At 43.8% G+C, this 143,595-nt stretch overlaps 3 protein-coding genes across 4 annotated transcripts; all 3 read left to right on the plus strand.

Annotated features, from left to right (window-relative positions):
- The first annotated feature begins 32,101 nt into the window (after positions 1-32,101).
- On the plus strand, positions 32,102-60,349 carry SLC25A33 (solute carrier family 25 member 33). Its single transcript, XM_072608791.1, has 7 exons — positions 32,102-32,484; positions 49,994-50,173; positions 53,907-53,984; positions 55,578-55,678; positions 57,268-57,334; positions 58,558-58,844; positions 59,893-60,349. The coding sequence occupies exons 1-7, from the start codon at positions 32,426-32,428 to the stop codon at positions 60,093-60,095; spliced, it is 975 nt and encodes a 324-aa protein (XP_072464892.1). The 5' UTR covers positions 32,102-32,425; the 3' UTR covers positions 60,096-60,349.
- Positions 60,350-61,904: 1,555 nt separating this feature from the next.
- TMEM201 (transmembrane protein 201) lies at positions 61,905-119,563 on the plus strand. 2 transcript variants are annotated; one of them, XM_072608793.1, is made up of 11 exons: positions 61,905-62,185; positions 76,491-76,611; positions 78,179-78,373; positions 83,508-83,684; positions 85,199-85,566; positions 88,930-89,133; positions 100,027-100,250; positions 103,873-103,944; positions 107,251-107,550; positions 108,233-108,336; positions 108,530-108,616. In XM_072608793.1, the coding sequence occupies exons 1-10, from the start codon at positions 62,073-62,075 to the stop codon at positions 108,286-108,288; spliced, it is 1,830 nt and encodes a 609-aa protein (XP_072464894.1). In that variant the 5' UTR covers positions 61,905-62,072; the 3' UTR covers positions 108,289-108,336; positions 108,530-108,616. The 2 variants fall into 2 exon arrangements, with proteins under 2 accessions (XP_072464894.1, XP_072464893.1); XM_072608792.1 differs by lacking the exon at positions 108,233-108,336 and adding an exon at positions 116,381-119,563 and having other exon boundaries at positions 61,912-62,185; positions 108,530-108,667.
- Positions 119,564-129,543: 9,980 nt separating this feature from the next.
- On the plus strand, positions 129,544-132,541 carry LOC140504171 (forkhead box protein D4-like 1). The gene has a single exon (XM_072608794.1). The coding sequence runs from the start codon at positions 130,505-130,507 to the stop codon at positions 131,369-131,371; it is 867 nt and encodes a 288-aa protein (XP_072464895.1). The 5' UTR covers positions 129,544-130,504; the 3' UTR covers positions 131,372-132,541.
- The last annotated feature ends 11,054 nt before the right edge of the window (positions 132,542-143,595 follow it).

Here is a 143,595-nt window from a genome sequence, read left to right on the forward strand (position 1 = left end):
TAATTTTTAAATTGTCTCTCCTGGATCTATTTTCCAGGTCAGTTGTTTTTCCGATGAGATATTTCACATTATCTTCCATTTTTTCATTCTTTTGGTTTTGTTTTGTGATTTCTTGGTTTCTCATAAAGTCATTAGCCTCCATCTGTTCCATTCTAATTTTGAAAGAACTATTTTGTTCAGTGAGCTTTTGAATCTCCTTTTCCATTTGGCTAATTCTGCTTTTGAAAGCATTCTTCTCCTCATTGGCTTCTTGAACCTCCTTTGCCAATTGAGTTAGCCTATTTTTCAGGGTGTTATTTTCTTCAGCATTTTTTTGGATCTCCTTTAGCAGGGTGCTGATCTGCTGTTCATACTTTGCTTGCATGTCTTTGATTGCTCTTCCCAGTTTTTCCTCCAGTCCTCTAACATAATTTTCAAAATTTTCTGAGCCCTTTTTGAGCTTTTCCCAGGTCTGATCCCATTGAGAGGGCTGGGATACAGAAGCGCTAACTTCCGTGTCTTTCCCTGATGGTGAGCACCGCTCTTCCTCATCAGAAGGGAGGGGAGGAGAAACCTGTTCACCAAGAAAGTAACCCTCTATAGTCTTGGTTTTTTTCCCTTTTCTGGGCATTTTCCCAGCCAGTGACTTGACCTCTGAATATTCTCCTCACACGCACCTTGCCTCCTGATCCTCCCAGCCAGCGCTTGGGGTCTGAGACTCAAATGCTGCTTCCCAGCCTCAGGGCTTTGGCAGGGGCAGGGCTGCTATTCAGTGTGAGATTAAGTTCAGGTGCTCAGGTGGGGGCAGGGATGCCTCACGGGCTCAGTTCCCTCAGGGGGTTTATGCACAGACCTTAAACTATGGATCAGGGCTCCTGCCTGTTTGGGGAGCCTCAGTCTGCTCCTGCCTCCGCTGTTGCCTCCCGAGGGGGCCTGAGTTATTGGGGCACCCCATTCCCCTCTTGACCCACCAAAGAGACCTTCTCACCGACCCCTGTCACCTGTGGGTGGAGGGACCCGTGCAGCTGCTGGAGATCCCGTCCCTGAAGCCTGCTCGGATCTGCTCCTCTCAGTGCCACAGCCGTGGCAGGGCTGGGCTGGGCTCCGTGTCCACAGCGCAACAGACCTTTTGTGAGAGGTTTGCAGGTCCCTCTGGAACAGAAATCTCCTTCACTCCACTGTTCTGTGGCCTCTGCTGCTCCAGAATTCGCCGTGAGTTACTTTTTACAGATGTTCTATGGGTTGTGGGTTCGGAGCTATGTGTATGTGCGTCTTTCTACTCTGCCATCTTGGCTCCACCCCCACTTAGCTGCCGTTGAAAGGGAAGATGGGAGTATCCTGTACTCAAGACTTGGCTTGGGCAAGTCACTTCACTTACCAAGGCTCAGTTTCCTCATCTGTCCAAAAAAGGAGGTTGAACCAGATGGTATCAAAAATCCCTTCTGTCAGTCAGTCCTCCAGCAATTATGAAGCCCTACCTACTTTGTGCCATGCATTGTGCTGAGTGCTCCCTACTCTAAATGCTATGAGGCTAGGATAAAGAGTTCTAGCTGGGATTGGGGAATGAAAGCAGAAAGGAGGAGATAGAAGGGAGAGAGGAGGAAGTGATTGATGCATAACCAGAAGAGAATGAAAAGACAGTGAAGGGTCAAAAATGATACCTTTTCTGAGCCCAAGAATCAGGAGAAGGGTGGTCATAGAAAGAAGGGAACACTAACAGCCCAGCTGATGTTTTCTGTATAGCAAGCACCTCCATTCAATCTCAGGACAACACCATGAGATAGGGGCTATCATTAGCCCCATTTTACTGATGGGGAAACTGAACCTCACAGAGATTTGCCCAAGGTCACACAGCTGGGAAATGTCTGAGGGAGGATTTGAACACTGGTCTTCTTGACCACTAGGTCAAGCACTCCTCTGTCCAATATGCTACATCAGCTCTTAAGCCCTGACTTGGAAAACTGGGAGTGAGTAGATTCAAGTCTTGGACCTATAACTTGATCCCATATCTCAGGCAAGTGCCTTAATCTCCCCATCTGTAAAATTGGGAACATGATTATATACACTATGAATCTCACAGGTCTAAGGGTGACTGAGAGATGAAATGAGATAGAATTACAGATTTAAAACTGAAAACCCCTTCATTTTATAGATGAGAGACCTGGGGCCCAGAGAGTTTAAGTGATTTGCCCAAGATCACACAGTTAGTAAGTGGTAGGGTCGGAATTTGAACTCAGGTCTGAGTAACTCCAATTTTTTTTAATTCAGTTATTTTATTTGTTTTCAGTGTTCAACAATCACTTCCAAATATCTTAGATTTTTTTTCCACTCTCTCTCCCTTATTCCACCTTCCCTCCCACCCCCTCCCTGAGATGGCATACAATCTTATATAGGTTCTACACATACATCACTATTAAATTCATGTTGCATAGAAGAATTAAAATAAATGGGGGAAACTATAAAATGAAACAAAACATAATACAAAAGAAAATGGTCTGTTTCTGTCTGTGATCCAGTTCCATAGTTCTTTCTCTAGATGTGGAAGGTGTTTGGCCCCAAGTCCATGAGAAATTTTTTAAGTCCATGCATTTCACTGAAGTACTAAGTCTACCAGAAAAATTCCTTGCTCACTATGGTTGTTGCTGTGTACAAAGTTCTCCTGGTTCTGCTCCTTTCATTCAGCATCAGTTCACATAAGTCTTTCCAGGCTTCTCTGAAGTCTTCCTGTTCATCGTTTCTCGTAGCATAATAGTATTCCGTTACATTCATATACCACAACTTGTTCAGTCATTTCTCAATTGATCTGCATCCCCTTAATTTCCAGTTTTTGACCACCACAAATAGAGCTACTATAAATATTTTTGTACATGTGGGACCCTTTCCCATTTCTGTGATCTCTTTGGGATAGAATCCCAGAAGCAATATTGCTGGATCAAAGGGTATGCACATTTTTGTAGCCCTTTGGGCATAATTCCAAATTGCTCTCTAGAATGATTGGATCAGTTCACAGCTCCACCAACAATGAATTAGTGTTCCAACTCTCCTATATCTTCTCCAACATTTATCATCTTCCTGTTTTGTCATGTTAGCCAATCTGATAGGTGTGATGTGGTACCTCAGAGTTGTTTTGATTTGCATCTCTCCAATCAATAGTGATTTAGAGCATTTTTTCATACGACTATAGATAGCTTTAATTTCTTCCTCTGAAACTACCTGTTCATATCCTTTGACCATTTATCAACTGGGGAATGACTTGTATTCTTGTACATTTGACTCAGTTCTCTATATATTTTAGAGATGAGGCCTTTATCACAGACACTATTTGCAAAAATTATTTCCCAGTTTTCTGCTTCCCTCCTAATTTTGGTTGCATTGGGTTTGTTTGTGCAAAAACTTTTCAGTTTAATGTAATCAAAATTATCTCTTTTGTACTTTATAATGTTCTCTATCTCTTGTTAGGTCATAAATTTCTCCATTCTCCACAAATCTGACAAATACACTATTCCTTGGTCCCCTAATTTGTTTGCAGTATCAATCTTTATACCTAGATCATGTATCCATTTGGATTTTATTCTTGTGTATGGTGTCAGGCATTGGTCTATGCCCAGTTTCTGCCACACAGGGTAACTCCAATTTCAACGTGCTTGTCACTGTATCATGTTGCCTTCCCAGAAAGTTTATATGAAAGGATTTTGGAAAAGTAAAATACTAGTCCTGACCTCATCCCAGGCTTCCTACCCCCCCACATTGTACCTCATCCAAAGTAGCCATGTCATCCATATGGAATTTAGTGGGTTTTAAATTTTATAAAACTAAAGTTCTATTGATGCCTTTTGTTATTTCATCACCTGATTTCTTATTTCACTTCTGCCACCAACTCATTGAATGACCTTGAGCAAGGCATTTCTATTTCCTGGGCCTCAGTTTCCCCATCTGTCAAATGATTAGAAGGGAAGATAAGATGTTCTCAGGCTTTCAGATTCCCAAGTTCTACATTTTAAAAATGAAATACCTCAGCTCTGTTTCTGTTTAACCTAGTAATGCCAGCAGGCACAGAGAGTTGAGAGCTGTTGATGTCATCAAGTGTCCAGGCTGGTCTCAGGGGTTTTATAGCTGTCTTACTGATAGCTAGAATGATCCAATTTGCCAACCTAAAGCTTTGTACTTAAGCAATGCTCTATTTGTCCAACAGTGTTACCTTCAGGAAACTGAAGACTATTGCCATTTAAAAAATTCCATCAGGCACAACAAGGATGATATTACCCAGAAAAATCAACCACTGGATTTCTCGGTTTGCCTTTTAAATCCACAATGCCCTCTTTTTAAAAATACTTATTTTTAAATGTGTCCTGGTCAGTTCCCTGTGGGAGAGCAGCAGAAAGCCTCAGGAGACATAGGTAGACTTTCAAATCACATTCTGTCACCGTGGCCAAAATGAATTTCTATCAGATTCCCCCCAAACATGCAACCTTGCTTTAAAACCATGAAAGCTCATATCATGAGACTTTGGTGGATAGATCTGTATTTTCTATTACCTCCGGTAATGCAAGTAAAATCCATCGATGCTTTCCCATACTGCTAGAACTCTTGTCTATACCTCCCATACATCTGGCATTGAGGGAACACTCGGAGTGTTGGGTGCTTTCCTACAGACCTCTTTGGGTACCAAAGGAACACTTGGGATGCCCTTTGGTTATTCTAACTTCTTCCTATTTCCTATCTCCCAAATGAGATAATATTTGTAAAGTACTTAATCCAGTGTCTGGCCATAGTAGACCATAACAAATGTCTATTCCCTTCTCCACTCAGACCAGCTCATCTTTTTTTAGGTCATTTCTCTGGAAAGGCATATGGTAAGCCTGAACAAGCTTCATGGCATTTCAGACAAGAAGGACAGGATTGAAAGAAGACGTCCAATCCAGACCTTCTAGTTTTACAGAGAAGAAAACTGAGGCTGGGAGAGATTAAGTAACTAGATAAGAAGCCTCAGAAGTGAGATTTGAACTCATTTCCTAAGAGTCTACTGTCCCACACAAAAGAGAAAAGGAGTTAAAAATGCCATTAAAGAAGTGTATGGTTGGAAAAGTACATGGTCCATCCATATAATGAGAGAGAGGGATAACCTAAAGATAACTTGAGTTCTCCATTAATATCGATGCAGTATCAAAAGCGTCTGGCACATAGTGAGCAATTAAATGCTTTATCTTAAAGAAACCAAAGAAGACTTCCAACACACTCCTCAGTGACTCCCCAGGTGAATTTATGGAAGGATATACTAGCAGAATGTGTCTCCCATAGAATGTAACCTTGAGGGCAGGAACCGTTTTGTTTTTGTCTATATCCCTAACACCCAACAGAGTACATAGCACATAGTAGGTGCTTAGGAAGAACTTGTTGATTGACATGAATGCAAGTCACACAGGATAGATGGACATGAATAGCCTGTCATTTTCATCACTAGTTGGGTTCCACACATTGTAGAGACCACAGCCCAGGTCTCTAATGACACCCTTGACCCACACAATCCCTTATTTCGTGTCATTGCGGGCCTCCTTCCTTCCTGCCATGCACCTTTCCATTTCCCTTTGGGTCATCTATAACTAATCCAGAGCTTAGTACAGTGCCTGGCATGTGGTTGGCACCCAATCCATATTTATTTATTGAATGATTGATTCCAGCATTCCATGACTCATAACCAGAAACATTCCTGATGAACATTGGTGTTATGTCAGGTTAGGCCTCGGTGATCTTTTCAGTTCTTTGTAGACCAGGCATGTTCTCAGAAAAGTACCCATTGTTCCAAAAGACTCATGATGGAAAATACTATCGCCATCCAGAAAATGAACTTTTAAGTCTGAATGCAGTTCAAAGCATACTATTTTCTCTTTTTTTGCTTTCTTTCTCTTGGTTCTCCCCTTTTGTTCTGATTCTTCTTTTCACAGCATGACTAATGAGGAAATATGTTTAAAATGTTTGTACATGTATAGCCTATATGAGATTACTTGACGTCTTGAGCAGGGGGTAGGGAGAAAAATAACTGGAACTCAGAATCTTATAAAAGTGAATGTTGAAAACTATCTTTACATATTACTGGAAAAAATAAAATACTACTACTAATACATATACGTAACATAATATGATATATAATAATATAATAAATAATACAATTATATAATATAATCTATATTTTATATATAAAATATATAAAATACTATTGGGGAAACTATCCTTAAAGAAGGAAGGTGAAAACACTTATTATCGGTACCATCTGCTTGAAATGGAACATTGTTCAAAAAATATTGAAAACACACTCCAGGCACTCTGAAAACCCACCTTCTATGGAAAGTACCTTTTGTTCTTAGAAACTAAGGGAGGGACTGAGCAACTGTTTTGGACAAGCTGGTTCTCTTCTTGTGGAGGGGGTCACACACTCCCTGCTAATAAGTGCAGGTGATGGTGTCTAGAGAACAATGTGACCCTTTATTAAGTGCCAGCGGGAAACTTAGAGGCCACATCCTCATTACAAGCTGAGTTCCATTTGCTAAAGAAAAGCAGAGGAGGAGAAAGCATTGGCTAGGTAACCACAATCTTTGCTTTAGCAGCAGCTCAGCTTAAGATACTGCAAGATAACTGCTCTGAACAGAAAGGAGCCTTGACCTGCCATCAAGGTATTTCTATTGCCAGAGGCCCAAGGGACTGTCCTTTTTATTTGGTGAAGCTGTGATGCTCCTTAGGCTTTTGCTACCAATGAATTTAATTCAGTCTGGAGTCCCAGAGGGATAGGGATGCGGGAGGACAGGGGGAGAGAGGAGGGGGATATCCTTCAACAGCTAATGGAATCAGCCCCGCTCAGCCCTCAGGATTGGCCTTGCCCATAGCTCTTGATGATACCAGAAAAGCAAAGAATGAAAAGAAAGACTGGAGGAAGCTTTACAGACACCTGCCAGCTGGTCTTTGGAGAGGCAAAAAAAAGGAAAGGCGATACCTTCCTGGGAACCTTTGGTAACCTTCGTTATTTGGAACATTTGAAATAAGCCAAAAATACTGCAAACACCAATGTGTCCTACCTCCAGGCTTGGCCCATATTTGGAGAAAGCTACACAGATACTTTCTCAAGGATCTAGACCTGATCAGAGAGCTAATTACATTATCTCATTTACACACCTGGAAAATTAGGTCCAAAGAGGTTTAGAGATTTGACTGAAGGTCACATTGGGGGTAGCAGATCAGTGGCTCTAAATCTACCATTCAGGCTTCAAAGCATAGCTCAAGGTCTACTCTTTCACAAGGCCTTTCTGCTCCACCCATCCCCCACCCTTCCAAGTTGCTATTACTCCCTCCTCCAAATGACTTTACATTGCTTTGTATTTATTTTTCCTGGGAAATAATCTATCTGTTCCCAACCCCCATCTTTTAGAATTTAATCTCCTTGAGGGTAAGGAGCTGCTTGGTTTTTGTCTTCATATCTCTATCTCTGATCTAGGAGTAAACACTGAAAAGTACAAAGGGAACTTTCTCTGAAGCAGGGCCTCACTCTGAACTTCGATCTTATTTTCACTAACCCTTAACTAAAATATATCATTTCCTTCAGTTATTCAAAAGCCTGATTCTGCCAAGAGGTCTCTCCTCTCCTTTATTTTTTCTTTCCTTCCTCCCTCACTCTTTCCCTTTTCTCTTTCTTCTTCTCTCCCCTCCCTCCTTTCTTTCTTTCCTTTCCTTCCTTCCTTCTTGCCTTCCCTTTTTCACTGGCTGTCCTTTATGCCTCCTCATTTCCTCCTCCTAGCTTCCTTCAAGACACAGCTACCATGCCACTTTCTGCAAGAATCCTTTCCAGGTCCTCTTTCATTTCTTATTGATATCTGGCCACTGCACCCAGATGGCTCTGGAGGAGAAAGTGAGGCTGATGACTTTGCACAGTCCTGCCTCACTTAAATCCAAGTCACGGCGTCGTCTCCTGATGTCATGGTCCTCTTCAAGAATGATGAACAAACCATCACAGCCCCTCTTTTAGACAATCCCCATTTATCCTTATTTGCATGTAATCTCTTCCTTAGATTGTGACCCCCCAGAGAGAAGAATTGTATATTGCCTTTCTTTGTATCTCTGATGCTTTTCAAAGTGCCTGGCATGTGGTAGGAGCTTAATAAATGCAGATTGTCTGACTGATTGATAATAGGGTTTATGCAGATTAGATACTGCTGTCCCAAAATCCATCAGTTGATGGTGTTTTGAACTTGAATTTGGGGGACTGTTTTCTGGAGGGTTTCTGGAAGGAAAAAACTAGAATTTGTGAGGAGCAAGCATGCTGAGAAGAGAGAATGAAGGTCACTCAAGGCACCCCAAGCTCTGGTCCCCCAGGGACAGGTATATGCACAAAACCAATGCCCTCCTCCCTCCCGTGAGAACTGATAAATGCATATTGGTAAGACTGTAGATTAGCTAGAGGGAATTGCATTTCCCCTCACTTTTCTATTAAAAAGAGGCTGGTTTGATACTTCTATCTCCATTAAATTGAAAGATTTTTCCTTTCCCTTTGGACTCAACCTTCTCCCAAAGGGAAGGAAAATTGTCCACCAGTTTCACCAATTTCCAGATAGGAATCTGGAATTACAGCAAAGGGAGATTTCTTAGGCAATTACCTTAGGCAGTTACCCTGTGAGTGACCTCAACCCAAAGGATTCTGGTAGCTGGCATTTAGAGAAAGAAAAGGAGTTCCTGAACAAGGCTCTTCTTGAAGAAAGAATAGGATCATTCATATAATCCAGACCTGGAAGTAGTAAGGAATAACTAGTAAGGAGACTTAAAATAGTAAATTATAATAAATATAATAAACTATAATAAAAATGTTAAATTAAAAAACATTTAAGAACAAAGGATCTGGACCTTGCAATCACCTCTACTGTGAAAGCAAGCTATTTGGATGATGTTTTAAAAAAATTTTTTTTTAATATGTCAGGTTCCCCATGCCAAGATCACTACTCTCTTTTTTTTTCCCAATTTATGAATTTATTTATTTTTACTTTTCAACCTTCACTTCTATAAGTTTTAAATTTTCTCCCTCCCCAAGATGGCACGTAATCTGATATGGGCTCTACATATACATTACTATTAAACACATTTTCACATTAGTCATGTTGTATAGAAGAATTATAATGCATAGGAGAAACCATGAGAAAGAAAACGAAACAAAAAAGAAAAGAAAATAGTCTGCTTCTCTTTGCATTCCAACTCCATAGTTCTTTCTCTGGATGAGGATGGCATTTTCCATCATGAACCCTTTGGAACTGTTTTAGGTCCTTGCATTGCTGAGAAGGGAGAAGTCTATTAAAATCAGTCATAGAACACTGTGGCTGTTTGTATAAACAATATTCTCCTGGTTCTGCTCCCCTCACTCAGGATCAGTTCATGAAAGTCTTTCCAAGTTTCTCTGAAGTTCATCTGCTCATCATTTTTTACAGCACAATACTATTCCATTACACTCATATACCACAGCTTATTCAGCCATTCCCCAATTGATGGGCATCCCCTCAATTTCCAGTTCACTGCTCTCTTTTTACTATTGAGAGACACCCTTTTTTCCCAGAGCTAAGGGCTCAACAAGCAAGCTGTGTCCTGAGCTGGGCACTCACCCTCTGGATGAACTCAGCCACAGCAAAATCCCAGAATTGTTTCATACCAGCACCAGGTGGTCCCTGAGCTCCAACAAGTACCTGCAGAAGCCATATTCCAGTCATGAAGCCCTGTCTCACTGTTGCCACTACCCCTCATTATCAGTGCTACCGCTCACTGCCTAACCATTGGTATGTATACTAAGATTTGCTCATACTAAAGGGGGTCTACCATGAGAGGAGGCCTTGGCAATTGTGTCTAATTTCTCTCCTCCAGTGGAATAAAGAAAGCTTTTTTGCTTATGACTGCTGTTGGCCCTATTTTTAGTTTGTTTTTATTTTATTTTATTCCTTAGAGTTAACTGTGTGAGCTCTCTGTTATTTTATTTTGTAGTTGGCAGGGACTGTATAACCTCTGTGACTTTTTGATCATTTTTTTTCAGAGTTGAGTGATAAGCACAGTGTTACTCATTTGGTAGCATCTAGGGTCTCCAGGTAATAAGGTAATAACTACAAATGACTCAATTTAGGATTACTAATAGAGCATTTCTGTGAAATAGAGGGATTTATCCAATAGGTCCAACTTGCCCCATTAACAACTCCAAGTTCTGAGAGGAGTTTATCAACTACTGGTGGTGTTTTGTTAGTTTTTTTAGTATCTACTTATGGGTATTTGTGAGCCATTTCTATTTTCTGAATTCTTTTGTATAATCAAATAATGACTGTCCTCTACTCTATATATACTCATTAACTTGAGGGCTTGTTACCTGGAGCCCCTGGGGGCTTGTTATCTGGGGAGCCTGTCACCCACATTTGCAGGAACCAAGATAAGAACTACATTTGAAGATTTCCCTGAGTAAACTGTAGGTAAATACAAATGAGCCAAAGACAACAGGAGCTTTTGTAGTCAGCCCTTGAGATTAGACCCAGTTGGTTGGTTGGTTGGTTTCATTCTGAAAGAGGACCAAATGACATCACTCTGATAAAGTCAAGTTTCAATGCCTCCAACTGTGACTGAACAGACCAATACGAGCTTGGAATGCTCTACTACAGATTGGGCACAGATAATCCATGCGAACATTTGGGGTGGATACTCTAAATTTGTACACCCCATGTTTCTTCTGAGCTGTTTCAATTCTGCTTTGCTCATAGAGCACAGTGCCCTCTCTGATGTGGGCACACCATGCTGAGTGGTCCTGTGCCAGTGTCTCCCATGTCACACAATCAATTCCAAAGTTCTTGAGAGATACCTTGAAAGTATCCTTGTATCGCTTGTTCTGACCACCATGTGATCACTTGCCCTGTGTGAGTTCTCCGTAAAATAGTATCTTTGGCAAGCATACATTTTTGCATTGGAACAACATGACCAGCCCACAGGAGTTGTGCTCTCTGAAACATAGTTTAAATGCTTGGCAGTTTAGTTTGAGCAACAACCTCAGTGTTTGGCCCCTTTTTCCTACCAGGTGATTTTCAAAATCTTCGTAAGAGTTCAAATGGAATCGATTCAGTTTCCTGGCATGGTGTGGTAGACTGTCCATGTTTCACAGGCATACAACAATGAGTTCAGTACAATGGTCCTGTAGACTTGCAGTTTGGTAGTCAGTCTAATACCTCTTCTCTCCCATACTTTCCTTCAGAGACTCCCAAACACTGAACTAGCTCTGGCAATGTGTGCATCAAACTCATTATCATTGTATACATCCCTGGAAAGTACACTACCAAGGTAGGTAAACTTACCCACAATATTCAAAATTTCTCCATTTGCTGTAACCAATGGTTCTACATATGGATGGTGTGATAATGGCTGATGGAGCTCCTTTGTTTTCTTGGTGTTAATTGTTAAACCAAAATTAGCACAGGCAGCAGAGAATTTTCCATATTTTGTTGCACTCTCAGCCTCAGAGGCTGCACTGAGTGCACAATCATCTGCAAACAGAAAATCGTGTACCAACATTCCCTCCACTTTGGTCCTGGCTTATAGCCTTTCAAAGTGCGGTAGTTGACCTTGATGCCATGTGCATCCTTATTGAAAGCATTTAACAACATAACTGAAAACATCATGCTAAAAAGCATGGGAGCAAGCACACAGCCCTGTTTCATTCCACTGGTGACTGGGAAGGCATGAGAGCATTGTCTACTATCCAGAATCTGGGCAAGCATACTGCCAAGAAATTGACATACAATGCTGATGAACTTCTCTGGGCAATCAAATTTTGACATAATTTTCCATAAGTTTTCATGACTAACAGTGTCAAAGTCAGATCTATAAATGTTGGGTACAGGCCTCTGTTGCGTTCCTGGCATTTCTCCTGGAGTTGTCGGGCAGCAAGCACCATATCAACTGTTCCTTGGCCCTTTCTGAAGCCACACTGGCTCTCAGGTAGATGACCATCTTCCAGGTGAAGGATCAACCTGCTAAGGAGGACTCTAGCAAGAATCTTGCCAGCAATGACTAAGAAAGAGATGCCCCCTGTGATTGTTGCAGGACAATCTATTTCCTTTACTTTTATAGAGATGGACAATGGAAGCATCCTTGAACTCCTGGGGGACAACTTCCTCTTGTCATATAACCTGAAAAATTTCAGTCAGCTTTTATATGAACAATGGTCCCCCTACCTTGTAAATCTCAGCTGGAATAGAATCAGCACCAGGTGCTTTGCCACATGAAAGGAGCCTAACGGCACTCAAAACCTCTTCTTCAGTTGGAAGTTCAGCTAAGGAGGAATTGACTTCAACCTGAGGTAAATGGTCAATGGCTTCAGAATTGATTGATGATGATCTGTTGAGAACACTATGGAAGTGTTCAACCCTTCCCTCTAGGATCATGTCCTTATTACTAATCAATGTGGCTCCATCAGCACTGAGGAGTTGTAATGCACCATAGATTTTGAGGCTATAACTAGCCTTCAGGGAATTATAAAAGCTCTTTGGATTGTTACTATCAACGTAAAACTGAATTTCATCTGCCTTCTTACTGAGCCAGGAATTCTGCATCTCTCTAAGCTTTGCTTGTCCTTTACTTTTGATGGAATTAAATGCTGCCTTCTTAGAGATGGATGAACCATCCTGCTGGTAAATCCTGTGGACTTCTCATTTTTCGTTTAGTTTCTGAATTTCCCCACTATTTTCATCAAACCAGTCTTGGTGTTTTCAAGTGTTCTGACCCAGATGAGCAAATGCAGTGCTGTACACCAAGTCTCTGAAAGCTGCCTACTCCTTTTCTGTTACACTCTTGCCAACTGTGTGTTGGCTCAACTTTCCCTGCAGTTTAGCAACAAATCGTTCAGGCTCAGAGAAGACCTCTAACTTGTTGACATTAATTCTTCCGGTAGTCATTTTGCCTTGGGGGTTGCACTTTTGATGAATGTGAATATTTAGCTTGGAAAGGATAAGTCTATGATCAGTCCAGCAGTCTGCACCACACATTGCCTTCATCACTCTCACATCTTGCCTGTTTCTTCTCCTTACAATCACATAATCTATTAGATGCCAATGTTTCCTGCGAGGGTGCATCCATGAAGTTTTATTGCATTTAGGTAAGTGGAAGACAGTTTTGGTAATGAGAAGGTCATGCAATGCAGACCCAATACATGTCAGCCAAGAGCCTGGGTCATACTGAGTTCTGGGTTAGATACATATTACCACCTCTGGGCATTTCCCCAGTTACTAAAATAAGGTTCAAAGGGAAACCTGTGGAGCCATACTCTTAAAATTATTGCTAATGAACACACTGCTGATTAGCTTGCCTTTAATAATAAGCCAATAGGTAGAATTAGCTCACAACGATTGTTGGAGGCCTTCCTTCTCACTGGAGTTATAAACATTCCCCAGACCAATAGAGAGCTGCTTGTGTGATGAGGTCAACTCAAACCTATGGTAGTGAAGGGTCCCAGTTGCCTTTCTCTCCTTATGGGAGTCCTTATCCTACTCTCTCCTCTCTGCTAGATGAACTAAAATCCCCTTCTCCCCATCCCCCAATATATGAGGACCAATTCCTGGGCAGGTGCTAGTTTTTCCCTCAATGGCTGACTCCGGCCTTCAACAACCAGAGGACTAACAAGCCAGTTTTTTACAGGCCAAAATAGGTACTGACTAGTCTTTGGCCTGTCAATGGAACTTATTTCTAGTTTAATTAAGAAACTCTTTTTTAATTCTTTGTAAAAAGAATTTAGGACTTAGATACAACTTTATGTTTAGCTTAACAATTGATTATCTGCTCTGCATTTTTTTTGTGATGGTAATATAATTACATTGTATTGGCAGCATCCCATGGAACAGTCCCAGAGCAACCCTTCCTTTCTGGCCATCACCTGTGCTAGGTCAGCCCTTGAGTACTGTGAGGATGATGAAATGTCTCATTCCTTCCAAGGAAACTCTTCTTTGAGACCGTGCTCATTATCATCCAGAATGGCTCTCCTTGCCCCACAGATGTTGCTGTCTCGGTGAGACAAACCAGAGAATTACAGAAAACAAGGGATATGTAAAATAGATGCCCTCTAGGCTAACAGTCTTTAAAGACAATAAGACTGGCCAAATCACTGGCATAGGAGATGAGCAGAATGTCACGTAGACTTGCAGTTTCTGTCTATATATACCCTAACCTTCGGATCAATAAATGGAATTGGTCTATCTTTTCCTGCCTCCCGCATCTTTCTTCTTCACCACATCACCCAGCCTTGTAGGGACGCTGGCTGTTTGCTCCAAATGGTGCCTCAAGTGGGACCTGATCCAGGAAAGGGACTCGTCTTTCGGTGAAGTGGCCCCCTTGGAAAGGAATTCCGAGTTGTGACAAGACAACTAAGGTAAGGGGAAGCCTCGAAGAACCCCAGCAGTGGCGTTTCACTTTGTCCGAGGTTCATGCAGGCACAGTAAAATCTCAGCAATTATAAGCTTACGGGGATAATTTACTGTGTTAACAGAATCAAAAGGCAGATTCTGTTCGTAGGAAATCAAAACTGACAGGTAAATAGCAAAAGTAAGATTAACAATAGGTCAGATACTTTTTAAGGGCAGAAACACTCAGGTAGAGGACGTTGCGGAGAAGGAGGAAGGGGGAGAAGAAGTGGACTTCTTGTCAGAGGAAGCCTCAGCACCCCCGGAACCCTCAGCTTCCGCAGAGCCACCATTCTATACTCCTCCAGAAAGGAAAAAACTAGCAGGTCCTTTATTCAAGGCTCATCCTCTGCCTATACCACTGCAGCCTCCTAAATTGCCAGTGACAGAAACCCCAGATCCCAATAACCCAGGAGGAGTTGCAAAAGAATTCACCCCTCTGGATTTTAAATTTTTACAGGAATTAAAACAAAGGGCAATCAGTTATGGACCAAGCAATCCTTACATTCAGTCTCTTCTAGACAGCATTTCTCCGACAGCCCTATGCCCCACTGATTGGTGTAATTTAGATAAAGCTACTCTTGAAGAAGATTACTTAATGTGGAAATCTGAATTTCACAAAGCATGTTTGGAACAAAGTAAAAGAAATCAAGCCACAGGTCTAATTTGTGCAGAGGATTTCTGACAATCTTTTCTCGGTTTTTTGAATTCTGTCTTAGTGTCTGTATATGTATTCTGTCTCTATGTTCTATGTGAGTGTGTTTGTGGGTTAATCTTTTCCCCATGTTTTCTCTTTCCTTCCCCCTCATCCCTTCTCTCTGATGACTGAAGCATCAGGGAGGGGTATGGGAGAAAGAGAGAAACTAATCTTATATTGCTAAAGGCAGTTTCAGATAAGGTAAACTAGGAAATAACGCATGTGCAGTTTTAAGGAAAGCATAAAAGTTTTGGAAAGTTGTTAGTAAAATTCTCTCTCTCTTTCTACCTTCTAACCCTGGCCAGGTTGGGAAGGTGGAGAGAAAGACAAGAAGAAATCAGGGAAGTTTTTTCCTCATATCAGAGGCAGGTTGACTAGCATTTTAATTATCTCATGCCTCACCTGAAAGAGAAGTTTTTGTATAATGGGAAATAACCAAAAAGTAGTTATTCTGGTCATATTTTAAGTGAAACATGTCACTCCTAATTGGATGTTTAAAACAGATCGGGATTTGTTATATTATTTGGCACTAAGGCAAATTGGAAAAATGCATAGATCTGAAAAAGACACCTCAGCAGAGATAAAGCTTTTGAACTTTCCAGTAGAACGGAGGGGACTTGGAGTCACTGGATAGTTGTCAGAAGTCTCCCTCACTTTAGCTGATAGATTCAAAAGCCCTCTCTTTCAAAGAAGTTAAGGAGTGGACACAAGTAAAATTTGCTTGAGTAAAGGTTAGAACCATTAAGATTTTTTTTGCCCTGCAATCCCAACTCATCACCCAGCTAGGACTACAGTGAATTGTAACTCTTATCATCCCAGATTAGATCTAGGGAAGAGAATGCTAAACAATCGTGGGGAATTTAATTTACCCTCCCCGAGAGTAGGGGTTGGGCCATAGCAGTATGAGATCACAAGCCAACCAGCCCCTATATTTAGTAAGCCCAGTCTTCTGTTAATAATAATTATGTGTGATGGCTTGGAAATGTAATTAATGACACCTAAGGTTCACTATTTGTGTTACTGTTGTGCTTTCAAAGTGTTATAGTCTTGTATTGTAAAAAATTGAATAACCCCTGCAATCCAGAAACAGTGTTAGAGAAACCAATTTCTAATCTGAATTTTGTTGAAACTAAAAGATGTTGGGAAAATTGTATAAAACCAGTTAATGTTATTTTAAATTTTATCAGTCCTGCTAACCTTGTCTTAAAACGTTTTGGTTTTTGTAATTGTCATTTAGAAAACCAGGTATTTTCACCTTTGTCTGTTAAAGAAGTTTCAGTTAAAACCATTTGGCTGTCATTTTAAAAGCTGTAAGACTGTTAATTTATTTGGAGTTACTGTTTTAATGCTAAACCTAAAATTGTTCATTGATTACTGTACGTAGAAAGAAAGGAATTGAATGAAAACTTTATTTAGATCTGCCCATTCAGAACAGTCCTCCTGTATGCTTGGTGTTTGGCAGGCATGGGTGTGGTACCACCAATCTCCTTTATTTTGTAAAATTGCTAAGGCCCCTGGGGAAACCACACGGGTAGGTGCAGTCCTCAACCCTGAGAAAGAAACTTGATTGGCTTATGCAAATTATAAACAATGAATAGGACTTGCTTAGAAGTTGTAATATATGTAGAGGATTTTTTGCAATTGGGTTTTACATCTGGACAAGTTTTAAACTTGAAAAGAAAGATCTTAATGGAATTCCCTTATACATATGAGTCCTGGTAAATCTTTATTGCTTACTATAACTCCATGAGGATAGGAATGACTATGTGGCTTTGAGCTGATGAGTAAATTTTGCTGTTTAAGGTAAAAGACATTTGAGACCATAAATAGTTTTGTTTTGAGTTTGAATTTGAGTATAGTTGTTTGCATTAAATCAGTATCTGAGAGAATTACCACAAGCTACTCAAAGGGAATATTTCCCACCTGACTATTCCTGAATCTGGCTATGAAACAGATACTACATAACTGGAGAATTTTACTCTCATATCTGAATTCAAACAAAGTCCAAGGATGTTTTATCCTGTTGTATTTGCTATGTGACATGTCCCTACTTTCTCTTTCTATATGGCACATTTCTATGATCAATAGTAAGTGACCAACAAAACATGTGAGCCCCTTTTGTGTAATCTTACTGGGAAATCTAATATTATTTTTATCTGAAATTAGAACATGTTCAGCAATCTAAGTAAACTCACCTTTTTTGACTAAAGCATTTTGTGGAATGCATCTAAGAATTCTGTGATAATTAAGAGTTTGGTTTGTAATACTTTGGGGCATTCATATCACTTAAAGACATTTTCATACCAACTAAGCTTTAATGGATTTTAATTTTAAATGTTTATTTTTGTTTCAAAGTAAAAAGAGAACCATCATTTTAAAGGTTTTCAACTATTTTCTTTATAAAAGTATAATGACTGTTAGCATCAGGACAAATTTTAAACTGTTTTAAAACAAAAGAAAACACTTTTAGAAGAAATGTTTTAAAACAATCTCTTGTAAAGCCTACTAAATTTTCATTTTCAAGGCAATGTATGGGTAAATTAATATGTAATGATCTATAAAGCAGAAGAGATCTTGCTCTTTTAACCTGAATTTGTAGTCATTCCATGGCCTAAGCAACAGTTAAAATTAGTGTTTGAACTTATTAACAACTTAATTTGTAGAAGTTTTTCTTCCAGAGTAAATGTAATCAGAGGAGAAACTAGCCTGTGAAACAATGATGTACATCTATTCAGTTGTAAAGTTTAAGTTTGAAATCTCTTTTGTTTAAGACAATACAGTTAATGCTAGTGAAGAGTGATAATTTATGAGCTATCTTGTCTATGATAATTTTGCCACTTAACCTGGCTTTTCATACTCAAATTTGTAGCCAGGTCTTCTGGAATCTTTCCACTTAATCTGGCCTTTCATATTCAAATCTGTTGGCCTTGACCTAGACTGGCTTTCTTTGTCTGTTATGCCAGGGAAATTGTCAATTATTTATATTCCTTTTGTGCCTGTTTGGTCTTTGTCTAACCTCCATATCAGGTTTGTCTTTTCCAGAGTGCAAGCCAGCAACTTCCAGATAACTGCTTAGGCTATGTATCCCTTGAATACGACCTATCAAGGCAGGGACAGCTCTACATCCAATCTCAGCAGGAAGCAATTTCAGAAGCTGAGACCTTCATCCCTTACCCCAAAAGATCTTGGGTCCCATCCCATACACAACTGCCAGGGCCTATAATAGAGGGAAATAGACAAGCAGACAGTTTGCTCACACTGTTTTAGAAGCACAGCATTCTCACTACCAGTTTCATCAGTCAGCTTCCATGCTTCGAAGGCATTGTAGTAATGTCTTGTCCACATTGCATTCCGTTTTTGCCAGCTCCATCCAATACATTCATCAATCTTGGAGGATGCAATCCTCTTGAAATATGGCAAATGGATGTCACACATGTCCCAGAATTTGGAAGGAATAAATACCTTCATGTGACTCCACCCCACTGACTGGGGAATCAACAAAATTTGTTATTGATCATCTGTTTAGGAGTTTTGCACCTCTAGGTATTCCACAAATTGTAAAAACAGATAATGGGCCAGCTTATACTAGTCAAGCCTTTACTAAGTTCTGTCTGTTGTTGACCTCAAAACTTGGTTAAAGGAAAGACATCAGACTAAAGGCATGCGCTATTAATTAATTAATTAATTCCCTCTTAAAGATAACAGTCATAGCGCTATGGAGTCAGAGGTGACTGACTACCTAGTACAGAAATCATCTGTCTTAAGTACATTTTGCCATGAGAAAGAAACTCTCCTAACTGAGTAAGACAAGACAATAAACAGAGCAATGTCAGTCAGGCCTTGCGATTCCAGGCTGGGTAAACATATGTCTCAGTGACAAGGAAACCGTAGCACTAGTGAGTGGCAGGCTTCCTGCCCTAAACAGATAACTGACATAGGAAAGGGTAAACAAAGTTCAATAGAAATTACGACCTAAGATGTCTATATTTTCTTTACCATTAATATGCCATAACATAGTATATGTTGTTGACCTGAAAACTTGGTTAAAGAAAAGGTAACAGGCTAAATGCATACATTTTATGATTTAATTAATTAATTAATCAATTCCCTATTAAAGAAAATGGTAACATAATGCATTATGGAGCCAGAAATGTTCTGGCTACCCAGTGCAGAAATCTTCTGGCTTATATACATTTTGCTGTGAGAAAGGAACTCTCCTAGTTGAACAAATCATAAATTTAGTAAGACAAGACAATTAACAAAGCAATGTTAGTCAGGCCTTGAGATTCCAGGCTGGGTAAGCATATGTCTTGGTGATAAGGAAAGAAATCCCACCACTAATAAGTGGCAGGCTTCCTCCCCTAAACAGATAACTGACATAGGAAAGGGTAAACAATGTTCAATAGAAATTATGACCTAAGATGTCTATATTTTCTTTACCATTAATATGCCATAGATAATAAGATACAAAGGAAAGTCCCATTATTCAAGATATGCCATAACATAGTATGTGTCTATAGATAAAAAGATACAAAGGAAAGTCCCATTATTCAAGATATAGTGTCTTAGGTTAAAGGTCTCCTAAGGAATGTAGAGTCGTCAGCCTTGGCTGGCTTTGTTGACATAGGAAGAGGCACCCTCTGAGTTTGCTTCAGAGAGAACAAAGAAATTATTGCAAAATTTTATATTAAATATTGTCACTGTCATACAGAATACAGCATAGAACTGGAATCCCATATAATCCTACTGGTCAAGCCATTGTAGAAAGTCGCAATCATGACATAAAAACTCTCCTCCAAAAACAAAAGAAAGTGGGAAAAAGCAAAAGAATAAGGAGAAGAGTTGATATGGTATTGTATACCATTAATTTCCTGACACCAGATAGAGAGGGGCTTACGCCTGCTCAAAAACAGTTTCAAAAAGGCAAAACACACCTCACTGATTGGAGAAAAGTGAAGGGGAAATGGAACAACACAAAGACAGGCCCTGTGTTAACATGGGGGCAAGGGTATGCTTGTATTTCCACAGGAAATGGTGAAGAAACGATATGGATACTGGAAAGAAACATCCGACCTCAGCCATACATTGGAGAAGACATGGATTGAGGAAAAAGAAGCCATGATCACTGGAATGACAGGACAATGAAGACACTCATTCTACTTCTGGGTGATTGAGAGGAAGATAGATGGACTTTTTGTACATAATCCACCTTGGGTTAGGGGTGGTGAAATGGGGAGGGAAAATAGAGGAGGTAATTATAGTACCACATGAGTTTAAGGTTTTTGGGAAACAAATTGATATAGAAAGAATTTTTGCTTTTATGATTGGGAAATAACATGCTTTAATTGTACTATCACTAAATAGCATTGTATCTGTAACTATGTGTCCTAGGTTTGCTTTAATGCCTATCAAAAGTGAAGGCTAGTATATGTCTGTACCTGATCAAACTTTTAATCAGTTAATGTTGAAAGTAAGACAGAAAAGATGTATAAGTTGCATTATTTTAGGCATTTTAAGCTTTGTGGCAGCATTGGCTTCCTCTGTATCAATTGGCTTATCCGTACATGCAATTTAATAGATACTTTAAGGGAAACTATTGTGGTGGTGGGAAACAAAGTTGATGTTTTTGAAACAAGATTGTTCCTAAGATGTGATTATAGGTTCACTTCTATTTGTGTTACTCCTGTCTATTATAATACATATAATACATAATTTATAGACCAGGCCTCCCAGGGAAATCTTGACCCCAAGGAAGCTGCAAGTGATTTGGGATTTTGTGGCTAATACAAATCCCTTTGCATGCCCATTCCATTGGCTCATATCTATACTACCTCTATCCCTTTGTTTCTCTGTATGGCCACCTATTCATAGGTGCCTTCTCTCTTGGGTAAGCTTTTCAAACCCAAGTACCTTATCTCGGGTTACAACAAAAGAAAGGGGGAATGGTTGAGGGCCAGGGTGGGGTGGAGTGCAGTTGACCAGATCAGGATAGACCTCCAGGGAAATTGATCTTTGAGACCAGCTCATTATCATCCAGAATGGCTCTCCATGCCCCCTAGACAAACCTGAGAATTACAGAAAACAAGGGATATGTACAATAAATGCCCTCTAGGCTAACAGTCTTAAAGACAGTGAGACTGACTAAATCACTGGGACAAGAGACAGGCCACCTAGGCTTGCAGTTTCTGTGTATATATACACCCTAACCCTCAGATCAATAAATGGAATTGGTCTATCTTTTCCCACCTCCCATGTCTTTCTTCTTCACCACATCACTAAGCTGTGTAGAGATGCTGGCCATCCGCTACAAGTTATGAGAAGGGGTTGGTATAATGGAGCTAGTGAAGTAGTAAAGCCTTATTTGCCACTGGGTCAGAGGAGCTGATAACTCAAGAGGATCTTTAAAATCCAGTGACCAATCCTCTGCTATTCTCTTTTGCTGGCCACAGGTCATGTCAGGAGTGTATTAAGGCACTTCCCTGTGAAGGGTGAGGAAAGAACAGTTCTCCATATCTCTCACCCCAACCTCCATGTAGCTATGCAGCCCAAGTCCCACCTAGGCAAGTCTGACTCAAGGTTTGGGACTGTCTCTTGACCTTAGGTGATTAAGTAGCAAGAGTGATGCTCAGAATCTACCTAGAGCTCAAGAGGGTTGACCATGCTGGTTGGACTAACAACTAGGGAAAAAGTCTCCTGAAACTACTCAAGAGTTTTTGGAGATGACCACTGGCCATAGGATAAACCCCAATGCCAGCTGGTCAAAAAACATTTATGAAGCACCTAAAGTATCTTTCTACTCCCTCCTTTGGGGAGATCTGAGACAAAACTGAGTGAAATAGGTTTAGTGAAGACTTCTCAGATTGTAATTCTTCTCCCAGGGGTGAGGTAAGACCTAGAGGCTCAAAGTTACTATATTTTTAGAACAGAACAATTCCATATAAGGATATAAAACTGTGTAGTACATTAGTGTCTCAATGATTGGATAAAACTTATATAATTCCTCGATGTCTTCATTTCAAAAGGGATTGGTTAGATTTCATGTCTAGAATGTAAGGTCATATTTTCAGCTAATGAGAATAATGGTCAGTGAGGGGGGAGGGACTTGCATTAGGGTCTATATAAATCACTTCCTTTTCTTTGTCTTCTGCTTTCCTACTCCAGGTGAACTGGTATAGGATTGTCCCGCTTTTCGAGAATCGAATAAATAAACTTTCTGTCATCACTTTGAGAGCCTCTGAGTAATTAATTTAAGTAGGGATCCGAGCCATCCCACACAAAACCTAATACTCAAAATGAGTGAGTGGGAATAAGAGTACGAGAAAAGGCATCAGCAGATGCCAGGCAGCAATACCACTACTAGGTGTTTATCCCAAAGTGATCATTAAAAAGGGAAAAGAACCCCTTTCTACAAAAATATTTACAGAAGCTCTTTTTGTGGTGGCAGAGTTGGAAATTGAGGGGATGCCCATCAACTGGGGAATGTCTGAACAAGTTGTGGTATATGATTGTGATGGAATACTATTGTGCTCTAAGAAATAATGAGAAGGATGATTTCAGAAAAATCTGGAAAGAGTTAACAAGATCTGATGCAAAGTGAAGTAAGCAGAACCAGGAGAATATTGTACAAAGTAACAGTAACATTTGTGACCATAAACTGTGAATAACTTAGCTATAATGATCCAAGACAATTTCAAAGGACTCATGATGAAAAATGCTATCCACATTCAGAGAAAGAACTGATGGGAGTCTGGATGCAGATTGAAGCAGACTATTTTTCCACTTTTTTTGTGTGCATTTTTAAATCTGTTATCTTTTACAACATGACTAATATCAAAAGGCTGTACATGATTGCACATATATAACCTATAACAGATTGCTTACCATCTCAGGGCGGGGGGAGAGAATTTGGAACTCAATTTTAAAAAATGTTAAAAATTTTCTTTACATGTAATCGGGAAAAATTAAATATTATTTTTAAAATATAGATGCCAGGCTTCTCTCAGGAATGAACCTAGTCTGGACCACATGTGTGGATCTGGAACATAGAAGCCTTTCAGTGAAGAGGATGTTGACCTAGTCCCCTGCAGTCAGTAGCAATTCTTAATGATAGAACATCCTGTTAAAGAAAAAAACATTATTACTATTACTGTACTCTGTTCAAGTCTGTCAGAAATAATTTTACTTAATTCAAATTAATCTATATTCAAGCCATACCTGGTTTGGAGATAGGAATTTTCAAAGTGGCATAGTAGCCCATTATCTCTAACATGACTCTTCTCCAAGACAATTTCAGGTAATCCTTAAATTCAGTTAGTCAACATTTATTTGGTTAGGCACCGTGCTAAGGGGATACAAATACCAAAAAAAAAAATAGTTGCTGCCCTCAAGAAGCTTCTTTTAACAGAAAAATGTACACAAAAGGAAGCTGAAAAAGGGAGGGGAAAGGAAGAAAGGTATAGGCAAGGGGGATGATGGAGCAGTTCAAAGGCGGCAAAGATGGGAAATGAGAAAATGGTGGGTATGGGTGGGGCACCAAAGACCTGGAAGACCTTCAGATTTCATCAAGGTCAAGGTGAAGTGCACCACTGACTACCTGTCTGCTGTTGGTTCCTGGCTCAAGTTCCGGGACCATCTTTTTTAAATTGAGATTTTGGGAGGAGCTCTTTGCTCCTAGTTCTAGGAAGGCTTAAGGGACCAATAAAGTCTAAATCTTGTTATCTTCTTCAAAGAATGGACAAAGTAAAAATGTTTAAAAATATAGCCTGGATTAATATTCCACAACTGAGCAACCAAGTCACTCTTCCATTCCTCCTAGAGGAAATTTATAGAAAAAAATAGTATTTTAAAATATTTTAGTTTTACTAAGAAAGTAGTTTTTAATGTTTTTCACAGTGCAGAGCTGGTAAGGGAGATGAGGGAATGGGAAATCAACTTTCCTCTTTCCCTCCTACCCCATACACGTTTTGTGTTTATTTCACTGCATATCTGTATGTTTCTCTCTAGAATACAAGCTTTCTCAAGAACTATTTTATTTTTGCTTTTTTGACCACTTGAACAGTTGCTTGCACATAGAAGACACTCAGTGTTTACTGAGTTGAACAGAATCCTTTCAAAAATTGAGGTGACTAATTTTTCAGTCACAAGAACAGCTAGATGGAGCAGAAGACGAGAGAGTCCCAAGTTCAAATAGGACCTCAGGCACTTACTAGCTATATGACTGGACATAGTGATAATTTTTCAGCCATAGCAACGGGGTCAGGATGATGTAGTAGATAGAGCACTGGGCTGGAAGGCAGGAAGTACCAAGGATCAAATTCCACTTCAGATACTCAATTGTATCTGAGTAACCAGTAAGTAGTACTACTATCTACAGTCAGTGAACCTGGGCAAGTTACTTTCTCTCTATGACTCCTTCCTTTTTTATTAAAGGACTCAGTGGTTGCTGTCTGGAAGGTTGAGTTTAGCACTAAATCTGATATTATCCTTTAAACAAACAAACACTCTTGCTTATATGTGCAGATGGAAAGTGAGGGGAGGGCCCACAATCCATAGATCAGTAAACGTTTTTGAAGCACTTACTAGGTGCTAGTCATCCTGCTAAGTGCTGGGGATACAAAGAGAGGCAAAAGACAGGCCTTGTCTTCAAAAAGCTGACAATCTAATGGGAAAGACTACATACAAATAAATAACATACAAAGCAAGTTAAGCACAAGATAAATAGGAACTAAGTAAAAGAGGGAAGGCACTGGAGCAAACAGGATTTTAGAAAGGCTTCCTGTAGGATTTTAATTGGGACTTAAAGGAAACCAGGGAGCTCAGAAATTTGAGAAGAGCAGAGAGAGCATTCCAGGTATGGGCGTGAGGGGGTGGGGTAGGCAGTCAGGGAAATTGCTTTCTTTTACAAAGAAAAGTTGTCCAACTCTCTGTGACTCTATTTGGGTTTTTCGTGGTACAGATACTGCAGTGGTTTGCCATTTCCTTCCCTAGTTCATTATATAGATGAGGAAACTGAGGCAAACACGGTGAAGTGACTTGCTCAGGGTCACACAGCTAGTAAGTGTCTAAGGCTGGATTTGAACCCAGATCTTCCTAACTCCAGGCCCAGTGCTCTATTCACTGCACCACCTGGCTACCTTTCATACACAAAAGTCATCCCCACTATAGTTGGTTGGTTGGCTGTTGTCCTTTGTCTTCGAAGAGGACCAAAATGACATCACCTTGATAAAGTGAAATTTCAATGTGTCTGACTGTGGCTGATCAGACCAATATGAGCTCAGAATGCTCTACTGCAAGATGGGTACAGATAGTCCGTGTGAATATTTGGGGTGGATATCCCAAAGTTGTGCATCCTGTGTTTACTTTGTGTTGTCTCAATTCTGCTTTGCTCATAGAGCACAGCACCCTTTTTGATGTGGGTAAGACATGCTGAGTGGTCCTGTGCCAGTGTCTCCTAGGTTGTACAGTCAAATCCAAAGTTCTTGAGAGAGACCTTGAGAGGTGATCACCATGTTCTCCATAAAATAGTCTAGTGAAATGGTATGGGTGATGTCTTGATTCGTGTGTAAATTAGATTTAAGTGAGGCAGTGTTGCATGAAGTCATCAGCCTCACTCTCTTCTCCAGAGTCATCATAGTCCAGTGGCAGGACAGAGTCAAGACACCTAGTAATGGTTCAAGATGCAGTGGATGACCTTGGTGCCTTCGGTGTCTAATCAAGCTCTAAGCGCTCCACATCGCCTGCTTCATCTGCCTTCATGGCTGTTGGAACAAATTGTTCTCATTCGCCCATTCCACCAAAGGAAGTCTTCACATGCTTGGGTTAGACACTCCCCTAACTCACCAATGGGTCTGAGAACCCTTGGGTACCCTCAACCTGGTTTGGCCTGTCTGCCCAAATGGTTTACCAGGGTGTGGCCACTGCACATGCTGCACCTTCTTGAAGCCACAGGTGAGAGTTAGGTGGAACAGGTGGACACCAAAGATGGAAAGAGCCCTGAAAAGGACTCGGCAGCCATCACACCCAAGGTACTGGTCCTCCCTGAACACATCCTACACCTGCGGAAGGATCCCCACTATAACATGCCGGATAAATGGTCATCCAGCTTCTCCTTAAACACTTCTGAGTAAGAAGATGCCCTTCCCCTCCCAAGGCAGCCTGTTTCATCCTTGGACAGCTCTGACTGTTGGGAAATAGCTCCTGAGGACATGAAGTATAATTAATTTCTTTGAAACCTCTACCCACTGTTTCTGGTTCTGCCCTCGGAGGCCAAACAGAGCAGATCTAAGCCCTCCACATCACGGTCCTGAATGCATGATGACAAGCTGTCACATGGCCTCCGTTGCCTTTCCTCCTCCCCAGTTATCTCTTCTCCAAGCTAAACATGTTCTGTTTCTTCAACTGATTCTTAGATGACATGGCTTCAAAATCTTTCCCCAAACTCAGTAACCCCCATGCTGACCCTCAACTCTAAAGGTAACAAGCAGTTAGTAAGCACTGCACTGAATGCTGGGGATCCAAAAAAACTCTACCCTCAAGGAGGTAACTTTATAAGGGGGCAGGTGAGTCAAAAAGAAAGAAAATTCTTGCTCTCAAGCAATTTACTTTCTAATGGGGAAAGACAAGGTGAGGGCAAGGGAGAGAGGCAGACACAGAGACAGACGGACAGACATAGAATGAGAGACAGAGAAAGAGATAAAAAAAGTAGACACAGGGAGAGACATAGACAAGAGAGAAGGAGACACAGGTACACACAAAGAGAAAGTACCCTTCCTGAAGGTGTGGCAGAGAAAGTCCAGAGAGTCCTAGTGAAACGTGACCAGGAATGAGAGGACATTCATTATTCACAGGTCAATGAACTTAAACTATGAAACTTGGCACTGATCAGTGCTCCAGGTGAGGACAGATGAAGCTAGTATACACGAGGATCATAACCTCCCCATTGCTGGGAATTCCCTTCATGCAGCTCAAGATGGAATTACCTTTTCTTGGGGGGAGGGGGAGTTTGTGATCCACTAAAATTCTCAGTTGTTGTCTAACTATTTCTCCCCCATCTTACACTTGTGGTGTTGATTTTATTGTCCCAAGTACAAGACTTTATATCTATTTATCCTTATTGAATTTCATCTTAACTAGATTCAGCCCAATGTTTGAACCTGCTAAGATCCTTCTGGATTTCTACCAGTGCAGATCAACTACTATATAATTTTAAGCCTTAGGGAGGTACGTTGGGGGTACTGAAAGGTTGAGGGACTTGTCCAAGGTCATACAGCCAGTACGTGTCAGAGGTAGGGCTGAAAATCAAGGCTATGTCTCTAACCACTACACCGCAATGGTCCTCATTTTGGAATCTTGGAAGCCCAGGATACTTCCTGCCCGTGCAATATCAATTTCCCAGTGGGTGCTTAATAAAATGTCTGCTGAATTAATTTCTAGGTTTGTTAATGACAATCAGCCTTCCTGTCTGAAGAAGAAAGGCAAAGGTAGAAGGGGAAAATGTCCCTGTTCTTTATGCTTTAAATGACAATATCTTCATTTAGATTTGCAAATGTATCTATGAATCAACCAAAGATTTTAAATTTCTGAGATTCAATTCAGACCCTTGGAATGGGGCAACAGAAAGCTGACTTTCTAAATAAAGGTAGGGGAGGTCTAGAAAAGGGGAATTCTGTTGTTGTTTTCATCTTATACATTTTCCATGGTGAACATAAGGCTTCCAAGTTATCACACATGCCATATTGTTTTCATGAAAGCCATTAGTTTCAGCTCCAGGAAAGCATCTGATTTGGAATCATGGAGTTTCAGAGTTGGCAGGCAGGGTTGGGGAGAACATTACATGTCATCTTTTGTCCTGAACTCTCTACTGTGTCCTGGAACAAGGTGGTTCCTAAATATTCACTCAGTGAATACATGTATCATTTGTGGAAAGATACAGAAAATATGGTCATAAGCTAAGGTCTGGCAAGCAAGTTGGTTCACCTCTTTTAGCCTCAGTTTCCTACTCCATAAAAGAAGGAGGTTGGCTTTACTGAGCTCCACCCCACCCAGGATGGGTTGTTGTCAGAGTAATCTTGGGGGAAGAACACAGATTTGGACACTTGGTGCTTGGCCGAGAAGCTAGAAGGGATGTTAGGGGCAGTATAATCCAACCTCTCTTGTTTTACAAATAAGGAAATTGAGGCCCAGGTGGTTAAGTGATTCACCCAAGGTTACACAGGTAACAAAAGCCAAATGCAAGATTTGAACTCTGGTCCACCAAATCTAGACTGTTCTCTTTCTATTGCACCATAAAGAAGCAATTTTTAAAAAGGAAGGGAAGGTAATTTAATTGAACAAAATTAATCTGAGAGAAGAGAAACTGATAGAAGAAAAATGCACCTCTCTCCTTTCTTCAGAGCCAAATTTGATTGAAGCTAATACACTTTCAAATAAGAGACATTCATATGGATTCCTTTTTTCCAGTAAGGCATGGATCTTTTGGTCCAGATATTGCTTACTAGTTAGTTCTGTATTTTTATCTATTTACTAGGAATTACTGGGAAGCCAGGTGGTACAGAGGATAAAGTGCTGGACCTGGAGCAGGAAGACTCATCTTCCTGAGTTCAACTCTGACCTCAGACAACTAGTAGCTTTATGACCCTGGGCAAGTCACTTTACCCAGTTTACCTCAGTCTCCTCATCTGTCAAATGATCTGGGGAAGGAAATGGCAAGCCATTCCAGTACCCCAAAAGGGGTCATGAAAAGTTGGATATGCTGAACAAAACCAGAAATTATAGCTGCTAATCTACTGTAATCATCTGATTTTCCATGGGCTGACAAAAAAAGTCTCTTCTGGGATGTTCTCCACCTTCAAGTCATGGAACAAAAATGTCTCAAAAGAACTGCAGATGAGGATCATACCAAAAAGGAAAAGGAGAGGAGACTGGTAGGTGTGAGCAAGAGGCAACATGGTATATATAAAAAGGGAATTAAGAAAGGGAACTGATGTAAAGGGTTTCATCAGAGAAACATAAGATCAGGGGAAAAAATATGGACCAGTCCATTGGGATCCACGAGATGCCAAAAGATCCCTTGCTCAGAGAGTCCAGACAATTGTTTTCATGGGGAGCATTTACACCTGGAAATCAGCAAATGCTAGAAACCAGGGTTTGATTTGTTGTTTTGTTAAATGGATAGACTTAATTGAGAAAATGTTAATAATGCATATTAAATTTAATTGTGTCCAGCGAGGACTTTGGGCTGTTAAACATTTCCCACCATACTCCGGGTAAATCCCTTGTGGAAGATTCATAGGAGGATAAAGACCAGAATTCCACACTATGACCAAGTTTGGCTGAGTTGTGATAGGCATTGGAGGAGGGAGCACTCACATAGAAGGTGTCACCAAATCATCCTATGTGTATTTGGGGTCAAAGCTCTTGAGGTTTGCTGTTAATGAATCATGCAAGACATATTTGAATTGGGCTGATGATGATTACACAAAATCCTCCTCTTTATTTAGGTCAGACTTTGTTTGTACCAACTCCTATCTGCTTGCTCTGGCCAAATAGCTATTTAGAGAAGTTTGCAAAGTAAAGGTCAGCATTCAGCTCACCCTAATTGCTTAATCCGTGCTTGAAACAATCATCTTCTCTGGATATAGGTCATAGACAGGGATTTCTGCTTCCTGCTTTGTAAAATCTACTACAGCACAGAGACGTGACCCCCAAAAGAGTTTCTTGGTCTTTTTAAAGACTCATATCTGGGTCCACATTTTATGTAACCAGGAACACAACAACATGGCCCTCATGCAGGTTTTCTCTGCTTTTAGAGATTTCTTGTGGTACAGGGGATACCTTGGAGACTGGGGACAAGTTTAGAGTCATTAAATGTGACTGCCACAGAGCATCTAAAATTTACAAACCCTTTGACCCAGAGATACCACTGCTAGGCACGTATTCCAAGGATAAAGAAGATCCTACATAGACACAACATTCATAGTAGCACTTTCTGTAGTAGCCAAGAATTGTGAACAAAGTAGATGCCCATTGATGTAAGAGTAGCGAATGAAATGGGATGCATGTATGTCATGGGGTATGTCCGCATTGGAAGAAATGAGAAATAAAAATTCTGAGAAATATGGGAAGATTTGCCTATCATTCAGAACCACTACTGGGTCCAAGAGATCATGTGGTCTCATTCCTTCCTCTTCCCTGCTAAGGAGACCTCTCTTCTCTAGACCTAGTTATTATGGTCCTAAAGGGTTCAAACTTGGAGAAACTGTCAGTCAGTCAATAAAGAGGTGACCTGGCACAAGAAAGGGGCAAGACTGTCTTTTCTTCGGCTCTTTGAGTGACCCACTGTTTGGGGGAGAGGGAGTTACTTAAGGCTTGGGGTTTATGTCTACAACTCCCCAAACTGGGAAGTAAAAATGTTCTCACTGTATGATGTAAATCAAGCATGGAATAGGTATTTATTTCCCATCTGTAAATGTTTGCTTACACAAAAGGTTCAGTGTGAGTTGACAGTGACATAAAACAGGAGTTCTCAGGAAGCCATAAAGATATAAATGAACTTGGGAGACTACAGAATGGTAAGGTCATATTTCAACTTGTTTCTGTACTTTTGAAACAACTCCCCATCATCCTCTTTGCCAGTGGTCATTTTTTCTGATGAAGAAACTGCCCCATCTTTTGTATTTCCCAGTTGCTCTAGTCTTCTCAAAGTCACAAGGTCCATGCCTTGACACATGCACTTTGAAAATGGTTCTGCCCCCTGCTCAGGACATGTAAAACAGAAGAAAAAGCAACCAGAATCCCAAGAGTAACCTGGAATAGTTGAGTCCCTCCCTAACAGGTGGGCTAGGCATAGTGCTGGAATGGGCATGGGTCTGCCCTTTCTTACCCCAAATTAGGAGTCTTTGGGTTGCAAGGTCCAAGAAAGAAAATATAGAATGTGCTCTCCCCCTAAGGTGGGAGTGGGGGAGAACTGAGGGAAAACTTCAGGTTTTCTGTGCTATACTAAGATGACTAGTCCTTCCAGAAGGAGTTAACCCCTAGTTGGAGACAGCCAGGAAGTCTATCATCCTTAAAGAACCCAAGTGATGAGTCACTGTGACCCTGGAGTTCCAGGACGTTTCCAGGAAAGCTTGGATCCAGGTCACCTGGGCTAGCTTCTGGAGACTAATTTAAATCCACACATTTATATGACCTGACCGAGAAAAATAAGTGGAACCAGTAAAAACAATATACCCAACACCGACAACAATGAAGAGGGGGAAAAGAGTAAGCCTAAAGGTGCTCTGTGTGGTTCCAGCCACCGAGCTTGTCACCAGAGAAGAACCCAGAAGGTGAACTTCATTGCAGGGGTGGGGGGCGGTGGGGGTGTGTATACATATGTGTGTGTGTGTGTGTGTGTGTGTGTGTATGTAAACACACATATGCATACTATAGGACCAGATCCTGTGGAATTATCGGTTGGTGGGTTGAAAAAAAAATTAAATTGATAGCTTTTAAAAATATAAAACTTCTGTCCAACTCTGTCCCCTTCTCCCTTTCTTCCCTAGATAGTCAAAGAATGAGAGAGAGAAGAGAGAAGCGAGAGAGAGAGAGAGACAGACAGACAGACAGACAGGCAGGCAGGCAGGGGCTCCCCTCTCCCCCATGGAACGGCTCTCGGAGGGGGTCCCGGCGAGAGGAACCCAACCGAAACGAGCTTGATGCAAAAACAAAAGGCGTCCGTAAAGACTGGATCTAAAAACTCTCGGGGGGTCTGCGTGTGCCGCCCCGGAGCCCCCGCGCCCCCCGCACGGCCACCCGACTCTCAGCCACACGTCTCATCGCCAGGCTTTAGCTTGGGCAACCTCAGAACCCCCGGACCGCGGCAGCCGGAGAGCGGGCCAATCGGCGAGGAGAAGCGCGGCGCACCCCGGCCCCGCCCCCCCTCCCTTCTTCCCTCGCGCTCTTCTTCGCCCCCTCCCCGAGCGCTCGGCCGCACGCATGCGCACGCATACGAGCGCGCGGCTACTCGGCGCCCCAGGCTCTCTCCGCCTAGCTCCGCCCCTGCAGCCCCGGGGCGCGCGGCCAGCTCCGGCGTGACGTCAGCGGCCCGGCCCCCGGCGCCACGTGACGATCTCACTGGCTGGCCAGCCGGCTCGCGCCGCAGAGGCCGGTGGATCGGACGGGGGCGGCGGTGGGAGAAGCTCCTGGATGGAGGCGGCCTGAGGCGGGGAAGGGGAGGCAGGCCGGGGACCCGCCGACCGACCGACTGCTTGTGACTGACCGACGGCCGGCGGCGCCCCGAGCCTCGCCGCTCCTCACGCCCGGCCCGGCCATGGCGACGGCCCCCTCGCAGCAGAAGGAGAACACTCTGTTGCACCTCTTCGCCGGAGGGTGAGTGGGGCGGCGTGCGCCCCGGCCCGGGCCCCTCCCCCCCAGCTCCGGCCTTCCTCCTGCTCACCTGGACCCCGGGATCCACCGCGACTCGGGTGGTCTCCCGGAGAGAGCTCTTGGGCCCTGCCCCCCAACAACTCCCCTCCCCCGTACTTGCACCCGACTTTCTGCCTCCCTGAATCCCCCATCTCTGCTTCCCGGGTCTCCCCAGTTCTGCCTCCCTCTTCGTCCTCCCCCGTCCCCACCCTCGGCCTCTCTGGCCCCCTTCCCCGTTCTCCACCTCCCTGCCCTGACCCCCCTCCTGTCTCCCCCCGGCCCCCCCGCCATTCTTTTGTCTCCCCCTCCCCCCACTGCCGTGCGTCCCCCTCCGGTTCTCTTCCCTCACCCCCCTGCTGTGGCCCGTGCCCCACACGCTCTGCCCATCCCTCCTCCCTCCCCCGCCCCCTCCCAGCTCCTGCCTGTGGACCCCAGCTTTAATCCTTCCGCTCGGATTCCCTGAAGGCTTGTCAGCCCTTTCCCACCGGGCCGGTGTCTCGAAGCGGTCCGCACGTTTAGGACTCAGCCCGGAGGAGAGCTTTGAGTTTGGTTGTTCAGATCTGCGAAGATCCGGGAGACGCGCGTGGGCGAAACTCGCGAAAGGGGCGGGGGCGTGGCCGGCGTGGGAGAGAGCCCCGAGTGGGGGCGCGGCGTCCCGCTTGGGATCCCCGAGCCCCGCGGCCCTGCTCCGCCCCTGGTTGACGGGCCAGCTTCTCCCAGGATCCTAGACTTAGAGGCGGACAGAGCCATGTGGGGAAACTGAGGCCGGAGCCGGGGCTGACCGCGGAGCGGGGCAGCTTCTGCTGCCCCCTCAGTCCGGAGCCGGGGCTGACCGCGGAGCGGGGCAGCTTCTCCACGTTGTTTTCTCCTCCATCCCACAGTGCCTAACAGTTTTTATAGCGCTCTGCGTTCTCTTCAAGAGCTCCTGCATAGATTTTCGTTTGATCTTAGTCTCAGGACGAGCGACTTGCCCAAGGTCACACAGCCGTCCAGGAGAGGAGCCGGGATCCTAGTCCAGGCCTTCCAAATCCAGCTTCCCAAGCCCCGGCTCATTTTCCACTACACAGAGAAGTACTTAAGTTCACCAATTTTAAAGAAACCGTCATTATCATAAGACTTTAGACCATTAGACGGTGCCCTCCTTGAGGGCAGGGGCTGTCCTTTGCCTCTTTATATCCCCAGTCCTTAGCACAGGACCTGGTACCTAATGAATGTTTTATTGACTGTGATTAAATCAGACTGTGACTCTTCTTGATGAACTTAGTCACAGCGAGCGTCCTTTTGGGATGCTTTTGTTAGGCGTGTTTGTGCATCAAAGCATTCCAGGCACAGGAAGGATGAGTTAAATTGTTCCTTGTAGGTCAAGGTTTTTTCATGAAAATAGAAATCTTTTGTAGGACACCTAGCCTTTAACCCAGAATACAAGTAGCAAGTGCTGTGAGTTCTAAGCATTTTATTTGGTTTTGTTGTTAAATAAAGATCTGAAATGAGTCAGTTGGGTTGACTGGAAAAGTGTACTGCATAGTGTAATTAGGTTTGTAGTTAATTAGTAGCAGTGTTGAATCTTTCAGAAGTTCCACTTGTCTCCTGCCCTGCGTTGTAAGAGAGTGACAGATTTTGAATAAAAGATTATTGATAGTTTTTGGACAACAATGAACACTTAGATTACTGTATAGACTTTTGTACATAGCATCATTCAGAAACATCTCAGTAGAAAAAGGGATAAAGATCTAATTTGCTTATTTGTGTTTTGTGATCATATAGAATGTCCCAGTAGTCTTGGCACAGTTTTAAGCTCCAACCCAAGGAATATGTTTACCTTCCAAAAGATCTTGACTAATTTTTGTAGATGTGTGAAGTTCCCCATGTAAAACTGAGTTACTCTTTTCCTTGAGACTGTTGCTGAGGGCAGGCAGTGGCATTTGGAATAATCTTTGTTTCTGTACTCATCATTCCAGCAAACATTTGAAGAAATTGTATCAAACATCAGGAGCAAGCTCAAGTAGAATTTTGAAGAATTAGTTGTGCAGTTGAGTGAACAGTTTTATTTTTCTTAAATGCTATAATTCTAGTTGGAAAATTAGATGCTTAAAGCAGGGAATTGCATACATAGCACAATAGAAGGTGTTGTTGGCAGTAGAGTCAGGGGGTTCTAGTCTCAGCTTCTATCACTTCTGACCTGTGTGAGCTTCAGTCTCTTCCTCTCTGAAATGAGAGATTGAGACTGTGTGACCTTTAGGGCCCCTTCTAGCTCTTAAATCTATGATCCTGTGAGGATTACTCTATGATAAGTCCTCATGAGTCTTCTAAAGTGTCCTTCAGTACCCTTTCTGGCAGAGGTTTTTAACCTTTTGGGGGATCATGTACCCCTTTATGTTTTTAAATATATAAAATAAATACTTAGGATTACTCAAGGAAACCAATTCTGTTATAAAGATTAATTTTTTTTCTCATTCATGTTAATGAATACCCTAAAATATCTATCCTTCGATCCCTTAGGGGCCTGTGAATCCCTGGTTAAGAACCCCTCCTCTAAGGTATTTCCTTTGTATACATACATTATTCACTTGCTCCAAATGTTTAGTAAAGTTGTTTTGCGTTTTAGTTTTAGCATATATCAACTTAAGCAATTGATAATTAAGGCAATACTGTGAAGCTTTTGAATTTATTAACAAGCTTTATTTTGTAGTTGATAAACTACAATTTTAGGGATTATGTGAAGCAAGTAGTTAAGCATAGAAAATGCCTTTTTACAAAAAAAATTCTGTGTAATAAATCAGTGATCTTGTACCATTTCCCACCTGCTGGTTCTACTTTAGGGTAATAAGGCAGCACTAAAATGGGTCAATTTGCTCATCTGTAAAATGGGGGAGGTAGTACCTACCTCACAGGTTTGTTAGAATTAAATGAGGTAATAAATGTAAAACTGAAAGGCACTATAAAATGTAAGCTATTATGATTATGTGTTATGCACTTAAAACTAATCAACTAATACTTCCTAAGAATGAAAGTGAAGCCCATATGGCTTACGTGCTTCTCATTTGTATTGCTGAATAGTTTGTTTTTGCTGTTAATCTGGCAGCTTTCCAGAGAATTAAATTAATTTCATTTAAAAAAAAGCAAACTTTTTAAAAAAAGACAGTCCCCCCAGCCTTATTATAAGTGCCCCATTTCTCTTGTAAAGCCAGTAGAAGTTATATTGTTAAACAGTTTGCATTTAAGTGCTGACAGTGTAGCTAGTAGGGGATGGTTTATAAGTAGTTGGCAAGACTTTAATATCCTCGGAAACATTAAGGTATTATGAAGGGGCAGCTAGGTGGTGCAGTGGATAGAGCACCAGTGCAAGTCAGGAAGACCTGGGTTGAAATCTCACACTAGTTGTGTGACTTTGGGCAAGTCGCTTAACCCCAATTGCCTCATCCTGGGTTATCTCCAGTCATCCTAATGAATATCTAGTCACTGGATTCAGATGACTCTGGAGGAGAAGTGAGGCTGGTGACCTGCACAGCCCTCCCTCACTCCAAACAAAGTCAAGTACAAGTCACGTCATTATTTCTCTGATGGCATGGTCTTCTTTGGCAACAAAGGACGAACACACAAAGTATTATGGAATTTTGCAGATGATTTGTTGAGACCCAGTAAGCATTCTTTTTTTATGGGAATAAAGACTTAAATTTTCAATTGACCTTTGACATTAGTTAAAGATTTTGTTAGAAGATAACTGAGTATTCAAATAACTTATATAATAGTCTTATGTGGATTAGGATCGTAGCTTTAGAATGGAAGGAAGCTTTAGAATGGAAGGAATCTGAAAAGTTCAATTTCTTCATTTTACATATGGGGAAACTCAGACCCAGAGTGAGGCAAAGTATCATACGTTGGTGAGCTTCTTGTCTGTTAGGGGTATGGTGCTAAACTTTGAAGATTTAGTTCACCAGGTATGATCCATCTCTGGTACAGGCTGACCAGATTTACAGGAGATTTATTTTTAAAAGAGAATACCGATATATTTGTTTATAATAATTAGAGATCTATTTGGCAATGAGACTAGTCATTTGAAGAGGACACCTGCTCCTGGTGGGCAGGCCCTCTCAGGAAATAAAATTATAAATGAAAAGGTTGTCTAATGGGAATGAAATTGGAAGAAAGGGTGTTGGATATCCATCAGGAATATTTCCATCCAGCTATTGTAGGGGTAAATTGCCCTTCATTCTAGGGGTATTTTTCTAGCTAAATGAGTGGCCAGCATTAAAATTAGCAGCCTTACTCCTAGACCAGGGTTGAGGAGCCTGTGGCCTTCTAGGTCCTTGCATGTGACCTTTTGAATGAGTCTGAGTTTTACAGCTTTTATTAAGGGGATTTGTTCTGTGAAGTTTGGATTTGGTCAAAGGGCCACACTTGAGAACCTAGAGGGCCACATGTGGCCTTGAGGCAGGTTCCCCACCCCTGTCCTAGACAATATTGGAGACCGAGTTTTCTTTTCTGCTCTCCTTTTTCTAGATTCTGTGGAGACTACCACCTTCTGTTTTAACACTTCCTGGTGACATCTACAATTACAGTATAGATTTCATGTGTCTTAATTAAGGTTTGAAAAACATAATGGAATAGTTACTTCTGCACCTGGTCATCAGTTTAATATATATTCTTATTAGTTCTGGAGCTGGAAGGAACCTGAAAGGTTATTTAGTCCAAATCCTTCATTTTATAGATGAGGAAACTGAGACCCGGAGAGATAGTGTCATACTTCCGTAAATTCACTATGGATGTATTTTGAGAGGGTGACATTTGCTGGTCTTGTCCCTGTCCCCTCATTCTGGGTTTATTTCCTTGGTGGAACCTACAGCCCCCATGTCTTGACAAACATGACTAAATACAAAATAAAACCTGAAATTTTTATTCTAAATACATAATGTGATTTTTAAAAGTTGAGGTCATCTTAAGTGGTCCTCTTTATGTACAGGTCCTCTTTATTAACAGAATATTTTCATTTTTAACTAATTTAACATTTTCTCATCATATATCAAACTTAGAAATACTGAGTATATATTTTAGTCCCCATGAGACAGTTTCTTGTATAGTACCTTAAGGTAGCTAGGTGGAAGCCTGGAGTCAGAAAGACTTGAGTTCACATCTAGCCTCAGAGACTTACTAGACTATGTGACCTTGAGCAAGTCACTTAACCTCTGTTGCCATAGTTTCTACATTTGTAAAATGGGCATAATAATAGCACTTACTTCCCAGGGTTTTTGTGAAGATCAGTTGAGATGATATTTGTAAAGCCCTCAGCATAGTGCCTGCCACATAGTTGGCATTAAAATGTTCGCCATCATCATCGTCATCACCTAGCTAGAGTTTGATATGATGTCCTTTATCTGCTATCGCACGCAGTAACTTGTAGACTTCTGAGGTTTACCTTCTACTTGTAATAACTGATCTAAGCTATAATTAGGTTTATACACTATGGTACTGAACTACATGCTTTAAATCTTAAAGTCTTAAAATAGAACCTAGAACTTTCTCAGATCTCTTTAGCATTTCTGTAAGTGGCACTTTGGAAAAGAAGGTATGGCTGCCATGATTTTTAAATATAACCCATGGTCAGTTTCTTAAAAACTCCTCATTTTTCTCCAACATTATTATGGACCTTTTTATCAGGTTGGCTAATAGGCTACTTGTGCATTTATGCATAAAAAGACACTTGTGAGTATGTTTTATTTGGGGCTCAGTTAGGAGGCATATGGGTTTCCTTGAAGCTTTTAGACATTTTGATTTTATACATATATATATATATATATATATATATATACATACACATATACACACATGCACACACGTATACATATGATTTCTTCTTAAAAATAATTCTCTCTATGTATGCCTATATTTCCATTAGTAATGCAAATTGAATTCCATTTCATTTACTATCTCAGAGAATTACTTTGTATCCTTAAACAGTTTTAAGATTGAGTTCTTTAGAAAAGATGCTACATTTTTTATCTGCATTTGTAGGTTGTGGTAACTTATAAAAGTTCACTTAAATAAGGGAAACATCACTCTGTCTTTGTGGGTTGCAAATTGGATTTTATAGCAAGCACTCTCAAACTTTATATGATCTAATGTATATTCGTTATCTAATATCTAATTATCTATTATCCAATATCTATATCTATAATTATCCAATATCTGTATCTATAATTATCTATATCTAATGTATATTCATTATCTAATATCTAATTATCTATTATCCAATGTCTAATGGTATGAAGAAGTGATCAATCGTTTGTGTGTATTTATGCAAGATTGTTCTTATTTCCTATTTTATTCCGGATGACTGATTCTTTAAAGGGTCTGAACACATAACTACATGTATTTCTTTCATTAGTATTACTATTTTTAGCTCTTTTCCCAATTGAGACAGGATACCGGAAGTATCATTTGGAGAATTGGCTGATTCACAGCGTGCAAGTATTTATTTTGATGGTACAGACTGTATAAAGACAGGTTCTCTGACTCATTGGAAGTTCTGTTTAGCTGTAAATCTCAGAATTTTGATGGTAACATTTACCAACCTTAAACGTTTAAGCAGATTGTAGCATTGTGCTATCTATATCAAGCTTATACTTTAAGAAAGTTTCATTATAATAACGAAGTATATTATGCTTACTCTATTGAACTGGTGCTTCAGTATTGTGTAGAGGAAAGTTCCTGATGGGCAGACTTTATCTGTTGTCCTAGAACGTATATTTAGAAAAGGTCATCAAAGTATAAGCTTGGCTACCAGGTTATTAGTCTTTTTTTTAACTAAATTGCCAAGAAAGTTATAGAGGTGTTTTACTTTATGTTGATGTCCACATTATTGAAATAATGGGTTATTGAAGTATGGGGAATATGTTTACATGCACATATATCCCTTTCTTTACAATTATGCTTTATGCATAATTACTTCATATACATGCACATATACGTATATATTCATGTGTGACGTGGCAAACAGTAGACATATTAAAAAATAATTTTGAGAAGAAACTTCCAAGTACTGCTAGAAAAAAGGTAATTGTACCACACTTGCAGTAGCAATTGCTTTTAAACTTCTCTTGCAACTAGTTATGGTATTTGGAGGGAGAATACTTTTTTCACCCAAGTTCATAATAACAGACAAATAATAAGTTATGTTGGTTTATCAGGTTACTAAATTAAAGAGTAAGCAAAGTTGAGGCAGAGTTTAATATTTTTTAAAAAGTAGTCATTTGTTTCTTTGTTCTTGGGAGTGTTCCAAAAAATGAAAAGTATGGATGAATGTTGCTGAAATTGGGATTTATCCAGAACAAGAATTATCATTTATAAAACAGTTGGCCTCCATATACAAAATAGGTAGTCATTAGTTTCTCTTGTGGTTAGTTTACTGTTTGTGCATGCGAGCAGTTCATAGTGGCTTCTGAAATTTCAGATGGAAGTACAGTCTCAGTGCTGACCTTTTTGGTGTTTGTGTTTTGGTCTTTATCCCCATAGAAAGATTCTAGGATTTTTTCGCCCCTCTTTTGCTTTTTCTTGTTCATGTTGATTGTGTGTTGTGGCTTCTAGTTCTTTGAGTTAGAAGCTGCAGAAATTGGTGTTGAGCTGACTTGGGTGGAAAAGCTAAGAGCAGGTTTTTGTTTGGTGTTTTCCAGTCAGCCCTGGGGTTAACTTGTTAAGTGTGGGGGAGAAGTGGTCTGGTCACGGGAGATCTCCTCAGCTGAACTGAAGCAAAGGCAAGCTCAGGGGATGGTGATCACAGCAGCCCTATTGTCTTCTGGTTTCCCCTGGAGTGCTGAGGCATGCCTAGATGCTAGTCTGAGTTCCCACCTCTCCTGGCGCGGAGGCTTGCCTGGGTCCTAGTGTGAGTTTTCTCTGCCCTGGGTCCTCAGTCCTTCTGGGTTGCCTCCGCCACTGTAGGAGGAATCCCCCTTAGCTATTTCCTAGCCTCAGGTGTTATGAGACTATTTGACCCCTCTGCTGTTCCCGCTGATCCAGGATTTTTGGGGGGAAATACTTTACAGTTCTTTCGAGGTCATCAAGGGAGGAGGAAAGAGCATTTACTGATCACTCCGCCATCCTGGCTCCCAGAAGTTCAAATAGGTGACTTACAGACGTTTAATCTGCAGGCTGAAAGTCTCAGGAGCTGCTGTGCTGATATCTGGTGCTCAGTGGCTCTCACTGGCTCGGCTTGGCTGGTCTTCCACCCTTAGTTGCCTCTCCACAGGTTCCTCCTGCTGCCTTCAGGTTTCCCAGGGGGCCTTCCAACGCACTGCGCTGTGGGCTCACCCCTGTGGAACAGATCCTTCCCGTGGACTTAACAGTCTGTCCTGGGCTCAGAATCCGCCACAGTCTGTCTCCCACTGGATTTCGCACCTGCAAAATTTGGTCAGATTCTCCTTTCACAGGTGCTCTCACTCTGCCCTCTTGGCTCCGCCCTGTTTATCTTAAATTATAAGCTGATAGTAGAATTTTGATTGACTGAGCACTTAAATGTGTACTTTAACAAATTTAATTTTTAGTTATGTTTGTCCTTCTGCATGAAAGTGTCACTCTGGTGTAGCCATACCTCCCCTTCTTCCTTTAATTTTTTTTTTTTTTATGGAGTTGCCCAGTTAGATGGCTTGTAGCACTGGGCTCTCTCTACCAACTACTCCACAAACGTTTTGTCATTCAGAATTGTTTTCCTCTTACAATACAAAGAGTATTGTGCTCTTTTTGTAGATCATTCTCTTTCTGCTCTCTTTACACTGCATCAGTTCATGTAAATCTTCCCGTGGTTCTGGGTTCTTAAAGGCTATGCTAGTAGAGCCAAGCTCTGGTCAGCCCCCTACTGGAAAGGTGGTCTTTGGCCTGAGGACAGGCTTAGCTAAGTTTGAACAGGCTCTTTATCAAGTCTCCTGGATGGTGAGTGTTTGAGTCATAGCAGTTCTGTCAGCAAGCATTTTTAAGCCTGTCCTGTTTCCCAGGCGCTGTGCTAAGAACTGGGAACAAAAATATAAAAGCACAATAATACCTGCCTTCCTGAAGCTTCTATTCTGATAAGGGGGTGTGGGGGATGGCTCAGGTCCTCAGAGGCCTCTCAAAGTGATGACAGAAAGTTTATTTACTAGATTCTCGAGAATTGAGACAATCCTATACCAGTTCATCTGGAGTAGGAAAGACAAAGACAAAGAAAAGGCAGTGATTTATATAGACCCTAACGCAAGTCCCTCCTCCCCCACTGACCATTATCCTCATTAGCTGAGAATATGATCTTACATTCTAGACATGAAATCTAACCAATCCCTTTTGAAATGAAGACATCGAGGAATTATGTAAGTTTTATCCAATCATTAAGACCCTAATACACTACACAGTTTTATATCCTTATATGGAACTATTCTATTCTAAAAATAATGTAACCTTAAGCCTCTAGGTCTTACCTCACCCCTGGGAGAAGAATTACAATCTGAGAAGTCTTCACTAAACCTATCCCACTCAGGGGTTACAGCACATGTGGGAAGTGCTGACTGTGGCGTGGATTTTTGGTCCAGGCAGTAACAGGTTGTGATTGGAGCCATGGGGCAGTGTAGCTTTGCCCTTTCTGCTAGCAGAGGCAGCATTGATTTGATTATTGTTCCCAGTGCAAGAGGGGCTACAAGGTGAATATCCTGTATTGTCAGGGCATCCTGGTTGATGGCTGGATGAGGATATGAAGCGTGGTCTGGGGTCAGCTTGGTACTATGGGTTGAAGGAAGTTTTCAGTTGTCTTCCAATCCAGTTTAGGTGTGCTCAATTCTTAGCGAGAGTCCCATATCTGAGTGAATTAATTTCTTTCCTTTTCCTTCCCATTGCCCATAGAGGATGACCCAAAGATTGCTGCTTTTGGTGGGTACAAAGGGAAGGGGGACATGAATGGCCAGACAGAGGACAGATAGTGAAGTGCTTGTTCTGGGTAGGCCTTTGTGTCTTAGTGGATGGTGAGGGAGAGGGGAGGGAGAAAATAAGCATTTATATATTACCTGCTATATGCCAGGTACTGGACTAAGTGGTTTATAAATATTTTCCCATGTGATTCTCACAACAACCCTGCAAGGTAAGGCACTGTTATGATCCCTATTTTACGTTTAAGGAAACTATATGCTAGATGGGAAGACTGACCTCTCCACTAAGACACCTCTTGATAAAGTCATAATTCCTTGAAGTAATGAAGAAATAGTACTTATCAGAATAGAAAAAAAAATGGCTAGAGTATTTCCAATTGGAAAAATGGCTTTGTGTTATCATTGTAGCTCCTATACACTTTCATTGCTTTTTCTGTTCCTAAGAGCTTATCAGAAGTTAATTTTTTCCTCATTTTCAAAACTCCCCTCAGACCCCATATTTACCTTCTTTTTGTAGGTAGCATAAGATTTCTCTCAATTGTTGCTTAGAAAGGGCTAGATCATAGAGGGTGGTGCCAAGATGGTGGATCAGAGGGAACCCAGCTGAACTTTTTCAACATTTCCCTAACAACTTTTTATTAACTTTTCCCTAACAACTTTTTATGAACTATTATTTATAAACTTATTTATTTTCAATTTTCAACAATCATTTCCATAAGTTTTAAATTTTCTCCCTCTCCTTACCCCAAGACGCATGCAATCTTACATGGGCTCTACACATACATTCTTATTAAACACATTTTCATTCGTCATGTTGCATAGAAGAATTAAAGCAAGTGCGCCAAACAACTTTTAAAAAATGCCTAAAATCAAATTTTGGAGTAGCAGAACCAGCATGGTTAGGATGAGACATTTTTCTGGCTTAAGAAAACTTAGGAGGTTGGCAGAAGTTTATAACTCTGGAGTGGAGGTCTGTTTGTAGAATTTCACATCGAGGTCTGTTTGTAGAATTTCACATCCTACAAATCCTGTTGGTGGTAGCAGTGGCGGCAGCAGCTTTGGGAGCTCTCAGTCCAGAGACAGTAAGGTGTTCCAACAACTGGACAGAAAGAGATTACAGGGAACCCTTTGCTTGTAGTGGGTATAGCTGGCACTGATTAGCAACCCTATTCCCATGTGTACTTCTTGGTCACAGTTCGAGTGCAGAGAAGAGCTGTGGGTGTTGATCACAAGGGAGAAAGGAGCCTTGGTTGCAGTTCCCATGCAAATATTAGCACTTGTGGCTTCAGTGGAATAGGGGGCCTTCTTGGATAAAGACCAAGAGTTCAGACTAGGAGATCAGTGACCACACCTTTCTGAGGATCACATTTCCTTGGAAGCATAAAGAATTTGCAGACCCCCCAGAACTAACTCTAAAGCAGCATGAAAAACCTGAAGCTTAGAGTAATGCCTTCCCGCTCCCAGGCAAGCCAAACCCAACTTAACATAAAATTCAGAGTCCAGAAATAGACTGGAAAAATGAGCAAACAGCAAAAATAATTTGACTCTAAAAAGCTACTGTGGTGGCAGGGAAGACCAAGTTCATAAACTCAGAAGACAGCAATGTGAAAATAGCTACAAACAGTCTCAATGCAAAATGCTAAACCATTTTGGAAAAATCCAAACGCAACAAGAATTCATGGAAGTTTTAAAGAAAAGGATAAGGGTGGTAGAGGAAAAATTAGGAAAAAAGATAAGAGTAATACAAGAAAATTAAAAAAACTTTGATAAAAGAGGCATAGAAATTCACTGAAGAAAGAACTTCAAAACAGAATTGGCAAAATAGAAGAAGAGGTACAAAATCTCATTTGAAGAAAAGAATATCTCAAAAATTAGAATTGGGCAAAGGAAAGCTAATGACTCCATGAGACATCAAGAAACAATAAAACAAAGTCAAAAGAATGAAAAAATAGAAGAAAATTTGAAATATCACATAGGAAAAATAACTGATCTGGAAAAATAGATCAAGGAGAGATACTAAGAATTTTTGGACTACCTAAAAGACATAATCAAAGAAAGAACCTAGATATCATATTTCAGGAAATTATTAAGGAAAACTGCCCTACTGATATCTTACATCCAGAGAGTAAAATAGAAATTGAAAGAATCTACTGATCAGCTCCAGAAAAGATCTCAAAATGAAAACTCTCAGGAATATTATAGAGAAATTTCAAAGCTCTTAGGTCAAAGAGAAAATATTTCAAGCAGCCAGAAAGAAACAATTCAAGTATTGTGGAGTGGAAGTCACAATCATACAAGATTTAGCATCTTCCACATTGATGGAGTGGAGAGCTTGACAGACGTTCTGGATGGCAAAGGAGCTAGGATTGCAACCAACAAATCACCCAGAAAAATTTAGTATAATTCTTCAGGAAAAAAAGTGGATATTTAATTAAATAGAGGAGTTTCAAGTATTCCTGATGAAAAGCACCAGAACTGGATAGAAAATTAGACATTCAAACAGAAGACTTGAGAAGCATAAAAAGGTCAGCATGAAAAGTAATCATGGGTAATCATAATCGAGAGTTTCCATTCCTGTGGGATGAAAGATAATAAATGTAACCCCTAAGAACTTTATCATTATTAGGACTCTTAGAAGGAGTTTATATAAATTGACATAGGTGTGAGTCGATTTTATGTTGGAATGAACTCCAAAAATAATGGAGTGAGGGGAGACGCACTGGGAGAAGGGGGAAGGGAGATGTAGAGTGGAGAAAATTTCTGACAGAAAAGAAGCACCCACGGAAGAGCTTTTACAGTGGAGGGGAAGATGCAGGGGGTGGGGGTGGCAGGGTACTTCAGGTAAATTGAAGTGTAATTTTTCACTTTAAAATTTTTTTCTTGCCTTTTTTGGGAAATACAGCTAATATGGAAATAATGTTTTGCATAATTTCACACGTAATTGATATCATATTGCCTGCCCTCTCATTTGGTGGAGTGGGTGGGAGGGAGACAATTTGGAGCTCAGAATTTAAAAAGGACCCTAAGAATAAATAATAAATAAAAAGTGCCCAGAGGTATGGCAGTAATGTCAGACCATTTTTAGAAAGCCTGGGGCCAAAGCAAAGAGAAAACAAAAGTTGGATCCTGGAAGTGTAGCAAGTTAGAAGCATGAGCCTGAAAGAGGTATTGATAAGCTATCCAAGAGCAGAATGAGATACCTCCGGAGATAGGGTGTTCCCTCATTGGAGATTTTAAATAAAGGGGTGCAAGACTGCTTGTGTTATAGAAGGGATTTTTCACATATATGACTAGATGGTTCCTTCCCAACTCTTAAGACTTGTGTGACTGATCTTTGAAAGGTTCTTAAGAAAAGGTATTTTATTGTATTATAAATTGCCTTCTAGCATGTTCCCTATTTTAAATAGTGGTATCCTTTTGACTAAGCAGTTGGCTGACTTTATTCTGAATGTACTCCCCATTTGCTATCACTGGTTTCAGCAGATGTGGGTAGATGTCCTTGTTGGACAGAGAGGATAGAGTAGCACCCATTTAAGTGACAGCACGATTTGTCCATTGTCATGGTCCCACATTGAAGCCCTTAGGCTTACATGTTAGAGCACATGATGGTGCTGAGGACATGTTGTAAAAATAACTTATACATAAGAAGTAAATAGAAAATTAGCATATGTAGATGGAACTTTTGGTCTCATATAGCAGGAGAGATGAATACCAGGTGGAAATTTGAATATTGTATTGATCCTTTCTTCTCCTCTTCCTCCTCCCCTCTCCCTTCTCCCCACATCCCCACATCCTGTTAAAAGAGTAAGATAGAAGGCTCCAGTGTATTGGGTGGTTTTTCTCTATAGATTTTCAGAAAGTCAGGGACAAAGATCATATAAGATGAGAAGATCTGAATCTTATAGTCTCTCATGTATTGACAAAATTCATTCACATTAAATGTAACCTGTATTCAACAGGACAGGGATAGGACTAATTTCATTAATAAAGGGATTTTCTAGATGAACTTCTGCAAATGTAAGCCAGAACCTTCTCTGCAAATTACCATCTTAGAGAATTGCTTGAGCCACATGACTTACCAGGGACACTAAGCTAGTACATGTCAAAGGCAGGACTTGAATAAATCTAGGTTTTTCTGCCACTGCAGGCAGCTTTCAAGCCACAATACCATGTGGACAGCCCTGAAGTTTTTGAAAACTTCTTAGAGTTTTTTTCTAAAAAAAAATTAAAAAATAAAAAAAAAATTGAAAGTTGTGTTTTGATCACTTAGCTTAATTTTTTTTCTCCAGAGAAAATTCCAATAAACATGTTTTATTTATTGATTCATGAAGGAAAAAGGGTTAATGTTGAACTGAAAATTGCTATGGCTAGCCTTTCTCCAGAACCCAGGTTATTTAAACTTGCAAAGATATTGATTGGCAGCAATGGAAAATTTTTACACATCATAGTGAAAAAATGATTGATTCAAGAAGGAATGTGCTTTGAAATTGAAATTGATTCTTTTGATCTAATTAGAGGTATTAATGTATACTCAACCTTTTGGAGGTAAAATCTTAAATTACCTCTTAAAAGGTCTTTTGAAACCAGTGTTATTTCTAAGTAATTTAGAGGGCTAGCTGAGGTTCAAGAGATTCATTCTAGAGAAGTATATTAAAAATTATAAGGAAATAGTATTATAAAAAAGTAACCATGCGCATAATTGTGCTAGCCTCTTGAAGACAGTACTGACTCCTTGACAGCTGGGCATGTTTTATTTATCCATGCTTTTTCTTGATCCTCCCTGACCAGTGGCATAGATTAGGAAGACAGCTGATCAGGGTTATGAGTGCAGCTGACCGTGAAACAGTGTGAGCTGATGAAAGGACATACTCAGAACCCACATTTTCTTTCCATTAAGAGTCTTTTTATTAAACACAAGAACACTTGAAACACCGCATTAATGTAGCCTAGCTGCCAGGCTCAGAGCCTACTTGCTTGTGATGGGATTAGCAAGAGTTTCAAATAAGGGTTTTTTTCCCCCAAATATATGGAATTTTCTGAAGAGAAAACAGTAATAATATTTGAATTGACTTGGGTCATAGAATATTATTTTTTGCTTCTCATGTCCTGTTCAACACTTTTACACACCTGTGTCTGCCCAAGGGTTCTCTGTCATCCCTTTCTGACCAGTTCAGTCCCCTTACTGTCTCTGGACCATACCGTGCTTCTGACCAGTCTTTGCCCTAGTGCCACAGGTCTCTTCTTCTGACTTCCTGAGTTGTCTTGGGCTGGAAAAATATCCAGTTTTTCAGTGGCTATGCTGCTCCAGAATTCACACATGTGATTTTAAAGTTGTTTGGAGAATGTTGGGAGAGTTTGGCTTGAATGTTCTTCCACTTCAGCATGTTGACTCTGCCAGGCCTGAATTTTCTACCACACTGGTTGCTGATGTTCTTGGTTGTTTCCCAGGTTGATGCTGTGGGTTTCTGACTACCCTGGGGCTTTCTCTGAGGAGGCCTCTCCCCTCTTGCTGCTTGTAGATACTGAGCCTTGTAGGCTACACCTGTCTCTGGTCTGTCTTTTGTATCTCAGACTACCCGCAACACTTTTGCCTGTGGAGATCTTTGAATTTGCAGTAATTCTTTATGGTGTCTAGTGTCTTCTTTGGTTTAGTAATTTCTCCAGCTTTAGTTCCAGAATTGGTACTTTATGCCAGGGTCAGGCTCTGCCTTTTGATGTTTTTCAGTGGAGTGGTCAACCCTTCTTGGTTTCAGTCTGGGATGTATGAATTCTGATGCTAACCTCCAGCCCCTGTATCACATCCCTAGCTAGATTTTTGAGGTTCAAAGTGCTGGATCTTCCAGAGAGTGCTAGAGACCTCAGAGGCCAAAGGCCTGCATTTTCATTCCCTTGACTTTGTTTTATTCTTTCTTGAGGTATCATTAACTTCCACTTGACCAATTTTGTGAGGTTTTGTGCCCTTTATTTTTTACCATTTGGCCAATTCTGTTTTTTAAGGAATTCTTTCTTCAGTGTTTTTTTGGTGGCCCTTTTTTCCCCCCCAAACAGTTAATTCTCTTATAATTTTCTTACATTGCTCTCATTTCTTTCTCCAATTTTTCCTCTACTACTCTTACTTGGTTTAAAAAAATTTTTTTTTGCTCTTTAAAAAAAGTCTTTTTAAAAAATTTCTTTCAGGAGTTCTTGTTGGACTTGTATCTAATCTGTATTTTTCTTAGAGGCCTTGCCTATAGGTGTTTTCACATCGTCTTCTGAATTTATGTATTGACCTTCTTTGTCACCATAGTAGCTTTTTACAGTAAGATTCTTTTTTTGTTGTTTATTCATATTTCTTGACTTTAAACTTTGTTAGACTCTTGTGATCTGGAGCCAAGGGGCAAATGTGCCAGATTTCAGACTTTTTCTACCTGCTCTGTTCACAGAGAGTTCTGAGATTCTATAAGTTTTCTGTGCTTCCAAGGTGGTTTGATCTGGGGAAAGGTGTGGTCAGTGCTTTCTTCATTTGCGCTCTGGTTCTTACCCAGGTTTTCTACCACAAGCCTATGGGCTTATGAAGTTCTAGGGTGGAATAAATCGCTTATTATAGTTTGTCATAGGAGTTCTTGATCATGATTTCATTTGTTGCTCTATTTAAGTTGTTGCTGCTATCTGCCTTTATTCAGACAGCCATCTTTGGCCAGAAATCCAGTTTTTTATTTTCAAGTAAAAAAATACAACCTTATAACAGAAGTTAACACAAACTCTAAATTCCTGTCAGTTTTTATACGAGACAGATTATTTTGGCAGAGAAAACTATAGTCTTTAGTTGACACAGGATGACATTTACAAGCTGCTAGGTGCTGAGTGGTGAAAGTGGATGGTCAGCCTGACTTGGAGTGTGGAAGTCCTAAGTTTGAATTCTGCTTCTAGACATTTACTAGTTATGTGACTGTGGATACATAACTAAACCTCTCTGTGCTTCAGTTTCCTTTTCTATAAAATTAGGAGATTGGATTTGATGGCTTTTCAGGACCTTTCCAGCCTTAAAAGCCTCTGAAATACATAGATTTTTTTTCTTTTGGTCTGGACCTGTGATATCATTTGTTAGTGAGGGAACTCTCTGTGCTTACCTAGATAAACAATTTCTCTACAACAATCTACATTTTTTAGAGAGCTACCTGGGATACTAAATGATTTTACAGGATCACACAGCTGCAGTGTGTCAGACACAGTATATGAAACTCAGCTCATCTGGGTCCCATGTTCTGGCTGTTAGATTTGGCCTGGTGCGAAGGGAGGAAGAGGAGACACAGGTAGAAGTCCGATGAGTTGTTTTTAATGAATTGTAAAGAATGATTAGAACTTTATTTAAAGACTAAAATGATGCTGGTTGTTTTAAAATTCCTGAGATCTTATTGGGCCACTAATTGGCTCAGCAAACTTTTTCCTCATGTATTTTAAAGATGAATTCATTGACAGGTTAATTCTGAATTAGTGGAAACAAATGAGATTTAAATACTCTGTGTTGGAAGTTTACTAAAATAAGCATTTTGCTTCTACTTTGTGATTATGTACACTATAGCTGTTTTTCTGATGTTCTAAATTCTGTCTTACAGATGTGGGGGCACTGTTGGTGCTATTTTTACCTGTCCTCTAGAGGTAATTAAGACCAGACTTCAGTCTTCAAGATTAGCTTTACGAACTGTCTACTATCCTCAAGTTCAGCTGGGGACCATTAGTGGAGCGGGAGTGGTCAGGCCAACGTCAGTATCACCTGGACTCTTACAGGTTCTGAAGTGAGTGGTTTTATTTTTCTTTCTGAACTCTTGATTTTATGATGTTTAATATACCTGAAACATGGAACACATGAAATGAAAATTTTGTTTGAATGGTCTTAATCCAATTTAAATGAAATTTTTTAACCATTTTACCAACATTTACACAAATGTGACCTTGCTCCCTTGGATGACAAGGGGGGAGGTTGCACAAAATGTCAGCAGTTTGTGATTAAATCTAGAGTAGCCTTCATAAGAGGAAACTAAAGTGAGACTGAAGGAGTTGGCGAGGTCCCTTTGGTGATGGAGTGAGTAAGTGTGGAAGATGAAAAGAGGAGGGGACTGCCTGCTGGGAGTTGCAAATAATAGGAAGGAGGCTGTTTTGAAAATGTTTGTCTTTGTGCCTGAGCCACTTAAGGAGAAGTTATTATACTTCCTTGTTCTTAGCAAAACTTAGATGCTCAGGAGATGCTAACTACAGACATCTGAAGCATGTACCTGGAAAACAGTGCCTTGTAGCTTTTTAGTTAAAATATGTTTTCTTTTAGTTTGTGGCAGCATAGAAGATGGTGTAAAATTGTCTTTTTCTTTAGTATTTGTGATATTTAAGAGTATTTTGAGTTCATTCACATTCTTTGCAAAAAGGAATACATCAGGAAATGCTTAGATTTTTTTTTTAAAGGTACATTGCATTTTGCTCATAATGAATGCCAGACTTGCATCAGGTGCTTGTTGGGCACATATTGACCAGCTAGCTGCTGGCTGGTGAGCAGGCCAGTCCCCAGATGAATAAGCGGTGGTAGGATAAAGCACAGGAAAACAGAGAAGGGGGAGACTGGGAGAAAATCAGGACTAAGGAATGAGGGAGGGTAGCTCATGTCCTCACCTGTGTCTCCCGCGCATTATAACACTGGAAAAGGAGCATAGTTCCAGTGCGAAATCCATCCATTTGTGAATTCTCACCTTCCTTATTTTGTTTATGAAGACCTTTTAACAGTGGAAAAATCAGCTATTTTAAATTCAAGTGCTAGATTATACAAAAATCCTAGAAGCACCACCTTGGTTTGCCCCTTCATAAGTTTAAGCATTAATATCCTACTTTAGGAGATATTTTGAAATGTTGAAACTGAGACAAGTATTCTGTCAACTGATTAACTCTGAAAATGAACTTCCTCATATGCTTGCCAAATAATTCATGACTAATGAATTTACATTTACTGTAATAGGGAAGCTGTTCCATGGGTGTCAACAGGGGTATACTGCATAAATCCTTATTCAGTTTTGGGTGACCTCAGTAAATAGCTAAAAAGGAACCTCTTTTAGGATCTATGTCCCATGAGTCAAGGAAGAGCTTGAGAGAGCTTCTCATTTAAGTGAAAAATGTATCTAGTGTTAAGCTCACTAAATAAGTGGAAATGATTTTTAAAATGGAAAGATTGACAGTTGGGATATATTATGCATTCTTTGTTCAAATTTTCCAAAGAAGACATGAAAACTAACATTCCTAGCATGTATCAAAGTCCACAGTGAGGAACTGAAAATATGATAATTTGTTTAAAGTTTAAGGTATTACCTGTTAGCCTTGAACATTATTTTTCAAAACCAGTCAGGCTATCATTTGAAAGTAGCCATTAACCAAATAGGTTAGTTAGTACTGCAAAAGGCAAATAAGACATATTTGGTGCTGTCTGTCTTGTGTTAGTCATATCGGAGTAGAGTAATAAGGGCCTTAAATTATGAATTCTGCAATAAGATAGAAGTATTTAAAAAGAGGCCAAATTTTCATCATTGGATACAGGCTTAATGTAAATTTAGCAGCTGGTGGTCATTGACCAGTTTGTTTTAGATAGTTCCTTGTTTAAAAGTTTTCAGGGTGAATTTCAGAGCTCTTGGGCTTTAAGTGGCTGAGATACTCCTTGCTATTTGATAGGAAAATGGGCAGTTATCGAGCCCTAATCTGACCTTTGGAACTCTTAAGTTTAATAAAACCCTAGAAAGTAACATAACTTGTTAAGGATGCAACCTTTGTCTTAATAATTGATATTTTAAAAGGTTTATATCTTTTGACTTGCATGCAGTGATTAACGTAATCTTTTCCTTAGATAGTTGGGGAAACATTTGTTTTCGTCTCTAAATGTTTCATTTCTTTCAGTGCAAGTATCTACTTTGTGCCAGGTCCTAATCTTATCTTGATGCTAACATGTCCCATCATAGAAATTTGTTGCTCTAGAAAAAAATTACGTAAAGATGCTAATAGGTTACAGTATTGGATCATGTAATATGCAGTTTGGCCTGGTGGTGTTCATCTGCATAACTGCAGTTCTGCAGAGAGTGAGTCGCTTGAGGACTCTGCTGCATTATAAATTAGAGGGCTTGAGCTTCCTGCAGCCAAGGCTGCTTCTGATTGTGCTTTAAATGGATCGTAATGCTGCAGTGTACTTCACTGATGGCCACAAACAAACGAGATGCTTTTTAAAGTTTTTGATCCATTTGAAAAAATCTTTCTCATGAATTTCATTATTGAAGATAATGGCAGTGGCCAAAGGTATAGCTCATGCTGAAGTGGTATCCACCCGTTACATTTCACTGGACAACCTCAGTATAGGATCCGGCTGAGTTTAGGAAATTTTTTCTTTGAGACTTTACATTTGGTGTAAGAGAAGCACAAGTGATGTGCATGTTCATTGCACATGGGGAGAAGGAAAAACTAAATTGGCTCATGGAGCCTCTTAACCCAGAGTCAAACAGTAAATGCTTCGGTTTATACTTGCCAGTAAGGAACACCTCCTAGGAGTAGAAAATTAAGGGCCATTGTAAGCCACAAACACTACAGTCTGAAAGGGTTAGTGGCAAACACTCTGCAACTCATAGAATTAGCGAGTTGCCTGGGGCATTGAGAGCGGAACGTGACTGAACAAGTGTGACTTAGCCAGGATGTGTCAGAGGGAGGACTTCCAGCCTCAGAGCTTTCTAACTCCTCTGTCTCTTTCCTTTTTGGTTAATTGCAATTTTGTGGGCATTATTGACGCTGACTTATTTCTTCTTGACCTAAACTTTAAAAGCCAGCGTTTTTCATGGGGGAAAACCCTTAGGCATATGTCCAAATTTATTACGGTAGTCTAGGAAGGAAAATTCACTGTAAATATGTCAAGTTTTCAGTCACACCAATCTCCTTGGAGATATTGAACTTTCAGCTGTTACATAGTATGCAGCTATACTGTGAAATGAATGTTTAAAACTTATGCACAAATAATGATCCTGGTATGAACCTGAATGCGTGGTTTTGGAGATTCCTGTTGCTTCAAAAGATAGAGAATGGAATCAAAAAATTCAAATAAAGAACACCTTTTAAACTTTGTATTCTTTGCATGGTGAGCCTTACTTTTAAATGGATGATTTTAACTAAATTCTTTCACCTTATGTTACGATTTTAGCTAATTATATAGGTGCTGGATATTTTACTCCTATATGAATGAAGAAAGGGAGTTGTTTTTCAAAACAACTCAATTATTTCAGAAAATCTATTTAGCACCTTTTATAGACTGTATACTAATGTTCTTTAAGCATATTTTTATACTCGTAGCAAAAAGAGGGTCCCAGTTACTACATTCCGTACTGTTGCAAGTGGACAGAAGTATCCAGTGTGTGATTCTGCCTCTTCCAATGAACTAATTTTGATGGCTAACTGATTAAGTTTCATAATTTTGCATAGGGTCATGCACGTAGGTTTTTGATGGGTGTTTTTATTGTCCAGGTCAATTTTGGAGAAAGAAGGACCAAGGTCGCTTTTTAGAGGCTTGGGTCCAAACTTGGTTGGAGTTGCACCATCAAGGTAAGAATGAGAAAATATTCATATGCCTTATTCTATAAGATGATCTTTTTTAAAAATCAAAGTAATATTGCTAAATTTCTTTATTCATGTGTTGGGAGTATATTAATATTTAATTTATACATTATTTATCCAATAAAATGTTGGAACCATATTATACTTGGAGGTCTGATTACTTATCATTTTATCTTTAGATTAAAAATGAATATGCTCTTCTCTTTTAGACTGAAGCTATCAATTTACCTTTTGTAAAAATACTTCCTTTCATTGTACAGCTTAGTCCTTTACACAGTATTAGATAAAGTTACCAACCAATAGTGTGTTAAAAAGTTTATAATATAGGAGTACATGGAGGAAATAAAATCTCTGTTCTTGCTGAATCTGAGGGATTAGTTCAGTCTTTTTCAAATTTCATGAGTTACCATAGTTGAAATTCATATTCAGCAACATATCAAATGCGTGGAAATGTTGGCTATTTTTGAGTAGATGAAAATCTCTTGGTAAACATAAGCAATAATGAACATAGTTCAAGGGACTTGCGTATTTGAAGATTATATAGGGGACACCATGATCAATAACAGAAGAATGGAGCACTCTAGTGTTGAAACTCAGAAATGGCAGAAGGAGATGAAGAGGAAAAAAGCAAGAAAGAAGAGGACAGTGGTCAGCAAGACATGGGGGGGGAGGATAGGGGAAGTGATGACAAAGAACTGAGATCCCTCTGTGGGAAGAGAGGAGAGGCACACCAGTGAGAGCAGATGCCAGATGGGCTGATCAGAGCACCTTCCACACCCTCAGCCCCTCTGAAAAGGGGCGGCTTAATGTCTCTAACCCTTAATCATCAAGAGAATTCTAAGTTAATTATGACATTTAATGTACCACAGCCAAAGACAGCTTGGATAGAATGCTGGGCTCAGGTCCAAAAAGACCTGGGTTGGAATCCTGCCTCTGATGCTTATTCAATTGTTAGTTTAATAAGTCAGTCAATAATAATTTCTAGCATTAATATAGCAGTTTAGGGTTTACAAATTGCTGTACCAATTGGTAACTCATTTGAACCTCAGAAGAACCCTATAAGGTATTTTCCCCATTTTACGTAAAATTGAGGCTGAGGTTAAGTGACTTGCCCAAGGTCACATAACTAGTAAGTGTCTGAGCCAGAATTTAAATCTTAAGTCTTCATGACTACAAGTCTAGCATTCTATGCACTGTCAGTGCCCTCGAAATTATCTTATGATCTGCATCCATGGAAGGTGTTGCCACACTGGCAATTCCTTTGATAAATTCAGACATTCAATTTGCTAAAGTATAGTATAGTTACAAGAAATTTTCCGTAAAAAAACTGAAAAATTGGACACATACTCATCATTGATCTGGTAAATCCCTCATACGGTATTTCTGCTATTCTGGAAAATACCATTGTGTACAATTCCTGGAGAGACAAGAATTCCCTGCTCTGCCTGAAGTTGATCTTGGCATGGAAGAGCTTTGGGCTTTGTTGCAGATTGATATTACCTTCATTTTTCAGATACAGATGCTGTACAGACTGTTGAGTTCTTTAGCTGTTTCTCAGAGTTTCCTTCTCTTCTCTAATAGGGCTGTATACTTTGGGTGTTACTCCAAGGCCAAAGAACAGTTTAATGGCATTTTTGTGCCTAACAGCAACATTGTGCACATCTTTTCCTCTGGCTCTGCAGGTGGGTCATTTTGGTGGCAGCTGAATAATTCCTCCCCTGAAGCACTGGAATTGCTGTATTATTGACTGTGTTTAAGTTAGCTGGTCTTCTTTTGTATTTATTTCTCATGAAAGAGGGTAGTCTGAAACTTCACGGCATTGCCTTCAATAAGTGTATTTGGGGACTTTCCCCTATTTCTTTCAGACTAAAACGTTTATTCTCTGGTTCATACTTCACCTGACATGTTACTGACCTTCACTGGCTTACATGTTTCTTTATAAGGTATTTTGATGTTTTTTTGTGTATGGTTTTATCTCCCTGATTAAATTGTAACTTTTCTCCAGTCTTAGACACTTCAGTCTTCCATGTCTTTGGTCACTCCACATAATTTCCGCACGTAATTTCCCTCACATAATCAATAAATCCAAGTTTCGAATTACTAATCCAAGTTTTACGTTCTTAATTTTTAAAAATGTTGAGTCCTTATAATGAAGTTTTTTAGCCTTTTGTTTTTATTCTCCTTTTTCTGGAATTGTGATTGCTGAGGAAATAAATAGAAAAACTACACTTTTGAGAAAGATGTTTTCCAAAAATTCTTTGGAAAAATCTGTATACACACCCCAGATACATTTTATGATATGGGGGTAGAGGTGGCACAGTGGATAGAGTCCTGGACTTGGAAGCTGTCAGGGAAACCTGAATTCAGATCCTTTCGCAAGCACTTAACTGTGTGATCCTAGGCAAGTCACATGAAAACTCTCAGGCCGACTTTTCTCCTATAAAATGGAGACAGTAACAGCACCTCCTTTGTAAGGTTCTTGTGAGGATGCTTGGAAAAACTTGCCTATGAATAATAGAATGAGGATCCTGGACAACTTGCTGTGTGTGGTAGGAGGCTGGCTGGGAGAACTGGCATTTGGTTCAACACATTTCCCTAAGTCAGTACCAGGCTGGTACTTGTGATCCTAGCTCCCCCCAGGCTACCCCAGAGCTCAGAAGAAATAGCAGCAGCGCCACCTGCAGGTTTGAGGTGTTGCTGGTTCAGGACACAGTCGGGCGAGGCCAGTTCTTTAGAATCTTTGAATCGTAGTGTAACATCAGAATGAGTTGACCTTGAGTCATTCACCACTGGGCTGCCAAAAAGTCCCTCCAAATTCTGAGATTCTGTCAGACATTTCAAATCGTAGGAAGTGTGACTTCAGTCTATCAGCCCTTCAGTTGATAGTAGTAACTATGGGCAGACTATAGCTGCTTCTAGCTGTCAGTTTGCATTTACACAATTTGAACAAGTACCTGGTTTATACTCTCCGTTCTCTTCAGTGATCTTAGTGCTAGGTGCCCACACAATGGATGGAGATTATTCAGCCTGGGGTCAGGAGGACTTGAATTCAAATCCAGTCTCAGACCCTTACTCCATGTAAGACGCAGGACAATTCAGTTAACTAACCTCTGCTGTAAAATGAGGATAATCACAACATCTACCTCCTGCGGTTGTTAAAAGGGTCAAGAGATCATCTTTGTAAAGTGTTTAGCAAAGCTCTTGGCACACAGTAGGTGCTGTATAAATGCTTTCTCCTTGCCCTTACGGTTGTACTATGTTTCTCTTTTAGCTTTTATCACAAATACCTTAATGAATCCTATATGGATGGTTAAAACCCGGATGCAGTTAGAACGAAAGTAAGTAATTCATTGAATTTTAGTTTCTAAGTCTTTTAAAACCACCTATATATGTTTGTTCTGCATATGTGTCCGACTGCATATTGATTGACAAAGGATTTTTTTTACCTGTGTATAATACTCAGTAACTAAATAAAAGATTGTTTAATGATGACTCAGAGGAAGGCTATCATAAACAAGAACCATTTTCCTTGGACTTGCCTCTGTATCTGGTGTGCCCTACAGAGTACTGCTAGGCAGTTTACAAATAATTAAAATTTTGAGTATGGCATACATGAAGTTTTGCTTATTTCCATATCCCTAATTGGTTGGTAGCAATCTGCCTGTTAGTCCTGAAGGTGGTTTTTTCCCATACAAAGCCTCTGCTTTTAGATACTGCCATCCACAGAGGAAGGAAAGCTTCCTTAGCACTGCAGTCCTCGGCACCATGGTTGTCCAAAGCAGCATCTGCTCTCTCAATTTGAATGAATTTCTTTTTTGCCTTGTCAGCAACCTCACTGTTCAGCTTTTCTTTTTGTATTCCCAGCCTCTAGCACAGTCATTTGTACCTAGCAGGTGCTTTTGATTGATTGAGTGAATGAAATTGGAAACAAAACTGTACACAGAAAATGCCAACATCAATGAAATTCATCCATCAAAATAAACCTCCAAGTGTAAAGACATAGTAATTCATTAGGATAATGTTCCTCAAAGTCTTATTTTGTCTTATGACTGGGTTTATGCCAGAAACTGATGTTTCAAAATTTGTATTATGGCATTTCCTCTCTGGTGTTAATTAATTTGTCTAATCTTTTTATTTTGTTTCATACACTTTATGTCTATATAACATGGGAAGATGTAGTCTTGCCATGATTATTTTCTTGTTTAGGTGCTATAAAAAGTTAAGTTGATGTGACAATTCAACCCAGGTGGTTAGTGTGCCAGTCTTGTTTAGTGCAGCCAGTTTTTAAAGTGGCATATGCAGAACCCCTGATACTTGATTTGTGTGGAAAATTCAGGTTTGAGGGTACAGGGAGAAAAGAATGATTTTTTTCTTCTGAGCTCTGCTTGAAGGTCTGATGGTTAGCAGGAGTCCAAAATCTATTATCACTGTCAGTCTTAATCACATATAAATGTTGATTAGAGGATCTTCATTCTAGTTTTCTAAGTTGGTAGTTTGTTGTAGTGGTAAGAATTAAAACTAATCTGTATGTTAATTGCTCTTTTATTTTTTTCCTCTGCAGAGTAAGGGGCTCCAAACAAATGAACACTGTCCAATGTGCTCGTTACGTTTACCAGACCGAAGGCATTCGTGGATTCTATAGAGGATTAACTGCCTCGTACGCTGGCATTTCTGAGACCATCATCTGTTTTGCTATTTATGAAAGCTTAAAGAAATGGCTAAAAGAGGTCCCGTTAACTCCCTCTGCAAATGGAACTGAGAGAAGCAGAAACTCCACCAACTTTTTTGGACTTATGGCTGCTGCTGCTATTTCGAAGGGGTGTGCTTCCTGTATTGCTTATCCACATGGTATGCTGTTGGCCTTCAGCTAGCAGGGTAGTGAACTACTGAGAACATAGGGCTATATGGAAAACATTCTTTCAAGGGAGTAGTTATTTGGAGTTTGCAAGGCAGAGATAATGATTAAAGTGGTTTTAGATCTTATTTTTGGAATTTTTTAATTTCATAAATATGCCCTCAGAAGATGTATTACTACATATCTATACACAGTAATGAGAGTGTGTAATGAGCATAGGTAAACTGTGAAAATTCACCTTACTGCCCCTCCTTGTGGATAGATGGTCATCCTCTATTTTTAATATGCATAGTTTTGTTTCTGCCCAAGAAATGGGGGAATCCTGCACTTATGAACAGGCCATTATCCAATCCAGTAAACATTTACTAAGTGCCTACAGTGTGCCAGGCACTGAAACATTGAGAATACAGCTAATAAAAAAGCAGCCCCTACCGTCAAAGGGGGGATACAACACACAAGGCAAGAAAGTGGGAGTGAGGAAAGGTTGGTGCACAGGACAGCAGGGGCTTCCCGGCTTTGGGGGGGTGATCTGTTCTGTGCCAGACCCAGAGATGCAACGCGCAGTGCTCCGAGAGTCCATTGGGAGGAGTTTGATACTGAGCCCTCCAGAAGAGAGGGGAGCAGAGGAGGTGGGAGTTGGTATCCAGGCCTCATTAGCTGCTTGGTGGTAGGATTAGAGGTGGAAACAGATGCAGAGTGGAGTGAATTATCACAGGCAATGACAACGTGATGTCAATGGCAAAAGCTTAGACTAGGAATCATGGCTTTTGGACCTTATCACCCAGCAGTTATGAAGTGATTCCTGTGTGTCATGTACTGTGATCAGCACTGGAGGAATCAGAGTCCTGTCCCTCAATCAGCTTGCACCTACCATTGTGGGGGTACAATATGTAAATAAAGAAGTGTGTACAAGCTTTAGAGAGGGGAGAAGAATGGTAGCCTTCTGTCTTTCCCTGGCTGTAACCTCTCTGATCACGCTGCAGTTTTTTTATTTGGACATAGTTTTCATCTCCCCCACTAAATATGTATTTCTCCTTGTAGAAGTGATAAGAACCCGACTTCGAGAAGAGGGCACCAAGTACAAGGCTTTCATTCAGACCGCCCGCCTGATAGCACGAGAAGAAGGCTATCTGGCTTTCTACAGAGGACTCTTTGCGCAGCTCATCCGGCAGATCCCCAATACCGCTATCGTCTTGTCCACCTACGAGCTCATTGTGTACTTACTGGAAGACCATACCAAGTGATGGGCCGGGAATGAGCATTACAGGAAGCAAACAAAAACTGCAGGGCGGTTTCTCCATTGATGTTGAGAGTTTAAAGAGACTGATGCAGGAAGGGCTGAAACTTCTCTGGCTCTTGTCACCTGCTGGACTTTTCCTTTTGGATTCATGCTTTCTGGAAGGTTTTAATTCATTAACGTTAATAGTTAATTACAATTTTTTAACTTAAGAATTCAGAATTAAGCAGCTACTAAATTAAATCATGCTATTTAATTTAAGTATAAGTTTTGTTTGTGTCCTTCTTTTATGTTCAGTTGTACTATCATGTTGGGCATTAATTTTTTTTTAGTAAAAATGTGCTCCAGAAGGAGGGCTGATTTGTAATCTGCCCAGATTCCACCCTGCTGGTGTCAGTCAAACTTCAGCGTTGACAGCATGTGGACCGGAACAGATGGGGTCTTGTTTTTTCCTCAGTTATATTTCATTATTTTTTCATGCTGCTTATAGCCCAGGCTTTCAGACTGCTGAGATCAGCAAAAATGTTCAGCTGTCTAGAAAGAAAACGGTTTAGATTGTGAAATTATTTTTATGGCCTTGTAGCCACATCCTCACTTCATCAAAAGCATGCCGCCTGCCCCTTCAGCCCATGGGCACACCTCACCCTACAGACCTGCCAAAAACAATTTTGTAAGTGAGCTTGGACTAAAACCACATGACGACAGCCTCTTGAGGTTGGCTTTGAATGTATATTTCGTAGGAAGTCTGGTTTTCTAACCATTTGCCTAGATCTCCAGCAGAAACTCTACAAGGCAAGGGCATTTCTTTCACGTCCTAGGAGTTGTTTAAGGTATCTTGGAGCTGCTAGTAACGAGCGTGAGAAAAGGGCACACTCCTGGTGCCTCCTCTTGTACACGTGCTGTTTCAGTGTAATAAAAACACGGACTTGATTGGAACGGAGAGCTCGGTGCTTCTTGTAACCAGTCTCGTGACTAGGATGCTAACGTTTCGCACGCAGGGGGTTTGCAGCCGGCTGCATTCCAGGGTTACATTGTCTCCTTCGCTGGTCAGGGAGCCTTCTCCGAAACTGCTGTAACTGCGGGCCGAGAAGCCATGAACAATAAACAGTCACAGCTCCACCGGGGCTCCGCTGTCCTTGTGTCCGAGCGGGCTGGGGGGCTGGGGGAGCCGGCCGGGGCCCTGCGGAGGAGGGGGACGCGAAGCGGCGTGCTTCTGTTCGGGTGCGTGGGGGGAGGAGCCCAGCCGGGGCTGGGGCGAAGCTGGTTAAACTGAGGGCTCGGGATCTGGGTGCAACGCTCGTCAGAGCGGACGTCTCCGGGCATCGTTCCTGTCTGCCTGCCGGGAGTGTTACTACAGGTGTGGGTGGGCGCGGTGCGGTGGTGGCAAGCTCAGCCCCGGCTAGCTGCAGCTACACTGGGCTGGGCCCCCGGGGGTGGGGGTGGGGGGGCGCCGGGCGGGCCCAGCCCAGCGCGCCAATGAAGAGAGCCAGCCTTGGGCCAACGGGGAAACCCAGGACCAGGCCCCCAGCCTCCCTCCCTTCTCCCACCATCCGGGGCTTCAGGGGAGGCTCCCGAGGTCGGGCCAGACGTGCGTGCCGCATCCCGACGCCCGGGGTCCCGCAGTTCCCGGGGCGGACGCCGGGAAAACGAGGGGGCGGGCCCTGCGCCGGCCAGTAGCGGCCCTGCCCCGCTCGGCCCGCCCCCTCGTCTTCCCGCCGCCTTGATTGGCTGCGCGGCGGGCGCGCGCCCGCGGCGGGGGGGCGGCGGGGCGCCGCTGCCAAAGCGAGGCGGAGAAGGTCACGGCGGGAGGCGCGCGCGGCGCCGGCACGTTCGTGCAGCGAGCGGGCGAGCTTGCGGCTCTTGGCGTCGCCCCGCAGCCCTTCGCGCCGGGGCCCCGCCGCTTTGTCTGCCCGGCCCGGCCCGGCCGCCCCGCGCCCCTGCGTTCGGCCCGGTCTGGCCGCGGGCCGCGGCGGGAGGAGCCACCATGGAGGCCGTGAGCGCGCTGCTGGCCGGCTGCCCCACGGGCGGCCTGGCCGGCGGCCTCGGGGTCACCGTGTGCGCCGCCGCCGGCGTGCTGCTCTACCGGATCGTGCGCGGGTGAGTGTCCCGGCGTCCCCTGCCGCGCCCCTCCTCCGCCGGAGACGCCCAGGGCCGCGCGGGCCGCCGGGAACCGACCCGGGACTCGAACCCAGGGCCTTGGAGGCCGGGACTGGCCGCCCCGTGGGAGGGGGCGGGGCAGGGACCTGGCTCCAGGCGCGGGGCGGGGGGAGGGGGTGTTCGGGCGAGGCCGACCTCCAGATCCCACTCGGGGTTTTCTTGGCAGAGATACTGCAGCGATCTGCCATTTCCTTCTCCGGCTCCTTTTGCAGATGAGGAAACTGAGGCAAGCAGGGCTAAGTTCTGGTCCAGGGTCCTACAGCTAGGAAGTGCCCGAGACTGGACTTGAACTCGGGGCTTCCCCACTCCAGGCTCTATCCTCTACCCTCCCAGCCACCTCGCTGCTCATGGGGAAACTGAGGCCCCAGGGCCCCACGCAGCCCGCAGGGGCGCCGCTCCCCTCCCTTCTGGACCGCTACTGCCGGTTTGGTGGGCAGTCATGGGGAGGGGGCTCATGCTCACCTTTCCCTTCCTGCACCTGCTGCCCTTTCCTCTAACAAGACTCTCCATCTCCCGACTCAGGCATTTCCTCTGGCTGTGCCCCATGCCTGGAGTGCCCTCCCTTCCGTCCCGGCTCCATCGCCTTGGCTTCCTTCCAGTCTTAGCTAAACAGGAAGCTTTCCTGGATCTTCCTTAATTGTATCCAATTTATCCTGAGCACTTAGAAAAGTGCAGGGAATATAGTAGGCACTTAATCGATGCGTATTGATTGAATGATGTGTGCGTTTTCCTATAATAGGATTATGTTATTCTTGTATAGCTTAAAAAAAAAAAGGATTTCCTCCCTTGCTGGGGCAGAGGGATAGTGTGACTGGAGTGCTAGGCTTGGAGCCCGGAAGACCTGAATTCGGATTCCTCTGTGACTTTACTCCCTTCCTTCTCTGTAAAAGGAGGAGGCTGGTGTCCAATTCAGATATAAAAGGGGGCCCATGGATCCATGTGATAGGATCCTTTTGGGACACATATTGATCATGTCTTGTTGTCTTTTTACTTATTTTGTGAAATGTTTCCCAATGACATTTTAAACTGATTCTGGAGGCCCCTGTGAGCATTCCTCTGGATTGATGGCCTTGTCTCTGAAGTCCCTTCTGGCTGTAACTCTCCAGTTCGCGTTTCCAGATGAAAAAACAAATGCTTAGTAGGTACAAAGTGTCCGATGGGCTTTGGACCCAAGTATTCTTTCTCAGAAGGGAATATTTGCCTGATGCCTTCCCATTTCCTTCTTATGTGTGTACATTCTGTATGTATCTGTGTATCTGCACACACCCAGATGTTTGTGTGATGTCCTCCCCACATGGGAACATTCACCACCAGAGAGCAGGGATGGGGATTTGGTTGGTTGGTTTTTGCCTTTCCAGGTATTCCCAGCACTAAGCACATAGTAGGTGCTGTTAAGCTATCAGAAGTAGAGATCGCCTGACTATACCTTCCCCTAAACTGTAACACCTATCATGCGGAAGTACCTCATGGGAATGTGGAGAGGGTTAAATGAGATAATTACTTCTAAAGTGCTTTTCAGACTTTTAAAGTGCTATATAACTGTCAGTCACCGTTGTTGTTATCATCACCATTCATAAACAAGGTGTGATTCATTGTGGCAGAACCTGGGAATAAACCTCCTTTCCCCCCAGGCAGTAGAAAATCACTAGGGCCACTACATAGACTGCCAGATTCCAAAGCCAGTAAGTTCCCAGATGTTTAGGGGGGCTGCTCAGAATCTGAGGCTCTCCTTCAGCTCGATTGTTCATTTGGCTCTCCCCCTGGTTTTCTCTCTGACGGCTCCAGTCCCTCCTCTTGAGAGATAGGAAGAGACCCTAGAAATAAGTGACAGAGAGCAAGGCCTTCCCCCCTTGAGGACCTTGAAGATCACCAGGATTGTGACTCCATTGGAGGATGGAGAACATCACTATCCTGCTATTTATTTCAGCCGTTCCCCAAGGAGATCTTAAATCAGTTGCTTCTACCTGGTCCTGCAAACTGCTGGGAAAGGAATGGAGAGCCAGGAGGGGGCCCAGGGTAAAGGGAGGGTAGGGGTTGGCTATAGAGATGGGGAATTGGAGGCAGAAAGACCTGGGTTCAAATTCTGCCTCTGGTACTTCCTAGCTGTAGGACCCTGGGCCAATCACTTAACCTCCCTGATCCTCCTTTTTCTCATCTGTAGAACCAGACTAGATAAGCCTCTGAGGTCCCTTCCAGCTTTCACTTTGTGAGCCTTGGGAGTTTGGGGCAGAAAGGCACAGGATATTTGTGTCTCTTCCGTCTATTGTGGAATAGCCTCTCATTGTCTGGATTGCAGAACTGTCAGTCAGCCAGCATTGATTAAGCACCCGATGAGTGCCAGGCTCTGTAAATGCTGGGGATTACAGAGAAAGACCAAAGACAGTCCCTGCCCTGGAGGAGCTTCCCATCTGATGGGAGAGACAACATGCAAATGACCGTGCGCCAACCGAATATGTGCAGGATAAATTGAGGGAAGGTGCCGTCATTGGGGGACATCAGGAAAGGCTGCTTGTCCAGGGAGGCTGGGAGGTGCAGACCAGGGGCCAGGCCTGGGGCAGCCATAGAAAGATCAGAAGGAACGTGGGGTGTCTTGTGGGAGCTGGAGCCTGGTGTCATTCCAGGGCTCAGAAGGTGGGGTCATGGGGTGACTGGGTCACCAAAGAAAATGAGACTCATTTTCCCCACCTGTAATGCCCACCTCTCAGGGTTATGGTGGGAGGCTTAGGTGAGACCTTAGAGGCCATCATCCATCAAAGCTCTCTGGTTTTATAGATGGGGACACTGAGCCCCAGAAGTTAAGTAATTTGCCTAGCATCACCCACTAAAGATGTTTAATAAATCTATATGGACTTGAATTAAATGCAGTCTTCTCTCAGCTCCAAGGCTGGTGTTCGGTTTCTCTTATGTTTAGAAAAAATCCTAGAAGTGCCACTTTTTTAAAACGACAAGAGCTGGGGTTTGAGACCTGATCGAGTCATCACCTGGTGCTCCCTGTCCTTGTCAGCTCCCTTCAGTCCTTGATGACCTTGTATAATTGGGGAGGGGACCCAGGAGCAGCGTGGGGGCAGTGGAACCTTTGATTTTCTAAATGGGATCCTGGCCGGCTACCTTTCATCCCCTCTCAGATTTCCCCATGGTCCAGCTCTAGCTGGCCCAGGTCAGGGCTTCAGAGGCCAGGCCTGCCCAGCTGAGGAAAGCCCCCAGGACTCCCTTCCCTGATTCCTGGGCCGAGCCCTTTCTGCCAAAGGGGCTCGATGGTAGTGGTCATTCTCTGCCTCCCAGAGCCATTATTACAACAACACGACTTAGTTTTGTGGGCAGTGGCCTTTAGGAGCAATCAAGTGGGGAGGTTATTTTTAAAGTAGCCTTTTTAGTATAAAATTTTTAAAAGATCAGCAACTCAGTAAAGAACAGACATGAGGATGCTGTATGAAAGTGGGAACTTATGTGGTATGGGGTTTATGTTGTTTTGAGAAAAAGTGTGGGGTGTTCTTTTAGAAGGTAATAGTGCCCTAGGGTTCTTTGGGGGGGGCTTTGGATGAAAAGTTGTAGAAAATGGGCAGAGGCCACCCTGGGGGGCAAAGGCTAAGTGCTTTCCAAACATTAGCTCCTTTGATTCTCAACTCTGGGAGGTAGGTGCTGTTAGTGTTCCCATTTTGTAGTTGGGGAAACTGAGGCCAACAGAGGTGAAGTGACTTGCCAGTAAGTGTTTGAGAACAGATTTCACCTCAGGTCTTCCTGCCCTCAGGCCCACTGCACCTACAGGTACCATCTCACTGGGTGATACACTGGAGAGTCCCAGCAGTGCGAGGGTGGCAGCCTTCCGGGGCAGGGCAGGGGGTTTCCTGTCTGTCTCAGGCCTGGCATTTGGCTTTAGGGTAGGAAGTCAAAAAGCCCTTCTCTTGGTTATACACCTGGAAGGTCCCAGAATCAAATAAACACTTGGTAAAGCACTTTGCTGTTATTGTACTAGAGGGAAAGTGAACGTTGTGGGAATTCTTAAGACAATTTAGGGAACTTGAGTCCTTGTGAAAATGTCCCTTCTCTCTTCAAAAGGAGGAATGAGATGGGCCTTCCTCCCTCACTTCTTCCTTTTTAAGTGAAATTAGCCTCTTTACTAAGTGCTTTGGAATAGGCCAAGGCTGCACCTGTGATGTCATCTACTGTGGAAGGGTGCATGGCCTTCATCATTGCAGATAGGAAGAGAGGAAACCAGTGTTTAGTAAGGACCTACTGTGTGCTGGGCACTGTGCCGACCCTTGCTAACGGGATCTCACACCAGCCCCCAGAGGAAGGTGCTGTCAGAGGCAGCTGTTGGCACAGTGGACAGAGTGAGGGGCCCAATCAGAGGAGACATTGATAAAACTGAAATTAAGAAAACTGTTAAACCTAATAAATAAAACTAAGAGCTGGTCTTAGGAAAAAAATTGGTCAATTTGATTAAAAAAAGACAGCAGAGAACCAAGTTCAGTATCAAAAATGAAAAGGGCAAACTCACCTCCAACAAGGAGCAAATTAAAACAGTAATTAGAAATTACTTTGCCTAGCTGTATGCCCAGAAATTTGACAGTCCAAATGAAATGGATGAATATTTTTAAAAATACAAATTGCCCAGATTAACAGAAGAGGAAGTTAAATACTTAAATAACCCCATCTCAGAAAAAGAAATTGAACAAGCCATCAATGAACTCCCTAATCCCGATACCAGAAATGCAGGGCTGATTCAATATTAGGAAAAGCATCAGCATTATTGAGCATATCAGCAACAAACCTAACAGAAACCATATGATTATCTCAATAAATGCAGAAAAAGCTTTTGACAAAATGCAACATCTATTTCTGTTGAAAACACTGGGGAGCATAGGAATAAATGGAGCCTTCCTTGAAATAATAAGCAGTATCTACCTAAAACCATCAGCAAGCATTATATTCAATGAGGACAAGCTAGATGTATTTCCAGTAAGATCAGGGGTGAAATAAGGATGTTCCTTATCACTGCTGTTATTCAGTATGGCACTAGAAATGTTAACTTTCGCAATCAGAGAAGAAAAAGGAATTGAAGGAATTAGAATAGGCAAAGAAGAAACCAAGTTATCTGTCTTTGCAGATGGCGTGATGATGTACTTAGAGAATCAAGTGAAAAACTACTTGAAATAATAAACACCGATAGCAAAGTTGCAGGTTACAAAATAAACCCACATAAATCATCTGGATTTCTACATGTTACTAACAAAATCCAACAGCAAGAGATAGAAAGAGAAATCCCATTTAAAGCTGTGGTAAACACTACAAAATACTTGGGGGCTTACCTGCCAAAACAAACCCAAGGACTATATGAATGCAATTCCAGAGTGAGGGGCCCAGAGTCAGGAGGGCCAGAGTTCAAATTTGGCTGTGTGAAATGGATAAATACTTTTAAAAATACAAATTGCCCAGATTAACAGAAGAGGAAGTTAAATATGTAAATAACCCTAGGGCCAAATGTATTTACAAGTGAATTCTATCAGCCATATAAAGAACAGTTGATTCCAATACCATATATAAACTATTTGGGAAAATTGGTGGAGTCCTCCCAAACTCTTTTTATGAGACAAATATGGTCCTGATACTTAAACCAGGCAGAGCTAAAACAGAAAGAAAATTATAGACCAATTTCTCTAATGAATATGATGCAAAAATTTTAAATAAGATGTTAGCAAAAAGAACACAGCAACTTATCATGAGAATAATACCTTATGATCAGGTGGGATCTCTGTTTGCCTTAGTTTCCTCAGCTGTAATGCGGGGATAACAACATCTCCCTCCCAGTGTTGGTGGGAGGATGAGATAGTTGTAAAGCATTTAGTACAGTGCCTGACACATAAGTGGTGCTATGTGAATAAATGTGTGTTCCCTTCCCTTTTCCCCAGTTGGGAAAACTGAGTTACACAGAGCTTAGGTGACTTGCCCAGAGTGACTCTGCTAGTAGGTGACTGAGGCCAGATTTGAGCTCAGGTCTTCCTGACGCCATACTTGATGCTTTTCACAATTTCCAATCTTAGAGAGTTGTCTGGGGCCCAGAGATGGCGACAGTCACAGCCAGCTTGGTCTTCAGTTGGGACTGCGTTACTTCTTGCTGGTTGCCAGGACAGGTTTATATCTCCACTATACTAAACCACCTCTGACATGTGTGTACGTGTGTATGCGTGTACGTATACATATACACACACACCTGTATGATCAGAAAGAACGATGAGTTGTGGGTTGAGAGGACATAGGTTCATATATTGGCTCTGCAGTTTATGGCCTCTGCAACCTTAGATAAGCCATTTTCTTCTCTCTTGGCCTCAGTAGCCTCACCTATAAAAATGTGGGGTTGGACTAAATGCCTCTCTCTGAAGTCAGAGGGCCTCTGGGAATCTGCTAGGCCTCAGCTTCCCCATGTGTAAAATGAGGCCCCTTCCAGCTTTCAGTATTGGGGTCTGGCATTTCATGTCCATTGTTGAAGATCACATCAAGCCCCTGGAGAGAAAGAAGCTGCCTCCTGCCTGAGATCTTTCTGGCTTTCCAGACTGTAGCTGCTGGGGTCTCCCCACCCATGTTGTGCTGACTTTGTGTTTAATCTGTGCACATTAGGACTGCAGACCAGCTCTAGCTCTGGAAGGGCCTCCTCAGCCTCTGGGCTGACCCGTCCCTTTACAGATGAGGAGATGAGGCCGCTCACCAAAGGCCACCAGGCAGCAGGCATTGAAGGGGGGGATTGGCCCCAGAGCCAGCCCTTTGCACCTTGTCATCCGTTCTTTTGTTTACCCCCCCTCCCTCCCCCCCCGAATGGCAGGATGTAAGACTAGCCTTTCTTGTCTTCTGCTCCCGAGTATCTGGCATACAGTAGGTGTTTAATATTTATTGTTTGACCTGCTTCTCCTGGAGGGGGGTTAGTGGCCACTTTTGTGCTTCCTGCCCCCTTCCTATTAATGATGTGCAGGTGGGTTTTCCCCCATTTATGTAAAAGTCTTGGGCCTCTTGGGATTGATGAAATCAACAAACATTAGCTCAAGGAATTTGCCCAATAAGTTAGGGGAAAAGGCTCCAACCCCCCAAACTCTGGCGCTTCATTGAAGTCTGAGGAGCAAGTTGATGTCTCAACTCCAGGGATCAGGGAAGGCTTCCTGGAGGAGGTGATTTTTGAGTTAGACTTTAAGGCATAGGTAAGAATGCCATGCCTTTGCACTGGCTGTGCCCATGCTGAGAATGCCCTCCCTCCTCATCTGCCTCTTAGAATCCCTTGTTTCCCTCTAGAGCTCAGCTCAAATGTTACCTCCTGTTAGAATCCTTTCTTGATTCCTTCTTACCCTCCAGATGCTAACGCTTTCCTACCCAGATTATCTCCCTTGTATTTATTTGGCCAAGTTGTAAAGTAGAGCACTAGGGCTAGAGTTGGGAAGACTGCTCTTCATGAGTTTGAATCTGGCCTCAGACACTAGCTGTATGACCCTGGGGAAGTCACTGTACCATCTTTGCCTCCATTTTCTCATCTGTAAAATGAACTGGAGAAGGAAATGGCAAACCACTCCAGTATCTTTGCTGAGAGAACTCCAAATGGGGTCACAAAGAGTGGGGCAAGATTAAAAATGACTGAACAACTTGTGTGCGCATGCACACTTGCATATTTCGTGTTGTCTACCTCTTGAGGTTAGGAACTGATTTTCATGACTGTTTTTTCTTTGTATCTCTGGCCCTTAGTAAGTATTTGTTTTATTTATTGGTAATAGAGATGAGGAAATACATCAGCAGAAGTATGATGGTGTGAGAATGCAAGGTTGTGGGCTTTTGTTTTGGAAGAGGTTGGTGTCAGAGAGTTGTTCATTTTGTCTAGAGTAGCTGAGGGCAGTTACAAGATGGAATAAAGTTAGAGAAGTCCACTTTGTGGGAGCCACAGAAGAGGTTTGAGCACAGGAATGCTGCAGCTCCAGCTCGTCAGAATTAAGGCCAGGCTGCGTCCCTTAGAACTGTCCCTGGTTCTCTCAGGGAGTGAAGAGTCTGAACTTGTCTGGTTGAGATGTGCGGATCTGCCCTGGGCTTTGGGTGTTCAGAATTCCCAGACTCCAAGTTAGAGAAGATCTCACTGGTCACTGAGTCCATCCCAGACCTGCCTAACAAGTGGTCATCCAGCCTGTGCTCAAAGTGAGGGGAATCCCCCGCCTCCCCGGGTGGCCCTTTCCACTTGGGGATGCTGCTAATTAGTTGTTGGGAAGTTTTTCCACATCAGGAAACCTAATCTACCTCTCCAACACTTCTCCCCTTGCTTTTTTGTTCTTTTCTGAGGCCAAGCAGAACAAGGCTAGTCCTTCCCTTGGAGAGAACATCTCATGGCAGCCCTGCAGTCTCCCCCAGGCTTATTCTCTTACTTTTCATTGATCATCTTAAGATGAGGTGGCCAGAAGTGAACCCACTCTTACCAGACAGAGGGCAAAGGGTGTCAGCACTCTCTGGACTCCTTTACCTCAGCTTGACCTCCCATCCCCATTCTCGCTGGCCATAGCACTATCCAGCTGCTGTCCAATTCCACTCCCCCCATCTTGTTCTTGTAAAGGGAATTTTTTTGGAGCCAAGCATAAGACTTGACATTGCTTCTTATTAAATAGATTCAGTAACATTCTAGTCTGTTGAGATCTTTTGGATCCTGGTTGAGTCACTTGGTATCAGCTTTGCCCAGAAGCTCTGGGCCATTGGCAGATTTGATGAGCGAGACATTTAGGCCTCCATCCAAGTCATTGATAAAAATATTGCCCGACTCGGGAGCAGAGACCTCGAACTCCAGTGAGCATTGGCCAGGGGATGAAGGAGTAGGGGCTCGGAACTCATCTTCCAAATGACACAGATTTGAAGTTGGGGTGAATTTAAGAAGGGGGAGGGAACATCCCTAACCTTTTGCAGTCAAGTTCTTGGAGGGCATTCCCTCTTGTGGCTCCTCTTTCCTGAGTTCTGTGGCCCAGTAATCAGATCCAAGATGGCATTTCTCTAACCATCCTTCATTCTGGCTAGTGGCAACTGACTCTGAGCAGTCTGTGGAGCCTCTTGGGGGAATGGGTGACAGCCCATAGACCTGAGAGCTTGAAGGCATCTGATCCAAGCCTCCTATCTTACAGGCTCAGCTTCTGGCCAAGGTCATGCTGCAGAATCAGGACCCTTTGACCTCAAACTCAGTTTTCTTTCCAGGGACACGGACAGGTGCTGGGGCATAGTCCCTTTCCTCTATTTTCCTAAACGACTTTATTTTTCATGACCCTGGTAGACTAGGCTTAGTGGTTAAAAACACAATAGAAAACAGAACTTATTTTCATTGGTCTTAGGTAGATTTTCAATCACCCTAAAGACTCTTAGATGGGGCAGTGGTTAGAGAGTACTCTACTTGGAGGCCAGGCAACCCTGGGCAAGTCACTTCCCCTCAGCCTCTGTTTCCTTATCTAGCAAATGGGGATAATAGTGCCTACACAACAGGACTCTTGTGAAGATCAGATAATAGATAATTCAGATAATTTGATTGGTCTGTAAATCCTGTGATGCTGCTGCTGACATCGAGGCCTGCATCTTCCTGGGGAGCCAACCCCTGGGGCTTGTGTTGCCAGGGACAGGCTCTCTGGGGTGTTACAGGGACGGGGAGTGGGCCCACCCACCCTTTCCAGAGGAGGAAGCAAAGGCGGAGTTGCTAAGATGATGGGGAAGTGCCAGGTGGGATTTGGGGGCTGGAGTTGGAGAAGATAGTGGCATTTTATCATCCCTGTTCTCATGCCTGTGATTTTCTGAGGGACCTTTGATAGCCTGGCAAGGAGGGCCGCTCAGGAACAGGTGTTTCTGGATCTGAGCCACAGCCCTTCCCCCCATCTCCCCATCTTCAAACCTGCTCTCTCAGGGCAAGTTTCATTCTTTGGGGAGCCTGTGCCAGATAGGAGGGTCCTGGGGGGCCCGCTCATGACGTGAGCCCAGACTAGGTGCTGAGGAGCATGGCAGGAGCCTCAGGTCCCTGGCAGGGAGAAAGCTGGCTGCTGTGTGGCCATGTTCAAATAATCCTAATAAACAGAGTGCTTGGGTTCTAAGCAGCAGAAGCCAGGTCAGGATGTTAGACCGGGCCAGAAGTTTTTCTGTGGTTCAGGAGTAGGTAGAGAGGGAGAGAGTAAAGGTGTATTAATTACATTCTTTTATTTTAAAGTGAAAGGGCTGAATAGAATGGCTACCTTTAGACCTTGTAGGTGCTGGGGATCCCTCCTGAGACCAATGTTTTTAAAGGGAACCAATGACAAGTTATGGTTCCTGATCCTCTTATCCTGTGTGGGAGATGTCTCCATCCCAGGCCTTCTGGAAGTTGGCTCTCATCTCAACCTGGAAGAAGCCCCAAGGGCTGGTGCTGAGACCCAAGGTTTAGAGCTGGTAGAGGCTATCACTTCCCAGGGGGCCACCAAAATCAGGGCCATTGGGAGATTCCTAGGTGCAGAGGGGCGTATGTATCCTTGCCTGAAAGTGCCTTCTCAGTAAATAGAAAGGGCTGACAATAAAGCTGTGATCCACCTGTCTCCTGGGAATTCCTGGAGCAGGTGCAGTGGCTCCTCTCTCCCCCCCTTCCCTTGTTCACAGCCAGGTTCTGCATCATTTTGTGACATTTGGAACCATTTCTTTAGCAGCCAGTCAGGAGGTGAGGAGCAGAAGCTCAGGACTTGGGGAGCCCCAGTACCAGGTAGACTGTGCCTACCGAATTCATAGGGAGCCTGTGATGCACAGAGACCTAGCTGGATTTCTCAGAGCAAGGGGAGACAGGAGAACTTCAGCCCCAGAATTGTCTCATCCTCAGCTCTTGGGGGCATCTCTTTGCCCTTCTCGTGTCCTCTCGTATTTGTTCATCAGCCAACCAGATTTGTTTTTTGTCCTGGTGGCAGGGGGAGGCACATGGAGGTGCTTTGGGACTAGGGAAGAATGCTGTGGAATGTTTCTGCCTGTGCAGTGGTTAGAAAGTGGTGCCCTTGGGGTGGGAGGATGAAGGATACGTGGGAGATAGTCGACTGCCGAGGGCATGCTGTGGCCAGAGGCCTGTACCAGGCACTTGGAGCTTTGGGAGAAACCCTAGACCCTTGGAAAAGCTTAAGATTTGCACATGTCTTCAGGGAATTTATAATCTAATTAGAGATTCAGGACTCATACCCACAAAAGACAATGGTAGAGGAAATGGAGATGCAGAGTGAAGGAAGTGCATCCCCCTTGATTTCCACACTGCTCATCCAGAAGAGGGGAGGCGCATTGATAGAGTGCCTGCGTGCCACGCACTGTGATGAGTGCTTAACAAATATAGTGTCATTGGATCCTCCCAGCATCCCTGGCAGGGAGTTACTGTCAGGTGGTACAGAGCACTGGTTGTGGAGTTGGGAAAATGTAAGTTCAGATATGGCCTCAGACTGGCTGTGTGACCCTGGGCAAGTTGTTTCACCTCTGCCTCAGTTTCCTCCTCTGCAAAATGGGAATAATAACAGCACCTGCTTATAAGCACCTATTACCTGCTGGGCCCTGTGATGGGTGCTGGTGATGCAAAGCAAAGGCCCTGCTCCTCCAAGACGTTACCCTCTCTCTGGGATGAGGGGGCAACTCTGTCCAGATGGGAGGAGGCACAGCCTGGTTCTCTCCCCCCTCCCAAAATTATTTTGTATTTGCTTCTTCCATATTTTAAATGTTTGGTTCTCAAATTAAACACCCAGTAAGACAAGCATTTCTGTCCTCGTTGTGGGATGGGACAACACAGATGGTCCCAGAAATGTTAATGCTCTTAGGTTCAGCTTGCTCTAAATTCAGTGTGTAGCTCTCAAAGCTGTCCTGCTTGTCTGCAATTCCTTCTCACCTTCCTTCTTTGCAGGCGTTTGTTAGGTTCTTATCCACGTGTTGGTTGTTTCTCCCCAGCAGATGGGGAGCTCTCGGAGATCAGGGATTGTTTCATTTGGGTTTTGTAGACAATATAAAACCTGCCTTCCTAAATGTTGAGTGATTGGAATTGGATAATAGTCTGAAGACTTTCAGGTGAAGTGAATTAGAGGCAGAAAGACCTGGTTTCAAGTCCCATCTCTGATCCATAGTATCTAGACCTCAGGAAGCTCGGTAAGATTAAAAATTTCAGAGCAGGTGCTGACTTCCATTGTGAGGGGAGTTTCATTCTGCCAATGAAAACACAAGTCTGATCCCCCCCCAAAAAAAATCTGAAGAAAAGGGAATTGGCAGGAGAGGATGCTGATGCTTGGAAGTGTGGGTTATCTTTGGCAGAATCCAGCTATTGCCCCCATCTCTGCCTGGTTCTGGGACTCGTAACCCACAAGGATCAATTATTGTTGTTCAGTCATTTTCAGTTGTGTCCAGTTTGTCTCAGTTTCCTCAGCTGTAAAATGAGCTGGAGAAGTAAATGGCAAACCATCTAGTATCTTTGCTAAGAAAACCCCAAATGGGCTGCCATTTCCTTCTGCAGCTCATTTTACAGCTGAGGAAACTGAGGCAAACAGGGTTAAGTGACTTGCCTAAAGTCACACAGCTAGTAAGCATCTGAGGCCGGATTTGAATCTAGGAGGATGAGTCTTCCTGACTCCAGACCCAATATTCTATTCACTGTGCCACCTAGCTGCTCTCAGTGTTTCCCCATTTAGAATGCTTAAAATGTGTTCTGCATTGCGTAGGAGATAGAGAATTGGACAAGCAGTCAGGTCTTCCTGAGTTCAGATCTTACTTCAGGTATATCAGCTATGCACATATGTGACCAAGTTATTTCATAGCTCTGGTCCTCAGTTTCCTCATCTGCAAAATGGCATTGAAGGTCCTCTCTTCTATTTTTAAAGCTGATCTGTGAAAGCTGGCCAAGTACATCACTCTTTACCTCTTTCCTCAAATAAGCAGCTGGATGGAGCAGTGGGTAGAGCTCTGGGCTTGGAGTCAAGAAGATTTCAGTTCAAACTTAGCCTCAGACTGGCTTTGTGACCAAAGGCCGGTCACTTCATCTCCATCTGACTCAGTTGGTTCATCTGAAAATAGGGATGTTTTGAGGGTCAAATGAGAGTTCAAATGGGACATAGTAGGCCCTATATAAATGCTTGTTCCTTCCCAGCCCCCAAGGCAATGCTGCCTGACTCTGCCATTTTTCCTCCATGGGTTTGGCCTCCTTGGTTGCAGCTCAGAACCCAGGATACCCATTGTCTCAGGAGCATTGGGGCAGGAGATATAATAAATGACCCTGGGGTCATTTATTAAGCACCCACTATGTGCCAGACACTTAGCAGAGATTGGTATTCACCCAGAGCTGCTCCTCACAGCAGTGAGCTGGATCCCATTGGAGCTCCCAGAATGCCTTCCTTGTGCAAAGTTGATGTTTTAAAAAGTGGTCATATTACTTTTAGGCTTCCAGAGCTGAGAATGTGTCCGTCCAGTTGCCCTTCCTTCTGGTCCCAGTTGAGCCCACCAGCATTGAGGCTGAGCAGCTGGTGTCCCCCAGCACAGATCCCCTAGTGTCTGGGTTTGGGATTATCTGCTGATCACCCACCTGTCACACACGGGTACGCAGCAAGGGGACTGACCAATGGGGAGTAGAGCAGTGGGAGGCCTTGCTGTCAGGTTAGGACAGCTGTCCAGCAGCCTTGGGCCAGACTCTTGTATTTATTTCACTTGTTTTTGCATCAAGCAGCACTGTTTCCTTCGGCAGACAGCATTAGGAAAACCCCTGGGCTGTGCTTTCGGAGTCTAGGAAGGTGGCCTGGTCCCATACAGGACTCAGTGACCATGTCTGAGCACCCAGACTTGGACTTCCAGAAGCTCCAGGGCTTCAGGAGGATCTGGCAGAGTTTAGGGATCAGAAGAGGGTGAGTCTGACCTTTGCTTTGCTCTCCCAGCGTCCCTGGGTGCTCTCCTGGGCCTGCAGCCTAGGCCCCAGACTGTGTCAGTCAGGAAGCAGCTGAGTTGCTCGTTAGAAAGAGGTGCTGCAGGGGCGCCTCTCCTCCTCTGGGAAGGTGTCTTCTCCTTTCTTTGTGGGGCCATGTCCCGGGACCATCTGCCTTCATGCTCTCCCTCTGTTTCCTCCCTGAAATGTTCGAATGTTTGGACGAGGGCAGTGGTATAATGTGTGGAGAGCTTCCTCCACAGATGAGGAAGCTAAGGCCCAGAGACATGGAGCAGCTGATGGGTGTGCCTCCATTCTAAAGGTGGGAAACACTGAGGTTGCTCTGCCACGACTTACTCTCTCTCTTATGTTTAGGAAAAAGCCAACACACACAACTGTCAACTGCTGGTTCTGTAACCAGGACACCGTGGTGCCCTATGGGAACCGGAACTGCTGGGATTGCCCCAACTGTGAACAGTACAATGGCTTCCAGGAGGTAGGGCCCTTAGAGAGTGGGGCTGGGGGGTCTGGGGGAATCTGTCCACAGCGGCTCCGGGGTGGGGGGGTTGGGGGCGTGGCTAAAACTCTTCTTGTCCTGCGTGCATTGTGGACATACTTAGGTTTTCTCTCCCATTAGAATGTATGTAAGCTCCTTCAGGACAGGATCTGCTTTTTAGGTTTTACCCAGAATGAGGGTGGTTGTTTGCTATCCTTCCCACTTGTCTCCCAGTTAATGGAGTCAGGTCCTTGGGTGGGTATTGCTTCCTGTGGGAGGTAGGGCCCTCAGTTCTTGTCCCTACTTCCTGCCACCCCCAGCCTCTCCTCTCTTGGATGAGTGGGATTGCCCAAGCCTGCTCTCTGTACCACCTGTAGCAGATGGCTGCCTTGGAATCTGCAGGAATCACCTGCCTGATTCCCCTCCCACTCCCAGCCAAGGGGCACTCTCTCATTTCCATACCTGTCACCTTGGTTGGCTGTCTCCACAGAAGTTCTCACATCTGGCCCCTCCTCTTTGCCTTCTCCCAGATTTAGGGCCCTTTCACCTCTTCCCTGGCCTGGCCCCCTGCCTTCAGCATCTCACATGGGGATGCCAGAAGAATCCATAATGCACAGCTCTGACCTTGTCACTCCCAGGCTCAAAGGGATTCAAGGATACCTCATTTTCTCCTCCCCCACACTTTCCTGAAAATGATCTCTGCCTGTCTCCAGCTCTCTCTCTGTATCTTCCTCCCTCTGTTTGTCTCTCCATCTCTGTGTATGTCTCTTTCTGCCTCTGTCTCTGTCTCCATCTTTTTCTGTCTGTCTCTCTGTCTTCATTCTTCTCTTTGTCTCTCCCTCCATCTCTCTGTTTCCATCGCTATCTCTGTCTCTCCCCTCCCCTTATTTACTGACACCCCAGCCAGTCTGGTCCTTTGCCCTCAGCAGCCATTTGCCTTCATCCCTGTCTTTTGCCTGCCCTTCTCAGGATGTAGGCTCCTTGTGGGTGCTGAACCTTATACCTTTGCACATGGCTTGGACTGGGCAGATGAGGCCTGTCCCTTCGATGAGATGGTTTTGGGTCCCAAGTCCTTCTCTTCTTCCATCCCATTTTGCTCTCAGTGTGCTTGTTTTAGCCACACTGGCTCCTAGTTGTTCCCCAGACGCAAGCCTCTGTTCTGTCTCTGATCTTCTGACTTTTGCCCTGACTGTTTGCCTGTGACCCCTCTGCCCCCATCTCAAAGAATGGCTGACCTCCTTCAAGGCCTGGTTCTTGTGTCACCTGCTACAGGTGCCCCTAGTGATACCGCCTTTCTTGGGAGATGGAGCGAGATCCCTTTCTTCATCTGTAAGATGAGGAGATTGGATAAGATGCCTCTGCGGTTCCCCTTGTGTCTCATGTTCTCCCAGTCATCATGTGTGTCCTTATCCGGTTCTGTCATCTGTCCCTCCCATGGATGATAAGCTCTTCGGGCACAAAACAAAGCAGGACTGGTGCCCCTGCCAAAGGCTAGGAGGAGGGAGACGTGCTGCCCCTCCCCCCTGCCCGTCCCCTTTGACTGTATCTTCCCTCTCCTCCCCCACAGAACGGTGACTACAACAAGCCCATCCCTGCCCAGTACCTGGAGCATCTGAACCATGTGGTGACCAATGCTTCCCCGTTCTGTGACAGCCCCCAGCCCCAGCAGTGGGTGAGCAGCCAGGTCCTGCTATGTAAGAAATGTAACAACCATCAGACGACCAAGATCAAGCAGCTGGCATCCTTCGCCCCCAGAGAAGAGGTGAGGTGGGGGAGGTGACGGTGGCTGTTTGGGATGTGGTGACTCTTACCATTGGGAAAAGCTTTTTTTAATTGGTTGAGGTGAGCCTATTGGCAGCCCCTTGGTCCCCAGTGCCTGGTCTCCTCCCTCTTGCCTCTCTCCACGTCTCTGGTGCCTACATGCTTCCTGTGTTAGATTGCGATGGGCTTACCAGAGGCTGCTGGTGGCTGGGCCTGGAGGCCAGAAGACAAATTCAAATCCAGCGTTGGACGCTTTCAGGGGCTCTGGGCAAGTCACTTAAGCCCTGCTTGCTTCGTTTCTTCATCTGTAAGATGGGGATAACAACAGCCTTTACCTGCCAGGATTGTCATGAGGATCGGAGAAACTTATGAGAGTACTGAGCACAGTGCCTGGCACAGAGTGGGCCCTGTAGAAGTAGTGGAGAAAGTACTGGCTTTGGAGTCAGGACCTTCATGCAGATCCTGACTCCATCACTTACACCCTGTGTGTTAACCTCTCTGGCCTCCATTTCTCCATCTGTAAAATGAGGAGGACATTGGATTAGATGCTTCTGAGGTCTCTTGTGGCCCAAAATCTATCATCTTAGGGCCTTTCTGGGCCGGAATACTTGATGTCCCCTACCTTGCCTGCCCCAGCATTCCTGGATGTGCTGTTTCTGTGTAGGCCTCCCCTCCCTCCCCCCATTGTGCAAGGTGACTGGTTTGTACCAGCATCAGGCTGCTGCTGGGAGCAGGCTGCCATGGTAACCAGGCAGGCGCTTGCCAGAGGCCTTCCTCCCAGACACAAAGTGGCTTTTGTTTCAGGAGTGGGAGCTACGGGCCCCAAGGCCAGTGAACCTCTGTGTCTGGGAGGGCTCAGCATCTGTGCTCCCCTGCATCTTCCCCCCAGGAGGGCCTGGGAAAGGGCGCAGGCATCTGACCTGGCCTGGGTTGTTGTCACAGCCCCCTGCCCAGGCCAGTGGGGATGGAGCCTGTTTCCTGGTAGGGGGAGGAGAGCGCAGACAGAGAGGAGACACAGAGGTTTGGCTTTCTAGGCCTGGGCTGTGCAGGAAAGGCACGGGGTGGGGCTGTCCCGCTTTTGTCTTTGTGTCCCCAGCCCCTTGCACAGTGCCCCACACAGCAGGGACTGGGCTAATGGATGGCTGTGGGAGGGAGGCCTCCCCCTTCTGGGAGAGCCCCCTGGTGGTCAGGAGAAGCAGCCCAGAGTGTGGCCGAGGGGCTTTCTAGGGTCCAAGGACAACCGCGACAATAGTGCATGGCATTTACAGATGAGAAAGCTAAAGTTCAGAGGCTCAGTCACTTGCTTGTGCTCATGCAGTTAATAGGGTCAGAGTCAGAATTTGAACCCAGGTCTTCCCAGCTCAGAGGCTAACACTAAAAGTGAAGGACGTGGTTGCTTCAAGTCCCAGCTAAATTCCAGCTCCTTTGCCTGGCCCCTTAGTTCTAGGGCCTTCTCATGATGACGGTTTCCAGTTTGCTCCGCCTATAGTTTGTGTGGAGTTGTTTACACACTGTCACCCCCATGGGACTGGAGCTCCTTCAGAGCTTTATTTACCTCCATAGGACTTAGGACAGGACCTGGCACATAGTAGGTGCTTAATAAGGGTTTATTGACTGATTGCCGGCAGTGTCTCGACCAATAACCAGTCAGCTCCTTGGCACTGTGTGCTTCCTTATCCCTTTCCTCTTCTCTCTGCCACTGCATCAGGGAGTCAGAGGAGCCTCCCACTTGGCTCTCCCAGTCAGACTTGGAGGACCACAGAATCTGAAGGCTGGAGGGAAGGCCAGAGGCTTCTGGTCCAGCCTATGCGAGAATCCTCTCTCCAACATCTCCAATGTTGAGTTAGTCAGCAAACATTATTAAACACCTACTGTATGTGCTCACTGGGGATGTGAAGACAATCCCTGCCCTTGGAGATCATGGGGTAATGGGGGAGACAGCACACCAGACACTGGTAAGCAGCTGTCTAGTATTGTGTTTGTAAGACTTCATTGAATTATAGAGTTGGAAGGCACTGTCCAGGCCAACTTATACCCAGAAGGAGAGTCCCTACCACATTTGCCCAGCAAGTGTCTGTTCAGCCACTGCCCAGTGGTGCCTGAGGAGGGGAGCCCGCTATCTCCCCAGGGTGCCTGCTGTCCTCTTGGGTAATGCTCATGGTTTTGTCTCTTTGTCTCCCTCATCTCCTAGTCTGTGCTCTGGGACCAAGCAGAGGGACCAGCAGAAGAGTAGAGAAGAAGCTGGATTTATTGTTTGACCCTGGGCCAGTCTCTTGTGTGCACCTCCATTTGAGGAGATTGGCCTAGATGTTGTCTGAGGTTCCTTGCAGCTTTAAATCCAGGGTCCTCAGTGAATCCCTCCTATACGATGACCCTTTAGATGTTGTCTTGTGCCCCTGAATCTTTTGTACTTCAGGCTAAACGTTCCTGGTTCCTCCAACCAATCCTCATCAGGGACTCCCTGCTTTGTTTGCACCTGGGAGTTTTCCTCGCCAGCATTTACCCAGGCTGCCTGTTAGCCTCGCTGGGCAGCCATCTTTCTAGCCATTCAGAACTGCCTTGAAATGCCCTTCTTGCAGGAAGCTGCATTCCTAGGCTGGGAATGTGGTGCTAACTGGGACCCGCCCACTTGCTGACCTAAGGAAGACATCTGGGCAAGACAGAGGTGCCCCAGGCATCTCTGTGGCAGGTGATGTTGCTGAGCCTGGGAAAAGAGGGAAGAAGGACTAAGGCCAAGGCTTTTCCCACCCGCCTCTGCCAAGTACAGGGGAAGGGCCATGAGGTACCTGGCAGGCCCAGAGGGAACATCAAGAGCTGGAGAGGACATCTCTGAGGACAGAAACAGAGAGGGGAGGGGCCAGCTGGGAGACGGAGAGAGAAAAGCCGGGAGCCAAGGGGAAGGAGGGAGAGCCGCCTTGCTGAGGAAGGATAAGATCTTGCTCTTGCTGCCTGGCTTGGCAAGGCTGATGAGTTCCCTGTTTCCATGGAAATGGGGGGTGGGGACCTTCCTCTGCGACTGCACCAGGAGAGGTCATTGAGCAGAGGGTAGAAAGCCACCCACATTGGGGGACTGGATGATACCCTTAGGGCCTTCCCTGAGCATGGGCAAAGATGACTCCCCGTATCTCAGTGTCCTCTGAGGTAGGACAGACATACCAAGTGTGAGGCTCCCTCCTACAGTCCTGTAGCCACCCTCATCCTTTTTTCTGAGACTGAGCTATTTGTTCATGGCACCATCTCTTAGACATAACCCTTCAAAGCCCCCAGGGGGCCTGTGGGCAAGAGAAAAGAAAACAGAGCCTCTTTGGAGGAGCTGCAAGGCCAGGGGTGTCTTGTGGCCTTGTCCGGAGACATTATGTCAGCTTGGTGGTACAACAAATGAAGTGCTGGGGTAAGGAGGATCTGAGTCTGAATCCTGCCTCAGGCACTCAGGTCACTGTAACTGGGGGTAGGTTATTTAACCTTCCTCAGTCTCAGTGTCCTCACCTGTGAAATGGAAACAATAGCATCTACTTTACAGGGTTGTTGTGAGAAATCAAATAAGACAATGTTAGTGAAGCACCCAGCCAGCCTTAACGCCTCTGCATGTAATATCATCATCATTGTTAAAGGAATCTCAAGCCCATGCCCCGTGAGGATCAGTGGTCACTGGGGCTGGAGAAGAGAGGGAATGGGGGCATGCAGAATGTGTTGGTGTCTTCAGGCATTTGAAGGGCCGTCTCTTGGAAGGATTCACCCTTGTCGTCAGCAACAATGAGGGGAAGTTACACAGAGGCAGATTTTGACTTGATGTCGGCCACAGCTCGTCAGTCAGTGCTGGCCCCTGGCACAATGGGCTGCCACCGGGAGGGCTGGCCTCTCCTCCCTGCAGACCTTTCCGGGGCAAAGATTTTGAGAATTTCAAGAAAAGCACCATTTATTCTGATGCTTCACTTGGGTGTCATGTTTTGTCAAAACCTTTTCTGTAGCTATTTGAAAGAATCATGATTTTTTGTTGGTTTTGTTACTTAATATTAAATCAGACCTGCATTCCTGGTACAAATCGAAGCTGGAAACGGTGTATGATCTCTGAGATATCTTGCTGTGATCTTGCTAATCTTTCATTTAACATTTTTGCATCAGTATTCGTTAAGGAAATTGGTCTGTAGGTTTTTTTCTCTGTTTTGACTATTTGGGTTAGGTATCAAGATTATATTTGTGTTGAAGAAGGAATTTGCTGGCACTCCTTACTTTCCTGAAATTGAAATTAATTGTTCTTTAAATGTTTGGTAGGATTCATTTATGAATCCTTCTGAGCCTGAGTTTTTTTCTTTGGGAGTTCATTTATGACTCCTTCAGTTTCTTTTTCTAAGATCAGGTTATTTAAGTATTCTATTTCCTGCTAATATGGGTAATTTACATTTTTGTAAATATTCATCCACTTCTTTTAAATTGTCCATTTTATTGGCATGTAATTGGACAAAATAGCTTCTAATGATGGCTTTTATTTCCTCTTTATGTTGTGAATTCACCATTTTCGTTTTTGGTACTGGTCATTTGGTTTTCTTTTTTAAAATAAATTAGCTAATGGCTTGTCCATTTTATTTATTTTTTCAAGGAAAAAAATTGGCCCCTAGTTAGTGGCTTTTTGCTTTCAATTTCGTAAGGACATCATAAAAAAGGATGCATATTCAAGGGTGGGTTGGACTAGATGGATCATTGATTTTGACCAGGAAGGGTTATCAAAGGCCATCACATCCATCTAGCTCCTTCATTTTACAGATCGCATTGGTCAGGTGAATTGACCAAAGTCACATAAGCAGTCAGCATCAGAAGTAGGATTTGAACTCAGGTCCTCTGACCTCAGAGCCAGGGCTCTTTCCACTGTATCATGATGGCCATCGAGGTCCCTTCTAGGTCTGAGATTTTGCAGTTTGACTGTCCAAGACAACCTCTAGGATGAAACTCAGCAGCCTGAGAGCATCTTAGCTCTCTGCCTTCCCCTCTTCTCCCCAGTCCTCCTTCCTCTTTCCTCTGTCTTCCTCTCCCCTTCCATGTTCCTTCCTCCATCTTCTTCTTCTACAGTGCCCGTAGGTGGAGTTTGGAGTGCCATCTCATTATTTCCCTCTCCAATGCAAAGCCTCTATTCTCCACAGGGTAAATATGATGAGGAAATTGAAGTCTACAGACACCATCTGGAACAGATGTATAAGCTGTGCCGGCCCTGCCAGGCAGCTGTGGAATATTACATCAAACACCAAAACCGGCAGTTGCGGGCTCTGCTGCTCAGCCACCAGTTCAAGCGGCGGGAGACCGACAAGACCTATATGCAGGTAGAGGAGAAGGGACTCTGGGTTCTTGTGATGTCACAGTTTACTCAAAAGGTGGTCATTTGAAATTTGAAAGGGATTTTCTCATAACAATATTAACGATAGTGGTTAGATTCCCACACCAGCCCACTGAAGCCTGTGTAGCCTATAATGTGGTTGTTGTTCAGACATTTCAGTCCTGTCTGACTCTTTGTGACCCCATTTGGGTCACAAAAAAACTAAGGCCAACAGGGTAAAGTGACTTGCCCAGGGTCATACAGCTGAGGAAGGCTCCTGAGGCTAGATTTGAACTCAGGAAGATGAGGCTTCCTGACTATGGAGCCACCTAGCTGCCAAAACCATACATAAGGGTCCTTGTGGGATGGACTTAGAAAAGGGCAATAAGGGAAGGTAATAAGCCTTTATATGGTGACTTCTATGTGCCAGGCCCTGTAGTATGCACTTTATAAGTATTATCTCATTTGATCCTCATAGTAATACCATCCCCATTTTACTCTTAAGGAAACTAAGGCAAACAAAGGTTCATTGACTTTTCCAGGGTCAGACAGCTTAGAAGGTTCCAAGGTGGGAACACTTGGACTCAGGTCTTCCCAACTCCACGCCCAGCACTTTAGTACAACGCTTAGCTGCCTATAGAAAACCACATAATAAAGTTTATGTTCTATTGTGTTTTTATTGATTTTATTAGACATTTCCCCATTATATTTTAATCTTGTTGGGGAATGGACCTAGTGTTTGACACCTCTGCTGTAATGTACCCAATGCATTTCCCATTTTTTGTGTAGGAAAACTGAGGTGTAACTGATTTAGTAAGAAATGGGAATGGCCATTACCCAAGTACAGACCCCTTAGGCTTCAGGAGAGCAGATTTCAGAAGTTTTGGATAAAGGATCAGTAAAATCACATTGCCAGAGTTCCAAAGGGCAGGATTGGAAATTGGTTGGAAACTCTACAGGGTGAGATTATGAAACCACAAAAAGACATTTCTGAGTAGGAGGGCATAGTGGAACAGAGTACTAATTTGGGGTTGGGACCAGGGTTCAAATTCCAGCCCTTTAACTATTCTTTTGACCTTAGGGAAGTCCATTCCCTTTTCTGAGCCTCAGTTTCCCCATCTGTAAAATGAAGGGGTTGGACTACCTGGCCCCTAAAGTCTCTTCCAATTTAGATTTTGTGTGCAGGAGCGAAGTCTCTTCCTTGTGAACCCCTTCTTCTCTCCATCCTCCCTCTTCCCCACTTGCTAGCTGGGGTGTGATCTGGTAGAATTATAGAACCTCCCCTGGAGAGTCACTCACACCTCTGACAGAGACAAAAGGAGTTCACTGTGTGAATCAGGCTCCTCTGGGAGAGATTTGAGAACGTCCTGGGTGCTGTCCAGTCCTTCTCTGCCCTCCCTGTTCTCCTCCATATCTTCTGGACCCGGACCCTGCAGTGAGCTCTTTGGAAGCTGTGCCCTAGACTCTGACCCCCAAGCCTGGTGCTTTAGTCCTCAATTCTTTTCCTTTTCTCCTCCTCAGAGCTTCTGTTCTTCACCAGTGACCGCTCCAGTCCAGGTCATCCTCCTCCGCTTCCTCGCCTTCCTGATCTGCAGCTTCCTGCTAGTCACTGCCCTGTATGGCTCCGGCCATTCCTTCTCCCCAGCTGCCTCCTGGACCCCTGCTCTGCTGGCAGGAGGAAACGTCTCTTCCCCTGGGACCTCGGCATCGTCCAACACCAGTGCTGATCCAGGGGCCCTGGGCTGGCAGCAGCTGCTCCACCTGCTTCCCGAGCATGTGCTGGAGAAGCTCTCTGAGGCCTGGGACTTGGGGCAGAGCCACCAGGTGATGGTGGTGGCTTTGGGCCTGCTCACCTGTCTTCTGGCCATGCTGCTGGCTGGTCGCATCAGGTGGGTGCCCGGGGCTGGGGCTGTGGGACAGAAGGGGCAGTGGTTTGCTCTGGCTTATAGGGAGCATAGAATTAAGAGCTAGAAGAGACCTTAGAGGTCATCCTGTCCAACTCCAGGGCTTGACATCAGGAAAACCTGGGTTCATGTCCTGCTTCTGACGCTCATGGTAGTAGCTTCACACAGTGTAGCCAGTGGCCATGATATTTAGCTAATCGCTTGTAAGTCTGGCTCACTTACCAAAATCAACCCTCGCATTGGAAAGTTTGAGGTTTTTTCCCCAGTGAGGGTCCTACAATGACCATAACCTCAAGGTTAAAACTTAAACTGTCAGAATCTGAGGTGTGTGGGAAAGATATCCTCTTGCTAAGTGGAGCTTCTGAGCCCCTACTGATGTGCTTCCCATTTATAGGAAATCAGTCACCGTGACACCATTGGCTCTTATTTTGGACACTCTTAATACCATTAATTCTTTTTTAAAATTTATTTTTAGTTTCCAACATTCAGTTCTATAAGATTTTAAGTTCTAAATTTTCTCTCCCTTCCTCTACTCCCCAAGATGGCATGCAGTCTGATAATAGGCTCTACATATACACTTATATTAAATATATTTTTACATTAATCATGTTGTAAAGAAGAATTAGAGCCAGTGAGAGGAACCACAAGAAAGAAGAAACGAAAAAAACCAGAAGATAGTCTGCTTCACTTTGCATTCAGACTCCATACTTTCTTCTTTGGATGTGGATGGCATTTTCCATTGTAAATCTTTCGGAGTTGTCTCAGGTCCTTGCATTGCTGAGAAGAGCTGAGTCTGTCCAAATCAGTCACACACTGTGGCTGTTACTGTGTGCAGTGCTCCCCTAGTTGTGCCCACCTCAGTCAATATCAATTCATACAAGTCTTTCCAGGTTTTTCTGTTTGCCTGCTCCGCACAATAGTATTCCATTGCATTCATATACCACAACTTGTTCAGCCATTCTCCAGCTGATTAGCATCCCCTCGATTTCCAGTTCTTGGCCACCACAACAAGAACCACTATAATTATCTTTGTACATGTTGGTCCTTTTCCCTTTTTTATTATCTCTTTGGGATACAGACCACGAAGTGAATATCATTAATTCTTAAACATGAAATGCTCACTCAGTGATTAAGTCAGAGCAATAATACTGATAACGTTTACTTAAGAGAAGGAATAACCAAAATACAGAAATTTGCTCAAGCTCATAGCCTTCCCCCAAGGCACACAGTGTCCATGGAGGTGGTGAGCACACACTGAAACCTAAGAGGGAGGAAACGAGTAGGGAAACCCATGTGTCTGAAGCACTTGGTGATGCTGGGAGACAGGCTTTGCTGTCCGGGATCCCTAGAATCTGGTACATCATCACCTTCTGTGTTATTCCCAGACCACTAAACAGTGGCCAGCTCTGCCACCCATGGCAGGCAGTTGAAGTGTTACTCTTATTCAGTGGCAAGCAGTGCCCCCAAAACAGAGAGCTGACAAGGACCTCAGCTCTTGTGGGTGATCTAAGGAGCTTCTCCTCACCCCAGCCAGCTCTTCAGATGTCAGGGAACTCTACTTCATCCAGCGGACTCACAAGCAAGCTGCTTCTCACTGGGAAGCGTAGCAAAGACTCCCTATCTTACTTTTCAAGCCAGAGGGAAGTTGAGAGCAATACAATCTATGTAAATCAGATACAAGGTAGTTTGGGAGAGATAGTGCTTGAGCTGTGTCTTAGAAGGAGGAGAGATTCCATGAGACAGAAGTGAGGCAGGAGTGCATCCCAGGTGTGTGGGCTAGCCAACATCAGCGTGGAGATGGGAGCTGACACGTTTGTGTAAAAAGACAAGCGACCAGATTGGCTGCATCGCTGGGGGTGGGGGGTTTTCAGGGAGGGGGCATTGCAGGGAGGAGAGACAGTCATTGAAGACAGAGGCAACATCTCACATTGGTGCTAATATCACATGTGGAACTTGATAGTCCCACTTTTTGTCAGGTATGATCCCAGCAACCCCAAACCTAGGAACTCTTTAAGCAACTAAAACTTGGGAGGATTCTCTTATGTAATTTCCACATCGGGCCCAGAGTTATTTGGTTTACAGTTTTTCTGTTATCACCTTTAAAGCTCTCAAAGCAGTCCTATGTAAATGATCTGATGGACTACAATGCCCTGCAGCCATTATTACCTCAGTTATATCTCTACCTTGAAAGAGACAACAAGCATTTATTAAGCACGTGCTGTATGCCAGAGCAGCTAGGTGGCACAGTAGATAGAGTGCCAGGCCTGGAGTCAAGAAGACCTGAATTCAAATCTAGCCTCAGAAGCTTCCTATCTCTGTGGCTCTGGGCAAGTCACTTCACCCTGTTTGCCTTAGTTTCCTCATCTGTAATATGATCTGGACAAGGAAATGACAAGTCACTCCAGTATCTCTGCTAAGAAAATCTCAAATGGGGTCACAGAGAATCAGACACGTGAGTGAAACAACTGAACAGTACTGTATGCCAGGCATCGTGCTAAGTCCTAGAATACAAAGAAAGGCAAGAGACAGTCTCTGCCCTCAGCAAGCTCCCAGTCTTGTGGGAGAGACTGAAAACAGCTCTGAGCAGCATTTATCCGGGCTTCAGAACCATCCTTGTGTCTTAGACCTGTTATCCAGAGTGGTCATAGGGTCAGGTTGATTTTTGTCTGCTCTCCTTTACCAGAGGCTCTTTTTCTGTCCTGTCAAGCACCAGACAGTCCCTCATCTATAAGAGTAGAACCTCTGGTAGGGTCACCAATTGGGAGATGAAAGAGATGCTGCAGGCTGTCTAGTTCAGCCCCTCTCATTAAACAGGCAAGGAAACTGAGGCCAAGAAAAGTGAAGTGACATGCTGAGGTAGAACAGGACCTGCCTCTGACCTCAACTCCTCAGGGAGCACTCCCCCTTCCCAGGCAGAAGGAGCAGCCAAGGAGGAAAGCTTTCTGTGTCCTCAGTGCCTATTTCTGTGTCTGACACACAAAAGGTGCTTCATAAATGCTTTATTGATCAGATGAACAAAAAGAGCCATGGGGTGCAGTGGGAAAGGGAGTAAGGAGACAGAAGTCCTCCTCCTGGCTTTGTTTCCCCCTCTGGGAAGGTGACTTCACTCCGCTAGGCCTTGGGATTTCCTCAGGAGCGATGTCCTCTGGGGTCCCTTCTGGCTCTCGTGTATGATCTACCTAGAAAGAGGAAGCAGACAATGGGGTTTTTAATAGGTAGGACCAAGGGACCGCACCAAGCAGAGGAGGCCTAAGAACTGTAGACTGCGGGGGAGGAAGTTTGTGGGCCCCTGATGGTTGGCCAGGGAGACTGTTGTGACTCACTCTGGCCCATTCCCAAACCCCACAGGCTCCGGAGGATTGATGCCTTCTCCTCCTTCCTGTGGTTCTTGGTCCTGGGGCTGCACCTGGTGGAACGCTACTTAGAGATGGCCCCCCCAAGCTGGCTCGATACACTCAAGTTCAGCGCCACGTCCCTGTGTTGCCTGGTGGGCCTCACTGCAGCTGTGGCTACACGGAAAGCAACAGGCCAGCGGAGATACCGACCCAGAAGGTCAGAGCTCCAGCAGTGACAGACGGGGGGTGGGACTCTGGTCTGAAACATCAAACCCCAAAGCTTGGCATCCTCCACGTGATCGGTGCTTCTGTCTCTTTCTCCTTCCCTCCCCTCTGCCCCCACATCTCCTTCTAGTAGAGACAGTCAGGATTCTTCCTGTGCGCCCCTTTACTAGTGCCCTACACAGACACACATCCCTCCAGGACAAAGACCTGGTCCCCCAGTGTCCCCTCCCAGAGTCCAGCAGTGACCCTCCTCCCATCCAAGCCCCTCGTCACGCTGCAGTGCCCACCAAAAAGCTGCTGTCTGCCTTGCAGAAGGAGGGGTGTGCATGGATGCTGTTGTCAGTGAGGCACCCTGGTGTCCTGCTTCTGAAGCCGGTGGAGGCTTTTGTTGTGACCTTATTTTCTCCCCAGTTAACCACCTGCCCTCGACTTGGGGCCTGTGGGTAGGTAAGAAGGCAAACCTTTCTCTTGTTTCTTCCCTCTCATATTGAAGGCTGGGATTTGGGGGCTTTTCTGCCTCTTGCATGGAGCTGAGAAGCAACAGCTTCCTCATCTGTTGCTTCTCAGCCTTCTGGGGGCTTTGAGGTCAGGGGTTAAGGCTCAAGGACATCCTAACTGTCATGAGTGTTTAGAACTTTCCCATTCATACCGTCACCTGCCCTGCTCCCTTCCTCCCGAGGTCCCTAGGACATTGTCATTATTTTAGTAGTGAAGAACTTCCCCAGCTGGGAATCTGAGACGTGTGACCCTGGAAAAGTCACTTTTCTGTCTTTGGGCCTTCTTCCCCTTGCCTGTAAAAAAAGACAGGGCTAGACACAATGATTTCTAAAGGTGTTTCTGCCTTTTGACATTCTATGTTCTAAGTCTCCTTCAAGCACTCATACTCAGTGAGGCTGCCAGGGGCAGGAAACACTTATTAAGTGCCTGCTGTGTGCCAGGTACTGTACTAAGCACTGGAGATACAAAAAGAGCCCAAAGACAGCCCCTACCCTTACAGAGCTCAGGAGCTGACTTGACATTGGGACTGAAGGCTCAATGTTTTCCCCTCTGAGTTAGCTGCACTGCTCCATCAAGGCCTCTGGGATGGGCCCCTTTGAGCTCACTGGTCACCTCCACTCAGCCTCTACACCGTTGGCAGTTGGTTTCCTCATCTGTAGAGTGAAGAATGAATTTGATGACCTCTTTTAAGTTCCCATGCAGCTCTGAATCCCAAGGTCCTAATGAAGCAGGGCAGGGCAGTTGGTACTATCTGGCCTTCACTCCTCACATGCTGGATGGGTCTTTACTTCCTTCTCCCCAGCCCCCTGAGAGGACAGGAGGAAGGCCAGCTGCCATTTTTGGCATCTTTCTTTGGTCACAAAATTAAAGCCTAACCGAGTCTCAGCAAGGGGATACCAAGGAAGGGCATGTGGAAGGATGGAGATTTTCACCTGAGTTTATCAGGCCCCAGGATCCTTGGGCCAGTTTTTTGGCCCCGTTCCTTCCCGTGGAACTGCAGGCTGTCATCTTGTCATCGACCCCTTCCTTCTGTGGAAGGTCTTTGATTCCTCTCTTGCCCGTGAGAGACTGGGGCCACTGGCAGAAGTGCTTCCGCTGGCAGCCAGACCCAGGTCATGACTGGTATCTAAAAATGCAGCTGCCCCAGCACATACTCTAGTGTCCTGTTAATTCCCAGCTGGCTGGCAGGCTAATTGAAAAAACTTTTTATCAAGTACTTCCTCTGTTCCTGGAGCTCAGGATACAAATGGAAAAAACACAACCTCCTCCCTGAAGCCTCCAGAGGCTGAGGGATCTGCTGCTCCAGGATGGGGAAGCTGGGGGATTCCCTTTGTCTTGGATCCTGAGGCCTTACTCAATTCCTGGAGCATAGTGAATGCTTAGCACACGCATGGAAGGGAGTCACTCCCTTGCTCTTCTCCCGCCATCTTTGAACAGGCTTCATAGCCCTGTTATGACAAAGCCTTGCTCCATGATCACTCCCTTCTCCGTTCCCCTCGCCAGCTGTCCCTCTCCCTGGGCCTTTCTCCTGCAGAATTCTGCAGATTGCATAGTCGAAGCCTCATTTTGGGCCATTCGTTCCCCACTTCTTAGGATTCTATGTCTCCTGATTTGTCAGGCAGGGGATACTATTAGGCTTTCAAAATATGGCATTGGTTTTTTCCCTCAGATTTATGTCCTTTTCCCTGGAGTGTCCCCCGAATGGCACCTTCATAACGTTGACATACTTGAGGGCAGAATTATTGCCCTGGTGTTTTAGTCCTCCATTCTACAAATTCCCTGGGGAATGATTTAGAGACCTCTGTTTGGGACTGACTTCTAAAGGCCCATCATCCTCTGGCCCTACAACTTAACTTAGAAGAAGCCAGGAGGAGGATCAGCAAGACCTTTCTCTTCTGCCTTAGTTCAGTGTATCTCCCCATCAGCATTTTCCACCCAGAGAATGGTCTTGTGGCATTTTTGTTCAAGTCAGCAGGCATCTGACCTGCTGTTGGGGAAGATTAGGTGCCACCTGACGGGTGGAAGTGGTGAACAGAGGCTCTGTAGCTGTTGACAAGGCTTCCCGCCATGGTCATGCCACTGTCCCCCTCAGTCCATCCTCCCTGTGGTCTCACTATCAGTGCCCGCTGGCCCAAGGGGAACATGTCCCTGGCCACCATCACCAAAGCTCTGCCTCACTCTTCTGTCTGCCCTGAATGCTTATCTGGAGTTATCTAGGTCTTCCCAGAGACAAGTGAGTTTGGCTTGTTCTGGTGTGTCAGTCATTCTCTTTGGTGCCATCCCCATCTACCACTGTCAGTATCCCCAGGGGACAGAATCTGCTTCTTCCTTGGCATCTGGAGCTCTTCCTAGGGTCTTACTGAGCCTGACCTCAGCAGGAGTGGTCAGATGGGTGTTGCAGCTGAGAGAAATGACCTTGTAGAAAGAACAGCGGATTTAGTCAAGAGACCTGAGTTCTAGTCCTGGATCCTCCTCTGGGTCTTGGTTTTCTTAATAAAGTGAACAAGTTGGACTAGGTGTTCTCTGAGGGGCCTTCTGGCTCTGACCTTTTGTGGTCTATAAAGATCCTTCCTGCTTTGACCTTCTCCATTCTAGTTTTGTTTTTTTTTTTTTTTTGGATAGCTTTTGTTTTTCCTATCACCTTTATTTCCTATCTGATCTTTGTTTTTACCCTACCTCTGATAACAGAGAATGTATTTTTTGTCCATGGTCCCCCACCTGTACGAAGAAAGGCAGGAGATAAGTTCTTATGTCTGCTATTTGGAGCCAAGCTTTGATCTTCTGTGTTTTCAGGGTCCTCCTGATCCTGAGCTTCTCTATATGCCTGTGACCCCTTTTTCCGTGCTAACCCTGCTCCTCTATAGCCATTGTCATTTCTGTCTCCCAGCTTATGAAAGAATCATTCTTTTCCTTAGATAAGCTGTGTGGGGAAGCCAGAGGCAACTGTTATGGGGAGGTTTGAAAAGGAACATAATGTAATGAATGAAGCATTAGAGGAAAGGTTTATGGGAAAGAAATAAATTCAGACTCTGCCATAGTTCTGTGAGACCTTGGATGAGTCACTTAACCAGTAACTGACCCTCCCTCCAACTGACCTTACAGTGTTTTGAGAAGCACATAGGAGAAAATGCTTTGAGAAGTGTCACTGACATGCCAAAGAAACCTGCTCTGTTAGTCTAGAGACCAATGGGGGAGGATTGACTGAAGGCCCACTCCCTCTTACTGATGGTTTGATGGACAAGTCCTGGGGCTCCGTGCTCCCAGATTGGCTGGCATATATGACCCTGGTAGAGGATGGCCTTGGTGGCAACCTTCATCACTGAACAGATGGGCCTGAGAGCCCCCTTCTAGTTCTTAGCACAGTGCTGGGCATGTGGTTGGTGCCTGATAGATGTTGATGGACCGGTTGATAAGGAAAGCTCATCCTGGTGTGTGGTCCTTGCTGCACACAGGTGAAGTTCAAATGTAGGATCAGTAAATTGGGATGACGCTTCCTACGCTCCTCAGTGCTTGGTAAGGTTTCTCAAATTTAGTATTCTCAGGGGCATGGGGGACTCTGTGGGTATGGCGATTGGGGGCAGCAGGCAGCTCTTGCATGATTTTGTGCTCAAAGTTCTAGATTTATGGATGGGTTATTGGGGAACAGGGCCTGTAGGCAGCCCTTATAGGGGGATGAGAGTCAGTAGGTACCGGGGAAGGGTACAGAGTCCCTCTGTGCCATCCAGAGATGGGAGCTTACAGCCTCTCCAGTTGAAGGGGTTTGGTCCCTGCTTCATTCTGTCTAAGAACTAACATGGAACGGAGGCAAATCATCCCCCAGGCCCACCCAGAACTCACAGAACAAGGCCCTCCGCCAGCCGCTCTCTAGCTATGCCACGGTGACGTTTGTCACAAGGCAAAAACCCAGCTCAGGATGGAGGAGGACTCCCTGAGACCTTCCAGCATGGGCCTTTGGGTTACAGGCACACTCTCCTTGCCACCCAGTTTTTGTGGACACCTTCTCCCAGCCTAGTCTCCGCTCTCTTCTCCCTCAGCACTGTTTTTCATCTGGCTGTGAAATCATGAAAAAGTTTATGTGAGGAGAGGTTTGAGAGCCACCTTAACATAAGGGAATGAGCATTGGAGAAAACACCCAAGTCTGAACTCAGACAGTAACCAGCCCTGTGCAGCCATCAGACTGTTCACTGCATCTCTTAGAGAAAGATCGTGTTCACCCTCTGAGGTGGTGTAGAGTTCGGACTCCTTTGCCAGGAGTACCGAACACGTGCCGAGGGATGAAGTCTCTCACACTCTTTTTGGCAAGACTTTCAAGAGTGTCTGTCTTTCCACCCCCAGCCTAGGCCTTGGGATCCCTAGTGTCCTGGCTCTCATTTTAAATAGTTTTGGGAGTTGGGATAAATTAGCCTGACTGTGATCCTTTCAAAATCTGAAATAGGTCTTGGTGAGGTCTGGTCCCATGGTGCCAAATGACAGAAACATGGAGAGTATTCAGGGACCAAACAAGACCTTCTTCCTTCCCTTCAATGGGCTTGGTAGCAAAGCGTGAACATCCCCTCACTTTTGTTACCTCAATTTTTATTCTTATCTCTTACTTTCTATCCCTGGATTTCCCAGTATATCCTGTCCTCTCCTTTCCCCAGAGACCTGTCCTGTGTGCCAATACAAGACAACACTAACCTGGCCAGTGTTGAGTAGCTGACTTGCCCTGGTCTGACTGTGTCTGCAGTGTTACCCATCTGTAGGCTTCACATCCTTAGAGAAGTGAGGAGAGGGTTCTTCTCCTTTGGAGCCAAGCTTGGGCCTCTCCCTTCTTGACTTGAGAACCTGGACTAAGAGGCAGGAGGCCTGGGTTGTGATCCTAGCTCTGCTTGATAAATGGCCATTATAACTGTGGGCAGGTAGGTCATGTCCCTAGTCTCTTCTGTAAAATGGAGTCTGCTTCACAGGGATCAGAGCAGAGCAGGTAAGAACATTGGCCGCCACAGCCCAAGCACCAGAGTCACAGACAGGGATTGGTAAATAGGACCCTCCATATATTGGGTACATGAAAGAAGGATCCTCTCCCCCTCAATGAGGACTGACAGATCCACTTAGCTTTTCTACCCCTGAGCCCTGGTCTTCTCTCTGGGTCAGAGCCTGGGTATATGATTGTAGCCTTTCAGGGACTGAGGGAGGTGAGAGGCAAGTTCCAGAGACTCTCACCGCTTTATTGATTTTTAGTGATTTAATTTTCTTTTTTTGTTCTGTTTCTCCTCTCAAGCTTCCATTTTCATGTATTCTGACAGTGTGGTGGTGCTAATAAGCCTTCTCTGATAGTTGTAGATGTCTGTGAGGATTAAATTATTTATAATAAGCAAAAATATATGCATATATATCTATATCATTCTAATAAAGGATCTCCTCTTCTGATTGGGGGCAGGACTTGGGGGAGTAGTACCATGTAGCTGATGTTTAAAATGACATCGCTCCTCCGAGAGGCAGACAGAGAGAGAGAGAGAGAGAGAGAGAGTGTGTGTGTGTGTGTGTGTGTGTGTGTAGATGTATGTATGGGTGGGGACTCCTTTTGGTAGCTTCTCCTCCCCCTCTGCTTCTGAATTCTGTGTCACATTTATTTTAACACAAATAAAAGTTAGCTCTTTTATTTTGAGAACTCTATGATATGAAGGGAATCTCACTGGGGAGATGTGTCCAGTGGTTGTTTGGTATTGGGGAACCCCAAGGGTATAGGAAAAGTCTCCTTCCCAATACTTCTGGGAATTATTGATTGAAAGTCTGGATTGGGAAGTGCTGGGCCCTAGGGCCCAGGATTCATAGTGGCTGTCAGAGGATTGCACCAGGGTGCAGCGTAATTGACAAGACACTGAGAACAGATTGAGAAGGTGGCCTGTCCCTATCCCTGGGGTTAAAAGTGCCCTCGGGGGACATGATGAACATGCCCAGAAAGGTCCCTCACTCAGGAAGGGGCCAGCCATGATTTCCATACCAGGGTTTTCTCTGTCCCCGGGTCAGCCTCTCAAAGAATCCTAGTCAACTTCAGTTCACTCCCCATCACTCCCCCCATCCAAGTGAGGGCTTCTGCCCAGGTGGCTCCAGGATGCCAGTATTCTAAAGCCCGTGTTTCTCCCAACATCCTTGTCCTGTAACTATCTCTGTGACTTCCTCTAAACATCAAATTGTGTAGTAGTAGTAGTAGCAGTAGTAGTAGTAGTAGTTGTTGTTATAGCAGCAACAGCATTTTGGTTGATTGTCTGGAGACCCCAGTCGCTGTAAACCTCACCTCTGGTGCCAGTTTTCATGTTCACAGCTTTTAAATAAATGCCTCCTGGCCCTTGGTTGTTCAGCAGTTTTGATTCTGGGTGACATCTTGTTTTATCCTTTTTAAATTTGAAAGCATTTCCACCTACAGAAAAGCTTCACTTGGAGCTTGGGCTGTGGATGTATTCTCTCTTCCCGGGATCCCTCCAGGTGTCAGACCTTGGCCCTTGGGCTGGGGGGCCGGCCTCCCTTCCTGCCCTACCTCTCCCTGGGCCTTCTCAATAAACTTCTCAATCTCTCGTGTCTGACTACTCCATTGCTCCTGTCTTCTTGCCTTTCGCTGCCTCTCCAGAGCTCATATAACACGGTCCCCATTTAACAGGTGAAGATTTTAATAGAGACCCTTTGGTCTGAGATTTGAACATCCATATTTTGCCTGGGAGGCCAGGAAGAGTCTCAGCTTAGATTAAGGGATGAGAACTAGGCCAGTGATTTCATTGGCACAGGGAGCTCCCAGGTGAGGAAAGCCTTGCAGGTCAGCTCCTTCTCTACAACTTAAGAGGCTTTGAGGGTTGTCTGGAGCTTAGACAGGGAGCTGACCTGGGGACCAGGATCACTTGGGTTCAGGCCCTGTCTCCGACACATACTCTGTGTGACTTCAGACAATTTACTTGGTCTCTTGTTGTTTTAAGGGTGGGTTTAAGGTTAAATGAAGAAGAAAACCCAAACTCTCTAGTGCCTTTGGAAGAATTCTGTAGCCAGAAGTGAAACTTGAATCTCTTGGCTAAAGAAAGACTCTTCTGTTGGTTGATGTCATCCTCAGAGATGCTCTAAAGCAACATGCCTTGGCTTGACTGATACCTGTCCAGTGGAGAAGGGGAGAGGGCCCCTCAGAAGGTCCCTCTATCAAGCCAGTGCCAGGAATAGTCAGGGCCCTAGGTATGAGCTACAGTGTGTCCAGGAGCATGGAGGCAGCGTGCTCCTGCAAGGCCTGGGCATCTGGACGCAGAGAAGCGCTCTCGGGCAACTTCTTTTCCTCCCACAACGTAGAGGTGGCTCTGGGCTAGTCAGAGAGGGGACCTGTTTGAAGGTTGGAATCTAGCTCCCATCTTTTGTAGCTTATTGACGCTGGGCACATTATTCATCTCTTTCAGAGCCCTGGCAGCCCTGTCTATGATTGGGAATAATGTTGATGCTGCAGTGTGGTGGTAGAGAGCTGGTCTCTTGAACAGTAGGGGGATCCTAGGAAGCCTAGGGAGTCAGGCCTGACCTCTGACACATCAGGGCTTGGGTGGGCAAGGCTGGATGGCTCTTAAGTCACAGAGAAGGAGCCAGCTGGAGTTATTAATACCAATGCAATCAAGGCCAAGTGATCATCATGCCCTATGAAGGAAAGTGAAAAACCTTTTTAAAGTTTATATTCCCTTTCCTGTCTATACAGCTTACCACCCAGTCTTAGTGTGAGGAAGAGACTTTATCAATCTTAATTTGATATCACACACACACACACACACACACACAAGCCTGGATACGGAGTGAGACATGACTACCCAGACAGTGGAAAGAGTCCTGGTTTCAAATTCTGCCTCTGATGCTACTTACCTGTCTGACCTTCAATTGTCACCTAAACTAGGCCTCAGTTTCCTCATCTGTCAAATGAGGGATTTCAGTAAGGTGGCCTCTGAAGGTTGAAATCTACGATTCTCAGGCATCAGAGGCCTTGGATTCATACTCAGCCTCCCACACTTATCACCTCTGGGACCTTGGGGAGGTCCCTTCCAACTCCTCCTCTAAGATCCTGTGTCTCTGCACATGTACATCTATACCAGCTTGGATCAGAACTTCTCTTTGCTCACAGTAGATCTATGCTTATATTTAGATAGAAACTGAAAGCTCCTTGATGCTTGTTGAGGCAACTTGGCAGCACTTCATGGAAGGCCTTGGGGCAAGTCTTGTCTCTGGTCAGATGTGTGGTCCTGGGTAAATTGCTCGCCTCTTAGTGCCCCTATACCATTCCCTCAAGCCCATCTGCTCAGTCATACACAAGTTTCTGTTTGAGTTAGTACAGGAAATTGCCTGTTCTAGGAGTCTTCCCCAGAGCTAACAGAAATCACAGACCCCAGGAGTGGAGCTGCTGCCAGGTATGGGGAGTGAGGGGAATCACTTGGAGGAGGGAGAGGGGAATGATGTGAAAAACAGGATCCCAAGCAGGCCAGGACCCTGCTTCTGGCTGTCTGGATAACTGAGCCTGGGAGAACTTCTTCAAGTAGCTAGTTCAGGGAGGCTGAGCTGTTAGGCACCTGGAGATGTGCCAGTGGGCATTGTCCACCCTACCTGGAGACATCTCCAAACCTCCCTGCCAGCCTATGTGTGCCTATGTGTGATTGCCCCAGGGACAGGAAAGCTGCTGACCTTAGTACTGATCACACACACATGCTTACCTAGTACCCATCCCCAGCCTGCCTGAGCTCCCTTTAAAGTCTGCCATAAGCAAGCTTTCTCTTGGATCCAGGGCTGAGGGTCTGCACACCCAGGGGCTGAATGGTGTCACAGGCACTTAAGCCACACTGCCAAGCTTAGGTTATGTACTAGATTGGCTGTTTTGGGGCATGACCTTCCCTTAGAAGAGCAGCAACATGGGGTAGAAACTATATCCTTAGAAGGGGCTAATGGAATGCTGAGCTCCCACCTGGGCACTGATCCTTAGGGCTTCCACACAGGCTGGCTGTTTGAAACCTCACCTCCCCCCATTTCCCAGAGTTCCCCTAAATGAACTATGCCTCTAAACAGGAAGACGCTCAAAGTCTAGAAAGCCAATACCTTGCTGATAGGAAACACTGTCCTTTTAAACTTAATTTGGTGCGAATGGAAACCATAGCATTGTCTGACCTGCCAATCCCAATGCCAAGGCCAACCACAGCCTTCCAGCTGCGCCCCATTCAGCAGCCTGGACAGCCAAACAAACGGCCATCCTAGGAATTAGTCCACCAGCCTCAATTGTCCCCTGGGACCAGAGGTAAGGTTTGACCTTCCCCAGATCTTCCCCTCCCTCCCCCTTGCCCACCCCAAGTTGGCAGACTAATCTATTAATTCCCTCTGGTCACTGTCTTTTACCCTCCCCCCGCCCCCCCATAATTGACTGCTTTAATCAGAAGCATGGTTCAAACCCTGGCTTGTGGACTTTCCAGTCTGGTTGTTTTGTCCTGTTCTTGAGTTAAAGAGACACTGTCACCTATTGTCCATTGGTTGGCTCATTTACATATACTTCTATCTCCGTGTGTTCATTTTTTTTTTTTTTAATAATCATTTTAAAACCATTGCCCCAAGCCTGGAGTTTGGTATATGATGTCGATGTCCTGCTGTGTCCATTCCAAAGCTTTGCATCCCCCTCCCTGCCCTTTCCTTCCCTTATAATTGTGCTGATCCAGGGGCCCTGACTCTGGGTCTCAAAGCAGGAGAAGGCTTTCTCCTTGTTTTCCTGCACGTCCCTCCCCCTTGGCAAGGCAGCAAAAATGTAAAAGTGTTTTGTTTTTTTCTTTTCCAAATCATGTAACTAGGGTTGCCCAACAAGGTAATGTGTTGGTCTGGAACCCCAAAGCTTGATCCTAACCCTTTTCCCATTGCCTGCCTGCAAACCCTGGTCCCAGCTGACCCAGTTTGAGTAGGACTGCTGGACCACCAAGGGAGGAGCTGGGCATGAACCTGGGTTTTGGGGGATTTCCCAAGTCCTAGGAATCTCATAGGGGAAGAGGAGTGAGGGTCAACAGGGGTGACAGTGTCCCTTTAAAGTCGAGACCCTTGCACCTGTAGTGAAATTAGTCTGCCTGCCTGAGTGCTCATGGGAATTTATGAGGGATTGGGGTATTATTGTTTCCTCCCAAAAAAGGGTAGACATAAGCTTGGGGGGTGAGGGGTGGGTCACGCTGGCACCTCCCAGCCGCCCGCTCCTAATGATGTGAATGTGGTCAGATTGTTTCCTTGCTTTCACTAACCTCACACCTCCCCCTGCTCTGGGCCCCTCCTGGCCTGGGGTCCTGACTCCCATTGGGAGGGATGGTCTGCATCTGCCTCTTGGGGCCTCCTGGGCCTGCTGTCTCTCCCTCCCCCACCATGCCATCTGTGTTTTTCACAGGTATCTCTCGGGAGACTCCAGTTCCTTCTTCCCCAGCAACAATGGACTGGCCTTCCCATACCCTTCAGTGTCACCGACTCTGTTTGTCCCGGCCCCGCCCACCTTCTTCCAGCTGACCAACCAACAACTGTTCAGGTCTCCACGACGGACATCCTCTGCCTCCCTGCCAGGACGACTCAACAGGGCCCTTTCTCTGGGGACCATCCCCTCCCTGACCCGAGCAGGTGAGGAGTGGTGCGGCATCTGGATGAGCAAGAGACTTATGAGGGAAGGGGGTAAGGAGAGAGTCCTGAGCCTGCAGTCAGGGGGCTGGCCCTTGTGGGTCCTCTTCTGGGACAGCTGCCTCTCAGAGGCTTTTCTCAGGTAGGGTTTAACCACCTTTCCATCCTCTTTGAAGTTACTTGGAAGCAGGGATTTAAGAATTGGAGGAGACCTCAGAGGTCACTGAATGTGACCCTTACATTGTATAGAAGAGGAAATAGGCTGAAGTGGTTTTGTGACTTGCCCTAGGTCATAGATGTTAGTGGCAAAGCAAGGATTTGAACCCAGCTCCTCTGACTTCAAACCCAGTGTTCTTTCCTCTGTACCATGATGCTCCTGTCACATAGGTTCCCTGGTCAGACTATGTGAGGATCAGACTAAGGTTTCAGCCTGACTTGTGGACCAGACAGCCAACACCAAAACTGATTCTAGACATATTTTGTGCTCTAAGGCTCCATTTGGTTCTGACATTCCCTGTTCTCAGGTTCTTCCCAGCTCTGACATTCTGTATACTAAAATCCCTCCCAGTTCTGACATTCTTGTATCCTAAGGACCCTCCCAGCTCTTACATTCTGTGTTCTAAGGGCTCTCCCAGCTTTGCCATTTTGCGTTCTAAATCCCCTTCCATCTCTGATGTTCTCTGTTCCAATGTTTCTCCCAGGTCTGACATTCTGGGTTCTAAGGGCCCTCCCAGCTCTGGCATTCTCTATCCTAAGGCCCTTCCTAGATTTGACATTCCTTGTTCTCAGGGTCCTCAAAGCTCTGACATTCTCTGTGTTCTAAGACCCTTCCCAGGTCTGACATTCTAGATTTTAAGGCCGCCTCCCAGCTCTGACATCCTATATTTTACGGGCCCTTCTCCCTGTCATTGTGTGAGCTTCTCCATTACATTGAATCTCTCTGAGTTAGCTGTCTTTCTCCACTCTCCCTTTTCAAGACCAGGAAACAAGATTGCATTGCAGTTACTACTGGGATTTTTTGGGTGGTACCAAAGGAGGGAAGAACAGGGATCTGAGGGCACCAGGGTTTACTTGCTTTTTTCCCCTTTAAATAAAAGTATCGTTAATTATCCTTTACAGGATAAAAGACAAGGTCTTAACTTCAGAAGGGGAGTGATTCCTGCCCCTAATCTTTCCTTAGAAGATAAATGACAGGCTTGAGGAATAGGCCTTTGTCTGTAGGGATGAAGAGGGAGTTGAATGAGTCCCTCCCTTGCGGCGGGTTTGGGTGTCTCCTTCACAGCCGCACTGCCTGCTTTTTCTCCCTTTGAAGAGAGACACTGAAATCCCCTTCCTGGCTTTCACAAGCCCTCATTCAGGGCCTTAGCAGGTGTGGGGTGGTCTGGAAAAGAGACTTTCTAGTACTCCCTCCAGGACAGCCAGTTAAGCTAATCCTGTTCTGGGTCAAGGCCTTTGGCCCTGGGCCAGTGGAACACTTCAAATTTAGCTTTGCTTCTTTTCTCTTCTGACATCAAGATGGCAGGATACAGGACACTGGACTTGGAGTCAGGAGAATCCGCCTCAGGCATGGTGTAGTGGTAGGACCCAGAGCAAATCCCCCAAGTTCTCTGAGCCTCACTCTCTGCACCTGTACAAATGTACATCATCATAGCTCCCAGTGTTAGTGTGAGGATTAGATGAGAATGGAGGCAGAGGAAGCCTTGGCTAAAGTCATGCATTGGGTAACAGACAAAAAGGAAAGAGGTAAGCTCCTTGAGGGCAGGAACCATTTTGTTTTGTTTTTGTATCCTCATTACCAAGCACAGTGCACAGTAGGTGCTTTATAAGTGCTGGTGGAGCTTAGCCAGAGCTGCAGTGTGCTCTGAAGGGCAGCTAGGTGGTTCAGTGGATAGAGCATCAGTGCAGGAGTCAGGAGGACCTGAGTTCAAATCTCAACTCAGATACTTGACACTCACTAGCTGTGTGACCTTGGGCAAGTCACTCAACCCCAATTGCCTCATCCTGGGTCATCTTCAGTCATCCTGATGAATATCTGGTCGCTGGATTCAGATGGTTCTGGAGGAGAAGTGAAGCTGGTTAGCTGTACAGCCTTCCCTCACTCAAAGCAAAGTCAAGTGCAAGTTGTCATTATTTTCTCTGATGGCATGGTCTTCTTTGGCAGCGAAGGACAAGCACATACACGGTGTGCTCTGAAAGGCCTTCTGTGCTCACTGGACCAGGGGTGCTTCACTCTGTGCCTTGGGCCCTCTGACAGGCCTAGGGACCCTGTCTCAAAGTCATGTTTTTAAATGCATAAAATGTTGCATTATAAACAATTGTTGAAGTGTCATTATTTTTTTTTTAAATCATGGACCCCAGGTTAAGAATCTGTATTTCAGGGATTTTTACAAGGACCCCTGAGATGTCTGTCCATGGTGCTGAAGGTCAGTGCTGAGATGCATGTCCATGGGGCTGGAGGATACATTGAGTGTAGGCTAGATTGGGGGTCAGGAGAGAAGAAAGATGTTCTGCTGATGACAGGCTACACATTGGAGCATATAGACACAAAAATCAAACTTCCCTGCCCTTAAGGAACTTTCATTCTAACAGTATGCACAAAGTAATTGGGAGACAAAAGGTCTCCCAACAACCAGAAAGAATCCAAAAGGCTTCATGTGGGAGAGGGCACTTGACTGGAGCCCAGAAAGGAGCTAGGAATTCTGAGAGGTGAAAGTAAAGAAGGAGAGCCTGTGAAGACATGGAGGCGAGAATGGGCATGTCCTGTTGGCCACAGTAGTCCGGTTTAGATGGAAGCGCTCTTTTTTCAAAATTATTGTTTGTTTTTGGTATTCATTTTAAAAAATCTTTGAGCTCCAAATTTTCTCCTTCTCACCCACTGAGAAGGCAAATAAGATGATATTATAATTGTACATGTAAAATCATGCAAAGCATATTTCTGTCTTAGTCATGTTACCAGAAAAAAAGCAAGAAAAATAGTAGAAAAAAGTATGTTTCAGTCTCACTCAGAGTTCTTCAGTTGTCTCTATGCAGATGCATAGCATTTCTCATCATGGGTCCTTTGGAATTGTCTTGGGTCATTTATTGATCATAGTATTTAAGTTTCACCACTCATTGTCATTACAATATTGCTTTTCCTATGTAGAATGTCCTTCTGGTTCTGCTCACTTCACTCAGTATCGGTTCACAGAAGTCTTCCCAGATTTTTCTGAAAGCATCCTTCTCATCATTTCTCATAGTATAATAGTATTCCATTACAATCACATACCACAATTCGTTTAGCTATTCCCTAATTGAGGGGTATCTCTTCAGTTTCTAATTCTTTTGCCTGGAAGTTTGAGTACATGAGTGGGCAATGGAAACTTTGCCTGTAACCACCGCAGTCTATGAAGGTGAATCAAACAAGACATAAATGTTCCATTGCAAAGGATTCGGAAAAAGAGGAGACTGACATGGGCGGCGACAGTTCGGGCGTGGAGAGGCCGTGTGGGCAAAGACAGCTCTTTGGAGAAGGGCTGAGATCTAGCTCAGTGGAGAGAACATGCCATGTATTCCAGAGAGAGATGGGAAGCCAGCATGCTCCATCAGAGGTGGCCATCCTCATGATGTTTTTTCTTTCTCTTTCCAGATTCAGGATATCTTTTCAGTGGGAGCCGCCCACCATCTCAGGGATCTCAGTCGAAGGAGGCGCCTTTACCAGGCAAGGAGAAATACTGGGTTGGGAAACTGGAGTGGGATCAGAGGGACTTGGAGGCCATCCAGTCCAGCCCCCTTACCTTACATGTGAGAAAACTGATGACCAGAGGAACTAAAGGATTTGCCTAGGTCCCCCAGGCTGGCAGAGCTGGAACTGGAACACAAGTTCTTTAACTTCTCATCCAGCCCTCCTCTCATTGCACCCTCTGGGGGGGAAGGGAGAGAGTTGGGGAAAAGGGGAAGATTTGAAAAGTAGGTTTTTCGGAGGGTTAGTATTAATAATAATAACTTACATTTTTACAATACTTTAATGTCTGCAAAGGTCTTTTCTCACAGTAAGCCAGGCATTTAATTCTATTGTTTCATGTTCCCAGGCTTTGGGGGATGATCTCAGTTCACAGTCGGGGAAACTGAGGCACAGAGAGTCACTTATGAAAAGCAGCAGGACTAGATCCAGAACATCAAATCCTAAACTTTATTGAATCTCACAGCTTTGTTCCCACATACCTCTCAAATAGGAATGTACTAAGGACCCTGCTGGGCCTGGGAGCTCACTCAGGTTGAGGAAGAAGCAACATTTCCAGCAAGCATATTCTCTGGGCCTTCCCTTCCAGTATCCCCAAAGCTGTAGGGAAAGGGTGAGGAGAGGGGGATACTTCCTGGCTTATCTCCTGCAGTTATGCTTGAGGCTGGACATTGGAAGTAGATTGGAAGTAGAGGAACTTCCAGAACTCAGCAACGGTGAAAATTGAGGAAGGAATAAGAATTGATTAAGCACTTACTATGTACTAGAAAGAAAAATGATGGAAAATCATGAGCAGTATTGCTTCATAAAGAAGAGAAGCAGTGGAAGGTAATCAGATAAAAATGGAAGGACAATAAGCAGGAGAAGAATGGGAGAGATCTGGAAAGATTTGCTATTTTAAAAATAGCAAACATTTTGCCAGTAGGACAGTAGAAGCACCACACTTGAATTCTTGAGCTAAAAATGGCATTAATGAGAACAAAGATAGGGAAAGCAGCTGAATTGGACCAAGCACACACACACACACACACACACACGAGATCAGGGCTGAGGCATGATGGATATGAAGGCCCAACTTGGTATTCCTTTATACTGAACATTTCCAGATAGACTTGATGGTGGTCAAGTTCTATAAGGTTTCCATTCAACTGCATGTCATAATCTGGGCAACAAATACTCTTCATCTACTTGATCTTTCTTGTGTGGATGGTCAGACCAAACTCTTTGGAGTAATTATTGACATCTTCCAAGAGGTTCTGCATTGTCCTGAGATTTGATGGAACCAACGTTAATCTCATTCAGCAGAACCCTCATCATCCACAGGGAATCTCTCTTTAGCTTATACTCTGCTCTCAGTCCCAATCACAGAGGCAAACATGATGAGTACATATATCTCCATCTTATGCCTTGCCTAGATCTTGAATAATTCTAACAGAGGGAGACATCTAGTTAAAAGAGAACATCACGAGAGGATCTCATATTTTGTGCATCTTTCAGTAAATTGTGTGGTGGTAAAGATGATGGTCTATTATGGAGTGTCTCTTGTGGCAGCCCACTTTTACTGGCTTCCTTCAGGTCCTGGCTAAAATCTCACCTTCTAATTCCACACATATAACCTATATCTGATTGTCTACCATCCCAGGGAGCAGGGAGGAGAGGAAGAGAAGGAAAGAGGGATAGAATTTGGAACTCAAAATTTAAAAAAAATGTTTAAGCAAAAAGAAGTTGGAAAGGTCTTTTTAATGACCCCACATTTTTTCCGCAAAGATCCATCTTTGTTTCCACTTCAATTCAACAATCCGACCTAACAGACTCTTATTAAGCACTTATTTATCTTTTTCAATTTTTTTCATATTTCACTTCAAATTTATCTTTCTCAATTTTTACCTTGAACTTAACACATCTGATAAAATGGGCATTTATATATATATAGCAAAAGAGGATTGTGTGTGATTCTGTAAATCTCTTATGTACATCTTGCTTTTCTTTTTAAATACATAAAAAATCCAACATAATAATGGCTAGCATTTTCATAGCACTTTAAGGCTTACAAAGTACTTTTCAGATATCCCATTTTATCCTCCAAATAATCTGGGAGGTGGGTGTTATTATTATGCTCATTTTACAGGAACTTTATGAAGAAACTAAGGTAAGCAGAGGTTAAATGACTTACCAAGATCACACAGCTAGTGTTAGAGGTCAGATTTGAACTCAGGTCTTCATGACTCTATGTTTAGTGTGTTGTTCCACCAAGAGGTAACCTTCAAAGCTTCTCTGCCTATCTGATTCTTTCTGGCTAACCTTCTGTTCTTGTCTGCATTTGTTTTTAAACCAAATGCTTTAATGATATCTCTTTCCCCTTCTGTACCCTCTTTTTTCTCTTCTCCCTATCCTTCTTTTCCCTCCCAACCCATCCCAGTTAGAAAAAAGGGGGGTGGAAGGGGAATAGTGCATATAACAAAGTTGCCTTTTTGTTATATAATAAAGATGCCTCTTTGTAACCAAAATATATTAGCTGTGTCTGAAAATGTATGTTCTTCTGCCCCTGGAGTCCATCCACTGCCTGTCAGGAGCAGGGGTAGTGTGCTTCATTTTAGTGCTCTGGGACTCATCTTTTTAATACCAAAATTCTACCAGCATTGCTTTGTGGCTCCAGCAAGAAACACAGCCATCTCCAAAGAATGGAAAGTGAATATCCCAAAAAGAGGGCAATGGAGACATAGCTGTGGGTGTGAGTGGGCTGTGTGACCCAGCACCGGAATCTCAGAGAACAGGGGGAAAGCCCCTCCTCAGGGAAATGAGGGAGAGACTGAGGGATGATGGGTGGGCAGTGGTCTGGGTGTGCTGGGCATGGGAAGTGGTGAATGTGTGGGAAGGGGTGGACGAGGCCTGTGTTGAATAGACTGCCATCTTATTAATGGATTGGACTCCTAAGTCCATGAGATTGAGGATCTGTTTGTGTATTTGAATCAGAAAAAAAATGTATTAGTGGAACAGGCCGCCAGGAGGTAATGACCCCCTCAGAAGTCTTTAAGCTTGATGAGGATTTGTCAGGTGTGTTATGTGAGACTGGTCTCTGACCACTGAAGTTCTTCCCAACCCTGGTATTCTATGATTCTAGGTAACCAGGTATCCCTGTTTACTTCTCCTTACATCCACAGTGCCGGCAGAGAAACTTCCTTTCTCCCTTGGATGGCCGGTTCCAGCCATGCTTTTATTTTTCTCACCTAATAAAGATCCAGTCTTTCTCATTTATGACCTGACCCTTCCTTGTGTCTCCTCCAGATTACTTCACTCTGCTGTCTGGCAGCTGTGCATCATCCCCTCTTCCTTCCCCAGCTCCCTCCGTGGCGGGGTCTGTGGGCTCCAGCTCTGGTTCCCTTCGCCTCCGCCGGCCACTCATTAGCCCAGCCCGCCTCAACTTGAAGGGGCAGAAGCTTCTGCTTTTCTCATCCCCTGGAGAGACCCCCCACACTCCCAGCAGCTCTGATGAGCCCAACCATGCTGATGGCAGTCTGCTCAGCCCAGAGTGTTCTCGATTCCCTAGCAAACAGCAGTCTGCCCAGGGTCTCCAGCCCATGCGTGGTAAGTCGTTTCCCATCAGACTGGAAGAGGTGAGAGAAGCCTTAGGTCCGGGGCCATTTAAAGTTTGACAAGCTACATACAGAACATCAGTCTGGCCCATCTTTGGTTAAGAGACCTGTGGGGAGCTAGGGGGGCAAGTGGTGGCATTGGTCTGAGATGAGGTGACAATTCCCATGGTCTCTGGTCTTTGAGGAAGGACCTTAATAGCAGGAAGAACTAATGATCTGGCATGAGGAGTAATGAGCTCCCTGTCACTGAAGGTCTTCAAGCCAAGGCTTAATGACCTTGAATGCGTGGAGGAGAGGAGATTCCTGTTGAACTGTTGGTTAAATGAGATGGTTGCAGGAGATCCTTTGAGCTCATCAAGCCCATGCAATTTTAATCAACAAGCCTTTCATAAAACCCTCCAGCCACTGACCCATGTGGAGACAAAAGTAAGGCAGGGCCTGGCCTCGTGGAGCTTACATTCTCCCAAATGATTTTGTAATGGCACCAACTTAATGAATGTACACTAGTAGGCCTTCTGAGCTCCAGATTTGCAGTGAGTGCCTTGGATCCTGGGCCACCCTCCAGAGTCTGGTTCCCTTCAAATTACTTGTAGTCACTAGATTATCTGGTGAGGATGTTGTTTTCTTTCCCTCCCTAGTCTGATTCCATTTTCTTTTCCTTCTATGATTTTCAGTGGCCTGCAAGGTCTTCCCTCCTCCACTCCTTGTGGTGGCTGTGTGGTCACTCTAAAGCTGCTGCTCACCACCCCAGATGCAGCTGCCTTGCAGTGATCCTTGAGTGAGCAAACAGCTTTTGCTTTCTTGTGGGGGTGAGAGGTGTCAGGAGTAGCCCTTTCCATAGGTTGTTGGGTCCCACCCCTCTCCTCCTGAAGCTTGACCCAGAGCTAGGCCAAACAGCCCAGGCTTCCCCTCACCCTCCCCATGCTCAGTCAGAGCGGTACCCCTCGTGAAGTGTCTCTCTCTATCACCAGACCTGCAGTCCCGCGTTGAGAGCAGCAGCATCTGCAGTGACCACTCCATCAAAAAAGAGGATGGCTCATCCCAGTCGTCGGCCTGTGTGGTAGACACCACTACCAAAGGGTGCCTGGAGGAGTCCAGGGCCTGGAGAGGTACGCGTCCTGCCCTGGGACACTGAGGGAACCCCATGTTCCTGGGCTCCTGACTGTGTGCAGGAGCACATTACTAACTCCTGTTTCTTTGTTAAGGTAACTTCAGCAAGCATCTATCTAGTAAATAGTACCTTCCCTATGCCCAGCCTTGTGCTTGTAAAGACAAAACCAGAGCAGCCCCTGCCCTGGGGAGCTTACATTCTAATGGACACTTCTGTATTTTGAGGCTAATAAACCCATCCTGGGGAACATTTTCTTCAGAACTCCCCTCAGCACCATTTTCTGCACAAAGGCTTTGCTAGCTAAGGCCCCCAGTTGCTGGTGGTGCCTTGTATCTGTTTTGGGGATATTCACAGGGGAACATGTTCCTTCCCTGGGCGAAAGGTTAGCTCCTAGAGATCTGCAAGGACTTTATCTTCTCTTTCATGTTTGTGTCCCAGGCACGTACAACGTGAGTCTGTGGTGCCTTGTGGTTGAGTGATTTAATAGTAAGGTGCATAAAAACCTATGCCATTTGCTGAACCCCGTGTAGAAGTTGGGCGCTCAGCCCGTTTAAGGGTGCAGGGCTTTGCTCCGATTTGGGTGGTGGATTTCTGCTACATGCTAGCTAATGGAAGGATGTGCATGTGCCAGGGTCATGGCTCTTCCTGGAGGGAAGACAAGACCTCCAGCTGGCCAGGTGCACTCATACTTTGAGGGGATTGAGGCTGGAAGCTTTGAGTGAACTTGCTGTGTATTCAAAGAAAAGCTCAGGAGCCTAAGATACTCCAGAAAGAGAATAACCCACAGAATAAATGAATAATCCTGGGGTCCTAGAACTGAGGTAATCTGGTCTGACCTCTTTATTTTACAGATGGGAAAACTGAAACACAAAGGGCTGAAAAGGTCCTCGGTCTGAGGGGGAGGTAGGAGGAGACATGAAGTTTAGAGGTGTAGATATGGTAGACCCAGCTAGGTTCAGGGGCTGCATCCTCAAGAAAGGACTGTAGATAAGGGAAAAAGACAGAAGTTGCATTCACCCCCATCATCTGAACTTTGACTCTGGGTCAAGATTAAGGGCATCTCCCGCCTCTCACCTGGGTAAAAGGTGCTCTCTTCCTTGGGGGTGGAGCAGCACCTTTTCCCTGAGGAGCATGGTCAGAGCTCATGTTCCTGTCCTACCTCTGACATCTGCTTGCTCTGGAACCTTGGGCAACTTGCTTCACTTGCTAGGCCTTCACTTTGTTCATCAGTGAATGAGGGGGAGTCAGCCTGGATGAGGTCTGAAGTCCCTTCTAGTCCACTTCTCCTGGTGCCTGGCTGTGATGAGCTAACTGTTCTTGGGTACAGAAAGAACCAATGAGGGAGGTTGCTGAGCCACTGTAAGTGATTTTTAAGAAGGTAGCAGAGAATAAGAGAGGGCCAACAGGACTGAAGAAGGGCCTATTCCCCTATTTTCAAAAAATAGAAGAGAATGAAGTCTGCAAACCATAGCTTAGTGAGCTTAACTTGAATCTCCCACAGATTCCTTGAGCATGATAATCCAGGGATGGTTAGCAAGCACCTAGAAAAGCAGTCAGGCACCAGTGCTTATTGGTTGATTAACAGTTCACTGTCAGCTGGGCAGGAGGTCTCCAGGGCATTGCCCAGAAGGGTCTTGTGCTTGCTCTCTGTTAGACAGCACTTTTATCAGGGTCTTGAATAAAGGTAAAAGAGGCATGCTTACCAAATTGGCAGATGACTTAAAGCTGAGGAAAGATAATAACATACAGGAATGACAGGGTCAGTGTCTGGAGAGAACTTGACAGATGAGAACATTGCATTGAATCTGATAAGATGAAATATAGCAGGGATATGCTTAATAAGGAACTTTAATAGGTTTACATTCGGACTACCAAAATGAACATCATGAACACAACATGGACTCATGGCTAGACAGTAGTGTACCAGAAAGAGACCATAAATCTAGTTTGCACTGTGATGTGACTGTTAAGAAAGTCAAGGCAAGGCTTCCGGGAGCCAAGATCGCAGAGTAAGAAGTAAGTCACTTTCACTCTTCCTTATTGACCTCTGAAAGCCCAGAAAATATCACCACAGGAAAAATTCCTGGAACAGATGAGCCAGCAGAAAGGTGAGGTGCAGCAGTCTTGTAGCCCAGGAACCCTGGAAAGATTAATGGGAATGGCCCCTCTCACTCTGGGGGAAGTGGAGCAGTATAGAACAGGAGGTGTCCCAGCAAGCCAGTGGCAAAGCCCCACCTCAGCAAACCAGGGGCAGATCCTAAGCACCAGGGTGGTGGAGCAGGCAAGCACTAACACCAGGACCCCTGAGTGCCTCAGCACAGGCAGAGGAACCAGGAGATGCTAGCTTGGAAAACCACTGTCTGCACTGGCATTCTCCAGAAGCCAATCTCCTGGTGCTTCAGCACAATTCCAGGAGGCAGATATCCTCCAGCAGCCAAATATTCAGCTGCAAAGCAGTGTCTCCCAGGGACCAGACCCCTTACCCCCACCCTGAGAGCTCCAATGTTGTTGATCCCAGCTCAGCAGCACATTCCCCTACAGCCTCCAGCTGCCAGCACCTGAGACCCCAACACAGAAAGCCAGTGCTCCCAGCACAAGAAGCTTTGGTCAGTGCCCCCTGTACTCCAGCAGGAGAGCTCAACTTTAAAAGCCAGAAAATAAGCAAATACGATGAGCAAAAAGCAGAAACAGACAATGACCCTAGATTCTTATTATGGGGACAGGGAAGATAAGACCCAAATTCAGAAAAGGACAATAATGTCAACACATCCACATCTGAAACCTCAGAGGGGAATATAAACTGGTCTCAAGCCCAAAAAGCCTTCTTGGAAGAACTCAAGAAGGATCTTAAAAGTCAAGAGAGGTAGAAGAAAAATTGGGGGAAAGAAATGGAGAGGAATGTGAGAGACAATTTAAAAATTACTGGTCTGCCTGAAAACCATGATGAAAAAAAGCCTGGACAGCATCGTTCAGGAACCATCAAGGGAAACTACCCTGAGATCCTAGAATGAGAAAGATAAATAGTCATTGAAAGAATCCACTGATCACCCCCTGAAAGACATCCCAAATTGAAAATGCCAAGGAATAGTTTAACCAAATTCCAAAATTACCAGGGCAAAGAGAAAATACTTCAAGAAACCAGAAAGAAACAATTTATATCATGGTACCATAATCAGGATTACACAGGACCTTGCAGCTTCCGTATTAAAAGATCAGAGGGTGTGGAATATGATATTCCAGAGTTCAAAGGAGCTTGGATTACAACCAAGGATCAACTAACTACCCATCGAAATTGAGCATAATCTTTCAGATGGAGAGATGGACATTCAACAAAATTGGGGACTTCCCAAACCTTCCTGATGAAAAGAGTAGAGCTTAACGGAAAATTTGATCTTCAGATACAATACTCAAGAGGAATAAAAAGATAAACAGGAAGAAAAACTACAACACATTGTTTAATAAGGGCAAACTGTTTACATCCCTGCAATAGAAGATGACACTTGTAATTCTTGAGAACTGCGTTGTTATTATGACATTTAAGAGGGGTATATCTAGACAGAGGGCATGGGTATAAGTTGACTTTGATGTGATGATAAAACATCTAAGTGGTAAAAAAAAAAAAAGATTGTACTGAGAAAAGAGGAAAGGGGGAGGCAGGCAAGGATAAAATTACATCACGTGAAAAGGCACAAAAACCTATTATAGTAGAGGGAAAGAAAAGAGGAAGATGAGCACTGTTTCAATCTTACTCTCATCAAATTTGGTTCAGGTATAGAATATACTTTTATACTAAGGTATAGAAATCTAATTTACCCTACAGGAAGTAGGAGGGGAAAGGGGAAAGAAAAGGGAGGGTACTGATAGAAGCGAGGGCAGAATGAGGGAGGCAGTTATTGAAAGCAAACCTCTAGTGAGAAGGGAAAGGGAGAAAAGAGAGAGAAAAGCGTAAACAGGGAAAAATATGATGGAGAGAAAGACACAAAGTGATCATAACTATGAATGGGATGAACTCTCCCATAAAATCCTACAATAGGTTGTTTACAAGAAACACATTTGAAGTGGAGGGATATTCACAGAGTAAAGTAAAAGGCAGGAATAGAATATATTATGCTTCAACTGAAGTAAATACAGGGGTAACAATCCCAATTTCAGACAAAGCAAAAGCAAAAATAGATCTAATTAAAAGAGATAAGGAATGAAACTACATCCTGCTAAAAGGTACCATAGATAATGAATCCATGTCATTACTAAACATTTATACACCAAGTGGTATAGCATCCAAATTCTTAGAAGTTAGGGGAGTTACAGGAAGAAATAGATAACAAAACTATACTAGTAGGGAATCTCAACTTCCCCCTCTCAGAACTAGATAAAATTAACCACAAAATAAACAAGAAAGAAGTTAAGGACATGAATAGAATTTTAGAAAAGTTGCATATGGTTGACCTCTGGAGAAAATTGAATGGGGACAGAAAGGAATATACCTTTTTCTTGGTGGTACATGTCACCTACACAAAAACTGACCATGTATTAGGGCATAAAAACTCATAATCCAGTGCAGAAATATTAAATACATCCTTTTCAAATCATGATAAAATAAAAATCTCATGTAATAAAGGACCATGGAAAGATAGACTGAACTTTAATTGGAATAATCTAATAAACTAATCTATAGTGATAATCTAATCCTAAAGAATGAGTCAAACAGCAAGTCATAGAAACAGTAACTTCATCCAAGAGAATGACAGTAACGACAACACACCAAAGCTTATGGGATACAGAGGAAGTGCTTCTTAAGGGAAGTTTTGTATCTCTAAATGTTTATAAGAGTGAAATAGACAAAGAAGAAATCAATGCAACTTAAAAAGGTAGAAAAAGAACAAATTTAAAATCCCCAAATACCAAATTAGAAATTCTGAAAACCAAAAAAATTGAGAAATTACTCAAATTGAAATTAAGAAAACTTGAACTAATAAATAAAACTAAGAGCTAGTTTTATGAAAAAAATAGATAAACTTTTGGTTAATTTGATTTAAAAAAAAAGAACAAAAACCAAATTACCAGCATTAAAAATGAAAAGGGTGAATTCACCAATAAAAAGAAAATCAAAATGATAATTAGAAGTTATTTTGCCCAACTGCATGCCAATAAATTTGACAGTCTTAGTGAAATGGATTAATATTTACAAAAATTAAAATTGCCCAGATTAGCAGAAGAAATAAAATATTTACATAACCCCATTTCAGAAAAAGATGTTGAACAAGCCATCAATGAACTCCCTAAGAAAAAATCTGCAGGGCCAAATGGATTTACAAGTGAATTCTGTCAAACATTTAAAGAACAACTAATTCCAATACTGTATAAATTATTTGGAAAAACGGACAAAGAAGGAGGCCTATCAAAAATTTTTTATCATACAAATACAGTGCTGATATTTAAACCGGGAAGAGCCAAAACAGAGAAAGAAAATTAGAGCAATTTCCCTAATGAATATAAATGCAAAAATTTTAAATAAAATATTAGCAAAGAGATTACAACAACTTATCTCAAGGATAATACACTGTGTTTTATACCAGGAATGCATGGCTGATTCAATCTTAGGAAAACTATCAGCATAATTGACCATATCAATAATAAAAACTAACAGAAATTATATAATTATCTCAATAGATGTAGGAAAAACATTTGACAATATAACACCTATTCCTATTAAATAGAATTCTGGAGAGCATAGAAATAAATGGAGTCTTCCTTAAAATGAAAAAATATGCTAAAAATAGCATCTATCTAAAACCATCAGCAAACACTGCATGTAATAGGGATAAGCTTGATGCATTTCCAGTAAGATCAGAGCTGAAACACGGGTATTCATTATCACCACTATTACTCAATATGGTATTAGAAATGTTAGCTTTAGCAATAAGAGAAGAAAAAGAAACTGAAGGCATTAGAATAGGCAAAAAAGAAACAAAGCTGTCCCACTTTGCAGATGATGTGATGACATACTTCAAGAATCTGAGAGAAGTAAAAAATTATTTGAAATAATAAGTTGTAAGATATAAAATAAATCCACATAAGTCATCGGCATTTCAGTATATTACTAACAAAGCCCAAAAGCAAGAGATTAAAAAGAAATTCCATTTAAAGTTACTGTAGACATTATAAAATATTTGGGAGTCTACCTGCCAAAGCAAACCTAGGAACAATATGAGCACAATTACAAAACGCTTTTTACACAAAGGCAGATTTAAATAATTGGAAAAATATTGGTTGCTCATGGGTAGGCTGAGCTAATAGAAAAAAAAAATTACAATTCTACCTACATGAAATTACTTATTCACTGCCGTGCCAATCAGACTGTCAAAATGCAAATCAAAATGACTCTGAGGTACCACATCACACCTGTCAGATTGGCTAATGTGACAAGACAGGAAAATGATAAATGTTGGAAAATTGAAATGCTAATGAATTGGTGGATTTGTAAGTTGATCCAACCATTCTGGAGAGCAATTTGGAACTATGCCCAAAGGGCTATGAAGCTGTGCATACCCTTTGACCCAGCAATACCACTTCTAAGTCTGTATCCCAGAGATCCTAAAAATGAGAAAAGGACCCACATGTATAAAAATATTTATAGGAGCTTTTTGTGGTTGGCAAAGAAGTGGAAAGTGAGGGGATGCCCATCAATTGGGGAATGGCTGAACAAGTTGTGGTATATAAATGTAATGGAATACTGTTGTTCCATAAGAAATGGTAAGAAGACGGACTTCAGAAAAACCTGGAAAGACTTACATGAACTGATGGCTGAGTGAGGGACCAGAACCAGGAGAACATTGTATGCAGTTACAGCCACATTGTGTGATGACTCACTTTGATAGACTCAGCTCTTCTCAGCAATGCAAAGACCTAAGACAGTTCAAGACTCACAATGGGAAATGCTGTCCACATCCAAAGAAAGAACTTTGGAATCTGAATGCAGATGGAAGCAGATTTGCTCTCCTTTTCTTTTGTTGTTTTTTCTCTTTCTCGTGGTTCCTCTCATTACTCCTAATTCTTCTTTACATCAATACTAATGTGAAGATATTTAATATGAACATATAAGTAGAGCCTGTATCAGATTGCACAGTCTTGGGGAAGGGCAAGGAGAGGGAGGGAGAAAAGATTTAAAACTCCAAGTTTTATGGAAATGAATGTTGAAAGCTAAAATAAATTTTATATATATATATTTAAAAAGCAAGCCAGTGTAGTGCACCAAACATCTATTATGCACCTGCTGTGTACCAGGCACTATGTTAAGAAAGGTACAGGTGATGGACATGCTCTACAGTCTGCTATATCTAGAGAATTTTGTTTCGTTCTGGGCACCCCATTTTAAAAAGGATGTTATTGATGTGGATTGCATCCCGGTTGGTCAGGGCTTCAATTCTGTGCCATCAGAGATTAGTTGAAGGAATTGTAGCCTGAAGAAGAGCAGCCTTGGGGGCATGGAAGAGGATGGCATCATTTAGAAGAGGTGTCAGGCATCTTATGCTTGGCCAGAGGACAGAAAAGGCTTTCTGCCGGGTAGGGGGCTGGGAGGTTCCTCTTCTTCAGAGCCTGGCTGTTGTACTGGGCCTTCTTCTGCAGGCACCGAGTGGGTTAGATTTCCACTGTGGGTCCTTCCCACCCTGAGCTTCTCCCACTCTGATTCTCTCCTTTTCTCTCCTTTCAGCTCGTTTTGGTAGCTCCGTGGTGCGAGGCCTCCTGGCTGTAAGCCTGGCAGCCAATGCTGTCTTCACATCTGCCTACCTGTACCAGAGCCTGCGCTGAGCCCTGCTGCCCCTGCTCCGGGTCTCCCTCATGCTCAGACCACCTGGCCTGCAGGAGGGGCAAAGGGGTCTGCAGCTCCCAGAGTCTGTGACGCATGCTGCTGTGGATCATGCCGCCTCCCTACTCTTCCTTCCCTTCCCCTGTGGGCCTTGCTCTTCTCAACTGAATGCTTGTTGCTTCCTCCACCACCAAAGACAACGGGCAGGTGGTGAGGACCTCACCTTCGAGTCTGCTCCCTCCCCTGGTGACTTCTCCAGCTCTTTTCCCTGAACCCTTTCTGTGGTTCCTGTCTGGTATATTCAGAATTGGAAGCTGCTTCTGAGGAAGGAGAACACAAGCTGCCTCAAAGGGGAGAGACCCAGCCAGCTCCTGGCACAAACTGGGGGCCTTGGTCCCTCTTTCTGCCCCCACCAACACCCCCTGCACGCTTCTCTTGTTGCCCATTTTCTGGACAAGGTGGCTGCTTTGCCCAAGTGCTCAGACTTTTAGGTGCTGAGTGGCCTTCTGGGTTTCTTTCCTAGGGCTGCTTGGCCTTTTAGCAGCATCTGGTTGGATGCCCAGGTCATCCCCCTGGCTAGAGGTGGCACCACTGCTGGAATGCCCATCTATAGCAGGGAGTGAATGGCGGCCTACCCTAGCCCAATGGGGCCTCTAGTCACCACTAGCCGCACCCTTGTGCTGTCCTGTCTTTCAGGGAGAGCTTTCCCAAGACCAAGCTGGCTCATATGGGGTTTGGTTTGGGAGTAAGGGAGGAAATGGGACGTTCCTGAGGTCTCAGCTGGGCATACTCTGCTCCTTGGGCCTTGGAAACACATGGGGGAGGAGGTGGGGGGATACTTCATGAATATTAGGGCCCTTGGGTGGGAAACACATCATCCTCTGCCATCAGCCTGTAGCAGGCAGGCTCTGTTTCCTTCCTCTGTCTCCTGCTGGGACAGTGAAATCTGCTTTATACCAAGGAAACACCTTCCTCTTTCCCTCATCCCTTAGGGGATGGCTCAGCAGCCAAACAACGCCCATACAAATTCTGCATTTTGTCCCAGCTCACTCATTGACTCCCCCCCACTCCATTCCTAACAACAGTCCTGGTCAACAGTCAGACTGCCTCCCTCTGCCCTCTCCTGCGAAGGTCCCTCTGCTCAGGACCTTGGCCCAGTTCTCTTCATGTGGCCACATTTTGATTTTTTGTTGGCCTATGGAGAGCAGTAGGGCTTCTTGCTGCTTCTAATTGGATAGTGAGCTGCATTCAGGGATTCGAGCTAAGATCCAGTGTCCTCCCTCAAACCCTGATTTTTCCCAGGACAGCTTCTCTTTTTCTCCCCACCCACTGCCAGTGGGGGGGCTTCACTGTGAAATTTCTCCCCCAAATGGTCTACCCTGTTAAGAGTCAATAGACAGAGCTACCTCCAGCCTTGGAGGTGCTACCCTCTCCCCTGCCCTACCTGCCTCTGTTTCCACCTCCCATTTCATGTTTTCTTTTGGTGACTAGTGGCAAGGTGGTTCTACTCATCTGTGCTTTCTTTTCCCTCGTTTTCTGACCTTTCCATGCCTCATCCCCCCCATTGAGTTTGAGAGTGTTTCTGAGAGGGGGGAAGGGGCCTTTTGAAATGTGGTGCTTGAACTCTCTGGGGAGTGTGTGCCTGATAGACACGGTGTGGCTCCTGTCCTTATCTGTGTTTATGTCTGTGATCTGAGCCAAACTGCCCGTTTCGTCACCATTGGCTTGAGTTGGGTAGGATGTATTTTGTGTGTATCTGCGTCACATGACTACGGTGTTTATGCTCATGGGATTGTTGTGGTTAGAAGGAAGCCCCTGGGTGTGAATGAATTCCTGGCAGCAGTCGATGGGGCCAGGAGAGAGCTGTCAAGCTTTACACATTGTTGTGTTCAAGGAAGTTGTTTTTATTTTTCTAAAAAACAAAACTTTTTTTTAACCAATCAAGTATTTGGGGAAAAGTGAAGCATCTTAGAGTCTTTTGTCCTTGGAGACTTCAGGTTTCTTAGTCTTGAAAGTTTTATTTCTTAATGGTATTTTTTACTGTTGTTTTTTGTTTCTGTTTTTGTTTTTTTTACCAAATGTTTGGAGAAGGGATGGTGGGAACTGAGGGAGTCAGATGAGGCCGAAGGGAATTTGTCCTCCTCCCATCCCCTGCCCCTCCCTAATTTGGGATTTCTGAACTTGCTTTCTGCTCTCCAGAAATTCTTGGGCCTTTAGACCTCCTGGGCAGATGAAATTCTAAAGACTGAGGGTTAGTTTCCAAGGCGTATCTGCTTTTCTACAAACTTAACTCGGAGGCTGAGAGGCAACCTCAGAGTGAGGAAGACCCGACTTTGAGTCCTACCACTGACATAGACTGGTGACATGACCTTGGGCAAGTCACTTGATCCCAGCAACTCTCTAAGACTAAGTTCCAGAGGAATTGATCTTGGGTGAAAAGGGAGTTCCCCAAGCCAGTGAAATCATCCAGGTCTACCTAGGACCGCTCTTTCCGAAGTAAGCAGTTGATAGACTTAGAGGTTGGTGTCACTCAGTCCTGACTAATTAGAACTTTAAGAATAGGTGGTTTTATTTTTCAGTTTTAGTAAATTAGCCTAACCAGTGAGGTTTTTGTTCGCTTGTTTGTTTTAAACACAAACACCACCACCATTTTCCTATTGGCTCCCTTCCCAAAGAAATAGTGAGTGAGGAAACGTCCCAGTAGTGCCCAAGTCTCCCAGCTGGGTCAGAGCAGCCACCTCCCCGAACCCCTCAAGATTCAGGCACTGCCATGGGGGTGGACACCCCCATCCCTCCCACTTCAGCTCCTCGGCCTCCACAAGGGGCTCCTGGATGGGAGAACCCTGGCCAGATCTCCACCCTTTCCTAAGCTTTCTTCATTCAACATTATTAGTGGGGCGTGTGCTACAGGGTGGTGTCACACTTGGGGGGGGGGGGTGCGTGGCGGATAGGACATGCATCTCCCGGCTGGTTTGGAGTTTTGTTCTGTGTTTCAAGCAAAAAAAAAAAGACAAACCTTATTTTTCTTTATAAAAAAAAGGAAATTAAAAAAATAAGATGTCTATGGGATACCTTTCGAAATATAAATCTCAGTGTGTTTGCATTTATTTATGCTTCTGGTTTGGGGAGGGAAACTTGCAGCCATGGGGGTGGAGGTTTCTCCTGTTTATGGGAATGTGTTGGAATGCTCCAGGAAAGGAGAGGTGAGGGGGAGAAATTCCTGCCAAATCTGGGGGCTAACATGTTCCTTGAAGCTGAAGTAGCATTAGCTTAGCAGTTAGTGAGGATTGGGGGGTTTTCATGAACGTTAACAGTATGACCTGAAAGAGCAAGAGATTGGGCCTGCTTAGGGCAGACGCGGTGGAGTGGGGTTCTGTTGTAGGTACCACAATCTGTTATGTTTGTCTTGGGTTTATCAGTACCACCCTGGTCTCCTAGCTTACAACCTCTCCTTTCCCTGATCCATCTTTAGCGTGGCTGCCAAAGCAATATTCCTGGAGCATAGCATGAGTCTGGTCACATCAGTTCTGTGCTAAAGAACCTTCGCCGGCTCCCCATTGCCTCTGGGATGGGATGCAACCTGTTTGCCTTTAAAACCTTTGGTCTTGTGGTTCTGGCTTACCGTTCTAAACTGCAGATTTCATTCTGTGGCGGTTCTCAAAACGTTTTTAGCCCAGGGACCAATATTCTTTGCCATGAGGAGTCACAGCACATGGCTGGATATGGCAACAGTGTGGGAGAGGCAGAAGACTCCCACACGTGGGATTTCTCTTCAATAAGAGAAGACACTTTTGTTGAGTTCTTTGGAGTGGGTGCATGTCCTCAGTAAGTTTTATCATTTTTTTTTTCATAAGGTACACTTAGCCACGCTGGGTAAGCTGTGTACATAAAATCTGCACTCAACAAAACAGTTTTATCTTTGGTACCCAACATCCTAAATCTCAGGGCACCCCTAGGAAAGCCAAAGGCTCACTCTTGGAGAACACTAGTCCTTCACCCACAGGGCCCCCTCTCCTGTCCTCCTTCTCACATGTTAGAATGCTTGTCTCTGTCAAAGCTCAGCCCAAGTGACTCCTATCTGAGACCTTTTCATTCCCCTTACCTGACTACCTGACACCCTGAAAAGAAATAATTGTTGATTTGACTCAGTCTCCACCTGCCCCACCCCCCTCTCTCTGATGGAATAAAATTATCCTGTGGACATTTTGCGTCCACTTAAATGTGTCTCTGGAAGGGCCCAGACCTGCCAGGCTTCATTCCCTTCCTAGCCTTGTACCTGAATTTCCAGAAAAAAGGAAACAAACATTATTAAGCACCTGCATTGTGCTAAGTGCTTTACAAATGCAAATTAACATATTCACAAGTATAATCCCTATTTTGCACTGTAGGAAACTGAGGCAAATGGGTAAGTGATTTGTCTAGGGGTCACACAGGTAGTGTCCAAGGTTGGATTCAGATTCAGGTCTTCCTGATTGCAGGCCTCTGCCGTCTCATCCCAGAGTTTCCCACAAGCTCCCAGGCCTCCTTGCCTTGGTACATCCAATTTCTATCCCTGCGGCCTTGACACCTTGGAAAATCCCCTACAAGATTCAGTTCTCTGGTTGCTGAGTTCTTTCATGGGCCCTCCATTTTGTGACGGAGCCAGGGCTGGACATTGTCTTGCGGGATCTGTTCCTAACTTTCCAGCTGCAGAACCTTAGTCCCTCTGCATTTCAGCCCCATTTGGGGTGTTCTCTTCCCCCATAGAATGTGAGACAGCAGGAGCTGTCCCTTTTACACTTTGTATGTGTATCCCTACCACTTAGCCCAATACCTAGCACATAGTAAGTGCTTAGTAAATGCCTATTTTCTTCTTGAGTGGATTCTCTCAGTAGAACATAAGCTCCTTGAAGAAAGGCATGGTTTCATGTTTGTCTTTCTATCCCAGAACCCAACATGGTGCTCCTTCCCAACATCCGCACCCCCTACCTTGAACCCTTTCATTCATGCAACCGACAAGTATTTAGTAACCTAAACTCCAGTTAAACAGAACGTGTGCAGCATTCCATGCTTACAGTCCAACACTTCTCTAGCAGGAAAGTGTGTTTCATCATCCATTCTCTGAAACAGAGATGGGCCAATGCAGTCCCGCTGCCTTCTCCACATTACAGTAGTCATGGGGTATGTTGGTTTTCTCATTCTCCTACCTCTGCTCATTCAAGTCTTCCAGGTGACATTTTTTGAAGGAAGCTGACAAGACAGGATGGTCCAGAGAGGGCCTAGTGACGATCCTGGAGAAGAGAGTAGCTAAGGGACTGGGAGATGGTGCCCAGGCTTGGGTGGTGCCTTCAAGTGTTGGAAGGACTGCCCAGTGGAGGAGGATTTTGATTTGCTCCACTTGAGGCCAGAGGACCCAATGGGCAGGAAAGTTCCAAAGAGGCAGATTTAGACTCAAATCAGTTCAGTTCTTTCAATCATGTCTGACTTCATGACCCCACTTGGAATTTTCTCAGCAAGGCTGCTGAAGTGGTTTGCCATTTCCTTCTCCAGATAATTTTACAGATGAGGAAACTGTCTCCTTGTCCTGCTACCATTTATACCCTGCCAAGCATCAGGCCTGTATCTACCCGTCCATATTCTTCCTCCTAGGCTCTCAGGTCTCCATCCATCTTGCACAGAGCTGCCAAAGTAATCTCCCTAAGGCACAGGCCCTTGTTCAAAAATCCTCAGTGGATCCCTATTGTCCCTAGGATAAAATACAAACTGATGATGAATCTGGCTTTAAAGACCACCATAATCGGACTCCCCACTGCCTTTGTAGTCTGATTTCATACAGGACCTCTCATACCCTTCATGTTCCAGCCAAAATGGCTTAGGAGGCATTCCCCAAGCTTGGCTCTATCTCTACCCACCGTGTTCTTTGTTTATCTCCTCTTTTCTCAGCCCTCTCTCTAAGAATTCCTAGCTTCCTTAAAGATCCATCAGAAATGAAGACTCCACCCTTTAGTTATTAGCACCCTCTCCTAAGTCAAACTTGTTTATTGATGCGTGTGCCAAGGAGCATTTTTCATCAATGAGGGTTTATTAAGTATCTACCATTCATTCATTCGATAAACACTTATTAAGTCCCCACTATGAACCAAGCACTGTGCCAAGTGCAAAGAGGAAAAAAGACAGACCCTGCCCTTGTCAATGGTTAAGTTACACACACAAACGCAGAGGCTTCTGGGGAAGGGTGGTTTATTACCTATTTTATTAACAATAGAACAAGGGTTCCAGAGAGCATGGTGGGAAGGTATGAGGAGTGATAGGAACACAAGAGGGATGCGGAAGAGGGAGAGGTTGCCAGGAAGGAAGCACCCAGTCATCTGCCTATCTGTAAAATCCCCACCACCATTGTTGCCCCTCTCCCTTCCAAGTCTTAGGCCACTTGGGCCCCCATAGTAGGAATTCTTAACCTGGAATCTATAAACATATGTACATGTGTATATGCATGTGTTTATTATACTACATATGCATACGTACACACAAATGCCCACATATACACACAGAGCGAGAAAACGATTTCAATGTAATTGGTTTCCTTTGTAATTCTATGCATTTTATTTCATACATATAAAAATATTCTCAGGGCCCATAGGCTTCTCCAAAGGGGTCTGTGACACACTGAAGGTTAAGAACCCTTCCCTGCTCTACAAGTCTGGTCAGCCAGCCTGAAAACCAGGAGCTAAGTGTCCAGGCCTGTACCAGGACCAAGCCCCCAGAGAGAAACTTGACCTGGCTGGTGACATCTCAGGCAAGGTGAGCCTTGCAGCAGAACATTGAAGTTAAGCTGAGCCAAGGAAACTGCTACTAGGGCTGCTTCCCTTCCTCTGACCTTAATAATTACTAGCATCCATGTAGCCCTCTAACAGTTACAAAATCCTTGACATGTGGGGGGTTTTTTCTCATCAGAGAAATCTAGGGCAGGTACTGTCCCCATTTCACCATTGGGCAAACCAAGACTCAGAGAGATTGAGTGAATAAGTTCACTGAGCTTGCAAATGTCCAAGATGTCTGAGCCCAGGGCTTCAAGTCCAGCAGGCCCAATCTTTCAGACATGCTCCTTCTCCTTCCCAAGACACTTCTTCCCAATCCCTCCTTCTCTCTAAGAAAACAGGGAAGTGTCCCCAAGCCTATCTGAGGCTCTTCATACCCACAAATTTTATTATTTTAGACAATATATTTACATCATATTGTCATTTTGCTTAATATATTTATAGTTCTGTATAAATATACTTAATGACACATTAAATGCATGTTCTATTATATTTCTGTAATATACTAAATAGGACATATTCTATATTTATTAGGGTATTTTAAATATATATTATATATTATTTGTTATGTTAGATATTATGTTACAGGCAGCTATGTGGTAAAGATGATAGAGCACTGGACCTGGAATCAGGACAACTCATCTTCATGAATTCAAATCGGCCTTGGGCACTTACTAGCTGTGTGACCCTGGACAAGTCACTTCACCCTGTTTGCCCCAGTTTCCTCATCTACGAAATGAGCTGGAGAAGGAAGTGGGGAACCACTCCAGTATCTTTGCAAAGAAAACCCCAAAATGAAGTCATGAAGAGTTGGATATGACTGAACAACAAACATATATTATTATGTCATCTATTTACATGTTTTATATTTATCATGTGTATGTACATATACGCACAAACACATACATACCCTGAATGAATATATCTTAGAGACAAGGTAGTTAGGGAAGAAGAACCTAGAAGTGACTACTCTGTGTGACCAAGACTGGAGACTGAACTCTCAATTCATCACTGGTAGGGCTAGGGGCAGAATAAACTCCGTGACAATGGCCCAGGCTCATACAATATTTCATAGCTCAGGAAATGCTATTAGATTGAACTCTTTCTGTGAGGACAGGGATAGTATCTTGTCTAAACTTTGTATGTCCCCAGTGCCCCATACACAGATAATACTTGGTTGATGTTTAAAAAAATGAGTCATAGAAAGTCAGAGACCAACCGGGTCATATCCCATGCCTTCAGGGCATCATGGTAGAATCAAAGAGTTGGATGCTTTTCATCACTCCTGACTTTAAATCCCAGCTTCACTACATTACCCCCCGTTCTACCTAGTGTCTGAGATTAGATTTGAATTCATGTCTTTTGACTCCAACACCAGAGCTGCTTCTGTTACACCACAACTAGCTTTGGCAGCATGGTGCAGAATTGGAATCCAATGAGATGGGCTCAAGTTCCGGCTCTGTTACTCCTTCTGTGAGCTTGGACAAATTGCTTCACATCTCTAGGCATCATTTTCCTCATCTATAAAGTGAAAGGGTTGGCCTCTAAAGTCCCTTTCAGCTCTAACACTATGAGCCCATGACCTTATCTTTAGAAGCAATGGGTTTAACACACCCTATAAAGGAAGGAAAGCATTTCGAAGGCCCATGTAATTGGGAGATAAAGCAAAATGTATTAGGTGCTTGCTGTGTGCCAGCTACTGTGCTAAGCACTAAAACCATAAATGCAAACAAAGAGAAAGACTGTCCCTTCCTTCAAGGAGCTTACATTTTAAAGGGATAAGACAGCACAGCACAGTCATTGAAAAGAGTGAGATGGGATAAGAGCCTGCAAGGGACAAGGTGGAAAAGTAGTCAAGAGAGTTATGGGTTTAAAATGAACATGGCAGGTGTGGGTGCTTCCACAAATTAAGGATCCAATCTCCAATCAAAGGAAGAGATTACAGAGGTAAAAACATGGGTGTGCTAGAACCAGCTCCTATGGGCTTGCAGAGCTGATTGCTAACCTAGGAGTGTAATGGAGAAAATGTTAGTAATGCAGATTTTAAATGTAAAATTATGGGTATATTGTGTGTGTGTTTACTGGAAAGCCACTTGTTAAACACTTGGCAACAGCACATCCTTGGGTGAAGTCCTTGCCTGTGTGATTATGGGGCAGAGATGGAAAAGTCAATGGGGGAGTTATGGACTGGGCCAGGTCGGAAGTTGAGGCCGGGGAAATTCAACAAATGAATTAAATCTTGAAAGAAAAAGGGAAGAAGACTTTTGGTTTTCTTTTCAGAAATCCAGTGCCAGGTTGATGGGAACTGGTAAGATTTTATTGACAATTTGGAAGGAATACATATGTTAGGTTCCAATGAATTGCAGACAGCTCTCCTGGCAAGTATCAGCATAAGCCTGGCAGTCACCCCCCCCTCCAGTCCCCCAATACACACACCTTGTTGAACAAAACAACAGGTGTTGGTGCCAAGCTGTAGCCCAAATTACAAGGCTGGAGACTTAATGAGACCACCTTGTTCCTGGAGGCGGTTGGTACTTCAGAAGGCCCACTCTTAAGTGTGGGATTTAGCTAACCCACCCAGGTGAGAGATTAATAGCAGGGGCGGGGAGGGTAGCACAGTGCAGTTGAGTGGGGGCCAAGCCAGAGAGAGGTGTGTTCAAGAGAGCACATGCAGCTCTCTAGACAAATCTTCCTCACTGCCTATGTTTCTGCCTTTGCCACTTGCCTCATTGTGTCTACAATACCTTCCTCTCTTTGGATTCTTTGAGTCTGGCCTCTGACAATTACTAGATGTCTGACCACCTTGATATCTGTGGGTATGTCAATGTCCTGATCCGGGGCTTCAGTTTCTTAATCTGTAAAATGAAGGAGGGGGTGTTATATTAGGTCACTTCTAGGCTTTTGCTCCCAGGCCTAATCTGGGATCCTAATGAAAATAAGCAAGAAAATTCACATTCTATAGTATTTGAAGCCCTTGCATCAGGACAATGCTGAGCACTGAACCTAGTTCCTAGTCGGTGCTTAATAAAAACTTATTAATTGACTAACAGCCCTGTAAGGTAGGTACTGAGGATTATTATCCCCATTTTATGGATAAGGAAACAGACTTATGGAGGTGAAGGGACTAATTATAGTGTTCACCTTAAGATATGGAGTAGAATAGACTAGAGATCAACTAGGGGCAACCTCCCTCATTTTGCAGATGAGGAAGCTTAGTAAGTATTTACATAGAACCTACTATGTGCCAGACACCATGCTAAGCATACATTACATACATTTCAATTGATCTTAACAATCCTGCAAGGAAGGTGCTATTATGATCCCCATTTTATAGATGGGGAAACTGAGGCAGACAAATGTTAAGTGACTTGCCCAAGGTCACAATATCCCTGGGAGGCAAATGCTATTTTGATCTTCATTTTACAGCTGAGTAAACTGAGGCAGACAGGTCACACATCAAGGAAGGTCAGATTTGAACTCAAGTCCTCCTGACTACAGACCCAGCCCTCTATTCACTGTTCCACCTCACCGCTAGTCCAAGATTAGGTAGAGATTTGAAACATGAGTAGTCCAATCTCTAAATCAGAGATAATAGTTATAATCACAACTCACATTTGTATCATACTTTAAGGTTTAAAAAGGGATTTCTGGCAGGGCAAGTAGTTGATTGGAGGTTTTTTAACTCCCATTTTACAGTTAAGAAAACTGATGACCAGAGAGGTTAAGTGAATTTCCCAAGGTTACACAGGCAGTAAATAGCACAGATAGGATTGGAACCAGACACTCCAACTCTAAATCCAAGTCTGCATCCCGTTGGCACCAAACTGTTTCAAGATATTTATAATCCATCCTTTTATGTGAATCAGAGAGATGTGAACAAAATGCTGTTTGAGAAGCTGGTGGGAAGATGGTGAAATTGGGAGTCAGGCGACCTGGGTTCGAATCTCAGCTCAGACAGTCAGAGAGTACTACCCTGTGTGACTTTGGGCCTCAGTTTCTCCATTTGTAATATGAGTAGTTTGAACCAGATGGTGTCTGAGATTCTTTTGGGCTCTGAGTCCTACCCTCCTAGTAAGGACAATGGAGCCCTGAAGGAGGGAGGGTTGGAGGAAGGGAGAAAGGGATGATGCTATTGGACTGGGAAGTGGGGACAGGTCAGAAAAAGTGGGAGGAGGGGAGAGCTGTGAGAGACAGGGGAGTTTTCTGAAAGAAAGGTCAAGAGGAATAATCAGCTTTGCTGGTGGGGAGATTGAGATGCAGCCCTGAAACCTGCATCTGGAGTTTGGACATTTCCATCAGTGTTTCCTCTTAGCCCAAGGCTTTCTCCAGCCCACTTTGCTGGAATGTCTATTTCCAGTAAATTTTAAGCCTCCAAGACTGTAATCATTATCATTGCCATTTTAGGGCACTAGGTGGTGCTGTAGCTGGAACTCTGGAGCCTGGAAGACCTGAGTTCAAATGCAGCCCCAGATATGTAATAGCTATGTGACCCTGAGCAAGTAATTTAACTTCTCTGTACCTCAGTTTCCTCATCTGTGAAATGGGAATAATTATAGCACCTACCTCCCAAGGCTATTGGGAGGATCAAATAAAATTTGTAAAGTGCTTTGCAAACTTAAAGCACTATATGTTTACTATTGTTAAATTGTATATAATCTTATATATTATTGCATATCATTGCATAATATAATCACATAATTGTATGTTGTATATACATATATAAATATACATTATAAACATAAAATATATTTATGTAATTTTGTTGTTCAGTCATTTCTCAGTCATGTCTGACTCTTCATGATGCCATTTCAGATTTTCTTGGCAAAGATACTGGAGCAGTTTGCCATTTCTGTATACCACTCATTTTACAGAAGAGGAAAGTGAAGCAAACAGGATTAAGTGTCTTGCCAAGGGTCCCACAGCCAGTAAGTGTCTAAGGTCAGCTTTGAACTCATGAAGATGTCTTTCTGATTTAGCTACCCCATTTATATAATACATAACATATTATAAATATATAACAAGAATGTAATATATTATAAAACATTTATAAAATAATGATTATTACAGATAAGTAAATGAATGCTCAGGAAAGTTAAATCAATGGACAAAAATTGATTAAGTGCTTTCTTTGTGGAAGGCAGTGGGGAACCAAAGAAAAAGCAAAACCTGTGCTAGTCCTCAAGCAGCTTACAATCTAATGGGAGAGAAAACACAGACATCAATTGGTACATACAAGATGCTCACAGAGTATATGGAAGGTAGCCTCAAAGACGAAAGCACTAAATTCTAGGGGACCTCCTCTATCACCCAGACATTGAAACTGAATCTTGAAGGAAACCAGAAACACTGAGAGACATTGATGAGGAGGAGAGAGGTGATAAAGTGCTGTGTGGGGAGAAGAAAGTAGAACAATGTGGTTGGACCATAGGATGAGCAAAGGGGAATAATGTTTAAGAAAACTGACAAGATAGGGAGGAGTTCATGTTCACACAGTCACTAGATGTCGGAGGTGAGATTAGAATCCAGGCTCTCTTGATGCCAAGTCCAGCACTCTGCCCATCTGCCACGCTGCCTCTGGGACTTCAAACTGTTAGAAGCTGAAGAGGCTCTTCAGTAGGGAATCATGCCTAGACTTAGGGAATCTCTTGGATTTCCCTGGGACCAGCTGGTATAAGATGGAGAAACTTCCTTTTAGAAAGTATTGGTATGGACTTGGAATCAGAAGACAACTAGTTAGGTTGGAAATCCTGCCTCAGACACTGAGAATAGCAAGTCATTTCCCCTCTCTAAGACTGCTCATCTCTGAAGGGATAAAACCTGTTTTTTATTGGTTTAGGGAACTTCTGGATGTGGAAACTCTACCAAAAGTAGGCCCGCCCCTCATTCTCTAACTTTCTAGGGTCAGAGGGGTGCCTAGAGCACCAAAAAACCCTGTGTACCCAGGGTCACCCCACTCGTGTGTAGCATGCAGAACTCAGCCTAGTTGTACCTGACTCTCTGTGCCCCACTAAAATGGAGAGAATAAAACCCCTAGCACCCATCTCACAAGGTTATCTTGTCGTTCTAATGAGATCACGCATGTAAATTTTAATGAAATGATCTACGTATAAGTATTTCGTCATCATTAAATCTATACAAATATCAACTACTGTTATTATTTTTTTAAAGCCACAAAGAAGGGTAGATCAGAGCTGAAGTAGCTGGGCTATATTTCTGACTTGATCCCCAGCTTTCCAGAGACCCTGGGCACAGCTGCCTGTGTTTCCTGTAAGGGTGGCCGCGGGCCTCTTGGCCTGGGGGAGGAGTCAGTCTTTCTTACCAGAGAATACTCACCACCACCATTCTCACCTCCATGCCAAAGGGGCCTCTCACTTTGTCTAAATTTTGCTCCTGCCAGACACAAGTGTTAAGTGGGGAAAACACATCCACGTGTAATACGGCTTAAGGGTTAAAAATAAAACCAGCCTGAGGAGCATAGAGGGGAGGGTTGCTCCCGGGAGACAGAATTTTAAGCTCTGATCACCTTCTCAGCTGCCAAGAACTCCTCCCTCCAGCTCACAGCCTAGAAGCAGAGTGGAGGAAGTTCTCGTCGCAGACACTGCTCTGCTGGTGGGGAGGCTCTGAGAGAAAGACAGTCCTCTTGAGCAGGAGCCGGGGATAGGGAGGGAGAAGGGAAAGGTACTGAGGAAGGGAGAAATAACATCTGGGCAGCTAAAGGGTAAAGGATAGGGAAGGAATAGGGGTACGTCTCCACTCTCCAGTTTTCATGAAACTGCTAAAGTGAGTGCAGTGGACTATAAGTCAATGGCTTCTGGCTGAGTCCAGGGGCGGGAACGCACCTTCAACTCTACTATGGAAACCAGGGAGAAAATTGGGCTTAGTTTACAGAATTTCGTTTTAACGGATTCGCTTTCCAGAGAGTATACATCCGCTTTGATAAGAATGGCCTGCCGAATTTAACTTGTAACCCGAAGATGCAGGCTGATCCTCCATCCTTCGGCCTGCGCTTGACTCGAACTCGGGGGAGGGAGGACATTTGACAATTGATTCTCGTTTTCGGACCTTCTGCACTACCTGAGACACCAAACTGAGACTGCCGGGATCTAGGGGAAGGAGCGGCCGGGGAGGAAGAGAAAGGTGCAGAGGAGATCATTGGACGTTCGGGTTCGTCCAGGGGCTCAGAGGAGAGGGCGCGCCTTATCCAGAACCCACTAAGCGCAGGAGGCTGGCAATGGCTGCTCAGGACTTCGCTGCCCAGCCCATGCCCTCTGGGGCTTCCTCTGCGGAGGCTCTCGTCTGCAGAAGTACAGCCGAGCTGACCAGGGGCACAGAGCCAGATCCCTTGCAGAAGCCCCCCTACTCCTACGTAGCGCTGATCGCGATGGCCATCAAAGAGAGCCCCGAGCAGCGGCTGCCCCTGAGTGGGATTTACCGGTACATCGTGGGTCGCTTCCCCTACTACGAGCGCAACCAGAAGGGCTGGCAGAACAGCGTCCGGCACAACCTCAGCCTCAACGAGTGCTTCGTGAAGGTTCCCCCGGACGGCGGCCCCGGAGCCCCCGGAGAGCGCAAAGGCAACCTGTGGGCCCTGGACCCGGCCTTCCAGGATATGTTCGACCAGGGCGATTATCGCCGCCGCCGTCGCCGGCGTCCTCGCCCCCGCGTCCCGCAGCCACCAGTGCCCCCAACTGGGGGGTCCCCTGCGCCTCCGCCCCTCGCCTTAGCCGAGCTGCCCTGCTGTCTGTCCCAGCGTCCGCTCTACCTGCTGGGCGACCCCTGGGCGCTGGGCCAGCCGCAGACGACCTGCTTGCAGCCAGGCTGTGCTCCTGCTGTCAGCGGGCCACCCAGGAGCTACAGTGCCTTTGCGCAGAGCCCTGGGTCCTGCCACCCTCGAAGTCCTGGGGACCCTGGAAGAGGCTACCGAGCCCCAGGCCCGACTGCAGGCACACCCCTGCCCATCCACTGGGGGGGAGCAGGAGCTGTCCAGCATCCGTGGAGTGTCGGTGGCCGCCCGCAAGCGGGACTTCTGACTGCAAGTGCTCCCCAGGAATTCCCACCCCAGCTCTCTTCCCCACCCTCCGCCCAACTAGATTTCTGACGTCAGACGCTCCCCAGGAATTCCCTCCCCAGGTCTCCCCCTCTTTCCCAACCTGGATCTCTGACGTCAGACACTACACTGGAATTCCAGCTTTCTCACTGGAATTTCTCCCCACTCCCACCCCGCCTAGAAGAGCAAAATTTCCAGGATAGTTCTTTAAACCGTCACATATTCGGAGGGCTCCAGGGACGGAGCTGGGGTCTGGCCAGTGGCTTACTCGTTTCCAGACCTAAGGCTTACTCCCCACCCCCACCGCTCTTTCTGGAAACAAATTCTGATTCAGACCTTCAGTCGATTTTTTTCCTGTTAAAAAACAGAAAGGGTAACAATCTGGGATTCTGATTTGTGTTTGTAGTTGATGAGTTGAGGTGACTTTTCCCTGGAAATGGGGATTCCTACCTCAGTGGGACTAGGCTATGGGGGCGTGTGTGTGTGAAAAATAAAGGGAGGGAGGTGAGGCTGACCCAAGGGAGCCATCAGCTGGTGCTGTGGTTTTTGAGTTGGGTAGACTTTGGAGGATCTAGACTAAAAGTTTGGGTCCAACAAGGGCAATCAATATTTTTAAGATCCCAGGAGCCCAAGCTGCAGCTATCTGGGATTTGGATTTGCTTCCCCTCCCTTTGAAGCAAGATGAAGACCTGTTTGTGAAGCCTAGGAATTGGGAGGTTGCTAGGGCTGCCCAGACCCCGAGCCCAAGCTGGCCAGCTTCCCACCCCGCTCCTCTTTGGAAACAGCCCCAGCCAGCTGATTTAGGAGCCTCCATTCAGCCAGGCGGGACTTTGAGGGATTCACTTGGCAGAGCCAAAGGAGATGTTTTACGTGCTTGTTTGTTTGTGTGCGTGTTTTTTTTTAAAACCCCAATCCTTCTTAGGGAAAAATAGCAACTCTTTGGACATACTTGTGTATTTAGACTCTTTGTTCTGTCCTTCTCAGGCTTCGAATACTCAGGGCTCCTATACTTATACCCTTCTGGTCATGGGAGAGTGGTGGGGGGAGAGGTTTACTTTCAGCAGAATTGAAGTTTCCATCAATGTTGTAAATTTCTTTTGGGGTGTTCATCAAAACTGGAAATTTCATTGAGAAACTGAAGACAGGAGTCTGGTTCTATTGTGTATAAAAGGTTTTACTTTTTTCAGTCTAAGTCAATAAAATGTGTGTTATTTTGTTCAAGCCTGGTGGGAAAATAGGACTGGTGAGTCAATCAAAGATATTTTAGAAGGCATTCTTGTTCCCATATGGATTGAGCCAGAAAGATGCTGCATGTTCCTTTCCAACCTGGAGATTCCTGGATGAAGTTAGTTTTCTCCTTTGACTTGGGGAGGACCCCCAAAAAAGAAAGAAAAAGTATTAGCCAGCATCTTCCTTAATAACTGTGAGGCCCAGGGGCACAACAATATTTGCCTTGAGCTACGGCAGCACAAGATAGTTGAAATATAATTGCTCTGTAAGTCAGGATACTTCTGATACTCTGACCTTCTCAAAGACTATCAATTTCAGGAAAGGTGCCAACATGCATTGGTAGAGGGCTTTCCCTCACCTTAGAGTTCTCTATCCCAATGAAATCACTATTCCTGATCTCTATCCTAAGTTCCTCCTGCCTGGAATATTCAGAGGCTCGCTGGGTGGAGGTAAGAGGTTCTGTGTTGGGAGAGCTGAAAAATAAATGCATTACACATGGTAACATACCTGGCAGCTCTCTCTCACAGATGAATGTCCCAGATTTAAAAGGAGCTAGCAATACCAAGGAAAAGCTCAAGAGATCCTAGGACCACAGATTGAGGGCTGGGAGAGATCTCAGAGACCTTATCATTTTAGAGATAGGGAAACTGAGCCTGGAGGAAAGAAGTGATTTGCTCAGGCCCACACAGCTAGGGCCATATCATGTATCTGAGTTGAAAGGAATTTTATAGATATCTAGTTCATTTTACAGAATAGGAAACTGAGACCCAGAGAAGGGAATTGATTTGCTCAGAGTCACAGAGGTTGTAATTAGCAGAACTGGAATTCAAATTCAGATTTCTGACTCCAAATCCAGCATGCTTTCCACCATACCTTAAAATTCCTAACTTCTGTGCATAGATTTTAGAGATCTGATAGTAAGAATGAAAATTGCTAAAGAACCAAAGCATTCAATTGTGGGTCTAATGCTTCTCTCTTTTAAAATGCTTGTGGCAATCAGGTGTGATTTGCCCAAGGTCACACAGCTAATAAGTGTCTGAGGCCAGATTTGAACTACACATCCTCCTGACTCCAGGTTTAGTGCTCTATCCACTGCAATATTTAGCTGCCTCCATCTAATGCTTTTCCATTGAAAGGTGGAAGTGTGCATGTGGGGTCTGAGCTGGTGATAAGAGAAATCTTTGTCCCTGTGAAAGGGTCCTGGATGCTGGTTACATGGGCATCATTGAAAGGGGTTCAAATTCCTTAGAAAGCTTCTGTGCTATCACATCCCTGGTGAACCTATTATTTGAAAAAAAATCACAGAAGCCTAATCCATTGAAAGATTGTAATATATTCTTGGAAAACATTTAGCAACAGGAGGCCCAGAGAAATAACATGACTTGCCCCAACTCCCCTACCCTGCAATTCAAGTCATCAACCAATGTTTAATAAGTACCCACCACACATCAGGGAGGCCAGTCAGTCAATAAGCATTTAAGCACCTGCTATGTGGCAGGCAGGGTGCTAAGTACTGGGGATACAAAGAAAGGCCAAAGACAGTTCCTGCCCTGGTCACAGTCTAATAGAGCAGACAACAGATAAATAACTATGTGCAAACAACCTCTATACAGGATAAATAAGAAATAATTAAAAAAGAGAAGGCATTCAAATTTAAGGGGTGTTGGAAAAGACTTCTTGTAGAGGGTGATATTTTGGTTGAGAATTAAAGGAAGCTGGGGAGGTTGGTAGGCAGAAATGTGGAAGGAGAGCCTGGGGACAATGAGGCGCTACATTAAATGTGACCAAAACAAAACCACTGGGTTAGGTGAGCTGTCCAAGGTCTATTAACTTACAATTAAGTTTATAAGGTGTCCTTCAGAATTCTTGAAGGTACTGAAATAACACATCTTGGAAATTTAAGAGCCTCCCACCCAAGGACATTTCTAACTCAGTTAAATAAAATGAATTATTTAAAAATGAAAATAAGGAGGTAGCTTTAGAATTTGAAATGTTAGAACCAGGAAGGGCACCAGAACACAGGATGTGAGAAATTGGGAGGGCTCTTAGAATAGGGAATGTCAGGGCATGGAGGGAGCTTAGAACATAGTCCACCACTTTTGCAAAGAAAAGAGGAAGACATATTTTCTCACCTTTTTTTGGTTCCAAGTTTGCTCATTATAATTCTATATCATTCAGTTTCTCTTTCTGTATACCCTTTTCTGTTTACACTGTCACAGTTACAGTCTATATTTTTTTCTAGTTCTGCTTATTCCTGTCTGCCTCAGTTCATATGCCCTCTCTCACGCTACTCTGAATTCTTCCTGTCCCTGTCCTTCCCCACCTATGTTTCCCAGTTCACAGCTCTTGTTTTTTTCAGAGTATTTGAATGAAGGTAGCATAATATAGTCGAAGGAATGTTGGATTAATGTGAGAGGATCTGTGTCCAAATCTCAGTTCTTCCAATTCCTACCTGGATAATCTTGGACAAATCACTTAACCTTGGTTAAGTCTCAGTTTCTTCATCTGTTAAAAAAAAAGAGAGGGTCAGAGTAGCTTCTAAAGACTCTGTAAATCTAAACTTCTTTTTTGTCCATTTAGTATTTTCTTTTTCCCCAATTACATGTAAAAACAATTTAAAACATTTGTCGTTAAATTTTATAAAAACAAATGTTTTAAATTATTTTTACATGTAATTGATGTGGGCTATGCATGTGTAATCATTCAAAACATATTTCCATATTAGTTACGTTGTGAAAGAAAATGCAGACAAAAAATAAAAAGAAAGTTAAAAAAATGTATGTTTCAATCTGCATTCAGATTCTATCCATCCTTTCTCTGTAAATGGATAGCATTTTTTATCAAAAGTCCTTCAGAATTGTCTTGGATCATTATGTTCCTGATAATAGCTAAGTTATTCACAGTAGATCATCATACAATATTGTTACTACTGTGTACAATGTTCTCCTGGTTCTGCTCATTTCACTTTGCATCAGTTCATGTAAGTCTTTCTAGGTTTTTTTCTGAGAACCTCCTGCTCATCATTTCTTATAGAACAATAATATTCCATCACATTCACATACCACAACTTGTTCAGCCTCAATTTCCCCTTAATTTCAAATTCTTTGACATCACAAAAAGAACTTCTATGTATATTTTTGTACCTATAGGTTCTTTTCCATTTTATTTGATCTCTTTGAGATACAGTTCTAGGAGTAGTATTGCTGGGTCAAAGGGCATGCACAGTTTGATTATCCTTTGGGCATATTTCCTAATTGCTCTCCAGAATGGTTGAATCCATTCACAATTACACCAACAGTGCATTAGTGTCCCAATTTTCCCACATCCCCTCCGACATTTGTCATTTTCCTTTTCTGTCATATTAGACAATCTGAAAGGTGTGGGGTGGTACCTCTTAAGCCTAGATTTCTAGGACACCTTCCAACTCTAAATCTATGATTCTTTGAGTGGCTGAATAAGTGGAGAGATGAATGAAGAAATGAATGAATGAATGAAGAAATGAATCTTGCTTCAGAGCATTTTAAAATCCTGGTGGCACCCCCACCACACTTGAATGATGCCTTTGCTACTTGACTCTCCTTCTGCTTCTGGCTTCTAATTAAAGGAAATCAGGGAATAAAAAAACACTTTCATGATCTCAGGTGAATTTCTCTAACTTTTAATTTAGGTGTTTTTAATTGTAGGGAGACGATATGTGTTGTATGTGTCAATAACAGTCCATCACACACTACCCTGTTATTTTTAATTTCTCTCTCTGTCTCTCAGAGTCAATAAGATGATCTCAGTTAAACAAAAGAACTTGGTTGGGTAATGCCTGAGGGCACTGGTCCGGATTTTATTTAGAATTTCAGGTGGATCTATCCCACTTCTCAAACAGCAGCCCCTCCAGTGAAAGGTAAGGAACTGAGAAGTTATGAGATACTCCAAGAATGTGTAGCTGGGAATCTAACCTCATTTCACAGAGGAGGAAACCCCCAACCCCAGAGAGGGGCAGTAACTGGTCCCATGTCCCACAGCTACTAAGTAACAGAGAAAGAATTCAAATCCAGGTCCTCAGACTCCAGGCCCAGTACTGATTAAATTAAACAGTACCAATACTCAATGGTCTTAGGATGTCAAGCAGCTAGGAATTGTCTCTGAGAGTCAGTTTCTTCAGTCCCACAGGGCAAATTCTAGAGGATCTGGGAGGATCTTGGTACACAGGATTTTGGAGCTGGGAGGGGTCTTAGAATAGAGAATGTCAGAACTGGGAGAGATTATAGAGATCATCTGATTCAACCTCTTTATTTTATATGTTTTGGTTGCAACATTTTCATTCTGTTTTGCTGTGTGTATGTGTCTGTCTGTCATGACAGCTTTCTTCAGGCAGAGGGCCCATGTATCCTGATGCTATTTACAGTTAGGTACTTAATGATTAGGATGGAATGGAGCAGGAAGAGATGAGGAAAAGACCAATATCTTAAGCATGTCTAGTAGATAATTTCTGTTGTCCCCAAAATGCCAAAGGAGAGCTGTGCCCAGAGGCGGCCAAGTGGCATAATAGATAGAGCACCAGGTCTGGAGTCAGGAAGATCAGAGTTCAAATTTGGCCTCAGTCACTTATTAGCTGTGTGATTCTGAGCAAGCCAATTAACTTCTGTCTGCCTCAGTTTCCTCAGCTGTAAAATGGGAATAATAACAGCGCCTACTTCCCAGGGTTATTGTGAGGATCAAATGAATATTAATTCACTGGTAAAATGTTTAGCACAAAGTAGATTCTATATAAAAATGCTTTTTTCTTCCCCCTCCTCCCTTTTCTGTATGACACAGGTGAAAATACTGGTTTTAATCCCAGCTGGCCAATGTATGACCTTGGTCATGTAACCCCTGTGCCTCGGTTTTCCTGGTTAAAACCAAGGGTTACTAAAAAAAATGTGACAAATGCAGTTCTTCCCTTCAGAAAGGGAACAGATAAAATAAGAGAGGGTAATGACAGCAGTAATAATAAAAATAACATTTATATCATGCTTTAAGGTATTCAAAGGTATTAAGGCATATATACATTATATTGCCTTACTTAAGCTTCACAACACAAAATACTACAGGGATTATCTCCATCTTATGATAAGGAAACCGAGGGTCAGTGGGGCTAAGTGACACACAACTCCTAAGTCTTGGAGGTGGGATTTGAACCCAGTTTTTTCACCTTCTAATCTCTGGCATTGGTAGTTTCAGTGTCTGGACAGAGTACAGACTCTATTTTATGTCTAGAGACATGTGGAGAGACCTTTTGGGGACTATTATCACAATGATAATGCTGAGTCCCAGTGGGACCATAGTGTGAGTTCAGGGGTCGAGAACACAGAATGTCAGAGCACTCTAACCAATAAGGAATGGAGACTTTACAATGGGTACCAATTGATCATTAGGTGTCTCACCTGAATGCATTTCCAAATTCCCAGATCTTTTAGAGTTAACACTCAAATAGCTAGAATAAGAAGGGGGACCTTCAGACTTGAGACAGTTTGTCTGAGATCATTGATTTAGAACTGGAAGAGACCTCAGAGGCCATTTCTGACTCTCTCATTTTACAGATGAGGAAAGACACCAAAAGAAGCTTAGAGATTTGTCCAAGACCATACAGATAATAGGTAATAGAATGTTCAAAACCCAAAGAGTCACTCCCCAATGGATTTTTGGTCAAAGGATATGAATAGACAGTTCTCAAAGGAAGAAATCTAAGCTGTCAATGGTCATATGAAAACAATACTCCATGTCACTAATTGTTTAGTTAGTTATCATATTAGAAATATAAATCAAAGTCAGTTTGAATTTTTCTTGCACCCATCAGATTGGAAAACATGACAATAAAGGAAAATGACAATTGTTGGAGGGGCTGTGGGAAAATAGGCACACTAAAGTCTCAAAGAACACTCATTTTCTGTTGCTGTGGAGTACCCCTCTGTGATCTCCCATGCAAATGAGCTCTGGGACCCAGAAACACCTTCCCCCGAGCCAAGCCACCAGTAATCGTCCACTGAAACTAACTGTCTGACAGAGGCTACTCAGGAGCTATCACTGAGAGTTACATCATTACAAGAAGCAAGAACAAGTCCCAGTTTTATTCAGTGTTTCCCTTGTAGCACTACCACACAACGTGTCCAGGTTACTCTTCTAACAACAGGATCTGTGGAAATGCTAAGAATTCTGGGGAACTGACCTCCCACTATCCATCTTCCAAAATCAGACCCAGGCCATTGGTGGGTAAGTTATGTTGTTCACTCATGACAACTATATTGGAATTCACAGGACACTTTCCAGGCTATTTATGGCATAATTCCCCATGATCTGGCTCTTTTCTTCCATTTCCTTCCCTTCCCTTCCCTTCATTGCTTAAAAACTTAAAGGTATTTCTTTCAAAGAAAAATAAACCCCAAAATACAAGAAATCATCCTTTAAAAAAACCCTCCAAGTCACTTGTCCAAGTGTGCTTTCCAGCAGCCTCAGTAACTCTGTTTACTTTGTACTCAGGAGAAACAAACTTTGAGTAGCTTTTTTTTAAGGGAAAAAGGCAATACAGACAAATTAATACACTGTTGACGGAACTGTGAATTGGTCTAGTCATTCTGGAAAACAGTGGACCTGTGCCCCAAAAGTCACTAAATTGTACTTTTACCCAGTAATACAATGATTACATCTATACCCCCAAAGAGATCAAAGAAAGAGGAAAAAGACTTGTGTGTATTTATAGCAGCTCTTTTTTTGTTATAGCAGAAAACTATTAACTAAGGGGATACCCACCATTTGGGGAACGACTTCTGAACAAAATAGGGTATGTTAATATAATGGAATACTGTTACACAATAAGAAATGATAAAGGGGACAATTTCAGAGAAACCTGGCAAGCAGAGTGAAGTAAACAGAGCCAGGAGAACAATTTATACAGTAATAACCTTGTTGAAGGGATATATTGTTGAAGGGATAAAGAGTCCAGATGGCAGAGGAGCAGGAGGAATGTGCAGCTGAGCTCTTCCCAACACAACTCCTCCATGAAGATCTAGAGAAAAGATCAGATTTAGTCTTGACAGGAAAATTCATGAAAAAAAATCACAGTGAATGGCATTTCCAGTCCAAGTCAGCATAAGGAGATGAAAAGGTCAGTGGACAGTGGAGAGGGATCGGAATAGGGGTGATCTGCAAAGAGCATTTCAGCACACAGGGACTGAAAGAAAACAGTGACTATGCATCAGGGCAAGAAGAACTCGCAGACCCAGGAAGACCATATGCAGGCTATAGGAAAAAGTGATGCCTGGAAGCTCTCTCATTCACTAGTTCTGGATCACAGATCCAGGGGACATTGAGGAGGGGACTTGTGCCTAGAGGTGGCATTCCAGGGTGAGCAGATACAGGCTCTACACTTTATACTAAGCAATGAATGAGATCAGGAATAAGTAGATCTCAGGAGCACAGTAGATCTCAGTTCCAGGTTCCAGCTCAGTCTAAAGCCTACAAGGGAATAAATAGGGCAGGAATCTCAGACCAAAAGGTAACCTGCAGTTGTCACTCTGAACCAGTAAAACTTCTCCCTGCAATCCCCACCAAAGAGGCCATAGAAAGCTTATTTCAAGAAATCTTAAAAACACCTAGATCTTATAGAACCAGAGGGCAAAGTGGAAAGAGAAAAAAATCCTCAGGTCACCTTCTGAAAGAAGCTACAAAACAAAAGCTTCCAATAACATTATAATCAGAGATTTTTAGGTCAAAATAAAAATACTGCAAGCAGTCAGAAAAGAAGAATTCTAGTACTGAGGGGCCACAGTCAGGATCAAACAATATTTAGCAGCTACCATGTAAAGAAGCAAAGAGTTTGGAATACAATATTCCAGAAGGCAAAGGATATAGACTTACATCTACGAATAACTTAACCAGAAAAACTGAATATAATACTACAGGAGGAAAAATGGATCTTTAATGAAATAGAGAACTTCCAAGTCATTCATGATGAAAAGACCAAAACTGCATAGAAACTTAAAATTCAAACACAGGAGTCAGGAGAAACAAAAATAAAATGAAAATAAAATAAAAAAGGTGAGTGAGCAATTTCCATTGTGAAATGGTGATAAAATAGGTATATCCCCTCAGAATTTTATCATAAGCAGGGGTCACAGAGAGAGTCTAATTAGACAGATGGTGCGGGCATGGTTCTGTTATGTTTTCATGATCTTAAAAGAAGATTGGAAAAGGAAAGGAAGAGAAATACATCAGGGGTGAGGTGGGATGGGGGTGAAGTGGAGAATGATAATTGGGGAGGATAAGTAGAAGATTATACAGACAAGACTAAGGAGTAATGAGAGTGAGAAAAACTTGAATCTTACTCTCCTATGAAATGGTCAAAGGAGAGAATAGTATACACACTAAGTTGGGTACAGAAATACAGTACACTCAACAGGAAGGAAAGGTGAGAAGGGAAAAGGTGGGAAAAGAGAGAGAGTAGATTAAAGGAGGGATTAGCTTTGAGCAAAACAGGGGTTGTGGTTTGTTTTTTATTTTTCTTGGGGTTTTTTTTTGTCTGTGTTTTCTTCCACAACATGACTAATATGGAATGTTTAGGGAGGACCAGCACCTCTGCTATGAGGGCTTGTGGAACCCTTTTCAAGGCTACTCATCCACCTTTCATGACCACCTGGCACTCAGTTCTCACCTGTGGCTCCAAAAAGCTTTAACATGTGCAGTGGCCACATCCCAGTAGAAACATCTCAGCAGATAGGCTAAACCAGATTGAGGGTAACTGACAAGTCTCAAATCTATTGATGAGTTAGAGGGATGTCTACCCTAAGTATCTGAAGACTTCCCCTGGCATAATGGTCAGATAAGAACAATTTGAAGGTGGCTGAAGCAGGTTCTGTGGAGTGCTTAGAGTTTGGTCAGACATCAAATACACCGAGATCATCCAACTTCATCCTGGGCCATCATTGGTTATGCTGACTCTTGTCTTGCCACAGGACTTTGATGGCTCTGGAAGGGAGAGTGAGGCTGATGACTTTGTGTGAATCTGCCTCATTTAAATTCAATTCATGCACACATCAAGACATCACCCCTTAATGTCATCAATCCTCTTTGAAAAGGGAAGACCAACAATATGAAAATATGTTTTTCATGGTGGCACAAGTATAAACTATATCAAATTCCTTGCCATCTGAGGGAGGAGAGAAGGGTTGGAGGAAAGGAAAGAATTTGGAACTCAAAATTTTAAAAAGTAAATGTTAAAAATTACTTTTACATGTAATCAGAAGAAAATAAAAAACATTTGAAAATTAAAAGAAAATAAATTGGTGCTAGAAAAAAAAAACAAAAAAATAAAAACAAATTACCAGCATCCAAAAAAATAAATGAATAAATCCACAGCCAACAAAGAAGAAATAAAAGAAGTGATTAGGAACTATTTTGTCTAATTATATGCCAATAAAAATATCAAACTAAATAAAATAGATGAATATTTACAAAACTATAAAATACCTAGATTAACAGAATAAGAATTACACTACTTAAATCATCTAATCTCAAAAAAAGAAATAGGACAAGTCAAATGATTTCCTCCCTATCCCTCCACTCTCCAAACAGAACAAAACCCAGGACCAGATGGACAGAAGCAAATTTTATCAAACATTTAAAGAACAGTTAATTCCATTATTATATAATTGGTTTGAAAAATAGAAAAAACCTAAATTCCTTCAATGATCCAAATATATTCTTGTAGCTAAATCAGAGAAAGTCAAAATAGAAAAGTAAAATTATTGATCAATATCCCTAATGAATATTGATGGAAAAATTTAAAATATTAACAAAAAGACTTCAGCAACATATCACAAAGATTATACACTCTTAAGAGGTTGAATTTATGCCAGGATTATAGGTCTGGTTTAATATTAGGAAAACTACAAAAATAATTAACTATTAATAACAAGAACAAAAAAATTATATTATTATATCTACATATACAGTAACACTTTTGACAAAAGAAAATGTAATATATTTCACTGGAAAAACAACTGATCTGGGAAAACAGATCAAGTAGAGACAATTTTAAAATTATTGGACTACTTGAAAGACATGATCAAAAAAAGAATCTAATCATCATATTTTAAGGAATTATCAAGGAAAAACTGCTCCAATATCTTAGCTCCAGCAGGTAAAATAGAAACTGAAAGAATCCACCCATCACCTCCTGAAAGAGATCACAAAATGAAAACTCCCATGAATATTATAGCCAAATTCCAGTTTCCAGGTCAAGGAGAAAATAATGCAAACAGCCAGAAAGAAACAATTCAAATGCAGAGTTGGTGTCAGGACCACACAAGATTTTAGTATTTTCCATGTTAAAGGAGTAGAGAGTTTGGAATATGGTATTTTGGAAGGCAAAGGATCTAGGATTACAGCAAAGAATAACTTACCTAGAAAAAATGAGCATAATCCTTCAGGGGAAAGCCTGTATATTTAATTAAATAGAGGGCTTTCAAGCATTTCTGATGAAAAGGTCAGAGCTGAATAGAAAATTTGACATTCAAACATGAGAGTCAAGCATAAAAAAGCAAATATGAAAGAGAAATCATAAGGGACTCAGCAATTTTAAACTGTTTACATTTCTATGTAAGGAAGATGATATATATATAACTCCTAAGAATTTTAACATTTTGAGAACAGTTAGAAAGAGTCTATATACACATGTATGAGTTGATTTTGTTCAGATGGTCTCAAAAAAAAATAAGGATTGAGAAAGAAGGATGCACCAGGAGAAGGGGGAAGGGAGAGGAAGAACAGGGAGAACGGGGAAAACTATCTCACAAAAACAGGTAGACAAGGAAGAACTTTTACAGTGGAGGGGAAAATGGAGGGACTGAGCAACAATTGAACCTCACTGTCATCAGAATTGGTTCAAAGAGGGAAGACTATACATACACATTCAACTAGGTATAAAAATTTATCTTAACCAACAGAATAGTAGGACGGGAAAGGGATAAAAAGGGAGGAACTAATAAAATGTACTGTAGATTAAGGGAGGCAGCAAT

The sequence above is a fragment of the Notamacropus eugenii genome, chromosome 5 (genome assembly GCF_028372415.1).
Source record: "Notamacropus eugenii isolate mMacEug1 chromosome 5, mMacEug1.pri_v2, whole genome shotgun sequence".
Taxonomy (NCBI): domain Eukaryota; kingdom Metazoa; phylum Chordata; class Mammalia; order Diprotodontia; family Macropodidae; genus Notamacropus; species Notamacropus eugenii.

What these genes read in the sequence shown, in the direction of transcription:
- SLC25A33 (XM_072608791.1), top strand. Translation starts at nt 32,426, where the DNA reads ATGGCGACGGCCCCCTCGCAGCAGAAGGAGAACACTCTGTTGCACCTC. An exon ending in GGACTCTTACAGGTTCTGAA is followed by an intron (nt 50,174 to 53,906) that starts GTGAGTGGTTTT and finishes TTTATTGTCCAG; the next exon opens with GTCAATTTTGGAGAAAGAAG. An exon ending in GTTGGAGTTGCACCATCAAG is followed by an intron (nt 53,985 to 55,577) that starts GTAAGAATGAGA and finishes CTTCTCTAATAG; the next exon opens with GGCTGTATACTTTGGGTGTT.
- TMEM201 (XM_072608792.1), top strand. Translation starts at nt 62,073, where the DNA reads ATGGAGGCCGTGAGCGCGCTGCTGGCCGGCTGCCCCACGGGCGGCCTG. An exon ending in CTCTACCGGATCGTGCGCGG is followed by an intron (nt 62,186 to 76,490) that starts GTGAGTGTCCCG and finishes TCTTATGTTTAG; the next exon opens with GAAAAAGCCAACACACACAA. An exon ending in GGAGTCCAGGGCCTGGAGAG is followed by an intron (nt 108,668 to 116,380) that starts GTACGCGTCCTG and finishes CTCTCCTTTCAG; the next exon opens with CTCGTTTTGGTAGCTCCGTG.
- LOC140504171 (XM_072608794.1), top strand. Translation starts at nt 130,505, where the DNA reads ATGGCTGCTCAGGACTTCGCTGCCCAGCCCATGCCCTCTGGGGCTTCC.